The 144,179-nt window shown below is 42.5% G+C and overlaps 2 protein-coding genes across 10 annotated transcripts; one reads left to right on the plus strand and one right to left on the minus strand.

Moving 5' to 3' along the window:
• Positions 1-51,773: 51,773 nt before the first annotated feature.
• Positions 51,774-80,736, minus strand: LOC144678907 (heterogeneous nuclear ribonucleoproteins A2/B1-like). Of its 6 annotated transcripts, none has more exons than XR_013576207.1 (12): positions 80,542-80,736; positions 76,174-76,287; positions 75,632-75,778; positions 74,232-74,442; positions 73,093-73,194; positions 72,750-72,818; positions 72,594-72,656; positions 66,688-66,786; positions 63,333-63,452; positions 60,678-60,753; positions 58,893-59,101; positions 51,774-52,762 (listed from the first exon to the last, which is right to left on the minus strand). XR_013576207.1 is itself a non-coding variant. In XM_078538993.1 (11 exons), the coding sequence occupies exons 1-10, from the start codon at positions 80,545-80,547 to the stop codon at positions 60,701-60,703; spliced, it is 984 nt and encodes a 327-aa protein (XP_078395119.1). In that variant the 5' UTR covers positions 80,548-80,736; the 3' UTR covers positions 59,800-60,293; positions 60,678-60,700. The 6 variants fall into 6 exon arrangements, 3 of the variants coding, with proteins under 3 accessions (XP_078395119.1, XP_078395118.1, XP_078395121.1); XR_013576206.1 differs by having other exon boundaries at positions 72,741-72,818; XR_013576208.1 differs by lacking the exon at positions 63,333-63,452 and having other exon boundaries at positions 72,741-72,818.
• Positions 80,737-80,738: 2 nt separating this feature from the next.
• LOC144678908 (chromobox protein homolog 3-like) lies at positions 80,739-104,295 on the plus strand. Of its 4 annotated transcripts, none has more exons than XM_078538998.1 (6): positions 80,739-80,804; positions 82,747-82,828; positions 88,469-88,610; positions 89,919-90,084; positions 97,575-97,672; positions 103,115-104,295. In XM_078538998.1, exons 2-6 carry the CDS (start codon positions 82,777-82,779, stop codon positions 103,242-103,244), a joined length of 588 nt encoding a protein of 195 aa, XP_078395124.1. In that variant the 5' UTR covers positions 80,739-80,804; positions 82,747-82,776; the 3' UTR covers positions 103,245-104,295. The 4 variants fall into 4 exon arrangements, with proteins under 4 accessions (XP_078395124.1, XP_078395123.1, XP_078395122.1 ...); XM_078538997.1 differs by lacking the exon at positions 80,739-80,804 and adding an exon at positions 81,124-81,199; XM_078538996.1 differs by lacking the exon at positions 80,739-80,804 and adding an exon at positions 81,296-81,402.
• Positions 104,296-144,179: the final 39,884 nt, after the last annotated feature.

Genomic DNA, 144,179 nt, shown 5'->3' on the forward strand with positions numbered 1-144,179 from the left:
CTCCTTGGAGAAGAGCAGGTTGAGAGGAGATTTAATAGAGGGGGTTTGAACTGAGTAGATAGGGAGAAACTGTTCTCCTTGGTGGAAGAATCATGAGCCAGAGAGCACAGATTTAAGGTAATTGGCAAAAGCAATGGCGACATTAGGAAAATCTTTTTCACACAGCGAGTGATTTGGATCTAGAATGCACCACCTGAGAATAAGACCATAAGACCATAAGACATAGGAGCAGAAATTAGGCCATTCGGCCCATCAAGTCTGCTCCACCATTCAATCATGGCTGATAATTTTCTCAACCTCATTCTCCCGCCTTCTCCCCGTAACCTTTGATCCCCTTACCAATCAAGAACCTATCTATCTCCATTCTTTGACAGTGGATCCTCCTCAATTCCCTCCTGCGGTGACTTCTCCCAGAATGCTTCAGGCACTTCTCACCAGCGCCCTCTGTTGGATGCTCTTCCTCCTGTTGAGTGCAAGAGTCCTTCTCCTCGATTCCCTCCTGAGTCGCAGTGGCTGCGGTGACTTCTCCCAGAATGCTTCAGTCACTTCTCACCAGCGCCGTCTGTGGAGGCCGGTTCAATTGAGGCATTCAAGAGTGAATTGGATCATTGTCTGAAAAGGAAGAATGTGCAGGGCTGTGGGGAGAAGGTGGGGAGGTAGCTTTAGATGAATTGCTCCTTTGGAAAGCCAGCACAGACACAATAGACTGAATAGTCTTCTTCTGTGCTGTAACCGCTCTATGATTCTAGTCTAAACCTTACAATACATTCATCACTATTCCCTAAACATTTTCCTGCCGACACTTGACTCACTTCATTCCCAAAAATCAGATCCAGCATTGTCTCCTCCCGTGCTGGGCTGAAAAAGATTCTCATGAACACACTTCTGAAACTCTTCCCCCTCTCTTCCCTTTACACTATGACTATCCCAGTTTATGTTAGGATAACTAAAGTCCTTCATTGTCATTACTCCTTTTTGAACCTCTGTAATTTGTCTGCAAGTTTGCTCTTCTATATCTTTCCCACTATTTGGTGGCCTATAAAGTAGACCCAGTGGTGTAATGGTACCTCTATTGTTTCTTAACTCTAATCACATATATTCTGTCCTTGACCCCCTTGGACATTTTCTCTCTCTCTCCAGCAGCTTAATATTCTCCTTAATCTAACCCTCTGATGTTCATGTCAACCATCATTTGGATGAATCAATGACAAGGTGGGTGAAAGGAGGACCTGAAGGCAGTCAGCAGCACCTAGAGGAGCGGGTGAAAGGAGGACCTGAAGGCAGTCAGCAGCACCTAGAGGAGCTATCCAGTCCAGTCCAGTCCAGTCTGTGACTCCAGAGTGGAGCAACTGTGTTCTGAGAGAAATCAAAGTGTGACATCATAGGAAAACAGATAAGTGATTGGTTAGTGAATATTTTGCCTGTTTAATTTCAAAGCTCATGTAATTTATTAGTAATTGTAAGGTTTTATTTGTAGTGGTAAGGTTTACTAGCAGTAGTGAAGGTTATTGGGATTAGCAATGTTTATTAATTATAAATTAATTAAGAAAAATAAATTAATTAACACATAACAAAGATGACAGAGCAGGTAATGTGTTGAGACTGCAGAATGTGGGAGCACCTGGATCAAGGGCAAACATGTCTGTACTGAGTATCTGCAGCTTGAGAAGTTTCATTTCAGCGTCATTGAGCTGGAAACCGAGCTGCAGAAACTGCGACACATCAGGGAGGGGAATAGTTACTTGGACACAGGCACACCCCTTAGGATAGGATCTTCTGATTTGGTCAGTGGTCAGGGACAGAAGAGTATGATTGCGAGTGAGGTGAGTATGGGGACCCAGAAGATGGAAGTGGAGGCACCTCAGCCCTTGCAATTGTCCAACAGGTTCAAGGTTCTTGTATGGATAAAAGCGGGGCCTGCAGGGTGGATGGGCGAACTGACCATGGCACCATGATACAGGAGGCCATTCAAGCAAGGGGAGTAAATAGGAATGTAGTGGTAGTAGGGGTCAATATAATCAGGGATAGACAGATTTCTCTCTAGCCGACAGTGAGAGTCCTGAAGGCTGTGTTGCCTTCCCATTGCCAGGGTTTGGATCTTCTGCCCTGTACTGGAGAGAAACTTGCAGTGGAAGGGGAGGATCCAGGGGTCATGGTCCATTAGGTACCAACAACATAGGTAGGACTAGGGAAGAGGTACTGATCAGGGAGCATGAGCACCTAGGGGCTAAATTAAAAGTAGAACCACAAAGATAATAATCTCTGGATTATTACCTGAACCATGAGCAAATTAGTGTAGGGTAAAATACCATTAGGGAGTTGAATGCGTAGCTCAAAGATTGGTGTGAGAGAAATGAGTTTCCATTCATGGCCCACTGGCACTAGTACTGGGGAAAGTGACAATGGTACCATCGGGATGGTCTTCACCTGAACTGTGCTGGGACTAGTATTCTGGTGAGTCATATAACTATGGCGGTATTTTAGCGCTTTAAACTAAATAGTGGGGCAAGGGATCAAGTGTAAAAGATGTGACCAATTAAAGAGAGAAGACAAGGTAAGAGAACAGGGTAGCAATAAGAGAAGTGATAATCAGAGCATGGCAGGAAGGGACAGAAAGTACAAAATTGAGCGTGTACCAGCAGATAAAGCCAGAGATTGCAAAAATGGTAAAAGACAATTAAAGGCTCTATATCTGAATGAATGCAGCATTAACAACAGAACATATGAATTGGCAGCTCAAATAGAAATAAATATGTATGGCTGATAGCTATCACAGAGACTTGCCTGCAAGATAACAAAGGCTGGGACCTGAATATTCAAGGGTATATAACATTTCAGAAGGGTAGGAAGCTAAGAAAAGGTGGAGGGGTAGCCCTGTTAATTAAGGATTATTTTAGTATAATATAGAGAGATGACCTTAGTTCTAAAGATCAAGATGTAGAATCAGTTTGGGTAGAGATAATAGTAAAGATAGGAAGTCACTTGTGGGAGCAGTTTACAGTACAGTAATAGTAACCACACTGTAGGATGGAGTGTACAGGAAGAAATAATGGAGGCTTGTGAGAAAGCACAGCGATAATCATGGGTAATTTTAATCTTCATATAAATTGGGTCAATCAGATCGGCAAAGGTAGCCTGGAAGGTCAGTTCACAGAGTGAATTTGGGACAATTACTTAGAGCACCACATGTTAGAACCAAACAGAGAGCAGGCTATTTTAGATTGGGTAATGTGCAATGAGACAGGATTAATTAATGACCTCATTGTAAAGGTACCTCTAAGTAACAGTGATCATAACATGATTGAATCTCGCATTCAGTTCAAGGCAGAGAAGAGTGGGACTTAGACTAGTGTTTTGAACATAAATAAGGACAATTATGAGGGTATGAAAGCAGAGCTGGCTAAAGTGAACAGGGAAATTAGATTAAGGGATAGCTCAGTAGAGATGCAGTAGGAGACTTTTAAGGAGATGTTTCGTAACACTGAGCAAAGATACATTTCAATGAGAAAGAAAGACTCTAGGGAAAGGATGTGCCATCCATAGCTAATTAAAGAAGTTAAAGATAGTATCAGGTTGAAAGAAAAAGGCATACAATTGTCATGACCACGGATCGTAGCCTTGAATTACTTATGGGCATAATGAACTTTCAAGTAAGACGTGTATTTTTTAAAAAGGACACACAAGCAAAAGCTGGCTAAGACTGTAAAGTAACCACATGCTGGAAAACTCCTATGTGGATTACACTTGACCAACTAGTCCAGAGAACAGAATGTCGCACCTAAAAAGGTTTTAAGGCCTATTTCTGACAGGGACACTTCAAAGGAAAAGATGCAATGCGAAAACTAAACTGTAATCTCCTGTGGTTACAGAGATAATGAATGTTGATTACCATCTCAGCAGAAACCATCTCCTGTGAGTTATATCCCAGACTGTGGACATGATGTGAGTTGAAAGGGAGCAGTTTCTGGATGAAAGGCATGTTTGTTTTTTTTCCCCTCCAGGCATACATAAGAAAAGGGGCTAAAAGCCAACTGTCTCTGTGTGATAGCTTTAATGTTCCAGGCCTGGTTGTGTGAGGGCGTGCTGTGAAGGCCACAGTTGAAGAACATCAACTAGGCATCCCTACGCTTGCAGGTAAAAAAGCCCTCTCTCTCTGACTGATCGAAGCAAGTCACAAGTCAGTAAAGCCACAGTCGAAAAGGAAACAGGAGAACTTCTTTCAGCTAATCTGCAAACCCAACTGCTTAACTGCCAAAGTTAGCTCTACCAGAATCATCCAACTTAATGGCCACAACATTCCTCACGGACAAACCAAAGATTGATTCCTATAACTTTTTAACTTTTATTTTTAGACTCAATTTCTCATTTCTAATCTGTGTGTATGCGTGTTGCATTTTTATTGTCTTATCTTGCATTTTAGTAACTACTAAACTCACTCTTTCTTTGACTCAAGGAAGCCTCCTTTAAAACATAAATACATTTGGACTGGGAAATGATATCCATGAGGGAAGGGGTTCTTTTTAAATTAACCTTGTTGCGACCAGCCGATGGGGTTCATTAAAGAAAGGGATCCAGGTCATTCTTCCTCACCTGGGAGCATAACAATTTGGGGTATATCATCCGGGGGACCTTGCTTGAGGACTGGTCATAACACAATTCTGTGAAGATTAGTGGCAGGTTAGGAGATTGGACAGAATATAAAAAGCAGCAAAGAATGTCTAAAAAAATTAGGGAGAAATTAGCGTATAAGAGAAAGCTAGCTAGAAATATAAAAACAGATAGCAAGAGTTTCTACAGGTATTTAAAAGAAAAAGAGTAAGTAAAGTGAACATTGGTGCTCTACAAAGTGAGTCTGGGGAATTAATCATGGGAAATAAGGAAATGGTGGATGAATTGAACAGATATTTTGGATCTGTTTTCACTGTAGAGGATACAAATAACATCCTAGAAATAATTGTGCATATAGAGGTGAAAAGGAGGGAGGAACCTAAAGCAATTACAATCATCAGGGAAAGAGTACTGAGAAAACTATTAAAATTAAAAGCTGACCAGTCCCCAGGTCCTGGTCAACTCCATCCTAGGGTCTTAAAAGAAGTAGCTGCTGAGATCGTAGGTTCATTGGCTTTATTTTCCCAAAATTCCCTAGATTGTGGAAAGGTCCTATCACATTGGAAAATCGTGAATGTATCTTCTATGTAAAGATACGAGGGAGACAGAAAGCAAGAAACTACAGGCCAGTTAACTTAACACCTGTCATGGGGATAATGCTGGAATCTATTATTAAGGAAGTTATAGCAGGGCGCTTAGAAAATCTCAATGCAAACAGGCAGAGTCAACATGGTTTTGTGAAAGGGAAATTGTGCTTGACTAACTTTTTAGAATTCTTTGAGGAAGTAACAAACAATGTGGATGAAGGGGAACATGTGGATGTGGTGTACTTAGATTTCCAGAAGACATTTGACAAGGTACTATATCAAAGGTTACTACAAAAATAAGAGCTCGGTGTGTAGGGGGTAACATATTAGCATGGATAGGGGATTGGTTAGCTAACAGGAAACAGGGAGTGGGCATAAATGGGTCATTTTCAGGTTGGCACGATATAACGAGTGGAGTGCCACAGGGATCAGCACTACTGGGGCTTCAACTATTTACAATCCACAGTAAAGTCCCACTGTTCCCAACTTCCTCTTTCGCGACTTTGCTTATCCACACAAAAGTCTTTGTGCACCAGTTCACCTATTGCAGGCCCAAATCTTCACATACCCACCATTTTAAAAATAAAAATAGAAGCCATCTTTAAAAAATGCCAAAGAAAAGAAAAGCTGTCTAAATAAAGTTTAAAAAAAGGAAGGTGCCCATGATGTATTTCCTGCAGTAGAAAGTGCGCACTGCTGTTGTTTGCATGTGGATGTTCCTTGTTGCTACAATTTAATTGCTGGTCAGAATCCGCCTCCACTCTCAAGTAAGGTACTGTAAAAGTGCCAAATTTTACATTTTTCTTGTTTTTTTGTTTTATTAAACATTTTCTCCAATAAATTTCTCTTTAAATTTATTAAAAACATAGTTTTTATTGCCTTTGACCCTTTATACATGTAAAATTTTAGGATGGCTGGAACCTATCTAATTCACTCTCATTACAAAGTATGTTGATTGTTCACGATTTTGCTGTTCATGACATTGTTACCCTCGTAGAGGGTGGGACTTTACTGTTTATCAATGACATGGACGAGGGATCGAATGTATGTTGGTAAATTTGCTGATGACACAAAGATAGGTAGGAAAGTAAGCTGTGGAGAGGACACAAGGAGTCTGCAAAGGGATACAGATAGGTTAAGTGAGTGGGAAAAAATTTGGCAGATGGAGGATAACATGAAAAAATGTGAACTTGACCACGTTGGCAGGAAGAATAAAAAAACAGCATATTATTTAAATAAGGAGAGTTTGCAGAATTAATTCTGAGGTGCAGATGGATCTAGGTGTCCTAGTACATGAATCACCAAAATTTAGTATGCGGGTACAGCAAGTGATCAGGAAGACAAATGGAACGTTGTTATTGCAAGGGGAATGTAATATAAAAATAGGGATGTTTTGCTACAGCTATATAGGGTATTGGTGAGACTACATCTGGAGTATTGTGTAGTCTTTTGGTCTTCTTTTTTAAGAAAGGACAGATTGCATTAGAAGCAGTTCAGAGAAGCTTCACTCAACTGATTCCTGGGATGAGGCAGTTTTCCTATGAGAAAAGGTTGGGCAGCTTGGGCCTGTATTCACTGGAGTTTAGAAGAATGAGAGGCAATCTTAGTAAAACATATAAGATGGTCATGAAGAGATATTAATGTTTATAATGTTATCTGAAATTATTTTTTTAAAATAGAGCTTAATGGTGTCTGTGTCTTTGTGTGTGTGTATGTTTGTGTGTCTTAATAGGATTAAAGCCAGCTGGTCTAGCGGCTTTCATGAATAGAAAGAAGTAGGTTTGAAATGGTAATTAGATAAACATGCGGAAGTTTAGAAACATAGATGTCAAGGCGGCAATTTGCATTTTTAAATAAAGCGTTCAAAAGAATGGGTGAAATCTTGCACCTAGCTAAAAGACGCCAAGCAATGTGTTTTTTTTTTCAGCTTACTGATAAAATTGGTGGCATCAAAGGATGTTATTGTTAGAAGAGGTAAAATTAAAAGCCTAGTGATACAATGAAAATTTACATTCAAAGAGAAAAATGTGTATAAAGGAGAAAGGAGACTGTGTGTAAGGTAGAGGCATTTTCAGATCCAGCAAATGTGAGAAACCTCCAGTCTGTAAACCTCAAGTCTATCTGCAAGGACCCAGAGCTGAAAGAAACTCATTTTGAATGTGACTGTCCAGGGTGTGCTCTGCCAGGTGTCTATTTAAATCTATAAGATCTACTGTTGCCTTAACAGGGGTGTAATTGAGAGTCAAATTAATTAGGTGATTATTGTAGTTATTATAGTAGTAATTTTGGAGTGGTATGTATGTGTTTACAATCTTTCTTGTATTAATAAGTGTTTAATTTCATTTTATAAAAACCCTCGGTGGCCTTTTTACTATTGAATTCAAAGCCTACATCTCAAAACACACAAATTGCAAAAATGGATTATGACAGTTATTTCAAGATTCCCTCTGGGATTTGAACAACTCAGCCTTTACCATTGGCTGTGTCCTAATAATTGGGGGCTCTAGGCAGGATATATTTGAAATTCCTTGATCTTTTTGGATTTGTGAATCTTAAGGCTACTAGTATGAGAAGCACTTCGAATTCAGGAGTGGGTGTGAGGTATGTTGGAAGTGGTGAGACTGCAAAAATGGCTGTATCCATGGCTAAATCTTTTTTGGAAGTAGAAGATATAAACTTTATTGGGTTACAAAAGGTATCCAAACTAAGTTAACAGAGTTGGTGGATAAATTACAATTGGGGTTACCTATGGGGGCTAGGAAAGCAGACACAATTGAAGTGGTAGCACAGCATTTGAAGTTGGAAGGAATTCTTGAAAGAGAGAGTTCTCCAAGGTTTATTGGAATGGGCTCAAATTCAGTTGCAAATGAAAACGATTGAATTGGAAGAAAAGGAAAGAGACAGGGCATTCCAAAAGGAACTGACAGAAAGGCAGGACAGGGAAAGAAACAGAAAAGGAAGTTAGAAATTGTGAAGATAGAGAAGGAGGAAAGAGAAAAAGAGAGAGAGAGAGCGTTCCAATTCAAAAAGGGACCCCAGGAGGTGAGGAAGGACTTATCTCCATAGTGATACACAGTGTCGAGATGTTTAAATTTGTACAAGCTCTTCCAAAGTTTGAGGAAAAAGATATTGAAGCATTCTTTATTTCATTTGAGAAGATAGCTAAACAGATGAAATGGCCACAGGAAAACTGGACATTATTGTTACAGTCTAAGCTGGTGGGTAGAGCACATGAGGTATATGCTTCGCTATCAGAAGAAATGTTGGTGAATTATGATGTGATAAAAAAGATGATTTTGAGTGCATATGAGTTGGTTCCTGAAGCATACAGGCAGAAATTTAGGAATATGAGAAAACAGCCTTGGAAAAATTACAGAGTTTGAAAGAGTAAAACAAATTAATCTTGACCTGTGGATACGAGCGTTAAAAATAGAGACAACATATGCAGCTCTTAGAGAAGTAATTCTTTTGGAAGAACTTAAAGATTCAATCCCCAGGGTAGTGAGAACTCACGTGGAGGAACAGAGGGTTGATTCTGTAAGGCAAACAGCAGAGATAGCTGATGATTATGGGGAGAATTTTCCCCATGTCGGGCAGGCAGTGCGGGAGCGGGTGTGGGCGGCCGGGGACCTGATCGCCGCCCGCGATCGGGTCTGCGCCGCCATTTTACGCGTGCAGGACAATTAAGGCCCGCCCAGCATATTTGACGACTCCCGAGGATAGCGGGAGTGGGCGGGCGGTGGTGGGCGTACACAGACCGCCGGGTCCAATGGTGACGTAAATGAAGGCCTGGCAGCCTTTGCAAGGCTGCTCACAATGGCCGGGTGAAGAGCACAGCAGAGGGGTAATGTACATCACACAAGTCCGGAGGGTAGGCCATCGGGGCAGGCCAGGCCGGAGGGTAGGGTAGTGGGACAGTGTGCCCCTCGGTTCTCCGATGAATGCCTAGCTGCCCTCCTGGAGGAGGTGGCAGCGCGGCGGGAGGTCCTGCTTCCAAGAGACGGGAGGCGGAGGCCTCCCCACCTGACCAAACATGCATGGGAGGAGGCGGCCAAAAGTGTGAGCTCCCATGATGTGGTGGGGCGCATATGGCTCCAGTGCCGCAAAAGATTCAACAACCTCCTGCGCTCAGGAAGGGTGAGTACCATGTTGGCTCAGGTCACTTAATGCAGCCGTCACCCTTTCCCCCCAGCACCACCCACCCCACACTCCGCAACTCTGGGTACATTAATGGCATTGAATCCTTCATGGCATGTATCCCTCGCTGGGTGTACCAGCAGATATTGCCCATGCCTAGTTCACCCTGAGAGGGTTGAACTAGGATGGGTTCTGCATCCGCAGCATGTGTGACACTGACACCCAGAGTATGGAATGGGTTTGAAAGTCAAGGGTCTGCACACAGGCAGAGTGCTGGAACTGCGAAACATGTCAAAATCAGGATGCTAACATGCTGGGAGGGGAGCTTCCAGTTGGCGGGGCACCAACCCATCTGCTGGTCTTTGCGCTCCATGTGCTTGTGCCTCCTTGGTTAGCAAAGTAACACCTTGTGGTGCCACATGTGAAGGAGGCAGCACCTGGGCAATGTCGGGGGGGGTCAGCCCTGGCTTGTTTGGGTGAGTGTGCAGCAGCTACGGGGTGGTGACGAACTGGAGTCCTGCAATGTCCCGCTCTGGCTGGGTTGGCAGGGATACGATGGGAATTCAGGTACAGGCCGGACTAATCAATGCTCCTCTCACCTTTTCAGGAGAAGACTGTGCACAATTCTGCAGAACGGATACGGACTGGTGGAGGGCAGGCCCAGTTGGCCATCTTGACTCCTTTTGAGCAGCAGGCCATGGATCTGGAGAGGCGCCATGCTCCCAGGTCCACCAGTGGCGGTGAGGCTGGGGTGCCATGGGGAGGTATGTTTGGCGAGCACTCAGATCACCGTGTGTGTCACAGAAGCCATGGTAGTGCTGAATGCTCCATGATTGAAGTTAGCAACATGGGTTTACCATTGAGTATGGAAGGATGAGCGCACAATGATTCGGGGGAGCGGCATGCAAGTTAACATTGCCTGCACTGCAGCTAATCAAATGCCCTTGTTCTTCCTTTCAGCATCACCAGAGCAAGGCCGGAAGGAGGAGGCAGAGGGCCCACCTCTCACCCCTGAGGCCCCAGAGGAAATCCACTCACCAGTGTCACACCATCTCTGCCAGGCAGGCACCAGCACCGATACTAGCACCTCGGTGGGAATTAGATCTTCGGCTAGTGTCTCCAGGCATGACAGTGAGGGCACTTCACACTCACTTGAGGTGCGGGCAGAGACAAGGAGTGCCCAGGGCGCCGGCATTTGGAGGACTGCTGGGGACCGGGTACATGCTCAGTCAGTGGCTGATGATGGGCCTCTGGAGTCGTCCGTGAGGCAGCCGGCGCTGGAAGTGCAGCAGGGTATGCGGGACGATCTGCTGGAGATACATGAGGCTATGCATGGCATAGTGCCCGTGCTGGAGGAGTCCACGCGGAGCATCACCGATGCATTGAGCCTCATGGCCGGGCACCATGCTTCCTCCATGGAGAGAGTGGCGACTCTTGTGGAGAGGCTTCTCCAGGGGAACAATCAGGACCTCCTGGGGTTGTGTTTGGGCCTGCAAACCCTCACAGCGGCATTGACCTCAGCTGGTCATTGACCATGTGGGAGATGGTTTGGGCACCAAGTATCCCAGCTCGGTGCCGAGCCATCTACGGTGAGCAGGGATTCCAAAACGACCTCACATCGGCGCAGCAGCTGCCTGTCGTCTCTGTGGGCTTCTCTCTGGGAGCTCCGGATGAGGGCAGCAGCTCCTCCACCCCTCTGCCAGCGACCATGGCAAGTGACGAGGCTACAGCGACCGGGGAGAAGCCAGTTGTGGAACTGGCCGCTCCCTCCCAGGTGGGGCCATCAAAGGCTCCACGGACCAGAGGACGTCTGCCAAGGTCATCGAGGCCAACAGGACAGCACAGTGAGCAGGCTGTCTTAGATGCCAGTGCCAGCGAGGGGACAGGACCTAGTTAGCGCCCATGTGTAAATTTAAGGCACCTCAGGCACACCACGGGTTTCTCACTGGTTCTTTTATGTTAGCCCATAGTAGTTTATTGAAGACTTGGTGTGATGTCCAACACCATTTTTGTTTTGCTTTATGAAGTTACATTTGTTCACTCAATAAATTTTGACATGTTACCATGGCTCAGGGTGATTCCTTACTTCTGCAAGTGGATGGGAAGCCATGATGTTATGAGCGAGTTGTTTGACATTGAGCTTCAGTGACAAGGGCTTTAGTTAATGTTACTGTCCAGGCAGGTTTAGCACTCAGGTATCGAATGTGGAGCCTGCAGCCCTGGCGTGTGTTGAACGTCCGTCTGTGGTGGGCTAGCTGAAGGTTCTTTGCATTAAAGCCTCCCAGGTGTCCCTGCCTCCCTGGAGTATGCCTGGGTTAGCGTCTACCCCCTCAGCGTTCTCCTGTGCGTGCTCATCCTCGGACTCACTGCTGGACTCATCGTGTGCAGCCGGAGCAACTGCGTCTCTGTCTTCCTCATCCGCTGTGACCCCCCTTTCCAGTGCCAGATTGTGCAGAGTCCAGCATTCAACCACTATCAGTGACACACGATCTGGGGGGTGCTGGAGTGCGCCCCCTGAGCGTTCCAGGCATCGGAAGCGCATCTTGAGAAGACCGATGGTTCTCTCCACCACAGCCCTTGTGGAGGCGTGTCTCCTATTGTACCGCTGCTCAGCTTCTGTTCTTGGATGGCAGAGGGGAGTCATGAGCCATCTTCTGAGGGGATAGCCTTTGTCACCCAGCAGCCATCCATCCAGTTGGGCTGGAGCACTGAAGCGCCTCAGCACCTGGGAGTGTCTGAGGATGTAGGCATCGTGGGAGCTGCCTGAGCACCTTGCACAGACTTGTAGAATCTGCATCCTGTGATCACGCACTATCTGCACGTTCATGGAGTGGAAGCCCTTCCTGTTGATGAAGGCACCGGGCTCACCTGCTGGCGCCTTGATGGCCACATGTGTACAGCCTATTGCACCCTGGACATGAGAGAATCCAGCAATCTCTGCGAAGCCTCTGTCTCTCTCTGTCTGGCTGGCCTCATCCCAGTGGTAGTGGATGAAAGTCAATGCATGCCTGAATGGAGCGTCTGTCACCTGCTTGACACAAGTGTGGACAGCTGATTGGGAGACTCCCAGAGATCACCCACCAACCCCTGGAAAGAGCCAGAGGCATAGAGGTTGAGGGAAGCTGACCTTTAGAGCCACTGGCATGGGGTGCCCACCCACACAGTTTGCAGAGATCTCAGGGCCTATGTTCTGACAGATGGAGGTGACTGCGTCCCTTGAGAGACAGAGCCTCCTTCGGCACTGCAGCTCAGACATATTAAGGTAGCTGCTTCGCCGCCTGTAAACCCTGGCAGCAGGATAGTGGCGTCTTCTGCAGCCCCTTCTGCCATGGACTTCCTGTTGGCCCTGCGCCCCATATGCCTGCACCTCTCCTCCCAAAGGTGGCTCCTCTGGAGGCTGAATGTGAACTCTTGGCCTCCTCCCCCTTCTGGCCCTCCCTCCTCAGAGGAGGTGCCTCCAATGGAGAGCAAAACTCTCATTCCCAGGCTAAGGGAAGGCTTCCTGAAAGCCGCAGGCCCCAAAAATGATCTTTACTGTAGAGTCCTGGCCTGAAGGCTTTTACTCCTGTCCAAGCAGCTGGTATGAGTTTTGAAGTATTCCTGCTCGCACAGGCAAGTATAAATAATTTTCACATTTAAATACCTGAAAGATCACATTCGCAGCCCCACTCACCCCTCTTATCCCACCCGTGGATGAGGTTTATACAAATGTCTCCCACCCGTCTCTCTGTTGTGCACATGTGATGTCCTGAACATTGCGCAGGCCCTGAAAAATTGCAGACAATTACTGCCTCAAGGGCCTTAACTACACGATTAATTAATGGCGGGCGCGCATCCGAAAACATCGCACGCCTGCCCACCTAAATATCGCGATGGCGCGCAGTGTCGTTGGGATGCTCATCCGACGTCACCGCACATCACTTTACGTGTCGGCGTGCGGGGCCCGCCACCGCACGCCAACGGGAAATTTCTGGCCTATGAGTTAGTTCATAGAACTAAACTCTTTTTGTCACCCTTTTAAATTTGAAAAGGATAGAAAGTGGGAAGGTGAAAGGAAGGTCAGTGGTCAGGGAAGAGAAAGAATAGCTGGAAATTCCCAGGAAGTTTTTTCTCAGAATAAAAAGGAAAGTGCTGAGGGCAGAAGTGACATTCGAAAGTTGAGGTGTTTTCATTGTAATAAAGTGGGGCACACAAAGTCATTGTGTTGGAAATTGCAGGGAAAATCTGTTGGAATTATTGGGGTGCAGAAAAATTCTGGAAATAAAAGTACTGTGGGTTCTGAGGTTCAGGCACAGGAAAAAACAATGACCTGCATACAAGTTAATCAGGGAGAATCAGTGATAGGTAAAAAAAAAGTGCGAACCTGTTCACAGTTTACCCAAGATAATTCTGAGAAGCAGTTGCGGAAATGTTGAAAGATTTTATGTGTGAAGGGAATGTCTTTCCATGTGTACAGGGTGGAATAAGTAAAAATGTTAAATTTTTAAGAGACACAGGGTCTAGTCAATCCTTCATGTTGTGGGATAGTTGTTATTTAGAGGGAGTATTGCAGAACAGGTGGTAATAAATGGGGTGCATGGAAATGCTAAACCTATTCCATTGCGGAAGGTAAATTTAAAAAGTGGATAACTGGCTGTTGGGGCTGTGCAAAAATTGCCCATTGCAGGGGTTCAATTTATTCTGAGTAATGATATAGCTGGATCATAAATGTGGGTGCTGCCTATGGTAGTTGAGCAGCCTGTAGAAGTGTTTTCAACAGAGGTGTTACAGAAGGAGCATCCTGGATTGTTTCCAGATTGTATGATAATGAGATCACAGGCACACAGATTGAAGCAAGAAAAACAAGAGGGACTGGAATTTCAAAGGCAGGAAGAAGGTATTGAAATCCAATTAGCAGGCACTGTGTTTGATAACATTGTTCAGAAAGAGACAGGAGAGGACAATTCAGCTGAAGTATTTAACTCAAGGCAGTTAATTAAGTTGCAGCAGGAGGATTTGCAATTGAAGCAGTTATATCAGAAAGCCCACTCAGAAACAGAAGCAAAATGCATTCCTCAATGTTTTTACTTTAAGTGTGATACTTTAATAAGAAAACAGAGGCTGGATCATGTCTCAGCAAATGAAAGCTGGAGGGAGATACATCAGATTGTTATCCCATTAGAGTATAGAAATTAGATTCTGAGCTTTGCTCATGAAATTCCAATGGGGGGGACATTTAGGAATTAGAAAGACACAGGCAAAAGTACAGAAACACTTTTATTGGCCAGGATTGCATATTCTGTAGAACATGTTACACATGTCAGATGATAGGGAATCCACAAGGAGTGATTAAGCCAGCACCTTTAATCCCAAAACCAGCATTTGAAGAACTTTTCACTCGGGTCATAATTGATTGTGTAGGGTCCCTCCCTAAGTAGAAATCAGTATTTACTGACAATAATGGATGTGTCTACCAGATTTCCTGAAGCGATACCTTTAAGAAATATTACAACTAAGAAGATTGTGGAAGAGTTAACTAAATTTTTTTACAAGATATGGCTTACCTAAAGAAATACAATCAGATCAGGGTTCAAATTTTATGCAGAGATGTTTAAGGAAGAGTTTGGGGATAAAACAGTTTAAGTCAACAGCTTACCATCCTGAGTCACAAGGAGGTTTGGAAAGATTGCATCAAAGTTTAAAAACTATTATGAGAGCGTACTGTCAGGATTATCTAGGATTATTGGGATGGGGGAGTTCCATTCTTGCTATTTGCTATCAGAGATGCTCCTAATGGTTTTAGCCCTTTTGAACTAGTTTATGGTCATGAGGTCAGGGGACTACTGGAATTGATTTATGAGAGATTGGTGGGTCAAAATTCAGAAACTACTTTCCTGGATTATGTATTAAATTTCAGAGAGAGATTAGACAGAGTTGACTAGGGAACATTTAAAGGTATCACAGCAAGTGGTGAAAGTGAAGCCAGATAAGAAAGCTAAAGCTCGGAGTTTTATTGCAGGAGAGGAAGTGCTAATTCTGTTATCAGTGCTGGGGAACTCATTAAAGGCAAGATTTAGTGGGTCTTACAGAATTGAAAATAAATTAAGTGAAGTAAATTATTTAATAAATGTTCCAGATAGAAGGAAGAAGCAGAGGGCGTGTCATGTAAATATGTTTAAAAAGTACTTTGACAGTGAAGAGGAATAAAAAGAGGTGTTAGTGGTGGTAGATAAGGAGAAAGAGGTATAAGTGCAGAACTCTGAAACTGATTTTCTTCTAATCAAATTGGATAGTGAGGGGGTACTTGAAAACTTAAATGTAATATTGAGATACCTTCCAGGCAAGTCTCAAAGTGATTTGGAAAAGATATTGCAGTCACATAAAGCTATTTATGGAAATAACCCTGATGTAGTCAAATCGTCATCATAGACATTCTTCATCTACATTAGATGCGGGATAGACAGCAAGTCAAATCCTTTGGGGATGGGGTACTGGTGCATGATGGCTTCTACCACAAGTGCTGCACGTAAGGCCATTATCAGGTGTTATTGTGGGTTGTTGATTTTGGTGTTGGCCCCTGTTGCCAAGCTGCTGCAGCCACTGATCATCTTGGCAGTGCATGCTGACCCAAAGGTGATGACGTAGTTTACCTCTGGCGTCAGCTAGCATCTCCCAGGCACGCATATCAATGTTTAGTTCCTTCATGTCATGCTTGAAGCTTCCTTGAAGTGGAGCTTTGGAGATTCTACTGCTCTTCTTGCTTCAGCTACCTCAGCATATAGAAAATCCTTAGGTTGACATCCAGCTTCCATCCTGCGAACAAGCCCAAGCCAACAAAGTAGTCTCTGCTTGCTACATTTTTGGGAGATTTGCCTTTGAAAGGACTGCTGCATTCATGATTTTGCCCTTCCATGATATAATCAAATGTCATGTGATTAGACATATGAGTGGTATCATGAGATTCAATGTCACATAATCAATCCCCAGAAATACAGCAACTTAGAGTTGGCTACCATATATGGAGCACTAATGGTAGATATGGGCCAGGATTTTATGGCCCCTCCAACCAGGTGGGATATTATGGTCCCACCAAACTGAATGGAGATTTAAATGGCTCGTCACATCTGCCGGGGGGGAGACATACCGCGGCGGGCAGTAAAATCCTGGCCATGGAAGTGCTGTATCATTATCATTGTTTTATAGTATCAGAAAAGGCAAGAGATGGATATTGGAGACAAGTAAATGGTGAGGATAAGAAAGAGACCTCAGACAAATTGGAAGGGAAGTGTGGTCAGGAGGATGGGAAATTTTGTGAAAGAAGAGGAAGCTGGTGAATATGAATTGTGGGGAAGAATCAGAGCAGTTACAGAGGAAAATAATGATTCAATAATATTATTTGAATTAATAAGCCATTTTTTCAAAGGTAATCTATTTTTAACTCTTACAATGCTTTGGTTAGCAGAGTATATTAAGCTGACTGACACATGTCTACTGACCTTGTTTACACTTCCTCCAACTCTGCTTTGTGCAAGGACTCTTCTCCATCTCTGACACACCTGTTCTGACGATGCCACCTTCCATACCAGTGTCTCCGAAGTGTCTTCCTTGTCCTCAACTAAGGATTCCCTTCCACTGTGGTTGATGGCACCATTGACCTTGTCCCATTTCTCACACTTGTGCGCTCACCACTTCCCCTCTGTCCCAGAACTGTGTTATGGTTCCCCTTATCCGCACCTTCCATCCCACCAGCCTCCACATTCAATGGATCATCTTGCACCATTTCTGCCACATCAAGCTTCATGCCACCACCTAACACATTACCCTGTCCTCTCCCCTATTAGTATTCCGAAGGGGCTGTTCCATCTGTATCACCCTGGCCCACTCTTAAACCACTCCCCTACTACCCCTATTCATTCCACGATATCTTCCTGTGCATGTACAGGAGATGCAACACCTGCCTTTTTACCTCATTCTATCCTACTGTCCACAACCCCAAACACACCTTTCAGATGAAACAGCGATTTACTTGTCCTTCTTTTCATTTAGCAGAGTGTATTCGCTGTTCACGATATGGACTCCTTTGCATTGGGAGATCAAATGCAGGCTGAACGATCGCTTTATGGTACACCTCTGTTCAGCCAGCCAGCAAGACTGAGCTGCCAGTCACTTGTCATTTTAATTCTCCACCCCTTTCCCATTCTGATCTCTATGTCCTCAGCCTCCTACACTGTTCTAATGAGGCTCAATGGAGGCCTGAGGAACAGCTTTTGGTTAGGTATTTTACAGCCTTCCGGACTCAAGTTTAAAAATTTCAGTTATTGACTGCCGCTCCCGGTATTTTGGGCAGCAGTTACTGGTAATGATTCTGCTTTTATCATTTATACTCCATCTCGACCCATCTTTTTTAATTTACTTGTCTGATTGCTATCTCCTTTGGCCTTGCACAGTCATCCTTTTTGTCATAATCTCTCCTGCCTTCCACCCAATCACAGCCTTCCCCTTTTGTTCTTCCCCCTCTCTCTATCTCTGTACTTGCTTTAAACCTGTTACATGTCCAACTTTATCCAGTTCTGATCAGGCCATCTGAAACGTTATTTCTCTCTTCACAGACGCTGCCTGACCTGCTGAGTGTATCCAATATTATCTGCTTTTATTTCAGATTTGCAACATTCACAGTGTTTTGCTCTTTAAATTTAGATATTGTTGGTTAAAATAGCAGCAAATCCATCATAAGGTTAGATCCAACCCGATCAGTCATACTTTAAGTGGCAGTGCATCAGTACATGGTGCTGCAGTGGTCGTTTTGCATTTGAGCCCTGGGATTTAACTAACAGAGAAACATATAAATATCAGATACTTATACTAGAACAACCTTATTGTTACACAGGGAAAGCATTCAAAATTCCGCCATGTGCAATTTGTGAGCTGGTTAAGTTAAATCAAACCCTAACCTAATATTCACAGTTAAACTACAGGAAAGAGTTTGTTTTATCAGAGTATGATATGTGCAGAAAACCGGTGACTAGTGGAATTCCGCAAGGGTCAGTGTTGGGACCACAACTTTTCACTTTTTACATTAATGATCTAGATGAAGGAACTGAGGGCATTCTGGCTAAGTTTGCAGATGATACAAAGATAGGTGGAGGGACAGGTAGTATTGAGGAGGCGGGGAGGCTGCAGAAGGATTTGGACAGGTTAGGAGAATGGGCAAAGAAGTGGCAGATGGAATACAACGTGGGGAAATGTGAGGTCATGCACTTTGGTAGGAAGAATAGAGGCATAGACTATTTTCTAAATGGGGAGAGAATTCAGAATCTGGAGTGCAAAGGGACTTGGAAGTCCTAGTCCAGGATTCTCTTAAGGTTAACTTGCAGGTTGAGTCGGTAGTTAGGAAGGCAAATGCAATGTTGGCATTGCTGGAAATCCAAAACAAAAACAGAATTACCTGGAAAAACTCAGCAGGACTGGCATTGGCGGAGAAGAACAAAGTTGACGTTTCGAGTCCTCATGACCCTTCAACAGAACTGAGTAAAAATAGGAAAGGGGTGAAATATAAGCTGGTTTAAGGTGGGGGGCGGGGTGGTGGTAGGGGGAGAGAAGTTGGAGGGGGGTGGTTGTAGGGGCAAGCAAGCAGTGATAGGAGCATCCTACTTCATCAAAACTAACCTACAAATTCTTTTACTCCTTTCTCCCTCATGTTCTTATAAAATTTCCCCTTAAATGTATCTATGTTATTCACCTCAACTGGTCCATGTGGTAGCAAGTTCAACATTCTAACCAAAGAAGTTTATCCTGAATTCTTTATTGGATTTATTAGCAACTATCTTATTATTATGGCTGCTAGTTTTGGACCACCCCCCCCACCCGCCCCCCGCCCCCCCACCCCCCCACCCCATTGGTGGAAACATTTTCTCTACATCTACCCAATCGAATCCCTTCAGAATTCTATTAGGTAAGCCCCAGCCTTCTCTTTTTCTAGAAAAAAGAACCCAGCCTATTCAGTATTTCATGATAGCTATCACCTCTCAGTTCAGGTATCATCCTCGTAAATCTTCTTTCTGACTTCTCCAATGTCTCTATATCCTTTTTGAAATATGAAATCCAGAACTGTGCAGAGAATTCCAAGTCTAACCAATGTTGAATACAGGTTTAACATCCCTGCTTTTCTATGCTATTCCTATAGAAGTAATCTCCAGTGCTTTGTTTGCATTTTGTAGGGTCTTCTTAACTTGTGTTCCAATAATTACTGATAAGTGAATGTATACCCCTAGACTCCTTTGCTCTAGTACCTCGTTTAGACTTATTTTTCAACAAATGCATGGTCTCCATTCCTCCTACATGAATCTACTATGTAGTGTCTCCGTTTCAATCCACTATATTACCCTTGTCTACTTGTTCTGTTACTACTACAAAGAATTCAATAAGACTGGTCAAGCATGGGCTTCCCATTTGACATCCATTTTGACCATTCTTTGTTATATTTTTGGTTTTTAGATGTTTTTCTATTACATCTTTGAGTTAAGATTCCAATGGCCTGAATCTTGCTGTCACTGGTGAATAAACACCAGCCATTCATTAAACTTAATGTTGTAATATGGTGTCGTCTGTTGTGGCTCATTGATGAGATCCTACAGAGATGCATATTTAAACATGAACCATTTATTGTTAATCTTTAACTATTCACAGATCCCAGATATTGTCATGCATGGTACTGTTCACCATGTAGGCTAGGCTGCTTCTAGAGTGTTCTCTCTGGATTATTCTCTCTGAGTCCATTACCATGTGACTCTATAAATCATACTGTGGGTGGTGCTATTCTCCAGTCCCATGTTAACCCTTGCTTTTCCGAGCACCTTTACATTACAATGACATGCAGGCACACACAACACCATACAACATTCCCCTTTCTTTTCCAAAGGAAACTTTCCTTTCCATCAGAGTATAACTATTTGGAATACAATATTTACTTGCTATCTCTGCTCCCCCATCTCAAGTCTCTGACTTTATAAATTCAGGCGGTCTTGAGGCTGACAGTTCTTCCACGTCTCAGTCTTGTCACATTTGGAGAAATGGTAGTAGTACTCTGTTTCTGATATTTGGCTATCTCCATCTAATTCACTATTTGTGCTCCTTTGAGTTACATTTCTCTTTCTTAACAAGTCATTTGCTTTTGTTTGAACACAGTCCTGTTCCTTCCGAGGGGAATGCGCACTCTGTTCATTCCGAGAGTGGATTTGAATTTTCTTTTCCATGGTGTCTATCATTTTCTTGCTTGATGTATACGTTTCACAAATGGAACTTCATTTCCACTTATTTCACAATTTCAGCCAAGCGCTTGTTTGCTGTTTTATTGTTAAAACATTTTGCAAGCTTGTGAATCTTTTAATTCAGCTCAATGGTTCTCAGTACATCGAAAACATCCAACGCTCTATCTTCTTCTAGTTCCTTGCACGTCAGTGTCAAATTTACATTTTCCAATCTTATTTCTGTATTTTCTTTCTCTGTCGACAACAGAACTTTGTCCTTGCCTTTCATTTTGGTTTCACTGTGGGCCAGGTCTGTCTCCGGCAAAGTCTTAACATGCCTCATTATCTGCTTGCAGCCTGGAAAGTTCGATGGCTTTTCCTGTCAATGCCTCCTCTTTTCAATTCAACTGCTTCTTTAGCTCTTCAGTCTATTTCTTGTAGCTTTTGTCTTCCTCCTGGAATATTGAACATTGCTGAGTCTTCTCAGCTAACTGATTCTTCAGTTTGTTCAGAGTGATGCTAAATTCACTTTGCTTCTCTTTGTAATTCTCCAGAAGAATAAACTTTAACCTAAGGGATTCCTGTAGTGTGTGAAGATTCTTCAATAGGTTTTCCTTTTCTTTGCTTCATCTTGAGTTTTCCTGTAATTAAGTAGAGTCTCCTCAAGTTTCTTCTGCTATGCTTCCATTTTGTATTTTAAGACAGTCTTCATTTCTTCATGTTGATGAATGGTCATGCATTGCTTTTGCATTTGCTCTTGAAAGACAACCAACTGTTATTTCAACTGTTTATTTCTTGTTGACTGCTTGCCAACTCACTCTGGGCTTCAGTGCATCATTTTGTTGCTACTGATATTTCCAATGCAGCTTTTCTTGAAGTAATATTCAACATCCTCTGTAGCTCCTCACGTTTGTCCATGCCTACACATTGATCCTTCAAGAAGTCTTTCAGGGTCACGACTTCTTAGCGTGCCTTTTCTGCCTGCTGCTTGGTTTGGCTGTACATCTGGCTAAGTTTTCCCAACTCCTGCTTTGATTTGTTAACTGTGGAACTGAAGGTCATTATTTCCACCTGTGTCGTCTCTGAAATTTTTTTGTTCAGATCTCACACAACTTGGGTCATTGATAACTCAGCTTGAATCTTGCACTTCAAATCTTCCCGTTCAGCTCTGATGCAAACATTTTCCTGTCGCACAGCTTCATTAATGTTTTGCACATTTTGTTTCTTTTGTGTTACCTCAGAAAGCTTTTCTTCATTCACAGCCATCTGCTCACTCTGCACTGCCATCTGCCTCCCTCACTCTGAGGTCTTTTGGCTCTATCACTCTGGGGTCTTTTGTTGCCCTCTCTCTGGGGTCTCTTGTTGCCCTCTCTCTGGGGTCTCTTGTTGCCCTTGGCACTCTATTGGGAGTTGCCCTTTCTCTGGGGTCTCTTGTTGCCCTCAGCACTATATTGGGAGTTTCCCTCTCTCTGGGATCTCTTCCAATTTTCAGTCCATTGGTGTTTGTTTTTTTTTCTTGTAGCTACAGCTTTACATATCATTTCCCCTTTAAGACTCAGTGCAGTAAACATTATTTTCACTTCAGGCTGTCTCTGCAGTTGTCGTTTTTTAAAGTTAATTTTCCATGCTTTTCCGATGTTGGCAGGGTCTCCAGCGATCTTGAGCCTTCCGTTCTTTTTAAACTTTTTGAACTTCTAAAACTTTTGCCTATTTTTCTTTTTAAAAAATGCACTGCAGCGATTCCTTCCATTCCACTCTGCAGGTTTCCTTTTGTATTTTTTTTGGAATGTCCCACACTCTGGGAATATTGGCTGGCTTGTACTCCAACTGGAGCTATTTAAAGCTGCAGCACTTCTTTCTTTGCTTGCCTTAAAGGGATTTTTTTTAACTTTATGTTATACTCTGCAGTTTTTCCTCTGCTCTGCCTGTTTTTTTTCCACAGGTTTTTTTAACTTGCAGCTTTCCTCCAGCTGCTCTATGGATATGCTAAGTCCTGGGACTGCCACCTATACTATAATGTGAGTACCACTTCTTTTTTGTAATTTTTGCTCACTGTCTCATGAGCTGTCCGGCATTCTTCATACTGCGTCACTCAGAGTCTTGCAATTTTTTTAGTTTTACACACCGTCTTGTGATCTAAGTGTCTTAACTCAGCATCACTCAGGTTCTTGCAAGTTTTTTGCAGTGTTGCTCACCTGTCTTCTGATCTGAGCAGTTTTTGTCACTCAGGGTCTTGCAATTTAGTAGTTGTGCTCACCCATCTTTGTAAACTGACCAGGTTTTTTACTCTGTGTCACTCGATGGGTCTTGCAATGGACTTTCACTCATTCTGGTGGACTCCTCAACTGCTAGGGCTGTAGCAATGTTTCTTTAAGTTTACTTCTTAGGTGTACATCTCTCTAGTTCAGCTTCAGCTGCTTTTAGTTTCTCATGCCTTGGGATGCTGTTCTTGGTTTATCATTTAAAATGTCATCTTTCATATCACCACTGATATGATATCTTTTAGGAGCTCCTTCCACTGTCGACCATGTTGTAATATGGTGTTGTCTATTGTGGCTCATTGATGAGATCCTACAGAGTTGTATATTTAAACATGAACCGTTTGTTAATCTTTTTAACTATTTACAGATCCCAGGTATTGTCATGCATGGTGCTGCTCATCATGCAGGCTAGGCTGCTTCTGGAGTGTTCTCTGAGTCTATTACCATGTGACTCTATACATCATACTGTGAGTGGTGCTATTTTCCAGTCTCACATTAACCCTTGCTATGCCTGCACCTTTACATTACAATGGCATGCAGGCACATACATCATACAACGCACTTGCCCGTGGAATTTTGTGAGCTTTTCTGCAAACCAGGTTTCATATTATGTGCAGTGCATTTAAATCCCCAATTTTTTATTTTTATTAGGTTTCACAGAGGCCATTTGTGGGCATCAACACCCTTAAAATCTTGCATCTCAGGAAAAGTAGATCATAAAATATCAGGATCCTTTTGCCACTGTTATAAAGCTTATAAAGGGAGTATTGATTGGTTCTCATATGTATTGCAGTTTCTCTGTCAAAGGCTTCAATGAGAACTTGAAGTAACTTCTTTAGATTGCAAAAAAAGGCAATTTTCAGTTTGCTGTTTAGCTTTTCAGACCAATATACAAAATAAATAGTAACTTCATCATCATCATCATCATTCTTAATTTTGCATATTCTATTAATTACAACTAAATTAATAAGTTTAATGTGATATTATTCATTAACTTCAACACACCAAATCCAAATAAGTGTCACCTATTATTTATGATGTCCTAAATATTCCTATAATTCTAAATTTAAAGTTATAGGCTGATTATGCAGTGCCATTACGGTTCCAACAGGCCTAAAATGCATTGCACAACAGACATGTAAGTAATGTAGAGAAATGAGCTTGTATAAACACCCAAGATTGAGTGTTTTAATTACCATGTAGTTATTCCATATGCCAATTGGCTGATGTGTAAGGAGCATACTTAATGCATAAACTGGAGTATCCAGTCACAGTTAAAATAAAGCTGCCCATTGACAAACTTGAAATCCTACTGCTTGTAGCTGAGAATGGAAGCAAAAAAAGACAACATCAGGACAGGATCCTGTTCTGAAGGCCTTTCTCTAGTTTGTCCTCTTTAAAATGGCCTGCTTGGCTGATAAGTAGATGGCAGTGACATGTGCAATTTTGAGTTATTTAAGAGAATGAGGAAGATACAGGCAAGTTTGGTGATGGAAAAGGTCCATAGGGGCATAAAGAGAAGGTGTATTGTATAATGATTTGCTCAATGGCTCGCAGCTGTGAAAGATGATTGTTTAGATACCTACTTTAGTCCCCACGCGATATTGTCCAGCATTGCTTCAAAGGGTCAAGCTGCTCCATGTGAATTTTTTTTTGAATAGACAGCTATGGAAAATTAGGCATCTCAAGATGATCATGGAAACTGCCTGCATACTGAAGGACATCCCTAGCATTATTTCAGCATACCTATGATGTTCTTGATAATGGATCTAGTGGAGGCATATACCTTATTATATCTGTGTTCCACTGGTATATGGGGTTGCTGTAGAGGGGTCAGGACAGCAATGGGCAACCCCAGTCATCTGGGATATAACCCTAGACTTGTTGGATATCTGCAAATAATGATGACATGGTGGACTGACTTCAGATGAATGCTTCATGACTTCTTTGGAGATTTGGCATTCATTTATAGTTTTTGGTTCAAATAGTCACACACAAATTACAGTTCATCTGTGGGACACTGCTATCAAGGAGTACATATGGGTGCCATGAAGGACAACTTGTATTTTCAGGAATCCCACCATTCAAAAAAAAAACAGGGCTCTGACCTGTTGCTCCCTGCTATCCTTTGTCCTGACCAACAGTTAACCATGAAAAAAAAACACTGATTAATTAGTGAATTATCTCATAATTCTTTGTGGGATTTTGCTGTATGAAAATTGATTGCCATGTTTCCCTACATTACACCTGTGACTACACATCTGAAGTATTCCATTTGTTGTGAAGTACCTTGGCACACCCTGAGATTGTATAAGGCTCTATATAGATGCAAGATCTTCCTTCAATTCTATCTCTATATCAATGATGTAGTTAGTGGAGGAGGGTATATATCCAAGTTTGCTGACAATGCAAAGTAGAGTAGGAAAGTAAACTATTAAGAGGACATAAAGAGGCTGCAAAAGGATACAAACCAGTTAAGTGGTGGGCAAGAATGTTGAAGATGGACTCTAACATGGAGAATTGTGCAGTTATTCACTTTTTTGGGATAAACAGAAAAGCAAACTTAAAAAATGATCAGAGACTGGAAACATTTGCAATCAAAGGGACCTGGGTGACCCTTGTAAACAGATCTCAGAAGATTAACATGCAGGTACATGATGCAATTAAGAAAGCAAATGTTATGTTAGCCTTTATTGCAAAGAGATTAGAGTTTAACAGGAAGAAAAGTCTCCCTACAATCATATAAAGCCTTGGTGAGACCACATCAGGAGTAGTGTGTGCAGTTTTGGTCTCCTTGCCTAAGGAAGGATATACTTGCCCTAGAGAGATTGTGATGAAGGTTCACTAGGCTGGCACCTGGTATGAAGGGATTGTCCTCTGAGGAGAGATTGAGTAGATTAGGCCATATTCTCTAGAGTTAGAAGACTGAAAAGTGATCTCCTTGAAACATATACGTTCCTTAAGGCGCTTGACAGTATTGGCGCTGGGAGGATTCTTCCCCTGGCTGAGGAGCCTAAAACTAGAGGTCACAATCTCAGAATAAGGAGTCAGCCTTTTAGGACTGAGATAAGAAATGTCTTCACTCAAAGCATTGTAATTTTTAAAAATTCTCTGCCCCAGAGATTCTTAGTCTTTTACTATGTTTAAGACAAAGATTGGATTTTTGGATACTAATGAAATCAAGGGATATAGTGATAGTGCAGAAAGGTGTAGCTGAGACAGAAGATCGGCCATGATCTTATTGAATGCCACAGCAGGATTGAAAGGCCAATGGCTGATCCCTGCTCCTATTTCTTATATTCTATCTCCATAACTTACCTCATTGTTGAAACCTTCATCTGTGCCTTTTTACCTTTAAACTCCACCTTTCAATGTCCATACTGCCTCTCGATTCCATCATACAGGAATTTGAACTTCTCTTGAACTCCAGTGGTTGAACTCTGTCCTTCACAAAGTTTCATCTCCTAGTCCTTACTGACCTTCACTGATTTCTCAGTGCATTGACTTCAAATTCCTCATTTTCAACTACAAATTCAGCTATGGCCTAATTCCTCCCCACTTCTGCAACCTGCTCTAGCTCTATGTCCCTGCTTGCATCTCCATTCTTCCAGCTGAGGTACTGTGCATCACACCCTCAATCTACTACTGCATTAGTGACAGAGCTTCCAGCCTACTTGCTTAAACACATAAACTCTTGTCTTAAATCCCTTCATTTTGCTTCATGTGTCATCCAAAACATATTGTGCCTTTAGCCTTCACCATTAATCTCTCTCACTATTTCTGTCGAGCACTAATCACAACTGTAAAGCTTTGGGATCTTTTGCTAGGTTAAAGGTGCTACATAAAAGTAAGTCATTGCCTTAATTGTTAAATGTGAACTAGTCAGGATCAGGTGTAGAGGTGGTTGGGCAAATACCAAATGCAATACATACTAGTTTTAAAAAATGAACTAAATGCTAATACTAAATGCTAACAAAGGAAAATGTAATTTTGTTGATTTGGTACTTCTATTCGAGAGCGTGCTTAGAAAAACCACAGGTCAGACAGGATTTATACCGTGATGCTGATTCTTCAAGTGTGATGATTTCATCCTTAAACCCAGGATCGCACACATTTGACAAAGTTTATTACTATTCTTTTCTTCCCAATCAAACCTCCCTACTTATCTGCAGGCTCTAATCTACACACCCAGTTATGGCCCATGGAATTAGTTTATGTAGTTACTTTTAATGGCAACATCAGAACTTAAATATCAAATTAATAAGACTTAGGCCGGGATTTTCCAGCCCCGTTGTGGGCGAGGCGACGCTCCAGCCAGAAGTCCGTTGACTTGCGGTGGGACTGGAAGATCCTGGCAGCAGGCAGGTGCAGAAAATCCCGCCCTTTGCCTTTATATAATTAATATTAATGCATGGATTTTCATTCGTCTAAACAGTTCTCAAACAAAGCAGCTGGATAATGACCCAGATGTCGAAATCAAAGTCCCTTTGTTGTCAGATGATGAGGCCATAGGATAAGACGCCCAATATAACCAAAAATCAAGGCACTGACTTTCCTTGCCAGCCCTTTTATGTGGTGAATTTTCCTGGTTGCTAGTTGCAGCCTGGATCCAATCCCACTTTCCATGGTTAAAGTCTTTTTGCAGGCATCATACAGGGGCAAGCATCCCATAAGACCAATCTGTAGATATTCAAAAACAAATTTGGCATTTTTGATGTGTTGGTTTCCATAGTCAGTTGTCCACTCATGTCCTTTCAACTTAACCTTCCTCTAATGTGTTTTATTTTTGTAGGGCCAGAAGAATTCTCCATCTTGGCCCCATTAAAATATTCCAGACAACTGTCCTTAAATGACTGCTTTTCCCAGGATCACCTCCCCACCCGAGGCCCAGGCTGTTCACCAAATCTCACCCGCCTTAATTGACAGGCTTTATCAGGGCACCAGTGTAGCTCGCCCAAACTATGAAAATAAGGCTATGGCCCCACAGTGGCATCAACAAACGAGTCCTTCAAAGCTACTATGAGAAAATGTTCAATTTTTGGTATGGAGTATCACGGCTTATTACAATTTAAAGCACTGGCTTAACAATAGATTGTGTATATTTTCGCTCTGTATAATACTGCAAGTTTAAAAATCATGGAGGTTATTCTCACCTTCACTACTTGGGTGGGAAACTAGAAGAACAGACCGCAATCTGTCCTGGAACTGACCATTTTTTTTTCATTGATTTCAATATCAAGTGTAAAATTGAAATCCATTTTGGTAGTAAGGTATGACTGGAGAGTGCTAGGCTCAAGACATTTATTTCTACAGATATGAGAGTGGTAGAGATATAAATAGATGTGAAAATTCCAATAAAATCAGTGTTCAGAAGATGAATGGCAGAACATTGGTATGAAAAATAAGGTAACAAATGACAGTCAATATAACATCATAAGGGATAATATTTAATTGACCAAAAATTGACCTCATGTACTTGATTATGAAGGCGACGTTCCAAATTACAAGGGGCAGCCATAGGTCACTCCGTAACTTGATGTCCAAAAGGCCTTTAATGAAATATCACATAAGAGACCCCTTTACAAACTAAGGTCAGTGGGCATCCTGATTAATGAATACAAATTAGTAATTGACTATAAAGACAGGTGCAAAGAAAAGTCATAGTGAGAATTAAATTCAAACAGGGAGAGCTATTGATTGACATGCCCCAAGAGTCCAAGCTAGGTCCCTCTGGTTTGTGGTATACATAAATGACCTGTACTCAGACTCCCAAAGCTCACTAATAAAATTTGTTAAGGATGCCAAGTGGGGTGTGGATTGTGGATTCAGAAAAAACAGTCAAGATTTTAAAAGGAAGTTTGATAAAGTTAACAATCTTCTCATCTATATGGCTCAGGTGTGTGTTACGTTTGTCAGTTGAACCATCAGAGGGAGGAGCCTATATTTTTCTAACAACTAGCCCTTCCCCATGATGTTGTGAGTAGTCTGCATATAAGCACATGCTCATGGCACTGTCACATTCTGAGCTGGAAAAGAGACAACGCTTTGAATAAAAACACACACAGTGACCCTGTAATGCACCAGTGGAAAATAAAAAGCAATATAGACAAATACACAGTTCGGGTGTATTGGAATCAAAAGTCTTGAGTTCTGTGAATTCTGTGGCTGCAAATAAGTGACAAAAGGGAAAAAAAACCTTAAGGGTGTTGAGTGGTCAAAAGATCCTGGGTGTGTCCAAAGTACTATTTCATCAGAATGCCAAACTGAGTAGAGCCGATTTACTTTGCAAATATTATCTATAGCGATGCCTTTACAATGTGCTCAGGAAGCAGTGGTGGAAAGGGTAGAGTGACCTTGAACAGGGCCACTGGGTTTCCTGCCATTTTTTCACACAAAGATCTTGGGTAATGAGCCCTTTTAAAAAATTACAAAGCTTGCCTAAGAGGGGTTCGCTTCCATGACGACCCATGCTCGGTAATTAGTCAACAAATGAATACTTATTCCAATGTAAGATGTAAAGCTGTCTCAGAGATCCAGTAGATAATTCATTAGTCATGTCTGGTTATTTTTAAGGATTCTTGGTTCCTGAGTATTGGAAACCTTGGTTGGAATTTAATGCCTTCCCCCAGGGCATGTTTGGAAGTGGGGGAATGTTTAATTGGGTGGGAGGGTGCTGGGTGGGGACCCTGCTGCCTTCCCACCTCTGCGCCAGTCAAGTCTGGGGCAGGAAAGCTTGTGGATGGCCTTTCTACCTTGATGCCAATTGAGGCTTTAATGCCCACTTAAGGGCCAAATCCCTCCTCCGATAGTGTTCAACCAGTGGCAGGTAGAGTAATTACCACAGGGGGAGCCTGAAAAGCTGTCATGTTAGCTTGCGGGCTTCCAGGGAGGTCCCTCATCAGAAACTCAGTGCCTGATCAAGGGCCCCAGTATCGGGAGCAGGGTAGGCCATTTATAAGCCACCTCCTTGCCCTTTTGGCTGATTCCCCTGCCCCACAGCCCAGCCAGCAAACCCCTGTCTCATGACATCCATTCAACAGCCAGAAAATGCCTCCCCATGACCTCCATCCCATCCTCACTCACTTGTGGCCCAGGTCCCTCACTGCTCCTGAGCCTCAGGTGGGTGCATTTCTGGCAGCTACCACTCCTTCCCCGATGGCACTGACGACAATGAAGCTGGCAGTCCTTGGGTGGGTGCAGGGATGAATTTCTACCCCTTCAGGGTCCTTGGTCCCGTGGAAGGCCCACTGCTGGCCACTTAAGTGCCTGTGGCACTTAACATGGTGGGCCTACCCCAAGGGTGGTGACTCATGGCTCCCACTAGCTTTCCGGCCGACAGGCGGAGCTTCCATCACCTGGATTGAATTTTGCCCCTTTTTCCAATCACTGAGGCTACAAGAGAGGCTTTTGAAAATCAAAGCATATACCAAGGGACAGTTCAGCAGAAAGCTGCAAAAAGTCCAAATCACTTCCCAGGATGGTAGGACAGGATTCAGAGAAATTGTGATACTAATTTACTTTTTGACTGGATGTTTCAAGCATTTCCTGCTTGTCTTTCTCTGAGTATTGGTGCCAGCTGATTCTATTATCTCAACCAACGTGCAGCCTCATTTAATAAGATGAACCTACAAAAGTTGGGAGTGTGGCATCACAAGGCCTCAGTCAGCTTGTCGCTTAACCACATCCTTTTGCTATTGATTGGAGCATAAGCAGTGGTATTGGTCAACATCAAAACAATTTTTCAGCTAGCATTGCTGGACTAAATGGCACAGTCTGAGTCCTGTCCTCAATACTGGATTGGATCCTTAGATACAGGGGTGGTGCCAGGGGACTGGAGAATTACAAATCACAGAATCACACAGTGCAGAAGAGGCCCTTCACCCCATTGCGTCTGCACCGACACGTGAGAAACACCCGACCTACCTACCTAATCCTGAAAGGTCCGAGGAATACTCTGGTACAAAATTTCAACACTCAGAGTCCAGACACAATATTCAAGTGGTTCCTTTATTACGCATGCAGGGAGCAAACACTGGGCACTCCAGGCGCTTCTCCACTGAGGTTTCAAATGAGCAGAGTTTATATATCTTTTACTATCAGTTACAACTTAATGGTATTCGATAGACAAAGGCCACAGCACAATGACCCCCCGTGGGCTGATAATTGTGTTCCTGTACAGTAATTGCAGTGCAGAGACTGGGCATTGTCTTTTTTGAAGATAGCTGTCAGACGGTGCGAAATGGCCTTCCCCATTCTTGATTGAGTTATCCCATGTTCCCGCCCGTGTGTTTCCCATTTCTTAATTGCAAATTTACAGCTGAGCCCTTTGTACAAGGTTTTAGCTTTCAAGTAAGGCTGCGACTCTTTGTGTATGCTTTGGTGCCTTAGCTGCTGGTCCTGGCTAGTACTTTAAAATAAATCCAAATTTTCTGCATCTTCAAACCCATTTACCAGCACTTGGCCCATAGCCTTGAATATTATAAAATAAAAACAAAAATACCTGGAAAAACTCAGCAGGTCTGGCAGCATCTGTGGAGAGGAACACAGTTAACGTTTTGAGTCTGAATGACCCTTCAACAGAACTAGGTAAAAATAGAAAAGAGGTGAAATATAAGCTGGTTTAAGGGGGGGTGGGACAAGTAGAGCTGGATAAAGGGCCAGTGATAAGTGGAGATAACCAAATTCTCCACCTATCACTGGCCCTTTATCCAGCTCCACTTGTACCACCCCCCCTTAAACCAGCTTATATTTCACCGCTTTTCTATTTTTACTTAGTTCTGATGAAGGGTCATTTGGACTCGAAACGTTAACTGTGTTCCTCTCCGCAGATGCTGCCAGATCTGCTGAGTTTTTCCAGGTATTTTTGTTTTTATTTTGGATTTCCAGCATCCGCAGTTTTTTGCTTTTAGCCTTGAATTTTATGATGTGCCAAGTGTTCATCCAGGTACTTTTTAAAGAATGTGAGGCAACCCGCCTCCACCACCCTCCCAGGCAGTGCATTCCAGGCTGTCACCACCCTCTGGTTAAAAACGTTTTTCCTTACATCCCCCTTAAACCCCCTGCCCCTCACCTTGAACTTGTGTCCCCTCATGACTGACCCTTCAACAAAGGTGTTACACCTTTGTTCAAAAAAGGCTGCAAGGATAAGCCCAGCAAATCAAGGCCAGTCAGTTTAACCTCAGTAGTGGGAAAACTTTTAGAAATGATAATTCGGACATAATTAACAGTCACTTGGACAGATGTGTATTAATTAAGGAAAGCCAGCATGGATTTGTTAAGGGAAAATAGTGTTTAACTAACTGAATCGAGCTTTTTGATGAGATAACAGAGAAGGTTGATGAGGGTCATGTGGTTGAAGTGGAGTACATGGACTTCCGAAGAGTATTTGATAAAGTGCCACATAATAGGCTTATCAGCAAAGTTGAAGCCCATGGAATAAAAGGGACAGTGGGATGGAGGCATTGCTGGCTAGGTCAGCATTTATTGCTAATCCCTAACTGCCCTTGAGAAGCTGGTGATGAACTGCCTTCTTGAACTGTTGCAGTACATGTGGTGTAGGTACACCCTCTGTGTTGTTAAGGTGAGAGTTCCAGGATTTTGACCCAAATGACAGTAAAGGACGAATGGTATAGTTCCAAGTCAGGATGGTGTGTGACTTGGAGGGGAACTTGCAGTTGGTGGTGCTTTCATGCATCTGGCGTCCTTGTCCCTCTAGGTGGTAGTGGTCGTGTATTTGGAAGGTGCTGTCGAAGGAGCCTTGATGAGTTTCTGCAGTGCATCTTGTAGATGGTACACACTGCTGCAACTACACCTTGGTGGTGCTGGGAGTTGATGTTGAAGGTGGTGGATGGGGTGCTACCAAGCGGGCTGCTTTGTCCCGGATGGTGTCAAGCTTCCTCAGCGTTGTTGGAGCTGCACTCATCCAAGCAAGTGGAGAGTATTCAAACAGACTTGTGACTTCTGCCTTGTAGATGGTGAACAGGTTCTGGGGGGTTGGAAGGTAAGTTACTCACTGCAGGATTCCCAGCCTCTTACCTGCTCTTGTAGCCACAGTATTTATATGGCTAGTCCAGTACAGTTTCTGGTCAATGGTAACTCCCAAGACGTTGATAGTGGGGGATTGAGTGATGCTAATGCCATTGAATGTCAAGGGGAGATGGTTAGATTCTCTCTTGTTGGATATGGTCATTGCCTGGCACTTGTGTGGCACAAATGTTACTTGCCACTTATCAACCCAAGCCTGAATGTTGTCCAGGTCTTGCTGCATATGAAGACAGACTGCTTCAGTATCTGAGCAGTCGCGATTAATGCTGAAGGTTGTGCAATCATCAGCAAACATCTCCATTTCTGACCTTATGATGGAGGGAAGGTCATTGATGAAGCAGCTGAAGATGGTTGGGCTGAGGACACTACCCTGAGGAACTCCTGCAGTGATGTCCTGGAGCTGAGATGATTGACCTCCAACAACCACAACCATCTTCCTTTGTGCTAGGTATGACTCCAAGAGATTTCCCCCTGATTCCCATTAACTCCAGTTTTGCTAGGGGTCCTCAATGCCACATTCGGTCAAAGCGGACTTGATGCAGTCACTCTCACCTCACCTCTTGAGTCCAGCTCTTCTGTCCATGTTTGGGCTAAGGTTGTAATGAGGTCAGGAGCTGAGTGGCCCTGGCAGAACCCAAAATGAACATCAATAAGCAGGTTATTGCTAAGTAAGTGCTGCCTGATGGCACTGTCAACAAGATTTTCCATCACTTTGCAGATGATTAAGAGTAGACTGATGGGATGGTAATTAGCCAGGTTGGATTTGTCCACAATGGACATTTTCCACATTGCCAGGTAATTTTTAAAAAATTATTTGTTCATTATTCATTCAACCCCCCAGAGCCTATCCAGCATGGGTAGGCCAGCATTTATTACCCATCCTTCACTGTCCTTGTTCAAAGGGCACATTGGTTCTGGCGAGACATGTAAGCCAGACTAGGTAAGAATGGCAGATTTCCTTCCCTAAAGGACGTTAGTGAACCAGATGGGTTTTTACAACAATCGACAATGGTTCCATGGTCATCATCAGACTTTTAATTTCAGATTTTTACACCATCTGCCATGGCAGGATTCAAATCTGGGTCCCCAGAGCATTACGCTGGGTCTCTGAATTACTAGTCCAGCGACAATGCCAATACCTCAGTGTTGTAGCTGTACTGGAACAGCTTGGTTAAGGTGCATTTAGATCTGGAGCCCAACTCTTCAGTACCATTGCTGGAATGTTGTCAGGATCCATTGCCTTTGCAGTGTCCAGTGCCTTTTTTGATATCACTTACAGTGAACCAAATTGGATAAAGACTGGTACCTGTGATACTGGGGACCTCAGGAGCAGGCCGAGATGAATCATCCACTCAGCACTTCTAGCTGAGGATTGTGGCAAATGTTTCAGCCTTGCCTTTTGCACTGATGTGTTGGGCTCCCCCATCATAGAGGACGCGAATATTTGTGGACCCTCCCCCTCTGTTAGTTGTTTGTCCACTGCCATTCACGACTGGACGTCAAAGGACTGCAGAGCATAGATCTGATTCATTGGTTGTGGGATCGCTTAGCTCTGTCCATCACATGCCGCTTTCGCTGTTTAGCATTCAAGTGGTCCTGTGTTGTAGCGTCACCAAGTTGACACCTCATTTTTAGGTATGCCTGGTGCTGCTCCTGGAATGCCATCCTGCACTTTTCATTGAACCAGGGTTGATCCCCCAGCTTGATGGTAATAGTAGAATGGGGAATATTTTGGGCCATGAGGTTACAGATTGTGTTTGAGTACAATGCTGCTGTGCTGATGGCCCCCTCGTGGATGCCCAGTCTTGAGATGCTAGATCTGTTTGGAATCTATCCCATTTAGCACAGTGGTAGTATCACACATGATAGGCAGTATCCTCAGTGTGAAGATGGGACTTCATCTCCATTAGAACTGTGCAGTGATCACTCCTCCCAATGTTGTCATGGACAGATGCATCTGCAACAAGTAGATTGGTGAGGTCAACGTCAAGTAGGATTTTTCCTCTTGTTGGTTCCCTCGCCACCTGGCACAGACGCAGTCTAGTAGCTGTGTCCTTTAAGACTCAGTCAGCTCGGTCAGTAGTCATGCTACCGAGCTACTCTTGATGATGGACATTGAAGCCCCCCACTGAGAGTACATTCTGTGCCCTTGCCACCCTCAGTGGTTCCTTCAAATAGTGTTCAACATGGAGGACTCCTGATGCATTAGCTGAGGGGGTGGGGCAGGGGGGGAAATCAGCAGGAGGTTTCTTTGCCCATGTTTGACCTGATGCCATGGGTCTAGAGTTGATGTTGAGAACTCCCAGGGCAACTCCTTCCCAACTGTGGTTGTGTCCTGTCGGTGTAATGGTGATGGTGGTGTCTGATACAATGTCTGTAAGGTATGATTCTGTGAGTATGACTATGTCAGGCTATTGCTTGACTATTCTGTGGAACAGCTCTCTCAGTTTTAGCACAAAAGAGTTCAGCCCTGATGTTAGTAAGGAGGACTTTGCAGGGTTGACAGGGCTGGGTTTCCCATTGTCGTTTCCAGTGCCTAGGTCAATGCTGGGTAATCTGTCAATTTCATTCCTCTTTTTAGGCTTTGTAGCGGTTTTGAAACAACTAGGTAGCTTGCTAAGCCATTTTAGAGGGGACTTAAGAGTCAAGTACGGTCAACCAACATGGGTTCATAGTTAGCTGAGTGACAGGAAACTAAGGCTAGTGGCGAATGATTGGCTTTCAGTCCAGAGGCAGATACATAGTGGGATTCCCCAGGGTTGGTAATAGAACCACTTCTTTTCTTGATCTATATTAATGACCTAGACTTTGGTGAACAGGGCACAATTTCAAAATTTCTAGATGACACAATTAGAAGTATTGTGAATTGTGAGGAGGATAGAGATAAACTACAAGAGGACTTAGGCCGGTGGAATAACTGGACAACTGTCAGATGAAATTTAATGCAGGTAAGTGTGAAGTCATTCATTTCAGTAAGAAGAACAAAGAAAAGCAATACAAAATAAAGGGTGCAATTCCAAAGGGGATGCAGGAGCAGAGATCTGCCACCTTCAAGACATTGAATGTAGCAGATATCCATTTCCACCACCTGTCTCAAACCTTCCCCTGCCTCTCTGTTGTCGGAGAACAATTACCTTTGATGTTCTGCATTTTAATTTGGGCCCTAATTCTTCAAGCATTTCAAGCAGAACATCATTCCTAGTTCTCCCTGTGTCTTTGGTTCCTATGTGGTCCACAACAACTTGATCCTCCCCCTCCCACTCCCAGTTCATCTCCAGCCACGAGGAGATGTTCCTAACCCTGGCACTGGTTAGGCAACACAAGCTTCTGAGATCCCAGTCATGGCTGCAGAGAACAGTATCTTTACCCCTGAATATACTGTCCCCCATTACGACCACATTCTTTCTTGCTCCCCCCATTTGAATGGCATCCTGCACCATAGTGTCATAGTCAATTTACTCATCAATCCTGCAGTCCTACTCTCCACACTGGCAAGCACCTCCTGGTTGAAGTCAAGGACTGAGGTTTCTCCAACTACTACCTGCTGGATCCCCGTACCTGCCTGACTCACAGTAACAACTACAATTGACAATGGTCAGAGACAGGAAAGTCTGTCTGCAACTCAGACCCTAGCTTAGTAACTGTGAGCTGAAGTTGCTCAAGCTGCAGGCACTTACTGCAGATATGGGTGTCTGGGACTGCAGTGCATTCCATAGGTTCCCACATGTTGTTCTCACGGCACACCATCACCACTGCCATGTCTGTCTAACCTTAGTTATTTAATTTTCAATGAGTTGTTATTACTTTAGCTGTGTAAATTAATAAGTCTTCGAGCTTGGGGACTAAAGAAGAACACTCACCAACAAAGGAAGAAAAAGTACCTTGTTCCCCCTCTGCACCAAAGTCCCACCTGCGCCAAGTTGCCAACTTTAGCACTAGTTCCTTGTTGCACTTAGGCCTTGTCTCACTCTGTGCTTTCCTTACCCGGTCCCCTCACCAACTAGGCCAAACTTCCTTAAAAGGTTACCCCCAGCCCAGACCCCTGAGCTTTAATCTTTCTCTAGTTCCTGTCCCATCTTCCTCATGCCCTCTACAAGCTCATCTTGTCATGAGACCTAAGTTCTGCCACCTTGACTCTATTCCCAACAAACTGCTAACCATTTAACTTCCCTTCCTGGCCCCAAGTTAATGAGTCCCTCTAATCAGGTACTGCTCCCTCTCTTTTGTCTTGACCCCTCTCTTGTCCTTGCAAACTACCTCTACATCTCCAATTCTTATCCCAAGTTACCTCCCAAATCCATACACATCTTTCTTGGAACTCCCATGTTTTAGTCCAACCAATTAGGTTTTCTTGCCATCTCACTACTTAAACAACTCTCAAAGTCAAAGTTGATATCCCTCTTCATCCTTCTTGATCTGTCTGCAACCTTCAACATGCTTGACCACCCCATCCTCCCCCAAAGCATTGCATCAATCATCTAGCTGGGTGGCACTGCACTTACCCAGTTCCATTCTTAAGTATCCAGCTGACACCAGAGAATCACCTTCAGTTGCTTCTCTTCATGCTCCTGCACCATTGTCTTTGAAATTCCCCCAAGGATCTAATCCCTGCCCCTTCCTATTTCTCTTCAACCTGCTGCCCTTCAGTGACATCATCTGAAAACATCAGGTTCCACATTAACACTGATGGCACCCAACTCCGCCATCACCACCATCACTTGACCCCTCCACTGTTTATAAATTGTCAGACTGCTTGTCCAACATCCCATAATGAATAGCAGAAATTTCCTTCAACTAAATATTGGGAAGACCAGCGTCATTGTCTTTGGTCTCTGTCAGGGAGAGATATTGATGTAAATAATGTTCTTGCAAATTTTTTTTAAATAGAGGTTTAGTCTGTGTTTGTGTGTTAACTGGATTAAAGCCAGCTATTCTGGGTGCTTTGATGTATAGTAATTGAGATGTAAACAGTAAGGTAAAGGGTGCATTTGCATTTTGTTGAATAGAGCATTCAAGAGTGGGAGCAAAATCTTGCACCTAGCTAGGAGATACCAAGCAATGTTTATATAACTAATAAAATTGGTACAATGATAAAAGTGATACAATGAGAATTTACATTCAAAGGGAGGTTAGGTGAAGAGGAGATGTTACATTCTCCGATCCTGCAATAACCACACGAGACTCAGGCTTCCTTTTAACTGGTTTTATTCAAGCATATGCAAGGGAGCCACAATAATTCCTAAGAATGAAGACCCATCTCCCAGATTGATTACATTTCATCACTTTTGTACTTTTTCTCATCATAATACATTTGAGTACATTTGAATATCCAATTGGTAACTGACACCCCGGTTCCATACTATCTCTATCTTATTGAGTACATAAACATGTGATTTTGTTATCCAATTATTCTAAAGCATGTATACATAATTATACTATCCAATCAGAGTTAAAGCAGGTACACAAAGGCCTTGGTTTTTACAAGTCAAGACTGTTTGTGTTTCATCAAAGCCCCTTCGTTGTCCATTGTTCATCTTCCCATATCTAAGCTAAAACCATTTGTCCTCCTATCTGAGAGAGGAGTACATTTAATCTAATTTTATGCCATGTTTTATCTCCAGTCTAGCTCTCAAGGCTGTGCAATGTCCATCTGGTTATCCTCAACTGTTACTATATTTAGCATCAAATGCTGCCTAGAGATTTTAAGTAAGTTCAGCAAATTCTTACTGTGTTCTCTTTTAATACATATTTAATTCCCCCCCACACTAGGTACAACAGAAAGGAGTTTGTGTGTGCAGGGCAGAGACATGAAATATCTAAGCAGCTGTAAGCCTACAACTGTCTGCAAAGGAGCCAAATTGAAAGGAACCTCATTTTGAATTCATAAGGTGAAAAATGCTATGCCTGGTGTCTGTTTAAGTCTACTGGTTATTGTTGCCTTGGTGGAGATTAATTTGGGAATTTGTTAAAAGTTATGATAGTAGTAATTTGTAACCATGCTTATGTGTTTAATTTGTTGTAAATTAATAAATGGTTCATTTAGTTTGATATAAAAACTGCTCGAGACTTTGGCGATCTTATTCCTGAATTTAGAGCTCAACTCAAAACATACCAAATAAAAATATAGGTTATGACAATTGTTTAAAGTTTCCCTCTGGGATTTTAAATAACTCAACCTTTACAAACTTCTGTGTCATAACAATTGGGGGCTCATCCAGGATATTTATAATTCCTTCATTGGTTTGGAATTGGTGAATCTTAAGGTTACGAGTATGAGAAACACTTTGAATTTAGGGGTTGGTGAGGTATTTTGGAAGTGGTGAGACTGCAAGGTGCCTGTGGCAATTGCTAAGACTTGACTGGGATGAGGTAGATGAGGTAACTCTGTTTGGGTTGGAAAAAATAAGTTAACAGAGTTGGCAGATAAGTTAAAATTGGGGTTACCTGCAGGGGCTAGGAAATCAGATATAATTAAAAATATAGCACAGCATTTACAGTTGGAAGTGATACCTGAAACTAGTGAGTTACAGCTGGATGTAGTGAGACTTCAGTTACAAATGAAGCTGCTTGAATTTGAACAAGCAAAGGAACCGGAAAAACTTGAATTAGATGCAAAGGACAAAGAAATGGTTTTTAAAGGGAACAGGTAGGAAGGCAGGAAAGAGAAAGAAAACAGGAAAGGGAATTAGAAATTGTGAAGATAGAGAGGAAGAAAGAATACAGGATAATTAAGCTGTGTTTAACTCAAGTGGAGTTACAGAAAAATGATCTGCAATTAAAAGTTATATCAAAAAGCTTACTCAGAAACAGAAGCAAAATGTATTCCACTATGTTATTACCTTCAGGGAGATATTTCAATGAGAAAATGGAGGTTGGATCATGTCTCAGCAAATGAAAGCTGGAGGGAGGGGTAACAGATTGTTATCCCAGTTGGGTATAGAAATGAGATTCTGAGGATTGCACATGAAATTCCAATGGGGGGACATTTAGGAATTAGGAAAACACAGGAAAAGATACAGAGGTTTTTTTTTGGCCAGGATTGCATATGGATGTAGTCAAATTGTGTAGAACCTGCCATACATGTCAAGTAACAGGAAAACCACAAGCAGTTATTAAACCAGCTTTAATCCCAATACCAGCATTTGAAGAACCTTTTACCAGGATCATCATTGATTGTGTAGGACCCGTCCCTAAGACTAAAACTGGAAATTAGTATTTATTGACAATAATGGATGTGTCTACCAGGTTTCCTGAAGCACTACCTTTAAGAAATATTACAACTAAGAGGATTGTGGAGGAGTTAGCTAAATTTTCTTTACAAGATATGGTTTATCTCAGGAAATACAATCAGATCAGGGGGTCAAATTTCATGTCACAGCTGTCTAAGGAAGTAATGAACAGATTGGGGATAAAACAGTTTAAATCAACAGCTTATCATCTGGAGCCACAAGGAGCTTTGGAAAGATGGCATCAAACTTTAAAAACTATGATGAGAGTGTACTATCAGGATTATCCATAGGGTTGGGTTAGAGGAATTCCATTCTTGTTATTTGCTATTACAGACGCACCTAATGCTTCGACTGGTTTTAGCCCTTGTGAACTAGTTTATGGTCATTGAGGTAAGGGGACCACTGAAACTGATTCATAAGAAATTGGTGGGTCAAAATTCAGAAACTATTCCCCTGGATTACGTATTAAATTTTAGGGAAAGATTGAACAGAGCATGTGAGATAGCTAGGGAACATTTAAAGATATCACAGGAAGTGATGAAAGTGAAGGCAGATAAGAAAGCTAAAGCTCGGTTTTGTTTCTGGAGAGAAAGTACTAGTTTTGTTAACAGTATTAGGTGATTCATTAGATGCAAGATTTAGTGGGCCGTACAGGATTGAAATGAAATTGAGTGAAGTAAATTATTTAATAAATACTCCAGGTAAAAGAAAGAAGCAGAGGGTGTGTCATGTAAACATGCTTAAAAAGTACTTTGACAGGGAAGAGGAACAAAATGAGGTATTAGTGATGGTGGATAATGAGAAAGAGGTAGATGTGCAGGACTCTGAAATTGATTTTCCTCTAATCAAATTGGATAATGAAGGGGTACTTGAAATTTTAAATGAAATATCAAGTTACCTTCCAAATAAGTGTCAAAGTGATTTGGAAAAGCTGTTGCAGTCAGACAAACCTATTTGTGGAAAGAAGTTGGGGAAGACAGATTTAACTATACATTATGTCTCTGTACAAGTTCCATCTTCAATAAGGCAACATCCTTATAGATTAAATCTGGCAAAGTTATCACAAGTATAAAAAGAAATTGATTTCATGCTTCAAAATGATATAATTGAATTTAGTTGCAGTAACTGGAGTTTGCCTATTGTACTGGTGCCAAAACCGGATGGAACACAGGGAGTGTGTGGACTATCGAAAGGCGAATGCAGTGACAAAAGCGAATTCATATCCTATACCATGGTTGGAAAGTTGCATTGAGGAAGTGGGACAGTCCAAATTTATCACAAAGATTGACTTGCTAAAAGGATATTGGCAGGTACCATTGTCAGAGAGAACAAAGGAGATATCAGCTTTTGTAACACCAGGTAGACTATATCAGTTTAAAGTTATGCCATTTGGCATGAAGAATGCACCTGTGACATTTCAAAGGCTGACAAAGTGATTGCAGGTCTAAGCAATTGTGCTGTTTATATTGATGATCTAATAATTTTCAGTTAGACATGGGAAGAGCATTTACAGCATCTGGAAGAATTATTTACTTGACTACAATAAGCTAATTTAGTGATGAACTTGACTAAAAATGAATTTGCAAAAGCACAAGTTACATATCTAGGCCATACCACTGGACATGGTAAGGTGGCTCTGAGAGATGCGAAAGTCAAGGCTATCATGAATTTCCCAGTGCCTAAATGAAACAAGGAGTTTTGAGAGTAAGTTCAGCAAATTTTTACTGTGTTCTCTTCTAATATATATTTAATTCTCCCCCACACTAGGTATAACAGAACGGAGTTTGTGTGTGCAGGGCAGAGGCATGTAATATCTAAGCAGCTATAAGCCTACAATTATCTGCAAAGGAGCCAAATTGAAAGGCACCTCATTTTGAATTCGTAAGGTGAAAAATGCTTTGCCTGGTGTTTGTTTAAGTCTGTTGGTTATTGTCGCCTTAGTGGAGATTAATTTGGGAATTTGTTAAAAGTTATGATAATAGTAATTTGTCACCATGCATACGTGTTTAATTTGTTGTAAATTAATAAATGTTTCATTTAGTTTGATATAAAAATCTCTTGAGGCTTGTTGGTCTTATTCCTGAATTTAGAGCTGCAACTCAAAACATATCAATTGAAAACATAGGTTATGACAGTTGTTTAAAGTTTGCCTCTGGGATTTTAAATAACTCAACGTTTACAAACTGCTGTGTCATAAGTCTCCCTCACAAACTCTGTTCCCTTGTCAGCATCTCCATCTCTCCATTTCTCTTCCTGGTAACTGCTTGAGGCTGAAGCACTGTTCACAGCCTTGATGTCATTGTTGACAGGAAAATGAGCTTCCGACCATATCTCTGGAGTATCACCAAGGTTACCTGTTCTGCTCCAGAAAACTCAGCGCTGAAGGATAGAATTGAAGTCAATCCTTACATACTTGTAAAAGCTTTTATTTACAAAGATAATAACTACAAATATGCACTTAACCCAACGACCCCAGTTTCAGAAATAATAATAGTAAATGCTGGAAATACTCAGCAGGTCAAGCAGGATCTTAAAATCCAGCCACTAATTTTATGTAGGGAATTACCGTTGTCAATCTTCACATTAACGACAAATGTGATGAAGTACTAGAAGTCAGTATTGACCTGAGCCATTAACTGTGTTTCTCTTCATAGACACTGCCTGACCTGCTGAAATATTTCCAATGTTTTCTGTTTTTATTTTTGATTTCCAGTATCTGCAGTATTTTGCTTTTGTAATGCTAGATTCAGTCTATTCCTATTTAGAGGAGCACAAGTGAATCCCCAGTTAATACCCACCACCTGCATGCAATTACATACAATTAATAGATTGCTTTCTCTCTAAATAAACATTTGACTTGATATGTACAAATTTCAAAAATTAAGACTTCCGTACATTCTAAGACACCCCTCCTCTAGGGCCTCAAACAATTTATTCGTACATGTGAGTCAGAAGTGCCCTCCTGCATCAGAAAACAATCAATATTTACACTGCACTGTTACTTTCCACTCTTTCCGCCCATTCTGCCATTCAATGGACCTTGCTTCTTGGCTGATCCTCCTAATCTCTCAACCAACATTTAAACTTGCCGTTAGCTTTTCTTACATGTCCCACAATTGTCGCATTCCTCCTTTCACTGGGCCCCTCTGGAACATATGCCACCCAAGTGCTGTCTCTGGGCAACTGGCCTGTGGATGTGATAGTTCTGTTCTGTGTGCCATGATCACTCATTTAACCATTATTCATCCCCTGATCTACTACATTCTGTTCCGCAGCCTCATCACAAACCATGAAACCATGAGCACTTGAGGTACAAGGTGCCTTATTTACCTCTATCAGCTGTTCAAAGTTGAAGATTTTGCAACAAATTCCATTAATTGTAAGTCCTTAGCAGTTTGTCATGTTTGATAAGTACTGTCCTACTATCATAACCTATTACCTTACTTGAGCCTTTCCATTCTCTATGACCCTCTCTTTTATAGTATATTAAATCTCCTGAAATGAACTATTTCTCAGATGGTTTCACGCGATGCCTCAGTGCTCTCCGAATTTTGTCTAAGACCTCAGCCTTGATTAAAGTACGGCTCCCTGCATGTAAAGTATTCAAATATGCAAGAAAAATTGAACTAACTGTAATACTTTTAGAGCAAGACAACTTCATCACAGAAAAGGCAGTAAATTGAGATTCTGTCCATGGACTAATTGATAGGGGGTATACCCGCCAATCATCTGAGTGAATTCTTTGTAGGAGTCACTCATGCCAGCTAAAATTTTATGCAGAATTTCATCAATCACATCATGATTCCTCTACAGCTTTGTAAAAATGACACAAAAGTTACAAAAGCTATCTTATACTCTAATGTTCACAGTAAGTAAACAGTCCATGAAAACCAATAGGTGACCTATGCCACCTCAACCAGATGCTATGGATTTCTTATCAACTCTCCCCAGACACTTGTCACACCGTGAGCCAACCAGTCCCACTGAACTCTGTCTTTCACATGAACCTCCACTCTCCAAGCACTCGCCTTGGAATCTTCTCCCAAACTGATGCTTTCTCTCAGGTTCCTTCCACAAGGGTTCACACTCCAGGGTTTCAAACTCTCCTTCTGATGTTGCTCTCCACTGGATCACCACATGCATTCAAGCTGCCTTCCATGCATACTCTCTCTCTGACTCAGCCGTCAACAGTACACCACTGCTTCACATGCCCACAGCAAAGAGTTACAGATATTCTGTTGTCCCTTTGGACCTTCCAACCTCTTGCAAGTGGTTCTTGCTTTAAATCTGCTTTCTGCAGCTTTTGTCTCTTTAAATCTGAAGCTTGGAGCCTTTCTCTCTGCCCCTCAGTCTTACCTTCATTAACATGACCTTTTCCAGGTTCCAGTCCTTCCTTTGACTAGAAGGTCTGTTTGGGACTTTCTCCTATTCTACTCCCCTGGAAATTTCATTTTTTTCATTAGCTTAGGACTGGCTATCTGTCCCCTTTGCTCCAGTTTCTCCTGGCAGCTGTCATCAAAACCAACTGAACTCAAAACAGCTTCCAAATCAAACTGCCGTTTCTAGTTTCTTCTGCGTGTCTGTGGGAGGGAACTGCCTCTCTGGACCCCTGTGGCTAGGCAACACCAGTTTCTCTACTCTCGTTTGTTTAACTTGGCTACAACAGCCTTAAAACTCTCATTAGAAATGCTGGCACCTTTTTAATGTGAAACTAAAACTCAACTTGACCTTCCTTAACACGAGATACAGAAATGCAAATTAAACTTAAACTTTAAAGCTAAAACTCATTCCTAAAGCTAAAACTCATTCCTAACACCCACAAATACTAATATAACTTACTTAAACTATCTCTATTTCCTAACAGTCTCATTTGTTCTATGAAGGCTTAAGGAAATGTTTCTCCAAAAATTTATTTTAAGGCAGCATACATCTGATCCAACAGTCCCCTTCTTCAAGAGCTGGACACCAGTTACAGCCCATTACCTATCCATATAGATATTTTAGCATAATTCAGTAATTTAAATGCTATACCATGCCAGGAATTCCCAAATTGAATTCCGTCAACCTTTTATGCAATCCATTGAAGTGCACAATATATTCCTCCTTGGAAAGGCCATCTAACCTCTGAAATCTATCAAAATTGGCCATGCCGCATATGAATTTAACAGATCATCTTTCTTGTAGATTTCATCCAAGAACTTACAGAAGCTCCAACCTTCACCATTATCCAACTGATGGGCATCCATTTCACAAAATATTTTACATCTGATCTTACTTGTTTGTAGGGAGCGACACCAAGCCCATACTTCGTTTTCTCTTTGGTAGGGATGTAACCAAAGTCTGTACATCTATGCCATTCTTCCACTGGTTAAGATTCCAAAAACAGAGGGCAATCATGTCCCAACAATTTACACTTGCTCTCTGCCATTTTTCCACAGTAGGCACTAGGATTTTAGTTCTTTACCTGAATTTTTTCCCTCCAACCTTTATCTTTAGGCAGCCATTCTCTGCTGCCACATTTTACTCCGGAAAGCCCAGCGGTGAAAGATAGAACTGGAGCCAATCTTTCCACATTTAAGCTTTTATTTAGAGATACACATTACAAATATGCACCTCCTAAACCCAACAACCCCAGTTGCAGTTTATTCCTAATTATAGGAGCACAAGTGAATCACCAATGTCCACCACCTATATACAACTGAACACAATTAACACCACCTCCATCACCTTGCTCAACTCTTCCTCCGAAATAAACAATGCCTTTATTTCCTCGAAATTTGATTATTCCAGCACCCTTCTAGTAGGCTGCCATCTACTATGAACTTTAGCTCATCTTAAACTCTGTTGCCCATATCCTAACTCCCATCAAGGTCCAACACCCACTGCTATGATCACTGACCTGTTTAGCTCTTGGTCTGGCAACATCTTAAAATTGAGATTCTCATCCTTGTTTTCCAATTTTTCCTGTACCTCACCCCTCCCTATGTCTGATTCCAACTTTACATCTCCCAGATCTCTGCATTCTTCCAATACTAGCCTCTTGGGCAACCTCTATTATAATTGTCCCACTATTGACAGCTGTGCTTTCAGCTGCACAGACCCTAAATTCAAATTCCCTCCCTAAACCTCTCTTTGCCACATGCAAATTGGTATAGAAACAGACAGATTGGGATAATTAACACATGGCTAAAGTACCGGTGTGGATAAGTGTTTCCCTTTTCATAGGACCACTGGCATCAACTCTGAGACAGAAAGGAGCCGTACTGATGGGACAGGACCCACTTGAACTGAAATGGGACTTGACTCCTGCCAGAAAGAGTAGAGTTTACAAAGGGATTAAACTGAGATAGGGGAGTGATCTACAAGAAACATAAGCAGCTTAAACGTAAATAAGAAGAGCATAGGAAAGAATAAAGGGATGCCTTTGATGGCAAGTGTGTAGAAAGAGAAGTCTAAGAAGATAAACAAAATTCTATTTAAAAAATAGGTATGTACAAATGCAATATCTGTAATGGAACAGGGGGGCTGGAGGCAATCATGCATTTGGAGGAATCAGAGACAATAAGGATTACTGGGACATGATTATAGAAAAATCAGGACTGGAAATTAAACATTGCAGCATATATTTAGGAAGGATAGAGATGCAAATAGGGAGCTGGAGTGAGTTAACTGTATTTATTAGGGATAACAACGGCAGTAGAAAAGAGGGACATAGCTATCAATAAGAGAAAAATAGAATTCATTTGTACAAGTTCAACAAAATTAAGGAAAAGTATATTCTGCAAAAGAACTAAGCACAAATGGGATTCCATGGATGAATGATGACATAAGGGAATAACAGCATAAAGCAGAGGTATTACTGCCCATATTTAATAATTTATTAAAGGTGTAGTGACAAGAGTACTGAAAGGGGATAGAACATGTTGAGGGAATTATATATCTCCACTAAAGAGAATAGAACATCAAGAAACAAAGCCTAGTCAGCATGGATTTCAAAAGGGAAAGTTTTGCTTGACCAACTTTATTGAATTTTTAGGAAATAACAAGAGTTGACAATAGTAATGCAGATGTAATTTACCTGAATTTCAAAAGGCCTTTGATAAGGTATTGCATAACATGCTAATGGATAAGGTCAGAGAATGCAGAGGACAAGTTGCAGAATGGATTACTAGCTGGCTTTAAGACAGAAAAAAAGTTGGAGTAAGGCGTAGCTACTGAAAAAAGATCTTTAAAATTATGAAAGGTTTTGATAATGTTTCCACTTGTGGGGAAAAGCCCAACTAGAAGCCATTGGTATGATAGTCACCAAGAAATTAAGAAGACACTTCATTACCCAGGGTACTAAGTATGTAGAGCTTGCTATCAGAGGAAGTGGTTGGGGTGAAGAGTATAGATGCATTTGGGCGGGTGGGGGAGCTGGACGAGTATATGATGGAGAAGGGAATAGATGGTTCCTATGGTAGAAGACTCAAGTGGAGCATAAACACTGACATGAACTGGTTGGGCCAAGTTGCCAGTTTGTGTGCTTATATATCCTATTAACACCTAACTCTTTCAACAAGCTTTTGATCGCCTGATCCCAGTATCGTATGTAGCTTGGTGTCAACTTGTTTGCCAACATTACTGAAGTACCCTGGGATGTTTCACTATATTAATCTCAATATAAATGCATGTTGTTTATCGGGCCCACAATTTCAAGGCCACTACTGTATTTGTCTCTAGGCCAGAGATGAGATCTCACTTTGCGCTTGTAAATATCGGACATATCATCTGTGGGATGGTGGATGCAAGCTAAGCCACAGCATATTGCAGCATGGCCTACTACCGAAAACCAGTGATTTGAATTATTGTACTAAAGACATATTCTGTAAGTTGTGCTCATTCTGAGTAGTGGCTGCAAGGTAAAAAGGCAACCTCTCTCAGATTTTTATTTGCAAGCATGTCAGGTGAAAGTAAGTTATCTAGTCCACAAAGCTCCACTCTCTCCCTCCAGCTGACAAGCATCATGGTATTAAAAGGAACTCCAGCTGTGATGAGATGTGCAGCTCCACTTCCAGCAATGAAGCTCTCCCTCCTTCAGCCATGATGTTTACAACAGTAGATTCTGGCAGTCATCGAAGCAACAAACTAGCCTTAGCTCTCACCTTAAGCTTGTTCAAGGCATTCAAACCTGTATCAGCTGCACACTTGCCATCCTCTCACATCATGCCCCATAAGAGCCACCACTTACCTGTCCACACTTAAGTAATCCCTAATAATATTGCCTCAGGCCCTGTCCATTATAACTTCTCATCAGCTGTAGAGACAGAGATGAAAGAACTGCAATGGTAGAGCAATTTAAGACACATGCATTAAGTTAAGGATTCACTTACACTATAATTGTACAGGGCCTGCTTCCTAGTTTGATCACAAGGAACATGCCTAGTGGCTCAGGACTGATGGCCCTTAGGTAATGCAGAGAAATCCTTTACTTTGTCCCATTATCCCTCAACATCTAACCACTTGCCAGTACTCCAATGCACTATAACCACATTGCTAGGAAATTAGCTGTAACTAAAATAGCTTCGGAGAAAGTTTATATACCAAATGATATTAATCATTTGAGTTGGATTTAAAAGCATAGTGTGGCATTATGGTGAATACAGCAACAACGAAGGGTGATGCTGGATATGCTTGTACATTGTCTCACCTTAACATCCAAGTATGTCACAGAAGTTACATTGCCTAGAGAAACATACCAAAAGTGCAAACAAATGCAATAACCAATGAATCTAGTTTCTGGTGTGACTGGCTGATGGGAGGATTTTGCCCAGTTACAGGGAAAATTCTGCTCTCTGAATAATGGTTTGAGATTTTTTAAGAACTTAATGGAAATTGCACAAGGTCTTGTTCTACATCTTGGCAGCTACAAGATGGCACCTTTGATCATGTAGAGTTGCTTCAGTACTACATTGTGAAAGTATCAATTGATAACTGACAACCAAGTTGTTTTATCAGGCACACTTGTCTGAAGGACAACTTCTTCCCAGAAGGCAGGGTATAACTAAAGCGTGTCACTGTGGCCCACGTTCTGTACCAGCCAGCAACAGGAGAAAATTCATAACAGAATCTGTGTACAATTGCTGTTACACAATTTTCTCACAGTGTGACATTCCTCCACTTATAATTTTAGCAGAAAGTATAATCTTTTTTAGAAACTTTTCTTAGGGGAGGACACTAAAATAACATAATGGTAATCAAAGCCGGATCAAAATAGTGGTTTTCAAACATAAGAGAGCTAAGCAGAAAGAACTCCAGGTCATAGGGTCTAAGCAACAAAAGCACAGTTGCAAATAGCGGGGTGAAGTGAGCAGTGGAGGGGGTGGGTGGGAATGAAGAATGAACAAGAGGCCACTTTCAAGGTAAAAGGCATGGGTGAATGTAGGACTCAGAAGAGCATGGCCATGAAAGCATTTAAACACATGGGTAAGAATTTTGAGGTGCTGGAGAACCAGGAGTAATGCAGGTCAGTGAGAACAGAGCAATGAGTGAACAGAGCTTGCTGCAGGATAAAATATGGACAGAAAGTTGGATAAACTGAAGTTTATAGAGGATAGAAAGCCAATTAGGAAGACGGCAATAATCAAGGTGACAAAGAAATAGATAAGGATTTCAGCATTAGGCAGACTTAAATAGGGATAGAGGCAGGTAATGTTCTGCAAGTACAAGTAGACATCTTTGCAATGGACAATATGAGGGTGAAAGATCAGCTTTGGCTCAAATAGAATACTGTGCTTCTGAACGACTGCCTTAGGCAAAAACAATGGACGAGGGGGAATAAGATCATAGCAATTTGAAGCAGGTGCTGAAGACAATGGCTTGTTTTTCTAGCATTTAATTGTGTCTCACCTAAGACTAGAAGTTGGAGAGCTATCAGGCAATGGAGCCAATGGAGAGGGAGGGCAGAGCTAAATCTTATCAGTGTACATGAGGAAACTGAATCTAATGCCTTCAGCTAAATTCAATAAGGATAGTTGACTCCAGGGTAAGTATCCTGGGGAAGGAAGAAAAGCATTGCTGGAGAAGCTCAGGCTACAATCAAAGAAGAGAGTGGAACCAAGTGAGAACCATCCCACTTAATTGGAGAAAAGGAAAAACACTGAAGGATGAAAACACTTGACCATGTCAAAGGCTGTAGAGTGAACAAGAGGGCTGATGCACCACTGTCATAGGGGGTGGCATTTTTCATTTTGGTTAGGGCAATTTGGGTGCAGAAAACTTGATTGGACAGATCCAAGTTTTGAGTTGCAATAACAATAGCATGGGTTCTGCTTAAGTGCTGAGATGCACTCACCTGAGATCTCTGGTGTTAACCTTAAAATTAGGGGCCAAGGAACTCCTTCAAGTAACAAGAGGGCACATATCTGAGTGGGTTAATATCTTTAATGCCCACCCATTGAAGCTGGATGCTCCTTCAGCTTGCTCTTTTTTAAAAAGTGTTGCCTCATCAGCTGTCCATGCCTGGATCACTTCTGCTATTCAGCAAGCTGCTACACCTGGTCTCACTTAGCGCACCAGCCTACTTACAGTAGAGAAGCCCCTGCTCCATCTCCTGTGTTGCTGGCAGATTTTGAGATTTATATAATTAGAACATACAAAAATTTCCTATTAAACCACAGTAAGAAAGTCATTTACAGTAGGTGCCAATTTAGCAACAAATTTATTTTCAAATTGAGCCCATCCTGTACCTAGTTGCATCAATTAGTTAAGTGGCCTTAAGTGTACAGGCAACTTGATATTAGCTTTATTTTAGCAGAATACTACAATATCCATTGCATGCTTAAACTTCAATGTTTGATTCAGGTGAACCCAAGGCTCCAGAGTAATATTTCAGATGCAATTTGTGTGACTGACCATATTTATCTCCTTCTAAGGGATGATAATATCTTAACACCCCTTTAGGCTGTGAAGATACTACCTTGTTTTCTGAAATGTAGGACATAAATATGCTTACCATTAGCCAATTAGGTTGTCTGTTTCTGACTCCGAGGTTAACTTTAATTAAGTTGTTTTACATTTATTTAGTTAAACATTTCAATCAAACCATGATTTTAACAAAGGCTTAGATTGGGATATTTACAACAGTTAAGTACTTTAAAGCTATCTGTCCACTTCTGTGCTTTGTCCTGGTAGTTCTGATTCAAGTTAGGGGTATGATTTCATAGATGATGGCATTTTTTCATCGTACACGGTCTGAAATATACAGGTAATGCTGTGCCTGATTAGACTTATGCCAACTTATAAAGCTGGAAATAGAAGGGTCCTCTGGAGATCCGAGCATTAACCACATATCTGTCTGTCTTTCTGGCTCAACAATTGATTTGGCACTATTTCAGTTCAGAAACTCTGGCACTGCCTAAAGCATCTTTGTGTACAACACTAATCTACTATAATTCCTGACATTTAGATTCAAGCAAAGTAGCACTGACAAGCTGTAATGTAGCTTTACCAAGAACAACTCCATAAAAGCCTAATTACTCTGTGCAATAAAGGCCATCTCCAATAAAATGCCTAATAGTTCATCTTGCTTAATTCTCAGATGGGTTGTTTTCCTTCTAACACTGTCAGAGTGGCTTTATTCACAATGCCTGCAGCAATGAACCCATGGATCTTTAAGATTTCCAAATAAGGTATGATGACAAATAAAGAAAACTACAAATTTATTGGTGTATTGTACTGAATCATAAAACTGATCACTTCATAAAAGAACAAAAAAGCCAAATGTTCATAAAGTGAAGGGAAAATTTGGACAGTCAGCTTACTTCTGGCAATATGTATACTAAGAAACATGATCCAACGGAAATCAGCCACAAAATAATCTGCAATAGGTGGTTTATTACACCAATCTCTGAATATGCATGTAGAGTTAAGAGTTTATATAAACCACCATTGTCCTTCGAGCACTTCAGTAATATCACATTTCCATCATTTACTTATTTTTCCTTAAAGACAGTTCTTACGATTCCATATCCAACTTCAGACCTTCAGATGCCGAGATTACATATTTGAGGATGACTGCAGCAGTAAAATTTTAAATTCAATTCATAATAAGGAATGTTTCTTTCTACAGCTCAACTAATTGAGGTTCTACCTGGGTTCACATCCAGCACAACCCACTTTGAAAAGTACAGAAAGGTTTGAAAGAATTATGAATGTATACTATGTATAAATAGGTTATGCATAAACTGCAAACCAATAGCATTCAACTGGTTCTTAGACGATTCTGAGGCTTTAATCTCCACTACTCTATCCATGAGCCTAGTCGATATATTGATTACCTGCTGTCTGAAGAACTTCCTAATCCAAGTTCTAAATTTGCCTTTTGAACCTGTGACCCCGTTATTAGACTCTTGCAACTTAAGTAATTTCCACCATTACTGTTTCCATGCAATTTATCATTAATGCTCATCATTTTCATCCATACAGTCTCCAAAGATAGTGGTAACAACTGAGAAACTATAATGAGAGCAGTGTGGTGAGTGAATTGCCATATCCCTTGTGTTTTATTACTAAATTAAAGCTCCTGATCAAAACTACCTTTAAAACCTGTCACTGAATGGAAAACTATCAATTTATTGAACTCTGCATCCTTGTCAAAAACATCCACAATCCATTGAATTCCGTATCAGCTCCTGGAAAGGGAGAAAAAAATCATCACAATCCAAGTTTCACATTTCACAGAAATGAACAGTGAAGAGATAAAGCAACTTCAAATTATCAATAGATTAAAATATATTTTTCTATAGTGCAGATCCACAAACAAAAGCCCATAAGTGATCATTCTTCATGTGCAAGACTTGTATAGCAAGCACAAGGAGAAATTTCTTCACTCAAGAAAGTTGTGAATCTTTGGAATTCTCCACCCTGAGGGTTGTGGAGGTGAGTTGTTGAGGATGTTGAAGGCTGAGATCACACGGCTTTTGGATACTGAGCGAATCGCAGAATGAGAAAATCAAGTGGAAAAGTGGAGTTGATATTAAGAATCAACCATGATCTTAATAAAAGGCAAAGCAGGTTCAAGGGGGTGGCAGGCCTATTCCTGCTCCTATTTATGTTCTGCATGGGGAATTTGATCGGAGACTATCCCAATCAGGCCTGACCCTCTCTTAATCCAAAGTCCACTATTAGAACATTTCTAACACAGATCATTGGTTAGCAAGGGAACAAGAATCTCAGCCCCACTTTAATCAAGCTAGCTATGATCAGCAAAATCTAGTCTAAATTAGAGAAGAAAGTAGGCAACAAAGAGCACTGTTACAACTTTGTCTGATTCTATCTGTACCCATCATTCATACACGTATGTTTTACAGCTCGACTCCAATGTCAATTCCATTATATAAATGTAAGCTGCTCTTCCTGAAACGACCAATGTTCAAGGTGAGGTTCATCAAACTGAATTCCTAAAGATCATACTTTTGTTTCACAAAGCTTAGTAGCACACCATAAGGAATGAAACCTATATTAAACAGGGATGATAATTCCAGTCAATGGGGTCAACACAAAGTTTCATAGCTACTTAACAACCCTTCTTACCAATGCAGCATTATTTTACTAAAAACTTCTAGTTCCCTACAAATTGTAAAATACCCTAGTTACAAAATACCCGTTTAGAAAATAAGCTATTTGCCAGATGAGCCCATCTGCCAGCTCACATCACCCTTGCACATAACTGTGCCCATTATATTTGCCAATTTAGCACCCTTCTGGTGAAATTAGAAATGATAATTAAATCAACATATTAATTAGATTACCTGTAGATCCTCATATAAATGTCCTCCCAAAAATTTCATTCCTGGGCAACCATCTGCTGGATACTTATAGGAAAAATAGAAGCCAGGCAAAACTTCACAGGAATAGCAGGGAAGGAAGCAAAAAAGAACAACCACTGCCTCCCCAACCTCCAAAAGGCATATTAGACAAGAACGGAACAAAAATAAAAATAAAAATACCTGGAAAAACTCAGCAGGTCTGGCAGCATCTGCGGAGAGGAACACAGTTAACGTTTCGAGTCCGTATGACTCTTCAGCAGAACTAAGGAAAAATAGAAAAGAGGTGAAATATAAGCTGGTTTAAGGGGGGGTAAGAGCTGGATAGAGGGCCAGTGATAGGTGGAGATAGCCAAAAGATGTCATAGACAAAAGGACAAAGAGGTGTTGAAATTATCTAAGGAATGTGCTAATTAAGGGTAGAAAGCAGGACAAGCCAAGGTACAGATAGTCCTAGTGGGGGTGGGGTGAAGGGAAGGGATCGAAATAGGCTAAAAGGTAGAGATAAAACAATGGATGGAAATACATTTAAAAATAATGGAAATAGGTGGGAAAAGAAAAATCTATATAAATTATTGGAAAAAAAGAGGGCGGTGGGGATCGGAAAGGGGGTGGGGATGGAAGAGAGAATTCATGATCTAAAATTGTTGAACTTGATATTCAGTCCAGAAGGCTGTAAAGTGCTTAGTCGGAAGATGAGGTGCTGTTCCTCCAGTTTGCGTTGAGCTTCACTGGAACAATGTAGCAGGCCAAGGACGGCATGAGAGCAGGGTGGAGTGTTGAAATGGCAAGCGACAGGGAGGTCTGGGTCATGCTTGCGGACAGACCGAAGGTGTTCTGCAAAGCGGTCACCCAGTCTGCGTTTGGTCTTTCCAATGTAGAGGAAACCGCATTGGGAGCAACAAATGCAGTAGACTAAATTGAGGAAAGTGCAAGTGAAATGCTGTTTCACTTAAAAGGAGTGTTTGGGCCCTTGGATGGTGGGGAGAGGGGAAGTAAAGGGGCAGGTGTTGCACCTTCTGCGATTGCATGGGAAGGTGCCGTAGGAGGGGGTTGAGGTGTAGGGGGTGATGGAGGAGTGCACCAGCGTGTCCCAGAGGGAACGATCCCTGCGGAATGCCGCCGGGGGGGGGGGGGGGGGTGGCGGTGAAGGGAAGATGTGTTTGGTGGTGGCATCATGTTGGCATTGGCGGAGGATGATCCTTTGAATGCGGAGGCTGGTGGGGTGATAAGTGAGGACAAGGGGGACCCTATCATGGTTCTGGGAGGGAGAGGAAGGTGTGAGGGCGGATGCGCGGGAGATGGGCCGGACATGGTTGAGGGCCCTGTCAACCACCATGGGTGGAAAACCTCGGTTAAGGAAGGAAGAAAGACATGTCAGAGGAACTGTTTTGGAAAGTGGCATCATCAGAACAGATCTGACGGAGGCGAAGGAACTGAGAGAATGGGATGGAGTCCTTACAGGAAGCGGGGTGTGAGGAGCTGTGGGAGTCGCTAGGCTTGTAATGAATATTGATGGACAGTCTATCACCAGAAATTGAGACAGAGAGGTCAAGGAAGGGAAGGGAAGTGTCAGAGATGGACCATGTGAAAATGATGGAGGGGTGGAAATTGGAAGCAAAATTAATAAAATTTTCCAGGTCCAGACGAGAGCACGAAGCAGCACCGAAGCAATCATCGACGTACCGGAGAAAGAGCTGTGGGGGGGGGGGCCTGAGTAGGACCGGAACAAGGAATGTTCCACATACCCCATAAAGAGACAAGCATAACTGGGGCCCATGCAGGTACCCAGAGCCACACCTTTTACTTGGAGGAAGTGAGAGGAGTTTAAGGAGAAATTGTTCAGTGTGAGAACAAGTTCAGCCAGACGGAGGAGAGTAGTGGTGGATGGGGATTGTTTGGGCCTCTGTTCGAGGTAGAAGCGTAGAGCCATCAGACCATCCCGGTGGGGAATGGAGGTGTAGAGGGATTGGACGCCCATGGAGAAGTGGAAGCGACTGGGGCCAGGGAAGCGGAAATTGTTGATATGATGTAGGGTGTCAGAGGAATCACGGATGTAGGTGGGAAGGGACTGGACAAGGGGAGAGAGAATGGAGTCACGATAGCAAGAAATGAGTTCCATGGGGCAGGAACAGGCTCACACGATCAGTCTGCCGGGACAGTCCTGTTTGTGGATTTTGGGTAGGAGGTAGAAGCAGGCCGTCCGAGGTTGGGAGGCTATCAGGTTGGAAGCTGTGGAAGGAAGATCTCCAGAGGACATGAGGTCAGTAACAGTCCTGGAAACAATGGCTTGATGTTCAGTGGTGGGGTCATGGTCCAGGGGGAGGTAGAAGGAAGTGTCTGCAAGTTGACGCTCAGCCATAACGAGGTAGAGGTCAGTGCGCCAGACAACAACAGCACCACCCTTGTCAGCAGGTTTGATGACAATGTCAGGGTTGGACCCGAGAGAACGGGGTGCAGCAAGTTGAGAGAGACACAGGTTAGAGTGGGTGAGAGGAGCAGAGAAATTGAGACAACTGATGTCACGCCGACAGTTCTCAATGAAAAGATCAAGAGAAGGTAAGAATCCAGAGGGAGGGGTCCAGGTGGAGCGAGAATTTTGGAGGCGGGTAAAAGGATCTGTTGAACGGGAAGAGGACTCCTGCCCAAAGAAGTGAGCACGGAGACTAAGGTGGCGGAAGAAGAGTTCAGTATCGTGCCGAGCCCGAAATTCATTGAGATGAGGGCATAAGGGTATGAAACTAAGATCATTTTCATTTGTATCATTTTCACATGGTCCATCTCTGACACTTCCCTTCCCTTCCTTGACTTCTCTGTCTCAATTTCTGGTGATAGACCGTCCACCAATATTTATTACAAGCCTACTGACTCCCACAGCTACCTCGACTACAGCTCCTCACACCCCGCTTCCTGTAAGGACTCCATCCCATTCTCTCAGTTCCTTCGCCTCCGTCACATCTGTTCTGATGATGCCACTTTCAAAAACAGTTCCTCTGACACGTCTTCCTTCTTCCTTAGCCAAGGTTTTCCACCCACGGTGGTTGACAGGGCCCTCAACCGTGTCCGGCCCATCTCCCGCGCATCCGCCCTCACACCTTCCTCTCCCTCCCAGAATCATGATAGGGTCCCCCTTGTCCTCACTTATCACCCCACCAGCCTCCGCATTCAAAGGATCATCCTCTGCCATTTCCGCCAAAGCCAGCATGATGCCACCACCAAACACATCTTCCCTTCACCACCCCCGGCGGCATTCCGCAGGGATCGTTCCCTCCGGGACACCCTGGTCCACTCCTCCATCACGCCCTACACCTCAACCCCCTCCCACGGCACCTTCCCATGCAATCGCAGAAGGTGCAACACCTGCCCCTTTACTTCCCCTCTCTCCACCGTCCAAGGGCCCAAACACTCCTTTCAACTGAAACAGCATTTCACTTGCACTTTCCTCAATTTAGTCTACTGCATTTGTTGCTCCCAATGCGGTTTCCTCTACATTGGAGAGACCAAATGCAGACTGGGTGACCACTTTGCAGAACACCTTCAGTCTGTCTGCAAGCATGACCCAGGCCTCCCTGTCGCTTGCCATTTCAACACTCCACCCTGCTCTCATGCCCACATGTCCGTCCTTAGCCTGCTGCATTGGTCCAGTGAAGCTCAACGCAAACTGGAGGAACAGCACCTCATCTTCCGACTAGGTACTTTACAGCCTTCCGGTCAATATATTGAGTTCAACAATTTTAGATCATGAACTCTCTCCTCCACCCCCCCACCCTTTCCAATAATTTATATAGATTTTTCTTTTCCCACCTATTTCCATTATTTTTAAATGTATTTCCATCCATTGTTTTAGCTCTACCTTTTATCCTATTTCGATCCCTTCCCTTCACCCCACCCCACCCCCACTAGGGCTATCTGTACCTTGCTTGTCCTGCTTTCTACCCTTAATTAGCACATTCCTTAGATAATATCACCACCTTCAACACCTCTTTGTCCTTTTGTCTATGACATCTTTTGGCTATCTCCACCTATCACTGGCCCTCTATCCAGCTCTACCCCACCCCCCTTAAACCAGCTTATATTTCACCTCTTTTCTATTTTTCCTTAGTTCTGTTGAAGAGTCATACGGACTCGAAACGTTAACTGTGTTCCTCTCTGCAGATGCTGCCAGACCTGCTGAGTTTTTCCAGATATTTTTATTTTTGTTTTGGATTTCCAGCATCCGCAGTTTTTTGCTTTTATCTTAGACAAGAACAGCAGAGGTTTGAAATGTGATTGCTTGACCTTTGCTAAAGGAAATGTTTCCAGGTCCTGATATTAACTCAAAATGCAAGTGGAAAGAATACAACTATGAACCTTAAAAGATACAGCACTTTTGCCAGCAGAAAGTAAACTTGGCTGAACATTTATCTCATGCATGCTTCTTTTGACTGAATTAGGGTACTGTAGATGCTTCTTCACTACTGGCCTCCCTCATCTCCCAATTCACTTTAATTTTACTAATCACTAGCACATCAAGCATTTAGAGCCAACTTTAACAGGAACACATTTTAAATGCATAGTCTGCACAGAACATAACTAGGGTCAGCCAGAATCTAGGTGGGAATCTAATGCTGAAAGACAACTGGGTGTAAATGTTCAGCTATTTAATCAATGGTGTTAAATATTTTGTCCGCTTGAACAATAATCTGCATTTACCCAAGTTAGGAAAATCAGGATTCTGAAAAATTACCATTAATCATTGTGTTTTTGTTGGCTTCACTATACAATAATAAGAACAAGTTTTAAAACAAGAGCAATATTTTCATTACACAAAGTTCTTTTCATGTGCTACGTTAGTGATTCTCCAACACTAACTTGCCTTCCTTAAATTGGTGAGCACTAGCTTTCAATTCCGACATGCCAAACCCCTCAGTGCAATTCAATTATTCAACAAATTCAGTGCTCATTCCGAATGTTACATTCAAATCAACGCATATCACTTGGTGTTCTGTACACTTACCTACTTCAGTCGAGAACAAAACTGATCATGTGGCTTATAGCCTAGATCACTGCCCTCTCCACTGTGATTTCAGTTTCAGTGCAGCTCAGACCAGTTGATAGAGGTCAGATGCTGGCTGAGGATGGTTCTGATCACATGTGGAATGAAGTCTGGCAGCTCACAGTTTAAGATCCAGTGGACAATCAACACCCACCTTCAGATACTATAACCTTGAATAGCACAGAAAAGGTAAACAGTTAGGCACAAAGAAACCATAAGTTTTTAATTTTGTGCAAATTTTAACTTTGCACAAAAGAGAACTGGCGTATATATAAATTCCTACAGACCAAGAATGTGATACTATGGAACAAATTGAAAACATAAAACAAACATTATCTGCTAGTTTGCTACGAGCTACTATTGTATAGGCCACCTCTTCACTTCTGTAAAGTAAAAGACAATTAAATGATATCTTACCTACATGAAGAAGTTTAACTGATGCTTAGCTCTATTCTGCTCTACAAGACACATCTGTTTTCGTTGGCCTCCTCTTTAAATTTACTGCAGTTAAAGCTTTTGATGCATGAATATCGCTCACTTTTATAAGAGTGCTGGCTGAAATTAGGCTTCTTTGTCCAAACTTCTTGTGCTAGACCTGTTTTCTTGAAAGTGTAAACCATTTGGTGTTTAACGCCGGATCATGCCTTTCCTGGCCGATGAAGTAGCTGCTGTATCTACAGGATCTAAGGATCTTTCCTTCTTGCAGAAACCACTCAGTTCTAGCAGTTTTTAAAATTTTGAGGATTTGAAGATTCATCTCTGCACCTTTTGTCTGATTAGTAGTCCTTGCATTTCCCTGGCTGTGTAAAAGACTGAACATTTTACCCACCCATAACAAATCTACCTAAGAAAACAATTAGACACCCCCTTTTCTTTTTTTTGGGATTTTATTAAAGTTACTGTGGACATACAACATTTTCCAAACTCTACACACTGCAGATATTGAACATAGAAAGGCTGAATATTATAACTCCATGATCCTGGTTCATAGCTCTCAAAGTTCTCAGTGCATCTAGGAATATTTAAATGTTGAAAAATCCCCTCAACTCATAACAATTCCACATCGCAACTTATGTAGAACACTACAAAGATACTACAGCAAAGAAAATTTTAAAAAAGCTAGAAATCTGTCTCCAAGGCATCTTTACAGTCCTTTCTCCACATCAAGAGTCCGCTCAATTAAACAATCCCAAGAATTGACAAAATGGTTTTCTCTGCCTGTGCTCTGGAGTCTTCCGTCATCTCACTGCCTTTTTATGTTCCGCTGAGATAAATTTTTTCCTTAAAATTTTGCTGAGAGAATAACCTGCAGCTGTCCTGTAAACTCTGGGCTCTCATCCTCCCCTATTTATATAGTGATGCCTGTTACAATAAAATAGAGGTAAATAGTAAGCAGCAGTTAATCATAAAAATCCAATGTTACTATCCATTTAACATTGAAATGGTACAAAACCCTTAAAGAAGTGGTATGGTGAATGAACCTTAAGTTTTCGAGAAAAATGTTACTTAAATAAATAGTGGCTACATTATTCCTCCCCAGACAACTTGCTACAATTATGAATGGTTGTGCATGTCTAACTGGGTTAAAGGATACAAAGGAGATGCAACTTCAAATTATTACTTGAAACCTGAGTCTAAGGATTCAAACATTCAACACAGCATTAGAAGTAACTTTAAATCTCTGCTACTGGTACTATACACAATAGTAATAAATTCAGTAATAATAGGAATGGATCACATACTTACCCTTGGAATGGGTTGTTACTGAACTAATATCTGTTACGGCCACCAAATCCACCACCATTTCCACCACCATAGTTCCCTGGGGTCAAGATTATATAAAATTGCATCAAGACAATTCTATTTTAGTTAAATACAAAACATTAAAATTGCTTAATTTTGGTACCATATTCATTCGTTCCTCCTTTGACGTTATTCAGTCACACACCAGCATTCAAACATCATTTGATGGAGAAAATCCAATGGGATTTTGATCACCATGATCTCATGAAAGCCATGTGATCTGAAAGCCATGTGATCATCTGATCCTACACCAAGAACCGTAGTCTGGAATTCCTGTATTATTTCCAACACAGGCTTTTGCCCTTAGGTAGACTACAGCAATTTAAATTACAGCTTAAGTATGCTGGACTTAAAAAGCATTGCTTTCAAGATCTTAAAAGCAAAGCTACATTGGTCATAGCCGAACAATGTAAACATTTGCTTTAGTTGTTAAGGAACTACTGACAAACTTTAAATCTCATCAACCATTTCTCAAGAATATACAGTTAAATGGGATTAACTCAAACTTTACTAAACAAAACATCAAAATATTTAATGAACAAAATTTCAAAACATAGTTAGGAAGTTTCAGACAGCATTTAAAAAATGATTCTGCACTCCCAAAGAAGCAAGAATGTGCTCTTACAGAGAGGTTGCATGAAGAAAAATATAAGTTTGTAAACAAAGTTAATGCTATATTCAGAGTCAGTGGGTAAAATGACTTAAGCGGAATAATCAAGATATAATACAGGGTAAAACAGACATTCATGACATGCAGAAATTTCAATTGTTCTGAAGTGTAAAACAGTGCTTACTACACCAAGAGGATTTCAACAGTGAATCTGCCAACTGGAGGTACCAATTGTAAAACAATTCTTTCCTCCATTTAAAATATCAAATCTCAACTGTCGCAGGTAGGTAGAGCATCCTCAAAACCCTAATCCAAGAAGGAAACTTTCCCCAGTCAGTTTCCCCCTCCCCCGCTTCAAGGGGAAAAATTCAAAATTAAATTTCTCATCCATTGGAAGTTGCCATTTGTCCAATGCCAAAGACCTATTCATTCAGAAATGCTGCAACAAACTAATTCTAAAATGTAGAAGAGGCACTCCAATTTATTAAATAGGCAACTGTCAATGGTGCACATGGATGTATCCAGTGGATTTAAGGAAGGGATTTTCATTTATGGGTGAAATGCAGATATAGATAATCCGCAAAAATGCAAGCAACTCCTACTGACTCAATTACACTAAATCTACTAAGTACAGAAGCCAAGTATCCTTCAATCCTTTAGTTCCATGTTAATAAACAACTGGAGAATTAACTTTCAACTTTTCAGTGACCTTGAAGTATGTTCAAATATATTTGTACTTTAAAAAAAAAAGACAAGAAACAACCTCTCTCTCTTTGCTGGCCAATATAGTCTATTTCAGACATTACTGCATTATGGCTATATCGTGGTTACCAACTTCAAATTAACTCTGATGACTAAATTGAAGTTTTAAAGCACAGACTTGTTCCAATAAAAAATTCACAAGTTTTCTCCCATTCCCAGGGAAATTTCTAAAAGGGATGTTTATTGTAAACAAAGCAGGACATTCTAAGCTGAGTACAATCACAAGAAAAAAAACAACTGTGGTGATTTTATTGCAATTGCTTAGTAAATGTGCCATTCTGCAAATGGCAACAGGCATCCCGGGAGTACAACTGGCTTTTACTGATTACAACCAGCTATTTGTAAAGCACAATGTTCAAATCAATATGGCTTTTGTATTTGAAAACTAAAAAGTCTTTTATGATGACAATAAGTGCAGATCACACTTAAAGCCAAAATACTTTTTAATCCAACTACCAAGCTGACTCTAGAGAGCTGTTACCCTGGATAGGGCATTTTCCTCTACATTGCACAAGGAAAAAAATGCATGTATGCCTCATGGGTTAAGGTTTGCAGTACTCCTATAGATAAGAAAATCAGATGATCCTGGGCTGGTTGAAGGGCAGGGTAGAAAAGAGAAAATTAACAGGGTTTCCATGCTTGATAGCTGTCCAGCGACTCCTAGATGGTGAATAATGGATGAGGGCAGGATTGCCTTAGCTGTAAACTCCTCAGCAGACCAATTACCTGCTGCCATTTATTGCTTACACTCATCAGTCAAGACTCATTTGGCCAGCCCCCATGAAACTATCACTATCTTAAGACAGCAGAAAAATGGTAAGAGAACAAAAGAATGTCAACAAATTAAATTTAAACATGAACGGAAACAATGTAAAACTGTTGACACTCCACAGGAGACAAAAGGAAAATTCTACAAATATAGTAAGTGGAGGTTGTTTCAACAGGCCCAATGTTTGAATCAAGGCTAAAAGCACAAGTGATTATTGAGGTTGGGTTAAAGTATATTGCTGTACTAGAATAGAAAGTTTTACTCCATCTGCCCAGGAACACTCAACTCAAATACTTAAAAGTCAAAAGTGGTCAGGGGGTTTCTAATTTTCCAACACCTTTCACCCTAATCAAGCAGAAAAAATGTAAAATAAGTAAACTCATCACTTTCTTTTAACTTAGGAGTTCTTTGAACCTCCACTACACTGCTTTCTGCCATACAGTAACAAAAGATATACCTCCATATGGTCCACCCATATTTCTTCCTCCATAGTTTCCACCTTTCATTGGTCCAAAATTAGAGTTCTGATGATGGTAATTTCCAAAATCATTGTAGTTACCACCTCCTCCAAAATTTCCTAGGATATAAAATACACTGATCACCAGATGAGTTATTTAATTCCTACATATTCTATACTTCCATAAGAAACTTTCCCTGTTCATGCAGAAATGAATCTTCACCGTCCTCATTCAATTATTACAACCATGGCTCTATTTTCATTTCTCCCCACATTATGAGGATGTTAACGTAATAATTATGCTAATGGACTAGTCATCCAGAGGCCTAGACTAATGTTCCACTCATAGGAGTTCAAATTTCACCACGGCAGCTGAGGGAATTTAAAAATTCAATTACATTTGGAATTTTATAAAAAGTATCAGCCATATATGTGGTCATGAAACTGCCAGATGGTTTAAAAATTCATCTGGTTCATTAATATCCTTGGGAAGGAAATATGCTGTCTTTATCCAGTCTGGCCTAAATGTGACTCCAGACCTCTGGAAACGTGTTTGACTCAAACGCCCTCTAAAATAGCCTAGCAAGCCACCCAGTTGCATCAAACCTCAAGAAAGTCAAATAAAGATAAAAACAGACATATCACCCGCCATCAACCTAAACACAAAACACAACAAAGGTACAATGAGGCCAGTCGATACCCTGCAAAATCCTCCTCACTAACATCCGGGGATGTGTGTCAAATTTGGAAGAACTGTCCCACAGACCAATCAAGCAACAGCTCAACATAGTTGTACATAAAATTATATCTTCCAGCCAATGTCCCAGGCTCCTCCATCATCCTCCTGGGTATGTTCTGTCCTAACAGCAAGACAGGCCCACGAGAGGTGGTAGCACAGATGAGACGGTGTGCCCTGCATGTCCTCAACAATGACCCTGGACCCCATGAAATCTCATGCCTACTGGTCATCATGGTAAAGGAAACCTCTGATGACTACCACCTACCGTCGTCCCTCAGCTGACGAACCAGTATTCTATGTAGAACACCATTTGGAAAAAGCACTGAGGATAGCAAGAATGTAGAGGACTTCACTAAGCATGGCTTGGTAGCAACACTACTGACCAAGCTGGTGAAGGCCTGATGGGCATAGCTGTCAATAACAATGGTATCAAATGGCACTTACTCAACAATAACCTACTCAATGTGCTCAGTTCAAGTTCTGCCACAACCACTTGGCTCCAAACCTCATTACATCACTGATCCAAATATGGAGAAAAGAGCTGAATTCCAGAGCTGGAGTGAGAGTGGCTACCCTTGACAACAGGAAATATTTGACCAAATGTAATATCAAGGAGCCCTAGTAAAATTGAAGTCAATGAGAAATGGGGTGGGGGGTGGAGACGCACGCTATATGGCTACAGCCATACCTAGCACAAAAGAAAGATGGTTGTGGTTGTTGGAGGACAATCAACTCCAGTGATGTCCTGGGACTGAGGACTATTTCAGGGCAGTGCCCTAGGCCCAACCATCTTCAGCTGCTTCCATGACCTTCCTTCCATCATAAGGTCAGAAGTAGATATTCGCTTACAAGTGTTTGGTTCCATACGTAATTCCTCAGAAAATGAAGCAGCCCTTGCCTTCATGGAGCAAGACCTGCACAATATTTAGGCTTGGGCTGATTAGCAGCAAGTAACATTCACACCACACAAGTACCAGACAACGACCATCTCCAACAAGAGAAAATCCATTCCCTTGACATTCAACAGTATAGTTATCTCGGAATAGACCACCATCATTACCCTGGGGTTCACCACTGACCAGAAACTTAACTGGGCCAGCCACATAAATACAGTGGGTACAAGACCAGGTCGGAGGCTTGGAATTCTGCAGTGAATAACTCACCTCCTGACTCCCCAAAGCCCAGCACCATCTACAAGGCACAAGTCATGGAATGCTCTCCATTTGCCTAGATGACTGCAGTTCCAGCAAGATAAACTCTGCACCATCCAGGAAAAAAAAGCAGCCTTCTTTGATTGGCACGCCATCTGGTACCCTATGGCTGCATGCATAGCATTACAAGCAAGGCTTCTTTGACCACACCCTTCAAATCCATCCATAAGACCAAGGGCAGCAGGCACACCTGGGTACCACCTGCAAGCTCCCCTACGAGTCACACACCATCCCAATTTGGAAACAGATTGCTGTTTCTTCATCTTTGCTGGGTCAAAATCTCAGAACTCCCTATTAAATAGCACCATGGGTGTACTTACACCACACAGACTGCAAAGCAGCAGCTCACCTTTGTTTTCTCAAGACTAATTAGGGACTGGCAATAAATGCCAGCAACACCCACATCCCACAAACAGATACAAGAGTTTTTTGTGATTTACTACTAAATTACTTTGTCATTGCATATAAGATCAATTATATACACAGATAAGCAAATCCAGAATATAAGCACTTTTGTGGGATATTTATTAATGATTAATTTGCCAAACTTTTAGATGTATAAATTTACTTCATTCTGAAAAACTGAAAATGATGTGCTGCTCAGGACTGGTGGTTGCAAATAGTTATTTTTCTTTCTTTTCCACCCCAGCCCCAACATCTGTAATGGGCCCTGTCACCGGAGTGCCACCCAATAATTAGGAAAAAATTGCAGCAGAACTGTCCCTGGGTCACCCTCCTGCTTAAAATTTCTGTAGAAAAGCTATCAGTCGTATTTTTGATGGGCAGAAGGCATTTGATGCAAGGAAGAAAGTGACTGGCAGTAACTCCAAGAAGTAAACAGATCTATTTCAACCAGCCTTGTGTTTGTCTAAGCAGTATGAAAATGCACATTGGAAGACATATATAACTCACAACAGGTCCCATATTTCACACATTCAAGCTTTATGAAAGTTCTTATTGATCAGCACATTTGGTATTTCAATTATAGGAACTCTTTGAATTTTGTTTGAGAATATTATTTTTTCTCCTTCAATTAAGTTCACGCCAGACCCTTTCTCCTCCACCTCATAATTGGCTGCCATATGAGTTAAGGTGATCTAGGAATAAGTCTTTTGCTTCAAATCTTTCCTGCTCTTGGATTCGCTTTCTACATTGTGTCCCCAGCCTTCCTGATGTTGCTAAGCTTCAGCAACAAAATTTAGGAAGCCGCATTAAATATTTGACAATTCTATTCAACCACAAACAGGAAATACCGCCCCTCATTACTATTCTGTACAAAAGGTTGCGCACTACAATGCACCAAGTGCCGCAGAAATTGCCATAATGTAGATCCATTATATCACATACATCAGAGTAACTTCATAAAGATTTTTCAAATGTCTCGCAGTATCAACAAAGTACTCACCACCATAATTTCCACCTCCATCATAGCCACCACCATGGTTGCCAAATCCACCACCAAAGCCAGGGCCTCCACCAAAACCTGGGCCTCCAAAGTTACCACCTTAAAACAGAAAACAGACACTGAATAGCTCGCCCAATTCATTCCAGTTATCTAAGGATGGCATGGGATCACAAGGCAAGATGCAACAGTCTCAGAGCTAAATCTGTTCATTAAATAAATTCATGAAGGAACTCAAGTAAATGGAGAAGTTGTGCTTGAAAGACAAAGGCACAAACACATAAAAATGCAGTTATTTTACATGTAATTCCTAGACCATTTAGCTTTTAAATTTGTCTGAAAACTTTACAAAGTTGCAAGTTTGATCAAGTCTGGAAGAATGACTTGGTGCTCGACAAGAAAGATGAAAATGGTTTGTGTAGGTCACAAACATGGATCTAAACTAAGCACAGGTCTTCCACTTTGACAACAAATCAGGTCACACGTAGAGCATAAGAAATAGGAGCAGGCCATTTGTCACAAGCCTGCTCTGCCATTCAATACCATGGCTGATCTTCTATCTCAATGACATCTTCCTGCGCTATCCCCTATCTCTTGATTCCCTAAGTAACCAAAAATCTATTGACCTCTGACTTAGATATGCTCAATGACAGTATCTACAGCTCTCTGGGGTAGAGAATCCTCAAAATTCACAACCCTCTGAATGAAGAGACTTCTCACCTCAGTCCTAAATGGCCAATGCTTTATTCTGACACTGTGGCCATATGCTCTAGATTCTGCAGCCAAGGGAAACAATTTTTCAACATCTACCCCTTAAGAATTTTATGTGCTTCAGTGATACCACCTTCTCATCAAAGGAATTTATAAGAACATTATCTTAAGACATAAAAACAAAAAACTACTGCGGATGCTGGAAATCCAAAACAAAAACAGAATTACCTGGAAAAACTCAGCAGGGTTCTGTTCTCAGTTCTGTTGAAGGGTCATGTGGACTCGAAACGTCGACTCTTTTCTTCTCCACCGATGCTGCCAGACCTGCTGAGTTTTTCCAGGTAATTCTGTTTTTGTTTATTATCTTAAGACAATCCCTTATCCCAAGAAGCAATTTAGTGAATCTTTGTTCCACTCGCTCTAAGGCAAGTACATCCTTCCTTAAGTAGGGAGACCAAAACAATGCACAGTAATTCAAGTGTGGCCTCGCCAAGACCCTCTACAATTGCATTAAAGATTTCTTTAATCTTATACTTCAATCCCTTTGTAATAAAGGTCAACACACCTTCTGCTTTCCTAATTGCTTGCTTTACCTGCATGTTAACTTTCCACGATTCATGTACAAGAATACATAGAACCCACTAAATATCTGTATTTCCCAATCTCTCACCATTTAAAAATATCCTCTTCTATTTTTCCAACTAGAGTGGATAACTTCACATTTCCGCATCTTACATTTCATCTGCCATGTTCTGCCCGTTCACTTAACCTGTCTAAATCCTTTATAACTTCTTCACAACTTACTTTCCCATCTAACTTTGCATCATCAGTAAACTTGGATACATTATACTGTTTCATTTAAGTCAACGATAGGTTGCAAATAGCTGAAGCCCAAGAACTAATTATTGAGGTACCCCACTAGTTACTAGCTAACCCAAAAGACTATTCTGTTTTCTGTCAAACAATACTCAATCTATGCTAATATATTACTCTCAATCTCATGAGCTCTAATTTTGCGTAATAACCTCTTGAGGCACCTAATCGAATGCTTTTTGAAAATTCTAACACACTACATCTCCAATGGTTTCCCTTTATCTACCCTACTAGTTACAGCCTCAAAAAATTAAAAGATCTGTAAAACGTTTCCCTTTTAACATCTGTTCAATCGTACTATGATTTTCTAACTACCTCGTTATCGTTTCCCGAATAGATTCTAGCATTTTCCAAAACACTGATGTCAGTATAACTGGCCCATTCCCTCCTTTCTCGGAGACAGATTATATCAGCTACATTTCAATCTAGAGACCTTTCTAGAGTCTAAGGAATTCTGGAAGATCAAAACCAATAGATCCACTAGCTTTGTAGTTACCTCCTTCACAACCCTTGGGTATAGCTCATCAGGTCTGGGGATTATCCATCTTTTTCTGATTAGCTTCTCAAGTACCAATAATAATATCCTTAAAATTCTTTATTTTTTAAAATTAGATCCTTGGTTCCCCACTATTTCCAGAATTTTTTTGTCTCCCTTACTCCCTTAGAGAGAAGCTAGTTTACTATGATTTCCTAGCTTTCTTTACCAGTTTCAACAAATCATATTCATATAGCACTATCATGCAATAAAATTTCCCAATGAACTTCACAGGAGAATTATAAAATAAAACACAACAGCAAGCCACATAAGACGTTATGTCAGATAACCAAAGGCTTGAGGCAGCTTTTACGAAGTGTTGTAAAGGGGGAAAGTGAGGTAGAAAGGAAAGTGAAGATGTGGCCACCAATGAAGGTGCGATTAAAATTGGGGATGCTCAAGAGTTCAGAATTAGATGAGCGCAGATATCTCAATGGATTGTGGGGGTGGAGGCTATAGACAGGGAGGGGCGAGGCCATGGGGGCATTTGAAAACAAGAATAAGGTCAGTGAACACATGGGTGATAGGTGAATGAACTTGGTGCAAGTTAACACATGTCAAGAGTTCCAGCTGACCTCAATTGTATGGAGGGTAGAATGCGAGAGGACCAGCCAGAAGTGTATTGCAATAGCTGAGTTTAGAGGTTACGAAGGCATGAATGAAATTTTCAGCAGCAGGTGAGCTTAAATAGGTGGCGAAGTTGGGCAATGTAATAGGGGTGAAAATAGGCAGTGTGATGATGGCTGACCACATGGTTGGAAGCTAGTCTCGGGGTCAAATGTGACATTGAGGTTACAAACAGACTAGCTTAATCTTGGACTACTGCTGGGGAGAAGGGCATAATCGGTAGATAGGGAACTGAGTTCAGAATGGAAACTGAAACAAGGGTTTCAGTCTTCCTAATATTTAATAGGAAAAAATTTCTGCTCATTCAGTACTGGACATCAGATAAGCAATCTGATGATTACCAACAGAGGAGTCATCAAGAGAGGTGGTGGAGAGGTAGAGCTGGGTGTCATCAGCGTACATTCAAAGATTAATGTTGTGTTTTTGGGTGACAATGTCAAGGGACAGCATGTAGTGAGAAATGGTAGTTTCTTGATCATCCTTTGCTGAATTTTAAAACTTAATCCTCAGACTTACTACTGCTCTCGACAACTTTATAAGCCTCTTCCTTTAATCTAATACTGTCTTTAGTTTCTCTAGTTAGGCATGTTTGCACCACTTTCCCTGTGGGATCTTTATTCAGTAAAAGGCTATCACTATTGCTCAACTTGAAACTTCTTTCCCAATTCAAGTCATGGAAAATTGCAAAAAAAACTTGGATCACAAAGCCAGAACGTACATATACAAAAGTAAATTTGGGAACTTTTTAGTTAAGTGCAATATCCTATAGTTACAATTCAATCTGAACAGAATATTGAAGATTGAGAATCTATTCCATCACTTATGTGCAGAGGAATAGCTCCACTCTTCAAGTTTCCCAAGTCAAAAAACAACTCAATTAAAGATTTTATATCTTGGTGGTTATTTTTTCCCCAGTTCACACTCATTTATGCATATTACAAATGCAGGTGTAGTTACTTGAGGTTAACTGTTCTTCACTTCTGCCTGATACTTTTTAAAAGTCATAACTCCTTGATTGCACAGTATGTTTATCCACAGAATAATGTCCAAATAAAGGACTCCAGGCTGTGCCAATCTGAGTTGAAAGTAATTGAGCTGTTACAATTGGCACCAGGAAGCAAGTCTTTTTGCAGGGACCATGAGAAGATGATGGAAAAAACAGAACAAGTTTACAACACAGGAGGTAGTCATTTAGCCCATCATGTTAAGATTTTTGCTGCAGTAATCACTATCCTTCTTCCTCCGTATTTTCCTCTTTCTAATATCTATTTAATTCTCCTTTAAAAAATGGAATGGTCTCACAGCCTTGCTCATTACCTGTGGTAAAGATTCCATGGTCCAACAACCTTTTAAGAGTAAAGCAGGTACTCCCAATATCACTCCACCCTCAGTGACAAGATGCCCCCTTGTCACTGATACACAGAATAAACTCTCTTGCCCTGTTCAACTGTCTTTAGTTTCCCTTTCCATAAAATCCAGGCGAAACTAACATTAACATTTTATATGGGGTTCCCACAATTGGACGAAGTACTTCACTTGTGCCCTAACTGAAGATTTTTATAAACTTAGTACTTCTTTACTCTATTCCCCTTGCACAGGACCCCAAATTCAACTAGCCATTATTGGCTTTTTCCCCACTTGCACTTTTAAGGAATCATGTATTCAAACTCCAAGGTCTCTGTTCAATCACTTCAGTATCCTTCCACACATGTGTAAACTCCCATTTTTCATCTCCCAATCATATACTCACATATCTCCACATTAGGTGGCATCTGTCAACTGCCTGCTCATTAGGCTAACCCACATGTCTTCATAAATTATTTACAATTCTCCTCACAATTTGTCTATGTTAGAACAATGACCACACTTCAAAAAGTACTTCACTGGCTGTAAAGGGCTTCGGAGTGTCCTAAGGTTGTGAAAAGTACCATAGAAATTCAAGCCTTTCTGTAAATCCATTAACTTCTGTAAATTGATTCTGTGCAAACTATGATCAAGTCTAAATTAACTACAAATACAAAAAGCACAAGTGATTCCAATATTAACCCCTGCAATACTACACTTCCCAACCCAAATATTAGCCAGGTCACCGGAAAAAAATGCCCCTGCGTGTCTTCAGAAATAGTGCTATGTAATCTTTTACATCCACCCAAGCAAGCAGGTGGGGCCTCGGTTTAATATCTCATCCGAAAGATGGCACCTCCAACAATGTAGTGTCCCCAATACTATACTGAAGTGTCAGTGTAGATTTTTGTGCTCAAGCCATGGAGTGGGATTTGAACCCTGAACCTTGAGACTCAGCGGCAAAGAGGGCTATCGCTTTTCCTATGTTGCAACATGACAACACTTCAAAAGTATTTAATTGACTGTAAAGCACTTAAATTTGCATCGGTAAAGAATTGAAAAATTGTAGTCATGGCTTGCCACCATTTTCTTTACACCCTAGTGCACATACCATGGGAGTTTTGTGGACAAACTTGAGATCAATTCATTCTTCCCTAGTAATTTCTAATATTTATTCCACATCTTCTAGCACACCATCTTTTTCACTAACACCATTTGCAAAAACTGAAAATGTTTTATACCTTCATCCTTAAGTCACACTTAGTGAGTGTTTCCCTCTGTCAATTATCTATTACTTAACCCATCATCTCTCACGCTATGAGAAAAAAAAACAGAAAATGCTGGAAAAACTCAGCCCTTTTCACCTTTTTCAGAGCGTCGTACAGACTCGAAATGTGAACTCTGTTTTTCTCTCCACAGATGCTGTCAGGTCTGCTGAGTTTTCTAGCATTTTCTGTTTTTCTTTCAGGTTTCCAGTATTTTGCTTTTATCTCTCACGTTATCCCTGGTTTCTGCCATTTTTCTCTTTCATGCTGCTCTCTATTATTGCTGCCATTCCTCTATCAAGCTCTCACCAGATAGCTACCCAACAACACACAATGCAAAGCCAAAAACGGGACCAACTCTGCTGCACGTGCCCTCAAATAGCCTGCCCATACAACTCAACTTGTCATGAATAGCACGTGGGCAAAGTAAGGAGGAATTTATGGCACCATTAGCCAGTCAGAAGTCAACACCTCCAGAGAAGGCGGGGGAGGGTGAGAAGAGAGACAATTGGAAGAGAAACATTGAGAGAGAAAGAACAATTTCAAAAACGTACCGCCTCCACCATAACCATTGAAACCAGGGCCATCGCCAAAACCACGACCACCCCCATATCCATCTGCAACAGAAAATGATTGTTAAACTATCTTAAAGATAATTCATTTAGTTTAATTTAATCAGTAAATACATCTCCAAATCTTACTAGGGCCACCTCCAAAGTTTCCTCCACGTCCCATAGGAAAATTGCCACCTCCACGAGAGTCTCCTCTAAAGCCACCACCTGTCATTAACAATACTGTGTTACTTTCAAACTGAAGGAATGTTACTGAGAAGTCTTCACAACATCAGGAAAGGTTATACTGCATTGGAACATTATAAGTCATAAACTTAGTGCACACAAGCACATCGCAACCACATTTAGGTTCAAATCAGTGTCTCTGAAATTCCTTTGCAATTTTAAATATATGTTTCAGGTAAAAGGTTTTCTGCAAGTTTAGCACAGAATCGTAAAAAGCTAATTGTCCAAAATATCTCGACTTGTTCGGATTACATACCTCCTCGTCCTGACCTGTTACTTTGTGCCTCCATTATTTCTTGACGAGACAAAGCTTTTCTTACTTCTGCATTGTGTCCATTAACATAATGATACTTTTGAACTGGAACAAAATTTATAACAGTAGTAACACATTGAAGCAACAACTAAATTATACAGCTACAAATGTGATCACCAATAAATGTTCACAAATTAAAACTACTGATTATACAAAACCTCAAGCATTGTGGAATATCAAATTTAAAAATTGTCAGTTTCAAAATATTGCTATTTACAGAGCTCTCCTGTACATTCTAATTTGAACAGATATGCTGAGGTAATATGATCAGCGCAGGCTTGGAGGGCCAAAGGGCCTGTTCCTGTGTTGTACTTTTCTTTGTTCTTTATCACAATTTGAAGTGAATCTCCTCAGAGCACATGATAGCTGCTGTGTTCAATCTGTCAATCGCCAAAGCTTCAAGTTTGAAGTTCAAGTTTCACATTTAAATCCTTTCAAGGTCTCAACTCCCCTGTGTTCAACTCGTGTTCCTTCAAGTTGTGGAATTCCTCATTTCCTTTGCTCTACCATGGCCATACCTTCAACTGTCTAGGCCCCAAGTTCTAGAATTCGCTCCTTAAACTTCTCCACTTCTTTCTTCTCTTTAAGACCCTCCTTAGTACCCAACTCACTGACCAAACTTTAATTATGTCTCAGAATATCTCTGGCTTTACATCAAATTTTTTGTCTAATTACACTTCTGTGACTTGTCTTGAGATTCTTTTTCTATGTTAAAAGTGCAATAAATGCGAGGTGTGGCTATTTCAGGCCAAACAATGTTTTCCCAGTCTCCAATTACTTTCTGTAGAAAGCAAACATTCTAGCCTCTTTCAACTATATTATGTAGACATCACTTTACTGACAGTTGAAACTGAGCAAAGACAAAGGAATTTATCTACAGCTCATTACAGGAAAAGATATTTCAGTGTATTCCCACATTACGGAAAAGGTAAGACATAGAAAATATTATTTTTGCAGAAACCTCTAAATAATTGGCGAGAGCCCAAAGTGCAGAACACTGGTTTGGGTGCTTGGAGGGGGTGGGCAGAGAGAGATCAGACAATCTAAACCATGTAAAGCAGTTAGTTATGGAAGCTACTTACGGACTACTTTGTCAACAGGATCATGGTCATCAAACGATACAAATGCAAAACCCCTCTTTTTCCCACTTTGGCGGTCTGTTATTACTTCAATGGTTTCAATTTTTCCATAGTTCTTGAAGTATGCTCTGAGGTGGTGTTCATCTGTGTCATCTTTTATTCCACCAACAAATAGTTTCTTCACAGTCAGGTGAGCTCCTGGTTTCCCAGATTCCTAAAAATTGTGGACAGAAACTGTCAATTTTATTCTCAAAATTAATCCAAAGCAACACATACCAGGCATCATTATATGCCATGTTCCTGAAAAGCCAGGATTTTTGCTTCTTCCAATTTCTAATGGAAGTTCACAGGTGATCAATGAGTGAGAACTGGATTTGCTTCTGATGTGATGGATGCTAAGGTATTACTTTGGAGAAAATGGAAATGGAAATTAGCAAAAAAAAAATTGCAATCATCTTAAAGAAACAAACAGGGACAGCATCTCCAAGTTTTGAACCTTTGGGGCATTTCACCATTGCTGCACGTAAGGCCTTGATTATGTGGTCACCAGCATCAGTTTTGCTTAAGTGACGGCATGTTAAGGTTTTAATTAAACGAGGTGGAACTAAGGGTCTCAGAGAATGAAGGAGCAGAAAAGCTTGGAGCTTCATAGACAAAGTTACACTAATTAATGAGGAAGATCACACCTACATGAGATAATCAAACAATCTTGTTAATCGATGGTGCAATTCAAAATGTAGGAATATACAAACATGACACAAAAAAGATGTGATTCCTGCAGAAGTCTAAATCTCCACTGAGAACAATTGAATCATTCGGCTTATTAGGTTAAAATGCTGAAGCATATAAAACTGTTGAAGGCAACAGTCCCACAGAAAGTACTCTGTAAAATACCCATAGATAAGAGGCCACAACACAAGCACGTTGCTTAAGACCGGCAACTTTGCATCTCTGACCTGCCAACAAAATTAATAAAGGAAACAAGTAACCAGAATTCTCTGCCCCAAAGGGTTCTGGATGCTCCATCATTGAATATATTTAAAGCTGAGATGAACAGATTTGTAGTCTCTCAGGGAATCAAGGGATATGGGGAGCAGTCAGGAAAGTGGAGTTGAAGTCATCAGCCATGATCATACTAAATGGCAGAGGAGGCTTGATGGGGTGCATGGTCTACTCCTCCATGTTCTTTTGAGTGAGGAGCATTTAATTCATCATACACATTTCTTTCAACTGCAGATTCATGAGTTACAAAATTATTCTGGCTGCAATCCCAAGATGACTTTTGGGAAAACCTTTCACCTACTGATGCACAACAAAGGGACATGCACAAAATGTCCTACGCTGCTTTTTCAATTTAACATATTTTTGCTCCAATGCTCTCCTCTCACAAAAAAAAAACTTACTTCTCTTGCGACTGCTCGTTTAGGCTCCACTACACGACCATCAATTTTATGAGGCCTAGCAGCCATTGCATCATCAACTTCTTCAGGAGTAGAGAATGTCACAAATCCAAAGCCTCTTGATCGCTTGGTCTGAGGATCCCTCATGACCTGCAAAGATTGTAACTTGTAATTTCATGCTGTACCACTTTTGAATAGAAGTATAAGAATCTAGTATTTGTCTTTAAACACTGGTACATTAGGTGGTGTTCATGGACAGACAGGGTTTAGTTAATAGCCTGCCCCAGGAAGTCACAATTCCAAGTGCTTCCTTGCAGGCAAGGGTCAACAACAGGCACATTAAAAGGTCAATTTCTGACAACTAGCTCTATGAACTTTTCTCGCCAGGGGAAAACGCATGGCAAAAACAGCTGAAGATTAGAAAAAACACATTAGGAACTGACCAATTTTGGCTTTTTGTATATTTACATTGAATAATTTAGTCTTACAATGACCAGTTAACACCTGATTTGGGCAATCTTTATATATACATTTGCAAAACTTACCACACAGTCTGTAAGCTTTCCCCATTGCTCAAAGTGGCCTCTCAAATTTTCTTCAGTAGTATTAAAGCTGAGACCACCTATGAACAGCTTGCGATACTGCTCCTTATCCCTGTTCTGGAGAGAGAAAGATTTTAATTGCTTAATTGCTGATGGGGAGGAGGATAGTAGTTCTGGAGGGAAAGGCATTATGGGAGTTACAGGATGCCTTTGACATAAGGACAACTATTTTCTCATCAGTGAATGGCCGGTGAAGTGCTTGACCATGTTGATTTCTTAACTGATAGACTTGTGGAGATATATAGCTGTATATTTATTTGATAAAATACACACACAAGTTTCCCCATTGCTGGACAAATCCCCTTGCAGCAGAGTATTGATCACACCTCAAGATGGCAGAGGTAGGGAGGACTCTTTCCTGCAGTGTAAACCCATTCGACAAATACTTTCCATTCTGCTGTGATTAGACCTCAAATTGGCCTCTTAATTGTGAACCAAGCTCCAGGTATCTTTGTGAGGGATTTTACAAAGACTTAATTAGAAATGCTGGAGGATAGCTAGAAGCTACCTTTCAACTGTCAGGACCCACATCCACACCAAGACCTCCCTCAAATGCTCAACTACCTGTGTGGTCACACTGCTTGTCTGATATGCAGTCCTGGATGAGCTGCAAATCTTATCCAATTAAAAACTGAAAAGATCAAAGTCATTGCCTTCAACGTCTGGCACAAATTCTGTTCCCTCACCACCTGTCCTCCCCAGCCACAAGCTGGAACTGGCTATCACAAGTTTTGCTTTCTATTTGACACCCAGTTGAACTACTATCCTCACATTCTATCACCATCTACTTTCACTTCTGTATCACTGTCTCCAACACCGCTTCAGCTGATTTGTTCCTGAAACTCTCATCAACACTTGGGTTATCTGCAGACTCAATTATTCCAATGCTGTTTTAGCCAGTCTCCCATCTCCCACCCTCGATGAACTTGATCTCATCCAAAACTTTGCTGCCTGGGTCATTGACTGCACCGAGGCCAGTTACCCATCATCGCTATCCTCACCTGGCCTACATTAATACTCAGTTCACCAATGTCAGAAATACGCATTTCACATCCGCATTAAATTCCCATCACAGCGTGGTAACTCCCCACATCTGTAATTTCCCACAATCATCCAAGAACCCTGGTTGCTCCAACTCTGCCCTCTCGCGCATCCCGTTCCCTTCGCCCCATCATTGGCAGCCATCCAAGCTCTAAACACTGGAATTCCCTACTCAAACTTTCTTGTCTCCATAAAATCTCGCTTCAACCATGTTTTTGGTTGCCTGTCCTAATATCTCTTTTGATAAGGTATCAGTTTTAGTCTGTTTACACTCCCATGAAGTGTCAGGACATTTTACTATTTCACATGCACTAAATAAATGCAAACTGCTGCTGTTGACAGCATAGCATATTCTTTACTTTATATTACATTGAGGTGTATAGATTAAATTATGCAAGTCCAGATCTTGAGGGATGTTACTGTTATGTCCCTAGGTTATGTCATTGTTCAAGTAGACATAGGATAGCTTGAGGCAACTGCTACAAAAGTCAAACTGACCTGTTTACAGAAACAAATCAAAAAGGCATTTATGTCAGATCTTAATTTGAGACAGTAACCACACAGATGCATTTGTATTATACATTTACTATTTTCATAGTAGGAAAGATGAATTTAAAAATTTGTGAAGTTATTTTGAAGTATTAGGCAAGCGTTGAATTTTAAATCAGAGTACTACAATAGTGATTAATGTAGGATCGTTGACATGGTGTGAATTCAGTATAAGTTATACTTTAGAAAATGACTAGGGGCTTGGCAGATACATTCAATTTTTTTCCAACTGGGAACTCAAGTCAATCAGGAAAGTGTGATTTCTTTGTCAGGCGTAAGTATAGAATAACACACATAACTAATAAAATAAAACCAGATTGTCTCATTGGCATAGTAAGTCTCTCAGATATATGTAAAATAGTGGAATTTACCACATTGCACAATGCTAAGGTAGGTCTGTATCCCACGAGGCCATAAAGTAATTTAGAGATATGTAGGCTAAAGACAAATAGTCAGAGGAATTAACAGATTAAATTCACTCATCAATTTCAGACTTCTATATACCTGTAATGTCACAACTAACTGTAAAGCAAGCATTACTCAGATCAGAAGTGCACAGGATTTGCAGATAATCTAGATGCAACATAATGTGATTTTTGGGCATTGAAGACAATGTTTTTAATGCATCACTGGCGATCTCCTGTGTCTGTACTTAGTAAATCAAGTAAAACGCTCTAGAGCAAACATGAAACCATATAACGTTCAGGATATCTATGATGGTAACATCCAAGTTCTGTATCAATTTAAGGCCACCAATGGAAAGTCAGAGCTAAATTAGGTATTCTCAGGGCCCTGTACAGCAAGAATATTGTGCCATTGCACACTTCTCCCAATCCAGCCAAATCACATGGAATATGCACTCCATGAGCCTGGGCACTCTCACCCTCTCTCCAAGAACCATGTTTTTACCCTGGTTCAGAGATGCAGTATGGTGCTGAAACAGAGCCTGCAGTGGGGGGTCAGACACCACCTCCTTGGCATGGTGAAATTTCTTAAACAAAGTTATCCCATACCTTTCCATGGTCCATGTCTGACTTCCCTTCCTATAATTATGCTCACTCCTTCAGACAGAATCCTCATCTTTACCTCCCACATTCTAGATTCTACATGGCTCCTCCTCTCCACTTTGTGATGGATCCGTTCCATCCGTCACATCCTGGTTCACTCTTTTTTTCACTCCTACTATCTATCTGTTCCTTCCCATACAAATGCAGGAGCTGCAAGAGATCTCCTGTGAAATGTAAGGGCCAAACACCTTCCAGGTGAGTACTTTCTCCAACTTACCATATCAACATTTACTACTCAATGTGCAGTAATAAAGAACAGATGCAAAATAGGCAAGCATTTTACAACTGTCTGCAAAGGCACTTGCATTTATATAGCACCTTTCAAGACCACCAGATATCACAAAGCATTTTACATCAAATGAAGTACATTTGAATTGTAGCCACCGTTGTAGGAAACAACAGCCAATTTGTGAACGGCAAGCTCCCAAGCACGACCAGATCATCTGTTTTTGTGATGTTGATTAAGGAACATTAACCAGGGGTAACTCCTGTGGCTCCTCTTCAAAACAGTAAAACGGAATCTTTTTCAACCATCCATTAGGGCCGCAGTTTAACACCTCATCCAACAGACAGCACCTTACAGTGCAGTACTCCCTTAGTACTGTACTATAACGTCAGCCTAGATTGTCATGCTTGAGTTCTATAGTGGGACTTGAACCCACAACCTTGTGACGCAAGAGACAGGTATGCTTTCAACTCAGTCGCAGCTAACACATTTAAGTGCAACTCAGAATAAATGTACAATCCATTCCAAGGCAACTTAACGCAGTCTCTTAATGGCATTGTAACATCTAGACCTCAGCCCTCTGGTGCTCATTTGAGGTGAATGTGTCAGTATGGAATCAGTGAGCAAATCAATGGCAGGATGATGTTGATGTGGGAACCCTCCGATCTACTTTTTTTCTTCTCCTAGGCGCTTAAGTCTATTTTGCTTTGGTAGTTTTTGATGTTTTTTAGTTCTACCTACTTCAAGTTACTCATCTCGCCAAAGATTAGTTTGAAATCACTCCTTTCTCCTGCAAGGTGGTCACTATCTACTCTTTCCTGCCACCTCTCCCCTATCCAGAAGCCTCAAAGGAACATGACACAGGCTCGAGAAAGGCTTCAAAGTGATCTCTACATTTTTGTTTATAACTACATAGTGCACGAAGTGTTCATTATGTACTTGCCTTCCATTGACTCCTATGCTCAAAGGAGTATGTATTGCAACTTTTGGTGGTGAGGAGATTCAAACCTTCTGAACCGTATAATAAACTCAACGCAAATATGGAATGTTTGAGATTAAAATTTGTTGACCGTTTATTGAAAGATTGGGTTCAATCCTGAAATGTTATGAGCGTTCGCACTTCCAAAAAGCCGGAGAAGTCTCTCTCTAGATACCGTGGGCAAACTGACAACAGAAGGTGGCGTGGAGATGAGATGTTGATGATCTAAATGTTAACCCAATATGTTTCAGAGGAGGCGGCGAGATTATTCTTTGAATCTTCACCCTCCACCCAGTAGAAACGGTACAGCCCACAAACGGACTCCAATTAACTACCGTTATCAGCGCGACATCCCGTTTTCTTCAACTACCATAGGATCAATTTAAATCTTTCAAAATTTTATGCTGAAAAAATACAGCACCCCCACCCTCGTTTTTTCTATCCCTTACCTCCATCCTGCTCGAAAAAATATTTTTTTTAAATAAAAAGACTATACTTCAACTCAAGCGCTTCGTAAATAACGTTACATCGATAAAAGTTCGCGTTATGGCTTAAAAAAAAATTAAAGAGACAAGCTCTGATCCGCAGCCTCTTCAACGCTGCCGCCGACGCCGCTCAACTCTTTCTAGAACCTTCTCTCAGCCCCACAAAATGGCCTCCGGACCGTCACGTGAGGCCGATTCGCCAACGGAAAAATTGGCGACCAAGCCAGGTAGGATTCGAAAAAAATGCTCGCAAATGCGAGGAAATAATTTTATATCACAGTTCTGAAAAACATATATATATATTTTTACATGTGCTGTATACCTCCATTGATCACAATAATTAAGCCACGGTGGCTTTTGACGGAAAAAGCCGAAGCCGCTTCGGGTATAACGCAATTTAAAATAACCTTTAAAATATTTTGCGAACGATATTTTTGAAGGGCATTCCATTTTTTTCTATCAAAATCCAGTTGAATGCACTGCTGCAATTTGGAAAAATAATTCCCCCAAATTTAATCTGGATCACGTGACTGGCGCGAGCGAGCGCTTGAAAAATAAATAGCTTTTCTACGACACTTTTTTTTCAACCGAAAAGGGATGGATTTTCCACTTTGACTCGCAGGTGAGGGTTGATAAATAGCTAATATTGAGTTAAATTGTAGAAATTATGAACTTTGGGGGGGGGGGGGGGGGGGGGCGGTGTCCTGTGCAGAGACATGCGCAGGCGCGTCCTATCAGCGCGTGTTTTTGGCGGGACTGCAAGTGAAGCCCAGTGAGAGAGAGAGAGAGGAGCCCGGCTGGTGGAGTGACACTAAAACTGGGCAGGTAGGGCAGGCTGCTAGCTTGCAAACCAGCCGATTAGAGCCTTCCCTCCCATAATCGCGTAGTGCGGGCCGAGTAGCTTTCCAGCCGTTTGATATTAAATCACCCAACTGATAAAACTTACATTTAAATCGAATGGGACCAGGATGGCGTAGGCCCCGAACTCACTGTAGATTTTTGTGCCTGCGCAGTGGGAGCTTATGGAAGTTTCTCCATTAAAATCAGCTGAGCCTGTGGTTTTACAGTATTTGTTTTGGTTGTTGAGTGAAGGTTTCAAAGACTTGTTATTTATTTCTCCTGTTTCCTGTTGGGGGTGGGGGAGAGCCGATGATCATACTTGAAAATTTGCACCTACCTCAATTCACGGATCTGGGGGAAAATGACTTCAGTTTTTGTTCATTCAAGAACTGCTTTGGATTTTATATTCTCGTTGCTGTTTGTGCTTTTTTTTCTCGTTACAAGAGAAAAAAAGGTTGACGTGTAACTAGGCAGTTTAAACGAGATTCCAGTTCCTTTGTGGTGCGGAAGTCGGTTGCTTGCGTTTGTGTAATAAATACTGAAGATTAATTTTCAATCTGTAACTGGTACTTTTGTGACCTAGCTGAATCCTGATGACGGGATATGTTGACATTCAGAGCGTAAGGCTTGGAATTATTTTCAATTGCGCATTCTTTGTTTTCCATTATGGGAAAGTCACTGCCTGTAACATTCATTTAGTGCAATTTAACTGGACGTCGTACTGGAGGAAAGTCATAGGTTTATTTCTTATCTCGGGTGGTTTAGTTCTAAGAGAACATCACTAGGAAAAAAACTTAAAATGGTGAACGAGCGAATCTTGATGTACAAGATAAGTGGAATTCAAAGATTAAGAGCAGTAAACCACAACAGGAGTTTTTTTCAGTGGCCAGTTAGTTGGGTGTGTTCATGTTGACAGGTTTCAATGGAAGATGAATAAAATGAGTTTAATGTTCTGTGTGTACTTAGTTTTTATAATTAGTACAGTTGTCTTTTTAAATTTTGGCAAACGTTTGACTTAATTTTTTAAAAAAGTTTATATTATTTTACACAAACCTGTGCTTGAATCACATACTACACAACAGGAACGAGTAATAACTTTGAATTTATTAATTTGATATGTTTTTGTCTCAGGAATGTTTCTGTGCAGTTGACTGATCTAGATTGGGTTCCTATAACCTTTGCCATCTTGCACTATGTATCCCTTTTCTATTAAATTACTAATTTAAAACAAGTTTTTAAAATAGTTACTATCATGTTTACACCAAAATGTAAATGTTTGAAATGCTGACTTTATATATATGTGAGCAATTGCTGATTATTTTTTCCTAGGGGCTTGAGTAGGCGGATACAAAGTAGAAGATGACCACGGTTGAAGATTCCTTTTTTTCTCCTATTAGCCTTGTTTCTACTAGTGAGTTAATCCATGTTTACAAATAATAAAACACAAATGCATCATGTTATATCCCATTTACTGTACCTAACCATTTAACTATATGTAGAATATTGAGTAAAATTTGTTTGTAAACTCCTAGGCCCTAAACAGTGAGAACCTGAGTCCCTGTTGTGGTTCCAGGTCTGCCATTCTGAGTACAGAATGAGGTTGACACTTTGCCTTTGGACATTGACTTTTCAACATGCAATTGACACTATTCAGAAGATAAGTTATTGTGCCCCTTTAATGTAAAAGTTGATAAAAGACTTACAAATTTTAAAATCTGCCGTTTTGTTTATTAAGGACCTGCTAAACTTAAAAAAAAAATTCAAATTCTAACAGTCAATTGTCCATCCAAGATCCTGCATAGAGCTAGTAAGTGGGGAATATCATGAATGCGTTCAGTGGAGCTAGGAAAAAATGCTCAATTATATTTTTAGATTTGTTATTGGAGCTTACATATGCTTGGTGTAGCGATATATATCTAACAAAAACCTCTTCTGAAACAAATGCAGAGCTTGCAACTTCAGACAAATGTGCTCTCCTAACTTGCTTATCTTCATGACGAACCAAATTCTGAAATGTGATGGTGTTACAGTTCACCTAGTCTGAGCTGCTGTGGCAACATGCACTTTATGTATGTTGTAGTCTGGAGCTATGGATAGTGATTGAAGAGGCTCCAATATTCTTTCCATCACTTGGCTGACCAGGAATATCTCCTGCTCTTATTTCCATTGGGGTGTGTGTGTGTTGGGATTTGCAGGTGGACACTCAACCTGTTTGGCTGATTTATGAATGTACCTTCTTTGGCCATCAAGTCCTGGGGTTGGACTCCAATCCAGAGCTTCTAGCCCAGAGGCTGAAATGCTACCCACTGCACTACAAGATCACCTTTTCTGAAATGTGCATTGTTTGAAACTTATTCTAAACAGACACCCAGCTCTGAATTTGGATGTGAAACTCTTCTCTGCTTCTTGCCCATTTTACTTGCCTGTTTTTCTTGTACTATTAGATCCAAGTTGCAGCCCAAGGAATAGTTTATAACTAAAGGTCCTGAAATTTAGACCTGTGCATTTTATACAATGGAATGCTTATTTTTTTTGTTTTACAGATACAGTGAAATTTGTTTCAAATTCCACCCCCCCCCCCCCCCCCCCCCCCAAAACAACGACCAACAGTAGAAACAAAGGTCTTCTACTTGTACTTTGTAAAATGAGAATGATTGATTGTATTGAATAATCATACCCTGATACTAATCAACTGCTGACAAGCCATCGCTTAACATTTTTCCATTTTCACACTCTTGTCTCGCTAAACGGATGGAAGTTAAATTAGATTTCCTTACCCCCACCCACCCACAGCTCATTTGAAAACTTATGAAGGGGTCAACATTGAGTCCTATTGAAATGTTCAAATTTGCAGGAAGTGTATCTGTTAGGTTTAGTCACAAGTGACTATGGTTACTCTAATGATTGGGAGTAATGTTTTGATTTCAGGATAGCCTAGAAGGCTTAAATTCTGAAAGTAAATTTTACATTTTTTCACCTCTCTGCTTCCCTGTCTCCCCCTGCCTTGCTGGAGTACAGATTCTAAGATCCATTCACTTGTGGTCCTTGTTGCTTAGTGTTTGCAGACTGGAAAAAGAGCTTTGTAGTCAAACTTAATCTGGTCCTTTCTTAATATTGATGTGCACTTTGGGATAGCTAAAACTTCTGTTCTTTTCCCCTCATGACCCAGAGGCACTGAACCCAGTTATATCACTTGCTGTCCCAGTTAGGATTAGCCATCTGAGTGTAGACCAGGTTTCAATCCTAGGACTTCTCTGATTTGCATGGCCCAGCTATTCACTGCATCAGCTACTGCGCCAGTGAAGGAAAACTACTAACAAATTTTCAAAATTGTTTTACCCAAGGTTGTTTTTGCTCACTCTAACTATTGCATCTATGTGTAATCCTTAAGCAGTAATAGGGTATACAATTGTTTTGTCCATTCCTTTTCTAGAAAAGGATGTTAAAGAGAGGAATGAGTTACAGAGCTTTAACTAGTAATGTAAAATGCAGCAAGTTGTTTCTTAGTCACCTTGATACTGAGATAGGAAATGTTGTTAAATTTAATTACTATTGGTAATGGGGAGAGGCGTGAGAGAAAGGAAACATCACAGCTGAATTCGGTTTAGCCCTTCTAAATGTCTGATTGTGTGCATACTTTCAGCAGACATTTCAAACAATTAGTATTTGGCAGCATGATCAAATTTTCCTCCTCCAGCCCAGGGGCACTACCTGGGAACTTGTGATGCTGAGCACAAGTAAGAGATTGAATTTGCATAGTGTTTTTTCTCTGGTTGTGCAATACTTGCCAAACAAATGTGCTGATGTGGTGGCTTAAATAAAAACGAAAACTGTAGTGAGACTCTTAATAGTGCAGTGGGTTAGACAATCTCCTTTTGCCTTTGAGCTTTGTTCTAAAACTCAATAAAAATCTTTAGTTTACTATAAGGATCCTAAAACAAAGCCAGTATGGGTAGCCTCTATGCAGTTCCTAACTGGCACAAGCCTTTAACACAAAATGGTTGAATTTTTGGGCACTAGAGGTAAAGGCCCACCCAGAAAATGTGGACCAGTGACTTTTCAACACCTCTTCTCTCTTCTCTCCCCCCCCCCCCCCCCCCCCCCCCTCATTTTTTTGTTGCATATCTATTTTATAGTTATTTTAACAAACTTAGTTGATCTGGAATGGATGAAATAGATCTATAAACAACATAATTGCTCAACAATTTAAGTTATTAAAATCTGACTCCCAAAGAGCATATCTAGTTATCTTTTTCTGGACTGAATCCTAATTATTTTCCATAACGCAATAACTGCACATTTTTCTTTTACCCTATCAATTAGTTTGTTTTAAAATCTCTAACAATGGTCACTGCTCAGATTAGCTCTGGCTGCTTTCCTGAGCCACAATGTGTTTGTGGACCATTCTAGTTTTATAAGCCAGGCTAGCCAACAAAACATGGCCTGTGAGGGACAACCATGGTCTTCGTGCCATCATTGTTAACTACTTTATCTGCTACAGATTGTGTTCTGCCTTTCTGTAGGGAGGTTTTCAAACTTTTCCCTTCAGTTCCATATCACCAGTGTCTTGAATTCAGAATTGCCACTGGGGCATAATTTTCTCAAGTTCCGTTGAAATAATGACAAGAATGGCATGTAAATTTTAGTGCAGAAGGTCAAGAAATTCACATTTGGAGGAGCTCTTGTGCTTTATGTCTGAGTTTCTTCAAATTTTTGTGCCACTTCAGTAAAACCTCTGTTGGAACCCTCTTGCTCATTAACATAGCTCCACCCCATTCATAAATCAGCTGACTTTGCTGCATTTATGGCAATTTTTTAACTGGTTGTACATTTACCCTCAATTTTTATGTTACTGCTGTGCTTGAGTCTTTTCTGCTGCTTATAGTATTCCTATATTTTCTTTTTCACTTATGTTCTGCATTCTATTTTTTGAATCTTTGAATACATTTTTATGGTATCAAAATGAGCCACATTAAAAATTGAAAAGCTTCTGCAATTACATTTTCTTAAATGTGTGCCTAATGTGAATAAATTAAGGTTTGATTACTTCAAGCTTTAATTTTCATGCATAAAGAGTGACTTAAAGAACATGGCTTATGGCCTGCACTTCTCGGGGCCCAGATTTCTTTTTTGCTGACTTCCACTTGCTTATGTTTGTTTTCTTGCATTCCATTCTCATTGAGATTTTCTGAAGTTTTGACATAGCGCTGGTTAGCATAGAAAATGATGTATATTTTGGCATAACAACTGGCTTTGTTGTTTGAGGAAATTCAAAACCTTTTGTTTTTCCATCTGAATTATAATAGTCAAGTCAAAATTGACTTGATCTGAAAGTGAGTCTTATTCTTCCCAGAGAAATGTTAGAAACCAGTCCCTTTTGAGGATTAGTGTTCCTTTATTGCCCTCATGGAATGGGAAGCAACTATTAAAAAAATTACAACACAAGTATATGCTAAATATTTCTCTTTCCTCTCTCTGCCTTCTGCTTAAGTTTGTAATTCATTTGTGGATGAATGGAGGGAGAAGATGTGATAGTAAAATAGCCTAATGGTTAGGTACTCAACCAGTGATGCGGAAGCTGAGTGTTCAAATCCCATCATGGCAAGTAGGGAAATCGAACTCAATAAATCTGGCTGTTTGTAGGCTTGCACCATTTTATTATTAAAAAATCAGACTGATTCATGATCCTTTATGTAATTGACCCACCACTCCTCCTTGGACTGACCTACGTTTGGTTGACACTTAGTGTCCTTGGGGTAAGTAGACATAATGCCATGTCATAAATTAGTACATCCCAAGGTAGAAGTATTACCGGTAACCCAAGCAAAACAAATTATGTATCTCTATCTTTTAATGTTGAACAAAACTGGTTGGAGTTTTACACTTCTGATTGAGCTCTGATTGAAGATTTGCAATTGATCTTTCTAATCTGGTTATAAAGCTTTAATTTAGTGAAAGCCTCCAAATTAGAATGCTCCATATGATATTAGTTGTTTTGTCTGCCTATATTGATATTGATCCTTTAAAGTTTTTGTTACTGTGCGTTAATAGTTTTCACATGGAGTGCTTAATTGGTTTATTGATATCAAGAGGTATATGGCATTGTTAACCTTTTGAAATTGTTGCTCAGGTACCTTGTGATTACTTCAATTTCAGTTGGGCATATTTGGCTTTGGGTTGAGGGGGAGGGAAGCAATTTCATTAAACAAAAATGAGAATGCACTATTAAATGCTAGCATGTGAATCTATCCCTAGACTTTGTAGCTTGTAGTACTTAAGCCTTGGGATGCGCTTGTGCATAACTTGCACTTAGTGTAACAGTTTCAAGTGTGACAGTAGTACGAGAAGTAGGTCACTTGGCCTCGATCGTGTTCAATACTTGAGAAGAGAGCAGATACCAATTTTGTTTAAAATAAAAATTTGTTCCTCGGGAGAACGGTGTGCATACACATATGCAGACATGTTTTGAGCATACAGTTTTCAACTGCAATATTTAAAATAATTGGAGGAAGGATTGGTGGAGGGGTGGGTGGTGTGCAGTTGAATTTTTTTTTAACCTAGAGGATGAGGGTCTGGAACTTGTGTTTGAAAGGAAGAAAACCTCAACCTTTAAAAGTACTTGAGGTGCTGTACAAGGCTACAGACCACTTGCCTACAAGGCTACAGACCACTTGCCTATAAGGGCTAACCAACTACAGTACGTGAATTCGGGTGTTGCTGGTGGTCAGTTTGACTCAACCCTACATCAGAGCTATGCAGTTCATGGCCGGGTCACCTGGGTGGAAAACCTCAAACTTCTGTTGTTGATACTGTACTTGGTATCAGTAGCCATCTTGAGAGAGACATACTCCGCTCAATAGAATAGGGAAAATTAGTATGCTTTGAAACCCAAATGCTGGCCTTAGCTTGGACTTGATTGTAACATACAAGGTGAGCGTGGGAAATTGGGAGTGTCATATGTTTTGATTTTGTATATTTAAATACAAGTATATTTAAAAATTGTTTTTGGGAATTGCTATGTGCTTTATCATCCTGTCTTTTTTTAAAACAGCTAAAATGGGAAAGAAACAAGGTAGCAAGACGAAAAAGTCTGAAGATGTTCAGCCTGAAGAATATATTGTCGAAAGAGTGTTAGACAGACGAGTTGTACAAGGAAGGGTTGAATACCTTCTGAAATGGAAAGGTTTTACAGAGTAAGGAGTTTTACTGCACAGGCAACATTTAATTACATTTTCTTTGCTCTTCAGTTTCTGTTACAATTTTAGATGGTGAAATGGTTGGTTTTTTTTCTGTTGAATTTACCAGTCTGCCGAACCTCTGGGCTCAGAAATAAAATCAAATTTGGTGTTTGGTAACACACTTAAAATGGCTGCCATAAAGTTGATGATGTCCTATGGCACCAATAAATGTAGTGAAATTGCTTCTAAATCATTTGGTGGCTTCTGTTTTCCCTGTCTGAATCAAGGAGCATAAAATTCACTATGCATTGGCGTTCCCCACAAGGTGTGGAAGCAGTTCTGCAATATGCTGTAGCACCTGGTGTTGTGAAATCCAATCCTGTTGTATTGAGACTGATTCCACAGTGCTGAGGACAACAAACAAGTGCTCATAACATTTGATAAGTTGCAGATCATGACTTTTAATTCCCATCTGTTTTTAAAATGGCATGCTTTGTGCACCTAACCTAGTTGCAACATTTAACAATTGCCATATTTGGCACTGTTCCCATTGGTAGCATTGAGCAATGCCCTCCCTTAAAGTGGTTGTCTTGACACTTATGTTGCAGCACTGCGGTCAAAGTCAGGGCAACAGTTCTTTAAGGCCTACTCTTCTAACTTATATTCCTCAACTCTACAGCATTGAATATTGGTGTTCCTAGTGTTCCAATATGCAGTATGATTCATGCTTGTTTGGGGTCCTGTCTGCATTTACAGCATAGCTTGGAGGACACTGTAATCCAGAACCACCTAGTAGCTTAATCCCTGAGGTAGGCTGTACCTGAGCAGAGATGTATGTTAATACATTTATCCTAGTTCTGCTTGTAAGTTTGTATATATGTACACTGTTACATGGACTTTCATTATGGAATCATAATTGAACTCTTAAAAGATCAAATGTTTTTTAAAAAAGTAAGATCACACTGTAAACCATGCACCTGTTATCCAGCTCTTCCCAAGAAACAGTAATACAAATGTAAAGAAGTGGATACAAAAAGGATGTTACACCCATTCTCAAATCAACAATCAATAGTTTTTAAGTATTTTCTTAAAAATAGCATCCAATTGTTGGCAGCATAACTTCTGGAACTCTCCAAATTAAGTGACCAGTGGAACAAATTGCTTGTGTATTAGTTGTGTCATGCCAAGTGTGGATCTGCATTTTGTGCTTTATTTCACTAGCTTTTATTAAACCTAATTTAATAGGATCCCTGCTAAATATTCTAAATGGAGTATTCTGAATAAACACTTATTTAATCCAGTTTTGATATCAACCTGTTTCAGAGCAGACAATACATGGGAGCCAGAGGACAATTTAGATTGCCCAGAGTTGATCCAGGAGTTTCTGGATTCCCAAAAGGCCACCAAGGAGCGTACTGATGGATTCAAAAGAAAATCTGTCTCTGAAAATGAGAGTGAAGAAAACAAGTCAAAGAAGAAAAAGGATCCAGTAAGCCATTGTCTTCAAATTTATATTTCCAGAACTGATTCAGCTGAAACAGCTTTTATTTACTTTATAACAAGGCTGTGCAAAGTAATCGTCTGGTGACAAAGCCAAAGATGATTTTTGTTGTATGCTGTGCTATTTCTCATGTAAGAGTACAAGCAAGAGCTGTGCTGCTTAGCCACGACCAGTTCTCTTCTGTGTCTAATTGCTGGGTGTATTAAGAGTAGCTTGTATCAATGCACTTGGGGCTTTAGGCATTTGATTATTCTCATTCCACCCTGGCATTGGGAATCTGAATCAATTAGGAAGAGTGTAGCAGATGGTATAAATTTAGGTCATGAGTTCACTGCCAGTTTACATCAGATTGCCACCTGTCTAACACCTTAACCCAGAGATCTTGCAAATGGAAATCAACTTGGTGAGTGAAGTTGTTATGGGGTGCTAGCAATTTGGCATTTGAGATTCCATATGATTGACATTCTGAACTTAGTAATGTGTCTTGAGTTGTCTCCCTGTGACACTTTTTAAAATTGTCTTGCTTTGTTCAATTTCTCACAGTCCAGTGAGTTTGACAGAAACTCTAATATAATATTGGGAAATTTTTTGAAATAAAAAAACTAAAGTACTAAGTAGAGTTGGTGTTAGATGTATAAAGGAATGGATACAAAGAATTAGAGGTGTTCTAAACCTACTGAGGATGGGTTTTGAAAGGTGTCAAGGGTTTATGGAAGAAAAGAATACTATGCCACCAATGGTGATGTGGTTGGGGATAGGGAAAGATTGTGAAATTATCTTGGATGAGGACAAACATTGTTCAGCTCAATGTACTGTGAGCCAGCTGTCAATAGGTGAAGATAGTAATGATCAAGTGGTACAGCTTATAGGTAGATGTGACAAAAATTACTTTATGGTCTAGGTGTTGATGTGGATAACTGTTTCAGTGGCAGTGAGATGGCTACTGTTGCAGAGGTGGAAATAAGCATTCTTAATGATGGATGTGATAAATGGTTTGTAGCTAGTAGACACGAGTGTTTTGAAAGGTCTGGTTCAGTCTGAGCAAATACCCAAGATGGGCTTGAGTTTGTGAAAGCCAAAATTACAACTTTACTTTCTGTTCAGAAGGGGGAGGGCGGCGGGGGGAAAACTGACTTCACACTTGATGTCAGACAGACATAAGTGATTATAGAATTGAAGGAAATGATGGACCAGTATGGTTGGGCAACATGGAAATACATTTGGAAACTATTCCTGTTCCTGTGGTTGATAGGACCGGTTTGTCTTGTGAAACCTACCTCTAGTGAGCCACATAACTAGGAAAGTAGAGAGCGTTCTAAACTAATTAGTGGAGGCAAGGGATCAAATTTTGGAAGGTGTGGTAAACCAAAGAGTAGAGACAAGCGAATGGTATTAATATGGGAAATGATAAACGGAATGTGACAAGAAAGAAGAGTAAAACAGCAGTCAAGGCTAGAGGTTACAAAAATAAAAGGACGAAACTAAAGGCTCTGTATCTGCACGTAGCATTCAAAATAAAATCAGTGAACTGATAACACAAATAGAAATAAGTACGTACGATCTGATAGCCATTACACAGACATGGCTGCAGGATGACATAGATTGGGACATGAATATTGAAGGGTGTGTGACTTAGGAAGCTAGGAAAAGGTGCAGGGATGGCTCTGCTAACTGATGATATTAGCACATTAAAGAGGGATGACCTGAGTTCAGGAAACTAGGATTAAAGTGGAGTGGGTTCAGATGAGAAATGATAAAGGCAGGAAGTCACCTTGTGGGAGTAGTGTACAAGGCCCCTAACTAACTGCATGGAAGGACAGAGTGTACAGGAAGAGATGACCAGAGCTTGTCAGAAAGGTACGGTGATAATTGTGGGGAATTTTAATCTACATATAGCCTAGAAAAATCAGATGGGCAAAGGTGTAGCCTTGGTGAGGAGTTCATAGAATGTTTTTGGGATAGTTTCTTATTGTGCAACGAGATAGAATTAATTGAATCTCAGTGAAGGCACCCCTGGGTCGCAATGATCATAATATGATTGAATTTTACATTCCATTTGAGGGACTGGGTCCAAGATGAGTATTTTAAATTTAAATAAGGGCAATTATGTGGGAATGAAGGTAGAGTTAGCTAAAGTGAACTGGCAAATGAGTTTTAAGGGATTGGTTACCAGGGATGCAGTGGCAGACTTCTTAAAGGGATATTTCAGAATACACAATAGATACATTCCAACAAGAGAGGAAATTCCATGGGGAGGACCCATCACCCGTGGTTATCTAAATAAGTTAAAGGCAGTATCAAACTTGAAGAAAAAGCATATAATTGCGCAAAGATGATGGCAGGTCAGAAGATTGGACAGAAGATAAAGAACAACAAAGAATGACAAAAAGATTAATAAGGAGGGAAAAAGTGAAGAGTATGAGAGAAAGCTAGCTAGAAATAGAGTTGAAAGTGAGTCTGGGGAATTAATAACGGAAAATAAAAGAAAAAGCAAATGAATTGAATGGGTAGTCTGCATCGTTCTTTACTACGGAGGATACAAGTAATATCCCAGAAGTAGCAAGAATTGGAAGGGAGGAGGAACTCGGGAAAATTACACATCAGGGAAGTCTATTATTAATTCTGCAGACTTACTTTCTATAGGACCAAAGCTCACTTCTTTAACTCTTATTTAAATACCTATAGAAACTCTTACTATCCATATTAAGCAAATTGTTGGAGCTGTGGGCTGACAAATCCCCAACTCCCGATGAACTTCATCCTAGGGTCTTGAAAGAAGTGACTAGTGAGATAATTGATGCGTTGGTTTTAATTTTCCAATTCCCTGGATTTGGGGAAGGTGCCAATAGATTGGAAACTAGCAAATGTAACTCCTTTATTCAAAAAGGGAGGGAGACAGTAAGCAGGAAACTACAGGCCAGTTAGCTTAACATCTGTCATGGGGGAAAATGTTGGTAGCTATTATTATAGATGTTATGTCAGGGCACTTAGAAAAATTCAAGGCAATCAGACAGTGTCAACATGGACTCGAAACGTTAACTGTGTTCCTCTCCACAGATGCTGCCAGACCTGCTGAGTTTTTCCAGGTATTTTTATTTTTGTTTTGGATTTCCAGCATCCGCAGTATTTTGCTTTTATCTTCGTGTCAACATGGTTTTGTGGAATGGAAAACCTATTTAACCAATTTATTGGAGTTCTTTGAAGGAGTCACCTGCTGTGGACAAAGGGAAACCAGTGGATGTACTGTACTTAGATTTCCAGAAGGCATTTGATAAAGTGTCAGATCAAAGGTTATTGCAGAAAATAAAAGCTCATGGTGTATGAGGTAATATATTGGCATGGATAGATTGGCTAGCCAACAGGAAGCAGAGGGTAGCCATAAATGGGCCTTTTTCTGGTTGGCAGCATGTAATGAGTAGTGTACCACAAGGATCAGGGCTGGGGCTGCAACTTTTTACAATTTATATAAACTACTTGAATAAAAGGACAGAAGGTATGGTTGCTAAATTTGATATGAAGATAGGTAGGAAAGTAAGTTGTGAAGAGGACGTGAGGCTACAAGGGGACATAGGTTAAGCGAGTGGGCAATGATCTGGCAAATGGAGTAATATGTTGGCGAATGTGAAGTCCATTTGGCAGGAAGAATGAAAAAAGAAGCATATCTAAGTGGTGAGATTGCAGAGCCGTGAGATTCATTGGGATCTGGGTGTCCTTGTGCATGAATCTCAAAAGGCTAGTATGCAGGTACAGCAAGTAATTGGGAAAATTAATAGAATTATGTTTATTTCGAGGGAAATTGAATATAAAAGTAGGGAGGTTGTGCTTCAGTTGTACAGGACACTGGTGAGACCACACCTGGAGTACTATGTACAGTATTGGTCTTCTTTATTTAAGGAAGGATGTAAATGCGCTCGGAGCAGTTCAGAGAAGGCTCACTAAACTACTATGAGGAATGAGTGGGTTGTCTTAGAGGAAAGATTGGACAGGCTAGACTTGTATCTGTTGGAGTTTAGAAGAGTAAGAGGCTGCTTGATTGAAGCATATAAAATCCTGAGCGGTCTTGACAGGGTAGATGTGGAGAGGATGTTTCCACTTGTGGGAAAATCTAGAACTAGGGCTCGCTGTTTTTTTAAAAAAAAATAAAATAAAAGGGCTGCCCATTTAATCAAGGGTAGGTGGGAGGGTAGTCAGATCAGCTATAATGAATAGCGGAGCACTCTCGGTGCTGAGTGGCCTACTTCTCCTAATTCATATGTTTGTACTTCCTTTTGCCTAGTCAATGCTTGTTGGACCCCATACTCTGAAGTTTCTTCTCCAACTTCTAAGACCCACTAATTTTGATCGCTTGTTGGTTTGAGGGCCAATTTTCTCTTCAGCTGTGCCTCTGCAAACCTTCCCCCTCCTGCCCCAAACACGTGTCTCAATGTAATATCTCGGGATGTTTATCTTTAAATGTTATGTGCTTATGTGGATAATTTTCATTTGGGGAAAGGGAGATTTACTAGAGCCTTACAGTCTACCCTTAGTGATTTTGGGGTGAAAAGAGAAACTATAATAGAAAGTGAATCATAAAGAGGTCAGTCCACGGGATTTAACAGTCAAGGAAAATGGTTCAGTGAATAAAATGACGAGTTGAACATCATCTTCATACAAAATACAAGCTGTCAACCCGTAGGCCAAAATCCTCTGTTTGGCAAGCAGGGCCCACTCGTACTTGCCGACACGTAAAATGACGCGCAGTGACGTCGGGCGTGCGCCATTCAGATCCTCGGTTTGGCGGGCACGCCGCGTGACTGCCAAACTGTCTAAGGCCTATTATGGCCATTTAAACCCCAATTAAGATAATTAACTGAGCTGCCCGTCCAACCTTGAGGTTGGCAGGCAGGTGAAGAGCCCAGGTGGCCTTTGCACTTATCATGAAACCTCATCCACGGGCAGGATGAGGTTTCATGAAGTTTATGAATTTAATTTTTAAATCAAAATTCATTGACATGTCCCAGCTCATGTGACAGTGTCGCCTGTGCCTGCTCCCGTCCAACCCCACCAAACGGGGAGAAAATTCTCCCCAGAATGTCGGTAGAAAATGCCAGGAGGTTGACTCCATTCAACACTGCAGAGGTTCAGGGGAATGAGATTGAGAAATGTGCTGTGTTTAGTGGTGTATTGGAGTTGTAAACGACAAGCTAACCTGTTGTGGTGTTGAGTGATAAATGTTGGCCATGAAACCAGGAATACTCTCCTGCTATTTTAAAGGTGCCATGTGACCTTATATCCAGTGTTATGACCACAGCCGGTGTTAATTGCTGCGCAAACCAAACCCAGAGGGAAACTTGACTTACAGGCCGCAACCTTTTTGTTTTCATATTCTGTTAAGGAGAAGACGACGTACCGATCTCAGCAGTAAGAGGTCCAATAACACATTTACTTTTAATTTTTAAAAACCCAAAAGTTTTATTAACAAAGAAAAGAAAACTTAAGCACACAAGATTACAGTTACACAATTACGATTAGTCTTACAATAACATTACCCCAAAACACAGTACTTGGTCAAACCCACAAGTAAACACTTTCCAGGCAACACTCCCTTATAGATATTTAAATATGAAATCCAGTAATATTACACAAGGTAAACTGCTGTAGCTTCACTAATGGTGTACCATATGACCTTTTACCCTCTCCCCCTTTGTGGTGGGGATAAAACTGCTTTCTGCAGCCCAAGACTTTCAACAGCTCGCTCCAGCCATCTGCAGCTTAACAGCTCAACAGCTATCCTTCTCAATAGCTAAATCCAGCTATCCACAGTAACTCTAAAATACCTTTTTCCCCTTTCATCTCATTCCCATTATTCTCGCACCCCTTTTCAAACTCAAACACTTCCAAATATAAGATCTTTCATGTTTCCATCTTGTCTTTACTTTTGGGTCAATAAAAAATATAATGTCCCCACTATTTATCTATAGACTCCTGCAAGATGCAAACATTTTCCTTTATACCTCTGATTCCCCTTTGAAATTTATATAATCTCTCAACTTACTAAAAATGCAAATATTAGATCTTACCTATTTACTTGTGCCTCAACTTAACACCTCTACCCTTTCCATGTTTCCAAAACCCCAGGCAACCTGACTCCGGTCAAACTCTTGCCCAGCTACACACACATAACACACAACAATATGCCCCAAAATATTTTTTAAAATCCGTTCTCTCAAGTGTTCAGGACCAAGAATGGCAGCTGAATAGGAAGTAATTAAAGGAGCCAATGGTGGCTATGGTAGGGAGCACAGATGGGGGTAGTAACCAGGAATTAGAAGTAAGTGAGTGAGAGGAGGAGAGATGGTAATTACTGTGCAGTTGGTCTCAATGGCAAAATCCATGAACTCTTTCTACTTGAAGGTAGGGTGAACAACAAATTAAGTTTTAGTGGGTGAATAATCAGTTAAGAAAAGGTGCCTGTCTCTTTTAATGATCCTGAAGTACTAAGGATTTTAGAGGACAATGGTGGCACTAATGTTCAAGATGGTGAAAGGAGATCTGACTATCATTCACTTGGACAGTTGTGTGTTCAAATTTGAAACCCCCAGATCTCGGGGAGCAAAGAGGGAGTAAGTATTATGGAATCAGTGATCAATTTGGTGAGAATATTTCCAAAAGCGTAGATAGGAGAACAAGTGAACAACAGCTCAAGTGTCAGGATGGGATAGAGGAGATGAAGTTAGAAATTTGAGCACATTAGTGAGCTGGCCAAGTTGCCCACCCCCCTCCCAAAAATGATTGTGAAAATGGGGGTGGTAAGGGACACATGGTCAAAAATGGCTTTGATCTGATCGAGACCTTGGAATGGAAAAGTTTTGATGGGCTGGGCATTTTGAGTGTTTGTGTCTGGTAAGATTAAGCATGGATAGAAGGATTCTGAAATCTGAGGAGAGGGGTTAACTGGAAAAGTGTAGATGGACAACTAATTCCCTAGTTTCATACGGTACAAAAGCTAATGGAGATTTTTTGGTGAGGAAATTGGCCATGGACCTTAGTGTTGGTACATTATAAGAATTGCTACATTTTTATAATATGAAGGGGAGAAAAAGGCACTGCTTGAAAATAAAAGTTTCCATTTTAAGTGCTGGGGTATCTGCAGAAGGGTCACTGCATCAACTTTAGCCAGCCATTGTTTTAAAAACTAAAGCCCATATCCAGGTCAGCTGTAGCATGAACTAAATAATTTATCAATCGCTGCTACTGCTCACTCTCACTGTTTATATCCAGCCTATCCAGAGCATCGCTCCCTAGTGTAAAGTTGTTGTGGCCCATGCCAGCTGTGCAAACAGCTTCTTGCACTGGCAAATTCACTTGGTTTCAAACCCTTTTTTAATACATATTGTATGTTACTGTATAATTTTCTGTAGTATGCTTGTGTATGCATTTGTTTTCTATAACGTCAATTACTTGATGCAAATATGTAACTAACACTTTTCCTTTAAAAGAACGATAACCAACCAAGAGGCTTTGCAAGGGGGTTAGAACCAGAACGCATCATCGGTGCTACTGACTCGAGCGGTGAATTGATGTTTCTAATGAAATGGTAAGGATTTCTATTCTAAATTATGCTGGAGCTTAGATATGGATTAATACAGTTCCCCAATTTTAAGTTGTGTAGTAAATTTTCTGTTTGTGATAGTAATATTAAATGCAGCATACCACTAGAGCATTTCTGATTAAACCTACCTGACTAAAACATTAAAACCTACAAAGGAAGCTCAGTTCAGGCAAGTAAAAAGAAAATACTTGCATTTATATAGCGTCTTTCCTGACCTAAAGTGTCTTGCAACTAGTGAAGTACTTTTTTCGGTGTTTAGTCATTGTTGTAATCTAGGAAACATGGCAGGCAGTTAGTACATAGTGTGGACCCAGCAATGTGATAATGATTAGATTTTTTTTGTTGGCTGAGGGATATATCCAGGCTGTTCACTTTTCTTTGGAACAGGCATGGGGTTTACACAGCCTACCCCCTATTCCTAAGTTTGTTCAACCCCTGCCATTATATGCATTATATTTTTATATTAGAATTTCAGCAAGGTTGACAAAATTGTTTTATTTGTGGTTTCTGTAGTATAAGGGGTCTGGCATGTACAGGCTTAATGTGGGACTGAGTAGAGTACCGCCCACACAATATAAAAAGACATGACAAAGACCTAGGGTCAGTGTGGTGTTGGCCAGAGATATGTTTAAGGCCTAGAGATGGAGATATATATGCAGTAAAGGGTACAGGTGTGGAGCTATGTATATGATTACAAGTAGTCCATAAAGACTTCTTGTAAACATGCAGAAGACTACAAAGACTTCTTTTAACAGACCTGTTCTGTAACCAGCACCATTACAGCATGGTGGCATCTCAGGATTTTAAAACCCTCAATCTCACAAGGATTCTGAACTGAAAGAAGCTCCCAATTGAAGCTACAGACAGAGAAAATTTGCCAGAAAATGCTCCAGACAGAAGAATCTGAAAGCTAAAGGCAGAAGTTTTACTGCAGCAGAAGACTCCATAGAATCTCCCTTCGAAGCCCAGCTTCAGCACACGTAGTCCATAGCCTGCAAGGGTAAGCTAAATTTTTTAACTTCCAGGCTGCAGCCAGTCCTGAGAAACCTCTTTTACTGATTCTAATTTAGTCAGAAGCCCTGTTTGAACGAAACCCATCGCCAATCCCAATCCCTGACTCCTTGCTTCAAATGTGGTCTTCAAGTTGAAAAGAAAAAAAAACTTAACCCTCGGGAGCCTCATGCCCATCTGAATCCTTAAACAGCAAGCCTGTGGTTAATTTAAATACCTCACTACTCGCAACGCTACATTGCTGAATAAAGCAATTGGCAGACAGCTGACCCACACAACCGTTGTTAATTCTTCGGAAGCGCACCACTACCATTTCACACAGCCCAGCAAACCGGGAACTCCACTTTGTCTCCAAGGCCAGCGGCACCATCTTGAAATCCTGGGCGCTGCAACAAGCTTGACTGCAGAAGAAAAAAATTTTAAAAATGGCGGGCAGAGTTCAAAACTCCCCTCCCAGAATCTTTTGTCTGTTATAAAAATTAATTAGAGGGCCCAAAGGACTTGTTTCCAATATTTTCGTGCCGGGAGAACAATTGAGTTTTTTTTAAAAAGCAGCCCGCAAAAGCAGCGGGAGCCTGCCGAAACCGACAAGTGTGGGAAGTAGAGAGAGAGGCAGTTGGGGAACCATTTTGAAGTTTTTTTTAAAAATGGTTGCTGCACAACCATTCTTAAGGCAACAACATTTAAAGCTGTGATTATAAAAACAAAAATTAAACTACTGGAGGACAACAGGCCTCAGTAAGAAATCAGAGGTCCAGATTAATACCATTTTATCCTAGTTTGAGCTTGCTGATGTAATCCTAATGCAGCGCATTGATGAGTCTTCAACCAGCTTCAATGAAATATTAACAGCCTTTGACGAATGTTTAATCTTCAAGCGGATGAGTGCAGAGCCTTAAGAGTCACAAAAACCCCCAGCAAAATGATGAAAAGGCAAAAGACAGCACCTGAACAAACCACACAAAGAGGCACAGAACTTTCCATAAGCCTCAGTGATATATCTTCATGGGGAACCTGAGGCAGAAGTCCCAAATGATTTCCTTTTTGAAGACGTAGACACTTATTCCAGAACTGTACCAGCAACTGGCAGTGAACGTTAAGGAGAAAGCCCTGCAACAGGCAGATTAAGAAAAAACACGAAGCCAGAGAATGTTCTTCTCAAAGCCGAGTTAGAAGAACTTAACTGAAGTACAGCCAGGCATGACAGCAGGCGAGAGAGGCACTCAAAGGTAATCGCCTTGAAAAGACTCCGACAAACTAATAATGCCCCTGGAAAAACATGGGAGTTGCCAAAGATGTTGAATGCGCAGCTGCCAGCAATGGCAAAAGCTTTGATACACAGATTGAGAAGATGAGCTGAACAAGAATAAACATTGAAAGAGCCTCAGGATCAGATTCAAAATTAGTCCGTTACCCTTCAGCAACATGACCGAGTAAAGATTCCTAGAACAGCAGAACAAACTCAGACTCTGTTAAATTACAAGAAAACCCAAGATGAAGTACTTGAGTTTCACAATGAAGTGGAAAATCTGTTGAGGGACCTTCGCATATTACAAGGATCCTTCAGGTCCACGTTTGTCCTTCAGGAATATTACAAAGTGAAACGAAATGAATTTTAAGGTTACTCTGAAAGAACTGACGAACCCATTTTCAGAGAAGATTCGGGCATGTTCACAAATTCTGGGCGTGTGCCAAGGGGTACAAAGAGACTGCAGCGCTGAAGGAAGCAGTTGCACATTTGGAAGGAACCTTAGAAAAAACATTACATTCCCAAAGAGGTATCTGAGTGATGAAGATCCAGAACATGGAATGGCAAGCAAAGGTAGAAATTCAAAAACAATTGGCAAAAGTGCAGTTGCAGAATGTGTGCTTGAAAGGTAGCGCAGAGGAATTATACTCTGCCAAGGAAAAATTGATCAGCTGAGAATACAATGAGGGGCAGCAAACAAATCTTTGAGCTGATAGAATTTCTGCAAGGTTGATAGATTAGCACTGGAAACAGTTTCTCATTTATTTGATCAGAACCTTGATTTTGAACACCTGTATTAAATTTTTTAAGGTTCCAAGGACAACAGCAACATCTTATCTGACCCCTGCATGTAGCTGAAGTCCTGAATCTCTACTCCCATTCCAGTAAATCTCCTCTGGACTTCATCCAAGGGCTTGACATTCCTCCTCCTAAAGTTATAGTGACCACTTCCTTTTTATACTCTGTTTATTAAGCCAAGGGTCCTATATGCTTTTAAAGAACCTTCTCAACCTTCAAAGACTCCTATATGCACACTCCCCAGGTTTCTCTGTTCTTCCACCTCCTTCAAAATTGTACCATTTCAATTTATATTGTCAATGTTTGTGCAGCCTACCAAAATGCATCACTTCATGCTATTTTGTTAAATAGCCTGCCATGTGTCAACCCATTACATTGGGCTGATGTCCTCCCTGCAGTCTGTTACTATCATTCTCACTTGTTTCTCCTCTCAAATGCTTCATCCTGATCTTGATCACTTGCGCGCGCTCTCTCTCTCTCCCCTCCTGTCTAATTTAAACCCATCCCCACAGCACTGCACTAAATAACCTCCCTGCAAGGACATTGGCTCCAGGCCTGATAAAGTGGGTGCTGATTAGTTGGCCTTTTTCTCCTATAAATTGTTGTGGTTGTTTGAAATTTGGCATTCTTGCGTTTTGTCCTGATGAGTGTAAAATGTATCTCTTTTCAGCAATATTCAAGTTCTGTACTTTTAACATTCAGTATATAATTAAAGTTGTGTATAATTACTGTGCTGGCTCTAGCTGTCATTTTTTTCTGGCATTGGGGCCATGTTAATTATAGAGTTCTATTTAACATTTCATTCATGGGATGTGGGCATCACTGGCAAGGCCAGCATTTGTTGCCCATCCCTAATTGCCTTTGGGAAGGTGGTGGTGAATTAAATGGAGTCACATTGGAAAGTAGCTTGTGAAGCACTGCTATAGTCTTTTTGCTTTGCATGTACATAATCCAGCAACTTGGTTAGTGCATGTAATTCAGGATGAAGTCCATATTTACTACATCGAATGCTGAGGTCACTTTGGTAAGTTGACGCAAATGCATTGGTCCACAGTCTTGAGGGTAACAGAAGGTAAACAAAGGGAAATTTCTGGGCCAGAACTTCAGAAGAGTGGTAATTGCAGTCAGATTTCCACTCTGCTTACCTTAGCCAGAACCCCTTGTGTGCAGGGCATCGATGTTGGTGGAAGTGAAGCTGCACCCCCTTTTTATGGCACTAGCTGCTGTAAAGCAAGTAAGTTTAAAGGCCCCAGTCACTTTGAGAAGCCAGGGAGAAGATGCGTAGGTAGGATGGGTTTGTGGGTGGGGTGGGGGGGATGATGGTCCATTGAGGTCAGTAGGGCAGTCTTTGGCTGGCAGGGTTAGAAGTGGCTTTAATCCTTCTAACTTTTTCTGGTTAACAATTCTGCTAAGAGAGTCAGAACCATCCAAAGTGTCCAATTTAAATTGGAGTATTGGATGGTTCCCAATGCAGAATAATTGGCCATCGCAAGCTGAACTTCTTCCCATACAATTCCCATGCAACCCTTGTGTGGGGACCTCTGCGAGCGGTCCCCAGCACACCTTTTATAGATACCTCCTGAGGCAAGACCCTGCAAGCCCCCACTGGAGTTCAGAAGTTCTGGGCCTTTGTTTCTATCACCTTAAAGCCTAATAAATCCACCTATTTGAAGTGGCCTAGAAGCATTTGGGTTCACTAATAATCAGTACTATACTTGCATGATTCCTTGGTCACAAAAACTTTGATTTTTTTGTCTTTGGCCACTCTGATCCTTGTTTGATATTAAATAGACAACTTATGCTGCAGGCCCTATGCCCACCCAGAGTTAAATTGAGACTGTCCAAATTTCAAGTAAATTTGAAGAAAGATAACTGTCCCATCTATATAACCCAGTAATGTCAGGTCATAATTTTAGTAATGAACTTTTAACAGACGCATGATTTTAAGGCAAAACAACAAAAAAATGTGAAGTACGAAGCTGGTGTTTGTTTATTGCTCCCATCCCGATCATCAAATTGATTTCCAATATATAGAACACCTTTTGAATGCTTTGTGGTTGGAATTGGCCAGAAAGGTATTCATATAATTTGGGTAACTTGTGCCAATACTGCTACCAGTTTATGCTTGGAACTCTGGGACCTGAGCTCTGTCAAACTGGGTTATTCATCTACCCAGGAAAGAAGTGACGGTTATGAATTCAGTCTGAGTGGGGAGGCAGGGATTCCAAAAGAGGTGTCAGATATTCAATAGTTTGAGATTTGCTTTTGCCGCATGAGTGGCTCATTACAAGTGTGATATTGACAATATTGTCTATAGAGTGTTTCTTTTTTAACATAGTCAAATTTTTCCTTCTATTTGCACCCTCTAGGAAGGATTCTGATGATGCAGATCTGGTTCCATCCAAGGAAGCCAATGTTAAGTGTCCACAGGTTGTGATTGCATTTTATGAAGAGAGATTGACATGGCATTCCTATTCCACAGATGATGAGGAAAATTAACTGCAGCATACAGTAAAAGTAAAGGATGTTGTGGAGAAATTGTGTATTCATGTTCAGAAGTACTGTTATTGTCAAGTTTAAAACCTGCGCCTGAAATATAAAGTTCACCATCTATTTAATGCCCTTTGACTGCAAGGTGAATTTCAGCTGGATAGTTTATGCATTGAGACTGGAACATTTGTTACTTAGGATATATTGATTAAATGCATAAATATCAAATGTACTTTTGGTCCTTTTATTGACAATAATAAGGCTGCCTTAGCTGTTTGCCAGAAAAGTTGTTGTGCACGTCAGCAGATAGATCTAATACAAGCTGTCTTGAGAATCTGAGTTTAGACCACAGTCACCCTGATTTTAAATAGCTTTTGTGTGAACCTGTTTGCTTACTTTGTCAATTTTTTAAAAACTAAACTGCATTTTGACAAATGATAATTGAGTTCCAACTTGCAGTATATTTGGCTCAGCAACCTATTGTGGCTATTTTAATCATATCCAATTTCTAAAGTCACTATTATAAAGTTTAATTGGTAGTTTATAAATTTGTAGTTTCAATATTATTTGCCATGTATTATTTTTCTTGCAATTCACTCAGGTTTTTTCAAATGGTTCTAACAACGAAGAAACTGATCAAGTACTTCAGATTCAATAAGCCCGTTGTTGTAATGCAAATGCCGAATTGAAACTTAAGTACTTAAGTTGCTAAGTGCCATTTGACAATAATGGCCACGTGTATATTACGGCTGTAACTATTCCAAGTTGGCCCTCCGTTTTAAGCCTAAACGAGGATGATCATGAAGTAGCTAATCAGTCAAGAAAATTCTGCTCTACTATTGAGCTGATGCAGCAATTTGTTCTCAAATTAAGGAATTGTCACCTGTTTTGCGATATGAGTTAGTTTTAAAAGCTGAGCTTTTTATTTATAAATTTAAACTTAATGAGCAATGTTTTGTTGAATACTTGTACTGCCCAGTTTCTTCCGTGATGTTGATTTCCATTTCTTGTTAACTGCTGAGGAAAGATGTTTAATAAAACTATTTTTGTCTTTTTTGAATATACATTTCATCTGTTTATCTCATGATACAAATTCAAGTGTCTCAAGCTGAAGATAGTGCCAGTATCTTGACCAAATTAGTACAAGGGTAGATTAAAGGAGCTGCTTAACTTGCGTTGGGCCTTCTATGCAGGCGTTTGGATTTGCATTAGCACTAGGTGATTGGTAAAGTTGTGTGCCTACAATGTGTTGCACTTGATAATCTGCAAATTTCATAGGTGATCCACTTGATTATATTATATGTAGGAACACCAGCTTAAAGTGATCCTGAATAATTGACCTCTCGGCCAAATAGAATGCAGGACTCTGAAATTGAAAGGTTTACGTTAGAACATGAACAACTACTTGCATATATATTGACCCTTTAAAGATAAGAAGGAAAACTTGCATTTATATAGTGCTTTCTGCGACCACTGGATGTTTGTTTTACAGCCAATGAAATACTTTCAGCAAACTATAATGTGATGATGACCAGAAAATCTGTTCTGTGATGTTGATAGAGGGTTAAATATTGGCCAGGGCACTGGGGATAACCCCCTGCTGCTCTTCAAAATAGTGTCATGTGATCTTTTAGAATCACCTGAGCTGGCAGATGGGGCCTCTGTTTAATGTCTGATCTGAAAGACATCACCTCTGACGGTGCAATGCTCAGTACTAACTGGAGTGTGCGCTTTGATTTTTGTACTCGACCTTGAACCTTGTGATTCAGAAGCAAGTGTGCTACCAACTGAGCTACAGCTGACGCTCAAGTAGATAGGTGTCCCCAAGCAAACGTAAAGATAGGCCAAGCCTTTTTGAAAATTGAGAGGTTAGAAAAACTTTACTATGGTCTTTAAGCATATGTGTCAAATGGTCTGCTGGTTGAATTCTGCACATCATAAAGTTGAGGTCTGAGGTTAAGAATCCTGATTTGGGGGGAAGAGTTGAGATGGAGCCGGTGAAGGTATTGGAAGCAAAAGTAAGGAACTTTGTTGGATGCTTGGATTATGGTGTGAAGTGGAAATTAACAGTCTTGGCACTGGTTTGAAGCTTGGTCGTAATTAAATTGGCGTAATTAAAAATTGGTGACGCTTGTGTTGTGATCTGGGACCCTAGAGTTTTGACACCACCTTAAAAGCCAGAAATCCTGAGCTAAGAAAATGTAAATTTGGCAAGAAGTCAGTTCATCATAGTTTTGCCTGAGTTAACTGTAAAGCAGTTTAGTTTGATAGTTTAAAAAAAAAAGCCTAACCTCTTGTCTTAAATGGCAGATAACCTTTGTAGCAAGTAATCTGAAGGAGTGGACAAGATTGTGTATTGGGTCAGGGACCAGACATCGTGGTCAAATGGGGGTCCCTACCATGCACTGTGGGAACAGTCCCCAACATTGATCAGTTGGACTAATGGTTTTCACTGGCTGTCCAATTAAGGGCAATGGGCAGCTCTCAAAGCTGTAGTGCCAATAGGAGGCTCCAGCATGAAACGAGCAGCACGCTGCCATTACAGATAAGGGGGAAAGAAGGCATCTCCATCTTGAGGCACCCTCTCAGCAACTTCAATTTTGAAATAAAAATGGCCACAGCTGCTGGGGAAAACCTAAGCAGTGGCCAGATTGGAGTGGGTGGTGGGCTGAGAGGCAGTGGGGTGGGGCTCAAAGGCATTGACATGTTCCCAATATCACAGGGGAGACTTTACAGGCCTACTGGAAAGTTCCTGTCGACCTCTGATAATTATCTTTAGATTAACTTTTAACCTTGCCTTTAAATTATCTTCAGCAACTTGCTGCTTGGGGACAAATATCTGTTCTGTCTGAACTGGGCTCCAGCAAAATGGAGACTGGATGGCACTGGCAGATGTGCACACCAACCACCAGCACAAAATTTATACACCCACCACTGTGTTCTCATGTTGGGGTGAAAATTCTGCGCAGTGTTTCTGAAGGAGACTTCATTTTACATTTCCAGGTATGTATCCATTTGCTTGTTTGGTGCCATGTCAAAACCATTGTGGAGAAAAGTTATTCCTGGAAGACATTTGAAGCGTAGACAACCTCTAGAATAAGAAGCTTGGTGACAATATCGTTCAAGAACCTTGGAAGTAGATCATTTGAACTCCAGTACCATGTTCAAAATTGCCATCATCTATAGAATTGGGTGACAAGGAGAGAGGCATGCAAATAGTTTAGATTTAACTTTGCAGTAGATAACAAACACACTGATCCATGGAAATGATAAAGTAAAGTTGAACATCAAATTTGATACGTGGATGTGGACAACTAAGAGCCATTAGTTTTTGGGACCAGTAGATAATATGCATTCTTCTCTGGTCCTAAGTGTTCCCCATATTCCACATGTGATTTGCCCAGAATGTAACAATATTGTGAAATTCTTTTTGGATTTGCGCCCCAAACCTCCAACTAATATTGCAGTCAGCTATCTACAAGGTCAATCCAATTCTCCTACTTTAGCTATTCCAGAAATGTACATCTAACTCAAGTGCCACACATGGTTTTCTATTTTGTAGAAATAGCTTTGTATCCTGGATTTTTTCCAATCTAGTATGTACCAAAACAGTGGTAAATAAAGTAAATATAAGTAATAAATTAATTATCTAAGTAGAGATGGCTGGGCAGGTGATGTGCGGTAGCTGTATGATGTGGGAGCTGGCAGATCCCATTGCGAGCCGCAGTGACCACATCTGCAGCAAGTGTTGGTTGCTGGAGGAACTCCGGCTCAGAATTGATGAGCTGGAGTCCGAGCTCCGGACACTGCGGCACATCCGGGAGGGGGAGAGTTACCTGGACGCTTTGTATCAGGAGGCGGTCACACCTGGTAGATTAAGTACCTCAAGTCTGGTCAGTGGTCAGGGTCAGCAGGTTGTGACTGCAAGTGAGGCAGGTAGAGGGATCCTGTGTTCAGGGACAGAGGAGCCTCAGCTCTTGACCTTGTCCAACAGGTACGAGGTACTTGCTCCCTGTGTGGATGAGGAAGAGGACTGTAGGGAGGATGAGCCAGCTGACCACGGCACCGTGGCACAGGAGGCCATTCAAGAGGGGGAAGCAAAAACACAAGTGGTAGTTGTAGGGGATACTATAATTAGGGGAATTGATAGCTTCCTTTGTAAGCAGGGTCGAGAGTCCCGCATGGTACGTTGCCTGCCCGGTGCCAGGGTGAGGGACATCTCTGACCAGCTTGAAAGGATATTGGAGAGGGAGGGGGAGAATCCAGTTGTTGTGGTCCACGTCGGGACAAATAACATAGGTAAGACTAGGAAAGAGGACCTGTTTGGGGATTATCAGGAACTAGGAACTAAATTAAAGAACAGGTCCTCAATGGTTATAATCTCCGGGTTACTACCCAAGCCACGTGCAAATTGGCATAGGGACGCGAGAATAAGGGAAGTAAACACGTGGCTAAAGGAGTGGTGCGGGAAAGAGGGGTTCCATTTCGTGGGGCACTGGCATCAGTATTGGAACAGGAGGGATCTGTACCGTTGGGACGGTCTCCACCTGAACCGATCTGGGACCAATAATACCAATAGCGAAAAGGGTACATAGGGTGGTCAACAGGACTTTAAACTAGAAAGTGGGGTGGCAGGGGGGGCGGGGTGTTGGAGGGAAGGGTAAAACTCCAAGAAGCATGACTAATGGGAAACGAAGCAGCTGGTTAGTGTGTGGGGGGGTGGATTCAACTTCATGGAAAATTATGAAAAAACTGAAAAGAAAGGAGAACCCAGGAGAGGCTATTAAAGTCTCCAGAACACAAAATAGGACAGAGTGTTTGGAAAGGGCTAGGAATCTAACTTCAAGCACATCAGATAAAGGGATGACAATGAGAAAGGGGACAGGAAATACAGGACTGAAGGTGTATCTGAATGCACGCAATATACGAAATAAGGTAAATGAGCTTGTGGCACAGATTGAAATTGGCAGGTATGATGTGGTGGGCATTACGGAGACATGGCTGCAAGGGGACCAGGACTAGGAGCTAAATATCCAAGGATATACATCCTATCGAAAAGATAGGCAGGTTTGCAGAGGGGGTGGGGTTGCTTTGTTAGTAAGAAATGAAATTAAATCGATAGCAAGAAATGATGTAGAATCTGTGTGGGTAGAGTTGAGGAACCGCAAAGGTAAAAAAACCATAATGGGAGTTATGTACAGGCCTCCGAACAGTAGTCAGGATGTGGGGCACAAGATACACCAGGAGATAGGAAAGGTGTGTAAGAAAGGCAAGGTTACAGTGATCATGAGGGATTTCAATATGCAAGTAGACTGGGAAAATCAGGTTGGTAGTGGATCCCAAGAAAAGAAATTTGTGGAATGTCAACGAGATGGCTTTTTGGAGCAGCTTGTGGTGGAGCCCACTAGGGAACAGGCAATTCTAGATTTAGTGATGTGTAATGAGGCAGATTTGATGAGGGAGCTTAAGGTGAAGGAACCCTTAGGAGGAAGTGACCATAATATGATAGAATTTGCCCTGCAATTTGAGAGGAAAAAGCTGGAATCAAATGTAACGGTATTACAGTTGAATAAAGGCAACTACAGAGGCATGAGGGAAGAGCTGGCCAGAATTGACTGGGAGATGAGCCTAGCAGGAAAGACAGTGGAACAGCAATGGCAGGAGTTTCTGGGAGTAATTTGGGAGACACAGCAAAAATTCAACCCTAGGAATAAGAAGCATACTAAAGGGAGGACGAGGCAACCATGGCTGACAAGGGAAGTCAGGGACAGCATAAAAGCTAAAGAGAAAGCATACAATGCAGCGAAGAGCAGTGGGAAACCAGGGGATTGGGAAGCCTACAAAGACCAACAGAGGACAACTAAAAAAGAAATAAGGAGGGAGAAGATTAAATATGAGGGTAAACTAGCCAGTAACATAAAAGAAGATTGCAAGAGTTTTTTTTAGATATATAAAGGGTAAGAGAGAGGCAAAAGTGGACATTGGGCCGCTGGAAAATGACGCTGGAGAAGCAGTAGTGGGGAACAAAGAAATGGCGGAGGAACTGAATAGGTACTTTGCGTCAGTCTTCACGGTGGAAGACATGAGTGACATCCCCAAAGTTCAAGAGAGTCGGGGGGCAGAGGTGAGCCATTACCAAGGAGAAGGTGCTGGGAAAACTGAAAGGTCTGAAGGTGCATAAATCACCTGGACCAGATGGATTACACCCCAGAGTTCTGAAGGAGATAGCTCAAGAGATAGTGGAGGCATTAGTGATCTTTCAGGAATCACTGGAGTCAGGGAGGGTCCCAGAGGACTGGAAAATCGCTAATGTAGCCCCCCTGTTTAAGAAGGGAGTGAGGCAAAAGACGGGAAATTACAGGCCGATTAGCCTGATGTCGGTCGTTGGTAAAATTTTAGAGTCCATTATTAAGGATGAGATTTCAGAATACTTGGAAGTGCATGGTAAAATCGGGCAAAGTCAGCATGGTTTCATCAAGGGGAGGTCATGCCTGACAAATCTGTTAGAATTCTTTGAGGAGGTAACAAGTAGGTTAGACAAAGGAGAGCCAATGGATGTTATCTACTTGGACTTCCAGAAGGCCTTTGACAAGGTGCCGCACAGGAGGCTGCTCAGTAAGATAAGAGCCTATGGGGTTAGAGGCAAGGTATTAGCATGGATAGAAGATTGGCTGTCTGGCAAGAGGCAGAGAGTGGGGATAAGGGGATCCTTCTCAGGATGGCGGCTGGTGACTAGCGGAGTTCCGCAGGGGTCAGTGTTGGGACCACAACTTTTCACTTTATACATTAATGATCTAGATAAAGGAACTGAGGGCATCCTGGCTAAGTTTTCAGATGATACAAAGATAGGTGGAGGGACAGGTAGTATTGGGGAGGCTGCAGAAGGATTTGGACAGGTTAGGAGAATGGGCAAATAAGTGGCAGATGGAATACAACGTGGGGAAATGTGAGTTCATGCACTTTGGTAGGAAGAATAGAGGCATAGACTATTTTCTAAATGGGGAGAGAATTCAGAAATCTGGAGTGCAAAGGGACTTAGGAGTCCTAGTCCAGGATTCTCTTAAGGTTAACTTGCAGGTTGAGTCGGTAGTTAGGAAGGCAAATGCAATGTTGGCATTTATTTCGAGAGGACTAGAATATAAAAGCAGGGATGTGCTGCTGAGGCTTTATAAGGCTCTGGTGAGACCACATTTAGAATATTGTGAGCAATTTTGGGCCCCATATCTCAGGAAGGATGTGCTGGCCCTGGAGAGGGTCCAGAGGAGGTTCACGAGAATGATCCCAGGAATGAAAGGCTTAACATATGAGGAACGTTTGAGGACTCTGGGTCTATGCTCGATGGAGTTTAGAAGGATGAGGGGGGATCTGATTGAAACTTACAGGATACTGAAAGGCCTGGATAGAGTGGACGTGGGGAAGATGTTTCCATTAGTAGGAGAGACTAGGACCCGAGGGCACAGCCTCGGAGTAAAGGGAAGACCTTTTAGAACAGAGATGAGGGGCAACTTCTTTAGCCAGAGAGTGGTGAATCTATGGAATTCATTGCCACAGAAGGCTGTGGAGGCCAGGTCATTGAGTGTATTTAAGACCGAGATAGATAGGTTCTTGATCGATAAGGGGATCAAAGGTTACGGGGAGAAGGCGGGAAAATGGGGTTGAGAAACTTATCAGCCATGATTGAATGGCGGAGCAGACTCGATGTGCCGTTTGGCCTAATTTCTGCTCCTATGTCTTATGGTCTTATGGCCGGGATTTTCCGTGCCCATCGACGCCGAGTGTGCTCGGTGGCATGAGCGGACATTATGGCAAGAAGGCCAAAAATCAGCTTCACGACGACATGAAACCAGTTTGTGATCATCCACTCTGCCCGCTGATGGCGGGCAGCACTTCCTGCCATCGAACATCAGAAACTTCATGGTAGTACATCAGCATACCATTATAAGGCCAGCCCGCTGGACTCATCTCCCCTCCCACCCCCACTGGATCGGCCGCCCACATCGGCGAGAAAACGCGCTGATCTGTTTCACAACAGCACATGTTAGCGATGTGCACCTGGCGGGCTGCACTTTGCTCGGGACTTCAAGGTTTGTTTGCCTACCTTGCTTCAGGCAGCACTCAGTCATCAGCGCCAGGCTTTGCAGACAGCACCACATCATTTTTAGGGGGGTTCACGGGCAGGTCTCTACCTACCAGATCAGCCATATGTGGGTGGCTTTTCAATGATTGCAGGGCAAGTTCTTGCTTGGGGAAGGAGGAGAAGTGGCCTCAGGCAAGGGAAGAGACTGTAGGACGAGACCTGTACTGGGGAAGGAGGGTATCCCAGGGTGTGTGGGGGGAGAGACACGTCAATCTGTGCAAGTAGCCTCCAGATGGTGAGGGGGCAGTATCCAGGGGAGATCAGGCCAGATGGACATGTGAGGGCATATGTTTGAGAATGGTCGGTGGTGTCCCTTCAGCTGACAGTGAGTGAGATGCCAGTGAATGTGTGATGGGCTTGAGTGTGAGTTAGAGTGATGAGATGGTTGCCATACCCTGGCTGCCCGAATGAGATCATTCATCCTATCTGCATTGCATGGCCAACTACTTCTGTGCAACATTGGCACTGACCACTGCTGGCATGCTGGGTTGGTGATGCCACTGCCCGCCCTCTGGCCAGAGAGGGGGTCAAGGACATCACAGTGGGCCTCCACGGCATCCAAATGTCATTCCAGTGACGTGTAATTAAACCTGGGGGCTGGAGTCTTTGCCTCTCATGGACATCTTCCCTGCAGTAGTCGTGGGTTGGAAGCACTGAGATTTGTGCGCACGGCTGGACTTTAAATATCGCGCCTGGCGTGATGAAGTGGCGAGGTGATGGCGGCAGGCGAATGAGAGCCCTCCCACCATGGAAACAGCGTGTTTCCCAGGAATGCCTAAATAATGTGGCGGACTTGGAATGATATGGCATGAAAACCCACCATTGCAGCCAGCCGGTAAAACATCATTTTACCTGCCCGCTACTGCACTTAGTGCAAATCTGGTTTGATTCCGCCCAGTGTATTGCGATGTGGGAACCAAGTACTATAAATTGTGACACAGACTTTGTATTACTGAGAGATCCTTGGCAGAGCAACCAGGATAGATCTGATCTCTCCTCAGCATATGTTTTAATAACATTTTTGCTTACTGGAAGCTTATAGACTCGTGGTCATTTTTGCTACAACACCACCTGTGTTGTAAGTGACATGCCTGTCTGGGACCCTAGAAACTCTACCAGAGGTCAGTTTTGGAGAATATGTACCAGGAGTCGGATTTCAGCATGACTTTGGCATCAGTAATCACAGTGTTTAGGACCCCAAATTTATATTAAAGCAACAATGAGATAATGTCATTTATATCTTCTGATATAATTGTAAATGTCATCCCATTTCAATGGATTAGTTTTGGTACATTTTAAATTTGTGTACTTGAGAATAAGCACGGTGCTTTAGACAAAGATTACTTCTACAAAGTACTTTATTAATTTTTCATCTTTGCTGGTCTTCTGCTGTTACAGAGCCATTTCCAGATTCCAACCAATATCACTCCCAACTGCTGCTGGTTTGCCTGGAGTGTCGTCTTATGATTCCACCTTTCATTTTGCTCCCCACCTAGGGTGATGTCACAGGAGTTTTTTTCACATAATCAGATCAAATCTATGTTATGCACTTTGATACTAAGTACATTGTCAACATGGTAACCCAGAGGAAGATTCATGGGTACACTTCTGCAGGTTCTTTTGAGTATTTGGTCCTTCCTGATTTGTTTACAGCTAATGTTTGCTAATTTGGCTTTTGTCAATCTTTAAAGTTACAACAGTAAGTTAACTGTGTCATCTGCTAGGCTACCCTGATGTTCTCAGACATACAGGATCACAGCATTCAATTTTGGAGATATGAAAATTTACTTTGCAGGACTGTTCCAGAAGGAATTTTAATCAGCATATATGCATTGGATAAACAATAATTAAAAATATTATTGCTCTGCATTGCAGGTATAGGTTTGAGTATATAGGTCTCTAAGGATAGTGAACAAATGTATACCCGCATTACCAGGGTGAAAATCGCAAACAATAATTTAATTTACATCACAGATGATGTACATAGCAGAAATTCTTAATGTTACAGCACAAAGAGCACATCACAAACCAAACTAAAACCTCATCTAGAATTCTGTATCTTTACATATTTTATTCAATCCTGTTACCTTTCAATTTTCAACAGTGAAATTAAATTTTCTCACACACTTTCTTGGAAATTACTTCAATATTGCCAAAACAATGATCATTGATCACAGATTCATGAGGATAGAGTTCCTAGCCATCACAATATTGGAGGGAGTTCCTGAAATCGGAAATGGGGGGAGGTGAGGCAGCCCACAAGATTAGTTAATTAAACTTCCTGCCACAGCAGAGTCTGCCCTCGCCACAACAGCACTGGTTGTTGTCCCAAGACACCTGCGGCTAGGTGAAATCACCCGGCAATACTGCAGAAAACCATGACTGGCTGAAGTGTTGGTAACAGCCTGGGGGATAGTTGGGGGTGGGGTTAAGTTTCTGGGGAGTCTGGAAGGGGGCTTGGAGGAAAGAGGGTGGTGATTGAGAAATGGGGACGGGAGGAGAGAGTGGGTACTTGGGAAATGGTCGAGATGGGGATACAGGGAGACTGAGGAATGAGCTGAATGAGCTCGCGGGGCAGGGAAACTAGAGAATGGGAGCTTGGGGAGAGCAGGACACAGGATGAGAGATCGGAAGATGGGAGGTTGGGAGGAGAAAGGAAGACTGGGGAATTGTGGAGAGAAAGAAACAGTGGGTCAGTGGAAGGAAGGGGAGAATGGAGTGGGGTGGGCATGGGGTCCAGCATTGCCTGTGGATATGGGAGCAGCAGCAACATGGTGAGTGCAAGAAGTACTGAGAGAAGAGCATCCAGTAAAGGAGTGACTCTATCCTGGGGACATTACTATAAATAGTAAAAGATTGTTTCCACTGATGGGCAAGTGGGGAACAAGGGAGGAGAGACCAAGGATTCCCACTGGAAGAACCAAGGGGGAGGGGAGGAAAAAGTTCATTTGAACTGAGGGCAATTAGACTGGGGTCCATCACCATATGTGGCTATTGAGGTGGAGATTTAAGCTTTATTAAAACTGAGTCCTGAGCGTGGTTAAGAAACATTGCTGTTGATCTGAGTTGTGGGTACGGCCCTGTAAGAAGTGCTGCAGACACCAAGCCCAGTGTATATCTATTCATTTGGTTCAGGTCGGTCTGTACCACCCTGTTTTGGCATCTGAAGTCTAAGTACATATCAGCTCCAACCGAGATTTCCCAGTTCAGAGTTGCTACCCTCACGTGAAACTGGAGTCCAAACCAGAGTCAAAGGAGATAGGGAGAGCTTAGGCCTGTTAAAATTGAATCAACTGGGGAGCCTGATTATACATTGTGCAGTGCAGGAAGATTTTGGCAATGGTTTCTAGGTGACTACAAGCACCTTATAGAATTACAATTTGTAGGATATTGGAGCAATACATCTTTATAAATTCATGTACGGGATTATTTATTCATGGGCATTGCTGGCTAGGTCAGCATTTATTGCCCGTCCCTAATTGCCCTTGAGAAGGTGGTGGAGAGCTGCCTTCTTTAATCGCTGCAATCCATGTAGTGTAGGTACACACACAGTGCTGTTAGGGAGGGAGTTCCAGGATTTTGCCTCAGCAACAGTGAAGGAATAGTGGTATATTTCCAAGTCAGGATGGTGAGTGACTTGGAGGAGATGGTGGTGTTCCCATGTATCTTAACCCTTGTCCTTCTAGATGGTAGCGGTCATGGGTTTGGAAGGTACTGCCTAAGGAGCCTTGGTGAGTTTTTGCAGCGCATCTTGTAGATGGTATACACTGCTGCCACTGTTCTTTGGTGGTGGAGGGAATGAATGCATGTGAAAGGGATGCCACAGGAGTGCATTGTCCTAGACGGTGTCAAGCTTCTTGAGTGTTGTTGGAGCTATACTCATCCAAGCAAGCAAAGAGTATTCCATCACACTCCTGAGTTGTGCCTTGTAGATGGTGGACAGGCTTTTGGGAGTCAGGGGATGAGTTACTCGCCACATATTTCCTAGCCTCTGACCTGTTCTTGTAGCCACAGTATTTAAACGGCTAGTCCAGTTCTTTTTCTGGTCAGTGGTAATCCCCAGGATGTTGATAGTGGGGGATTCAGCAATGGTAATGCCATTGAATGTCAAGGGGCGATGACTAGATTATCTCTTGTTGGAGGCAGTAATTGCCTGGCAATCATGCGGTGCGAATATTACTTGTCACTTGTCGGTCCAAGCCTGGATATTGTCCAGGTCTTGCTGCATTTGGACATGCATAGCTTCAGTATCTGAGGAGTCGCGAATGGTGCTGAACATTGTGCAATCATCAGTGAACATCCCTGCTTCTAACCTTATAATGGAAGGAAGGTCTTTGATGAAGCAGCTGAAGATGGTTGGGCCTAGGACACTACCCTGAGAAACTCCTACAGTGATGTCCTGGAGCTGAGATGATTGACCTCCAACAACCACAACCATCTTCCTTTGTGCTAGGTATTACTCCAACTAGCGGAGTTTTTCCCTGATTCCCATTGAGTCCAGCTTTGCTAGGGCTCCTTGATGCCACAGTCAGTCAAATGCTGCCTTGATGTCCAGGGCAGTCACTTTCACCTCAGCCCGGGAGTTCAACTCTTTCGTCCATTTTTGAACCGAGGCTATAATGAGGTCAGTAGCTGAGTCACCCTGGCGAAACCCAAACTGAGTGTCAGTGAGCAGGTTATTGCTAAGCAAGTGCCACTTGATAGCACTGTTGATGACCTCTTCCATGACTGATGATCGAGAGTTGACTGATGGGGCAGAAATTGGCCGGGTTGTATTTGTCCTGTTTTTTTGTGTACAGGACATACCTTGGCAATTTTCCACATTGCTGGGTAGATACCTGTGTTGTAGCTGTACTGGGATAGCTTGGCTAGGGGCACTGCAAGTTCTGGAGCACAAGTCTTCAGTGCTATTTCTGGAATATTGTCATGGGCCATAGCCTTTGCTGTATACAATTCCTTCGGCCATTCCTTGATATCACGTGGAGTGAATCAAATTGGCTGAAGACTGGCATCTGTGAAGCTGCGGACCTCTACAGGAGGCCGAGATGGATCATCCACTCGGCACTCCTGGCTGAAGATTGTTGTGAGTGCTTCAGCCTTACCTTTTGCCCTGATGTGCTGGGCTCCTCATCATTTAGAATGGGGATATTTGTGGAGCCTCCTCCTCCAATGAGTTGTTTAATTGTCCACCACAATCACCATTCTGGCAGGACTGCAGTGCTTAGATCTGATCCATTGGTTGTGGAATTGCTTAGTTCTGTCTATCACTTGCTACTTATGCTGTATGGCACACAAGTAGTCCTGTGTTGTAGCTTCCCCAGGTTGACATCTCATTTTTAGGTATGCCTGGTGCTGCTCCTGGCATGCCCTCCTGCACTCTTCATTGAACCACAGTTGATACCCTGGCTTGGTTGTAATGGTAGAGTGGGGTATATGCCAGGCCACGTGGTTACAGATTGTGTTCGAGTACAATTCTGCTGCAGATGGCCCACAACACCTTATGGATGCCCAGTCTTGAATTGCTAGATCTGTTCAAAATCTATCCCATTTAACACGGTGGTAGTGCCACACAACATGATGGAGGGTATCCTCAATGTGAAGATGGGACACCATTTCCACAAGGACTGTGCGGTGGTCACTCCTACTGATACTGTCATGGACAGATGCATCTGCAGCAGGCAGGTTGGTGTGGATGAGGTCAAGTGTGTTTTTCCCTCTTGTTGGTTCCCTCACCACCTGCCACAGACCCAGTTTAACAGCTATGTCATTTGTACTCGGCCAGTTCAGCCTGTGTTGATGCTACTGAGCCACTCTTGGTGCTGGACATTGAAGTCCTCCACCCAGAGTACATTCTGCACCCTTGCCACCCTCAGTGCTTCCTCCAAATGGTGTTCAACATGGAGGAGTACTGTTTCATCAGCTGAGGTGGGGAGGGGGGTGTGCAGTACATGGTAATCAGAAGAAGGTTTCCTTGCCCATGTTTGACCTGATGCCATGAGACTTCATGGGGTCCAAAGTTGATGTTGAGTACTCCCAGGATAACTCCCTCCCGAGTGTATACCACTGTGCCACCACCTCTGCTGGGTCTGTCCTGCCAGTGGGACAGGACATACCAAGGGACCGTGATGCTGGTTTCTCCGATATTGTCTGTAAAGTACAATTCTCTATGACTATGTCAGGCTGTTTCTTGACTAGTTTATGAGACAGCTCTCCCAATTTTGGCACAAGCCCCTAGATGTTAGTAAGGAGGACTTTACAGGGTCAACACAGCTGAGTTTGCTGTTGTCATTTCCGGTGCCTAGGTCGATGCCGGATGGTCTGTCCAGTTTAATTCCTTTTAGACTTTTTAGCGGTCTGATACAACTGAGTGGCTTGCTAGGCCATTTCAGAGGGCATTTAAGAATCAACCACGTTACTGCAGATCTGGAGTCACATGTAGGCCAGACAAGATAAGGACTACAGATTTCCTTCCCTAAAGGGCATTAGTGAACCAGATGGGTTTTTACAAAATCAACAATGATTCCATGGTCATCATTAGACTTTTAATTCCAGATTTTTACTGAATTCAAATTCCACCACCTGCCATGGTGGATTTGAACATGGGTCCCCAAAGCAATACTCTAGGTCTCTTGATTACCAGTCGAGTGACAATAACACTGAGCTTCCGCCTCCTCAGTTACATATAGACCATCAGTAAGTTATTGTATTCCTTTTCATTGCAAGGAGAATGGCTGTCACCAGTATTACTATTAGTTAACATTGCAATTTCATTCTTGCCATGAATTACTGGTGAAATCAAGGTTCCTTCACCCTTCAGTTTCCCCTTTTCCATGGAGGTGTTGCCTCCTGGTTCTTGGAATTTTCTGCACGGAAGCTGCTGGAGTGAAACTATGAGCACATGGGATTCTCAGTGGTCATCCTGTGTTAGTTCTTTCACTGGAGCAGATGTAGCAGCAAAAACAGATGGAGGCAAGGGGGGTGAGCAGCATCTGAGATGCACGCACATCACAAAATGTTTACAAGCCATGAAGATCCAAAGATGTGGAGCTCTTTTTGAGAGAAATGTGCATGCTCAAAGAGGTTACAGAAGGCTCTATCACCTTCAGTATGAAGATCTACAGCCAGGATTATCTGCCCAGACAGTTGTGGCTGTAGCAGCAATGGTTATCCTGGCATTTAACTTTTATAACAGATACTAATTTCAAGCAACCAACCAGAGGGGGTGTAATATCATTAATTGCACACTTAAGGGCTTCAGTTGGCAGCGGGGTGGAACATCCACAAGCATCCCACCATGGACTTAATCAGCGTAGAGTCAGGAAAGTGGCGGAATCCGCATCTTCCACCTTCCCACCTGGTTAAATGCACCCCTTGTCATGGGGAAGAGCATTAAATTCCACCCCAAGTCTCACAAGGAGTTGTTAGGGATGTCAGGTTTTGTCAAGGGTTATTCTTTAAAATGCACATTTAATTCCAAGATAGAATGGAGTTTGGGTCTAGAGGATGGCTAATTAGTATTTCTACCTGGATATAAAGCCCATGTGATTCATGTCACCATGGATATGGGCTCTGAGAGGAAAGAGTGCATCGCAAACCATTGTAGTGTCGACTTACAGGGTTTTCTAAGATATCACAGAGCCTGTCAGAAATAGGTAAGTCTGCAAGAATCAGAGAGAGAGGGGTGGGGAAGAGAGAGAGAGAGAGAGGTAGAGAGAGCAAAGAGATAGGGGCAGCCAGTCTCTATTGTTCACAATACAGAAAGGGATCGAAATAGGCTAAAAGGTAGAGATAAAACAATGCATGGAAATAATTTAAAAATAATGGAAATAGGTGGGAAAAAGTATCTACTTTATCTCTACCTTTTAGCCTATTTCGATCCCTTCCCCCCACCCCACCCCCACTAGGGCTATCTGTCACTTGCTCGTCCTGCTTTCTACTCTTAATGTCACCATTAGCATATTTCTTAGCTAATATCACCACTGTCAACACCCCTTTGTCCTTTTGTCTATGGCATCTTTGGCAATCTCTTCTTTGCCTCCACCTATCACCGGCCCTCTATCCAGCTCTACCTGTCCCACCCCTCTCAACCAGCTTATATTTCACCTCATTTCTATATTTCTTAGTTCTAATGAAGAGTCATACGGACTCGAAACGTTAACTGTATTCCTCTCCGCAGATGCTGTCAGACCTGCTGAGTTTTTCCAGCTATTTTTGTTTTTGTTTCAGATTTCCAGCATTTGCAGTATTTTGCTTTTATCTTAGGGCTTTTGAATTAGCCTTGATACCCCTGAAGGAGGAAATATTGGCTATGGTTCCTGTTCCTGATTGTTAGTGAGTGATTCCCATTGATGACAACCAAGGACAAACTCAGGTCCTCGTTAAAATTTCCACCCTGCAATTTTGCTCAGTATAAGACAAATACAAAGAGTAAATTCATTTCCTGTGAGTCATGCCAATTAGGGTGATAGTGTGAAGAAGGGTAAAATGTCAAGTTTAAATGGAGCAAGAACAGAAGTAATCACAAATTTCGGATATCATGGTCACATCACTCCTAATCCAACCTGAACTGATAGCCTTGATCCAACTTTGCTGACAGTTTGAGTGGCTTAGGTGTTCTTTCCTGGGGATCCAATAATGGTTGTAGGTTGGAAGATGGAGATGATGAGGAGAAGTACGAGGAGATAAAATTCTTTCTTGTGGCGTGTGATGATGATAGTGAGGATGATGATGAAGTGGAAAAGAATTTTGCTGCCTGGGCAGAGAAGAATCCCTGAAGCAGGGCACAGCAAAGCATCTTGGGTCAACTCCCCAGGAATCCAAATGTCAAAGCCATTTTTGACCAACATTGTGCTCAACAAAATAAGCTACCACTTGTGGAATGCCACTTGAATGCATATTAGAGTCCCTCTTAATCTCTCAAGATAGCAAAGGCAGCTCTTTAAGACCACAAGAGTGCTCTCATCTACAGCTCTTGCAGATGTTGAGCCTCTTTATAACTACTTAGCTGCAAACTGTAGAGAGGTCATGATCAATGTAGCAGAGGGCAAACATTATCCCCCATTATCCACCCTGTTACATTAGATCAGAGTGGCAGAATTCCTAATGACAAAGGGTTCTAGTCACGCATAATCTGCGCATTCAGAGAGCGGAAACCCATTCTATTCAGAAAGATCATAGGGTTTACTATAGGAACATGCAATGCTAAGTGAGTGCCTTTTTGTGGGATCTATCATAATGTTGCTGGGTGGTGACATCAAATTGAATGCAGTCCACTGCCATTAGTATTAACTCAGTGATGGGCAGGGGTTTGCCATGTTGGGAGCACAAAAAGCAAACGCATGCAGGGTTGATTATGGGCTCCTGTGGCAAGGGGAACCCTCATTCAAAGGCACTCAGCCTGACCAAGGGACCCAGCATTGGGAAGTGGGGCCTGCTGAGAGCCACTCTCCTGTCCTGGCTGCCCCATGACATCCACCCCACGAACTCCCTTCCCTCCATCACTCACCTGTGTCCTGGGATCCAGCGCAGATACTAGATCTCAGGTGGGTGTTGTACCAGCAACAGCCATTGCCTCCTTGGTGGTGCTGCTGTTCAATAAAGCTGCTGGCCTCTGATTGGCTGGCAGCTCTTTGTGAGTGGGATTTCCACCCCTGTGGTCCTTGATCCTGGGGAAGGCCTGCTGCTGTCCAGTTAAGTGCCTGAGAAGCACTTAATTTGGCGGGCCTTCCCTAGAAAAGGTGATGCGGAGCTCTCGCCGGCTCTCCAGGCAGTAGGTGAAACCCCCATCACTTTCATTAATTACCTCCCCTACAGACTACCCACAGCTATCACAGATGCTCTTGCTCATTGTCTACATGTGTGAACATCTTGCACCTTCTTCCCAGCAAAGCATCCTGTGCCCCCCTTTAACCTTTAACAACCAAGCCACCCAAGTTTGTTGACAGGCAGAATTCAGAACAGGTCACATCGCCACTCTTCGTTCCTCCATTTTACCCTAAATTAAAGAGACAGTCACAAAACATAAGAATCTTATAAATTTTATATTTGTAACATGATAAAAAATATTTTTATAATTTTGTAAACCTTACAGCAATCATTGGAGATTTTAAGATAATTGGCTGGGGTCTGTTGCTAGAAAACAATAACACTAACATCAGCAAATGATAGAGTAATTAATATACACTAAATGTTCAGTCAAATTGATAAGGCTAGATGTACAGCTGTTAGGGACAACAAATCCCGACTTACCTCTGTTTTCTTTGTTGGCAAATCCCATCATCATGTGAAATGATTTTCATAAAGCCATTCAGTAAAAACAGAGTAAATTAGTTCTGTGCACAATGTGGTTGAGATTATTTTACAAATAATACACTGCAAATTGAAAGGTTTTCATTGTTTTAAAAATGCAATTTTAACCCTTCCATATTTATATAATTATTGTATTAATTTTCAGGTGCTGGCAGATCTGTTGTGTATTTCCAGCATTTTCTATTTTTATTTCAGATTTTTGACATTTGCAGATTTTTTTTTCCTTTGTTTCCATTCGTATTCTTCTTGCATACTGTTATTGTTGATTTACACACTATTCTTTCTTTCACATTTCTGTGACAGTATCACAAAAGGTGAAAGTCTAAATATGTCTTACTTTGTTAGAAGCTCCATAACAGTACTTCTCAGCCACTGCTTTCTTGCTATTCATGAGCTGATGGACATAAATTTAGATACAAAATGTCAGCCTTCCAGATTCACTTGCTCAATAGAAACTAGCATAATTGTCCTCATCTCCTGCTTCTCATCGCCACAGTAGTAACCTGACCATATCACAGCAGTATATTCATGTACCACAGGTAATGGCAGATATTATTCAGAACAGATCAAGCAAGATCTCCCATTGTACAGACTAATATTTGTCCCTAAAGCAATATCACTAAAGCAGATTATCTAATCAGTTACCTTATTGTTGTTTGTGGGACCTTGCTGTGTCCAAACTGACTGCCAGGTTTTCTATATTACAACAGTGACTACACTTCAAAAGAATTTAATTGGCTGTGAAGCACTTTGGGATGTCCCGAGATTGTGAAAGGTGCAATATAAATGCAATTTCTCCCTTTTGGGTTAGTAACCCATATGATGTGATGTTCCTCCTGGGGTACAGACAATACATTTCCTTGCCTTTTGTTTAAAGTAATGGTGGAAATATTCTGTTATTCTGTTCATTCTTTGGAAGGATATGCAAGAATGCAGCCTAATTAGCCACCCAGCCACTTGACCAAAAGAGAGCTAAAGTAAGTGAAAGAGGGCTGGACAAATAACTGAACATTGACTGAGATGCCTTTACCCAGTAAACTGTTAGGGAATCAGGGCTGACCATGAATCTGCATTTGTACCCACGTAGGGAGACTGACTAAGGAAAAGAAAAGTTTTTGTGGGCTTTATTTTGTAGGGTGCATTATGACTTGGTGGGGTTGTTAATCCAGTGAAATTCTACATCTGTGCGTTGACTGTTGGTTAATTAGATATTGTGACATTAAGGTACAGACTGTACTGAGTGTAACAATCTCTGATCCATGTGATACGAAGCACGTCAAGTAGGTTTTTATGTCCAGGACATGTCCTTGCTATCTAATCCAAATTCCGCATCCATTCATGTGTGCATTTTAACTGCTTCTAAAGTTCAGTAATTCTCCTTATTCCCTCCAATGGTCCGTTCTTTCCTGTCTCCCCCACTTCTCTCTGACCGTTTTTTCTCCCACCTTGTGTACTTTGTATTTCTGAATTGCTATTGCAACTCAAACTACTGATTTGCCTCCATCCTAGGCCCTGAAATTCTCTGCCAAAAGCTCAAAGCTACCCTTTGTGCATCCCTCTCTTAGCATGCTCCAAAGCGCTCATCGAGACACCTGTTGCTGCCTCTTCATGAGTAGCAACTCCAGAGGCTCCATCCTAAACTCGTCAACCTTCCACCCAGTACATTGTTGGACTCTAATCTCACTAACTTCCATCACATCCGTCTCAGCCCATCCAGTATTGTCTCTTTGAACTCTACTAGCAGACAAACTATTGCTGACCCTCTCTACATTCCCTCCACTTAATCTGTTCGTTCATGAACAAACCCTTGCCACCAACAAATTTATTGTGAATAATTAAATTGGCATCATGGTTTTCATGGAAGCTAGACTACTAGGTCGAGAGACCTTGGGTGGAATTTTAATGGAAGCGACCAGCAGCTGGATTCAGTGCCACAAGAGCTTCACTGACCTCATAAGGTCTGGAAAGGTTAGTGGTTTCCCACTTTCAGGTGTACCACCACTCCCCCATTTCCCCAGCATTATATTGCACAGCATACCTCAACAACACACCTTTCATTCATTCCCCTCACTCAAGGCACCTTGTCACATCCCCGTTGAGTCAGCAAACACTCAGGCTCACAATCATCTTAGTGCCAGCTCACACCCATCCTTCACAGTGATCCTTCACAATTGCAGTCATTCCACATTCTCCACACAGTCCAATTGCCACCTCCTGCTTTATCTCAATGCAGGAGAAGAAACTACGCAATGACAGGAAGAGGCAGAGAACCAGCCGGTGGTTCTGCTGTCATAGCTACCCTGACCATTGCAGAGAAGGGGATGTTGATTGTCGCAGGGTGTCACCGTCCATTGGTGTAGGTAATGGAGAGATGGGGAATCTACCACATACCTGACGACAGAATTAGATGTCACCCAGCTACTTGGCAAATAATAATTACTCATGTTGAGTTGCTATCACAACTAACTGAAATGCCAAGATCTAAGCAAAGTAGACTTTCAATGAACCCTTTCCCCATGTCACTTTTAATTCATATCTTTCATCTCCCATAGGTCCTTCAAGAGTGTGAGAGAAGCTGGAGCTGGAGAGGCATGGCAGTCCTCAGAGGAGGACACTGTCACTGGAATCATACACATTCTCCTCGAGTGCAGAAACACATACCTCAGTGGAGATTCCTACAGAGATTTTCCATGTGATAAGACACGTATCACAGGATCAGGAGCAGATGCTGGAGAGAGAGATAACAGTGACGAGCTCCCATCGTTGGGCTTACGATAATTCAAGCTCTGCTCACCTGTACACAGATACAGAGCCTCAGGAGTTATCCATGAAAAGAACATTTCTGGAAAAACACTGAGAAATGTGTGTGGTTCTGTCAACATTGCCAGAGGCAATGCATACTCTGGGAGAGACATTGGAGGAGTCTATCTCTACCATGAGTGCCATGTGTCTCAGGTATTTGCTCTGATATCCACCTCTGTAGAAAAGAGTGGCAAGCTGCGTGCTTATCCTCATCAATGGCCTGCACACTCAATCTGCCACTTTAAATAGGATGGAGGAAAGCTCCTCACTGAAGTGCAGCAAGGTGCTGTCCATTGCTTGGCTGGTGGGGAAATGCAGGTAAACCATGAGAGGGAAGATGAAGAAAGGGCCCATGGAAGTGGGGACTCTTCTCAAGGTGCTTCCACTTATCCTTTAACCGTGCACCATCTCTCCCGTGTCAGTCAGAGCTCCACATGCTAACTCCTGCCCCAATGACTGAGCCTATCCCTGCATAAGTATAGGTGGCGCAGTCTTTGGTAGGGTCCTGTTGAGCTCCAGAACCCAGAGGATGCCCCCACTGGCATCTCATCTGTCAGAACAGGAGAACAAGCAGCCTGCCTTTAGTTCTGTGAAAACCACAAGGGTAGCTCCATGTAGGAGTAATAAGAGCGGAAGATGAAGTCCTTTTAGTTGCAGAAGGGACTTGACTTGGGCGTTTATACCAATATCAACATTGTTATGTCTATGGAAATGGAAATGAATCAAGCACTTTATTTGAACCCTGTCCTGCCATCTCCATTGTTGCATCCTGAATTCCAAATGAACATTAGCCTCAAGGAAATTGGTATAATCAGAGTGGAGGATGAGCAAAGGGAGTGAATATGCTGAAAGAATTTATGACCGTTTGTTTTTTGGCGGCGGTGGGTTGTTGGGACAGAGGGTTTATCATTCTTGTACCATATGACCTCACACATGCAGGTTATCTGAACCCATTGCAGATGAGCCCATTGCCGGCTTCTCTAGCAGCCAGATGTGCAGCTGCACCCTGACCCCATCAAATTCCTCCTCTTCTTCCTCCTCCACTGGATCAGAGGAAGCCAAGCAGTCTGTACCATCCTCCTCCTGCAGCTTCGTTCCTCTCTGCAGCTCGATGTTGTGCAAGGCACAACAGACCACTCACATTCTGGAGACCCTTGCTGGTGCATACTGAAGGGTGCCCCCAGACTAGTCCAGACAAAGGAATGGCATCTTGAGTATCCCAATGGCTTACACAATAATCACCCAGAGGAGAGATACCTCACCACTGTAACAGGGATAGGGTTGGGGTTATGAGTCAGGCCCTCAGAGGATAGCCTTTGTCTTTAAGTAGCCACCCGCTCACTCTGTGTGGGGGTGTAAAGACCTGTGGCCGATGTGAATGTTGAAGAATGAAGGAGCCATGACAGGTTCCAAGATATCTTGCAGAGACATGCATGAAAACTTTCTGGTGGTCAAATACCAGTTTAACATTGATGGAGTGGAATCCCTTCTGATTGATAAATACTGCAGTATAATCTGAGGGTGTCTTGATTACCACAAGCATATGGTCTATAATTCCCTGTACTTGTGGGAATCCAGGCAGTGCAACAATGTCAGAACCCTCTATAAGTGGCTGGACTCATCAACGCCAAAGTGGGCAAACATGGCATTGGTCACCTGGGAAGATCACTTGTGGATAGTAGATTGCAAAATCCTGGAGATAGAGTCACATACAGTGCAGAAGGAGGCCATTCGGCCCATTGAGCTGGCTGTTGAGGAAGCAATCCAGTCAGTCCCACTCCCCCACTCAGTCCACATTGCCCTGTAAGTTTATTTCCAGCAAGTGTCCATCCAATTTCCTTTTGAAGTCATTGATTGTTTCTACATCCACCGCCCTCTTGGACAGTGGGTCCCAGGCCATTACCCCTCGCTGTGTAAAAACATTTTTCCTCACACCTTTCATCTCCTCCACAAAATCTAATCTTTTCCCAATCAGCTAATGGGAAGAGTCTTTCCTTGTTTAAGGCTGTCATAATCTTGTACACCTCTAACAAACCTCCCCTCAATGTCCTTTGCTCTAAGGAGAACAGCCCTAACGTTTCCAACCTAACACCCACGCCCCACCTCCCCTCAAAATCCATGGAACCATTCTGGTAAATCTCCTCTGAACTCTCTCGAGGACCCTCACATCTTTCCTAAAGTATGCTGACCAGAACTGGATGCAATACTCTAGTTGGGGTCTAACCAGAGCTTTATATAGGTTCAGCATAACTTGCCTGCTTTTGTACTCAATACCTCCTTCTATGAAGCCCAAGATCCCATATGCTTTGCTAACCACTCTCTCAATGTGCCCTGCCACCTTCAAAGATCGATGCATATGCACCCACAGGTTCCTGCGTGCCTACACAGTTTTTAGAACTGCACCATTAAGTCTATATTGCCTTTCCCATCCCTTCTGTCAAAATGCATCACCTCACACTTAACCGCATTAAATTCCATTTGCCACTTATCAGCCCATTCTGCTAGCCTATCTATGCCCTGTTGCAGGCAATTCATATCATCCTTACTGTTTGCCACTCCTCCAAGTTTGGTTTCATTGGCAAATCTTGAAATTTTGCTCTGTATTCCAAGATCCAAAATCCAAGTAATTTATATATAGCAAAAACAGCAGTGATCTTAGAACTAAGCCTTGGGGAAGACCACTCTTTACCACCCTCCAATCCAAAAAACAACCATCTACCAAACTTGCTCCTCTCTGTCCTTAAGCCAATTCTTCTATCCAATTGCACACTGTCTCTCCTATTCCATAATTTTGTTAACCAGCCTTTCATTTGGTAATTTGTCAAAGCCTTTCTTAAAGTCTACATAGACAACATCCACTGCATTCCCTTCATCAACCTTCCTTGTTACTTCATCAAATAATTGGGAGAGGCGATGGCATGGTGGTATTGTCGCAAGGTTCGAATCCCACCACGGAAGAAGGTACAATTTGGGAGGTGGTGGCATAGTAGTATTGTCACTGGACTGGTATTCCAGAGACCCAGGATAATGGTCTGGGACCCGGGTTTGAATCCCACCACAGCAGAGGGTTGAATTTTAATTCAATAAAAACCTGGAATTAAAAGCCTAATGAGGACCATGAAACCATTGCTGATTGTCGTGAAAACCCATTTGGTTCACTAATGTTCTTTAGGGAAGTAAATCTGTTGTCCTTACCTGGTCTTGCCCACATGGACTCCAGACCCACAGCAATGTGGTTGACCCTTAAATGCCCTCTGAACATGAGCAACTAGGGATGGGATATAAATGCTAGCCGAGCCAGCACGCCCACATCCTGCAAACGAATATAAAAAAAAGTCTGCTCTTGATCATCAGTAAAATAATGGAAGGGGTCATCAACAGTGCTATCAAGTGGCACTTGCTTAGCAATAACCTGCTCACTGATGCCCAGTTTGGGTTCCGCCAGGGCCACTCAGCTCGTGACCTCATTACAGCCTTGGTTCAAACATAGACAAAGAGCTGAACTCTCAAGGGGAGGTGAGAGTGACTGCCCTTGACATCAGTGCAGCATTTGACAGAGTGTGATATCAAGGAGCCCTAGCAAAACTGGAGGCAATGGGAATCAGAGGGCAAAACTCTCTGTTGGCTGGAGTCATACCTAGCGCAAAGGAAGATGGTTGTGGCTGTTGGAGGTCAGTCATCTCAGCTCCAGGACATCACTACAGGAGTTCCTCAGAGTAGTGCCCTCAGCCCAACCATCTTCAGCTGCTTCACCAATGACATTCCTTCCATCATAAGGGCAGAAGTGGGGATACTCGCTGATGATTGCACAATGTTCAGCACCAGTCGCAAAAACTCAGATACTGAAGCAGTCCATGTCCAAATGCAGCAAGACCTGGACAATATCCAGGCTTGGGCTGACAAGTGGCAAGTAACATTCGCATCACACAAGTGTCATGCAATGACCATCTCCGACAAGGGAGAATCCAACCATCGCCCCTTGATGTTGAATGGCACTGAATCCCCCACTATCAACATCCTGGGGATGACCATTGACCTGAAACTGAACTGGACTAGCCATATAAATACTGTAGCTACAAGGGCAGGTCAGAGGCTAGGAATCCTACGACGAATAACTCACCTCCTGACTCCCAAAGCCTGTCCACCGTCTACAAGACACAAGTCAGGAGTGCGATGGAATACTCTCCACTTGCCTGGATGAGTGCAGCTGACATAACACTCAAGACGCTTGACACCGTCCAGGACAAAGTAGCCCGCTTGATTGGCACCACATTCACAAACATTCACTCCCTCCACCACCGATGCACAGTAGCAACAGTGTGAACCATCTACAAGATGCACTGCAGGAATTCACCTGGGGGCTGGTGCCAAAATTGGGAGAGATGTCTCACAGCAACAGTCTGACATAGTCATCCTCACAAAATCATACCTTACAGATCATGTCTCAGACAACCACTATCACCATCCCTCAGTATGTCCTATCCCACCGGCACGAGAAGCCAGCAGAGTTGATGGCACAGTGGTATACAGTGGGGAGGGAATTGCCCTGGGAGTCCTCAATATCGACTCCAGACCCCATGAAGTCTCATGGCATCAGGTCAAACATGGGCAAGGAAACCTCCTGATGATTACCACGTACTGCCCTCCCTCAGCTGTTGAATCACTGCTCCTCCATGTTGAACATCACTTGGAGGAAGCACTGAGGGTGGCAAGGGTGCAGAATGTACGCTGGGTGGGAGACTTCAACGTCCATCACCAAGATTGGCTTGGTAGCACCACTACTGACCGAGCTGGCTGAGTCCTAAAGGACATAGCTGCTAGAATGGGTCTGCAGCAGGTGGTGAGGGAACAAACAAGAGAGAAAAACATTCTTGACCTCATTCTCACCAGTCTGCCTCTGCAGATACATCTGTCCATGACAGTATCGGTAGGAGTGACCACTGCACAGTCGTTGTGGAGGCGAAGTCCTGCCTTCACATTGAGGATACCCTTCATCGTATTGTGTGGCACTACCACCGTGCTAAATGGGATAGATTTTGAACAGATCTAGCAACTCAATACGAGGCATCCATGAGGCACTGTGGGCCATCAGCAGCAGCAGCAGAATTGTACTTGAACACAATCTGTAACCTCATGGCTCAGCATATCCCCGACTCTACCATTACCATCAAGCCAAGGGATCAACCCTGGTTCAATGAAGAGTGCAGGAGGGCATGCCAGGAGCAGCACCAGGCATACCTAAAAATGAGGTGTCAACCAGGTGAAGCTGTAACACATGATTACGTGCATGCCAAACAGCATTAGCAGCAAGTGATAGGCAAAGCTAAGCGATCCCACACCAATGGATCAGATCTAAGCTCGGCAGTCCTGCCACACCCAGTCATGAATGGTGGTGGAAAATTAAAAACTCACTGCAGGAGGAGGCTCCACAAATATCCCCATCCTCAATGATGGAGGAGCCCAGCACATCAGTGCAAAAGATAAGGATGAAGCATTTGCAACAATCTTCAGCCGGAAGTGCCGAGTGGATGATCCATCTCGGCCACCTTCGGTCGTCCCCAGCATCACAGATGCCAGTCTTCAGCCAATTTGATTCACTCCATATCAAGAAATGGCTGTAGGCACTGGATACTGTAAAGGCAGTGGGCCCTGACAATATTCTGGCAATAGTACTGAAGACTTGTGCTGCAGAACATGCCGCGCCCCTAGCCAAGCTGTTCCAGTACAGCTACAACACTGGCATCTGCCCGGAAATGTGGAAAATTGTCCAGGCATGTGCAGTACACAAAAAACAGGACAAATCCAACCCGGCCAATTACCGACCCATCAGTCTACTCTCGATCCTCAGGAAATGAATGGAAGGGGTCTTCAACAGTGCTATCATGCGGCACTTGCTTCGTAATAATCTGCTCAATGACGCTCAGTTTGCATTCGGCCAGGGCCACTCAGCTCCTGGCCTCATTACGATCTTGGTTCAAACATGGACAAAAGGGCTGAATTCCCGAGGTGAGGTGAGAGTGACTGCCCTTGACATCAAGGCTGCATTTGACCGAGTGTGGCATCAAGGAGCCCTAGCGAAACTGGAGTCAATGGGAATCAGGGGGAAAACTCTCCGTTGGTTGGAGTAATACCTAGCACAAAGAAAGATGGTTGTGGTTGTTGGAGGTCAATCACCTCAGCTCCAGGACATCACTGCAGGGGCTCCTCAGGGTAGTGTCCTCGGCCCAACCATCTTCAGCTGCTTCATCAATGACCTTCCTTCCATCATAAGGTCAGAAGTGGGGATATTCGCTGATGATTGCACAATGCTCAGCACCATTCACAACTCCTCAGGTACTGAAGCAGTCCAGGTCCAAATGCAGCAAGACCTGGACAGTACCCAGGTTTCGGCTGACAAGTGACAAGTAACATTCGTGCCACACAATTGTCAGGCAATGACCATCTCCAACAAGAGAAAATCCAACCATCACCCCTTGATGTTGAATGGCATTACCATCACTGAACCCCCCACTATCAACATCCTGGGGGTTACCATTGACCAGAAACTGAACTGGTCTAGCCATATAAATACTTTGGCTACAAGAGCAGGTCAGAGGCTAGGAATCATGCGACGAGTAACTCACCTCCTGACTCCCCAAACCTGTCCACCATCTACAAGGCACAAGTCAGGAGTGTGATAGGATACTCCCCACTTGCCTGGGTGAGTGCAGCTCCCATAACACTCAAGAAGCTTGACACCACCCAGGACAAAGCAGCCCACTTGATTGGCACCACATCCACAAACATTCACTCCCTCCACCGCCAGTGCACCGTATCAGCAGTGTGTACCATCTACAAGATGCACTGCAGGAATTCACCAAGGCTACTTCGACAGCACCTTCCAAACCCACGACCACTACCACCTAGAAGGACAAGGGCAGCAGATAGATGGGAACACCACCAGCTGGAAGTTCCCCTCCAAGTCACTCACCATCCTGAGTTGGAAATATATTGCCGTTCCTTCAGTGTCGCTGGTCAAAATCCTGGAACTCCCTCCCTAACAGCACCATGGGTGTACCTACACCACATGGACTGCAGCGGTTCAAGAAGGCAGCTCACCACCACCTTCTCAAAGGCAACTTGGGATGGGCAATAAATGCTGACCTAGCCAGCGAAGCCCACCTCAGGTGAATGAATAAAAAAAAAATCAGTTAGATTAGGCAAGGCTGATCTGCCTTTTAAATATCTGTGCTGGCTTTCTTTAATTATCTCAAACCTCTCAAGTACCTGTTGATTTTTTTCCCCTGTTTAAGGATTCTAAAACTTTACCCATCACTGATATTAGACCAACTGATCTGTCGTTGCTAGAACTGTCCACTCTCCAATGCTCTGGCACCTCCCCAATATCTAGAGAAGCTTGAAAAATTAAGGGAAGCCCTTCCATTATCTTCCTTTAGTAACCTGGGAAGCAAGCCATTCAGACCAGATGGCTTATCTACCATAAGCATAGCCAGCCTTTCCAGTACCTCCTCCCTTTCAATTTTCATACTTTTTATTGACTCCACTATCTCTGCTTTGACTGATACTTTGTCAGATTCCTCTTCATTAATAACAACTATTAAGCATTCTAGCCTTGTCCTGCACCTCTAAGCATATTACACCCTCTTTGTCCCTAGTTGAACCCACTCCAGCTCTTACTACCTGCTTACTATTTACATGCTGCTAGAAAGTTTTTGAGTTCCATTTTATGTTGACTGCCATTCTCTTCTCATGCTTACTCTCTCTTTGCCAGTCTTATTTTTCTCTGCACCTCCCCTCTCAACCTATTGTATTTGACCTCGTTTTCACTTGAAGAATTCACTGGACATGCATCATACACCGTCTCTACACCGTTTCATCATCGTCTCTACGTCCCTCGTCATCCAAGGAGCCCTGTTTTGGGCTCCCTTACCATATCCCCTTGTTGTCACCAGCAGATTCCTGGGAGGAGCTGGAGGTGAAGAAATTAAGGGTTGTGATGACCTTGAGGGCCACTAGCAACACACACCCACATTGTTACCTTTGATAGGGGTCTTGCTCCAGGAAGCTGCAGATGTCAGCAACAACCTACTGCAGCAGACTGCGCCTCCTGAAGCACTATTGCATCATCATGTTGTGGAAGGTAATCATCTGCTTGTACACCCTGTGCTGGGGGTACTTCCTCATTGGAGCTAGAACTCTGTATCCATCCCTTCTGTTCTGTATAGTGGCATGTGGGTGCAGAGAAGCGTAGATGCTGCTGATGTTGCTGCTGTTCCTGCTGCTGTTCGTGTTGTGTGGCTGACTCTGCTGTTCTCATCAGAGGTCCATGTTATAGCTGCATAAGCTGTTCCTGGAGCTTCATTGGAGGCTGACAACAGGGAAGATCAGATCAAGGTTAGTAAAATAAAAGGTAGGTGAAATGACTTCCAAAAAGTTGGAAACCACCTGTAAAGTAGTGAAAGCACACTCTCAGAAGAAGTCCTGTAAGCAAAAGTATTTATTTCACTTAGACAGGGCAGCAGCCATGTGATTTCCCTCTTAGAGAAGCCAACTGAGGTCAGGGAGACAGAACAGCTACAGGAGAGTGTCTGGCATTTTCCCTGTGTGGTAATGCGGTCAATGGCCAGAAAAGGTCCGTCAATGGAGGCTGAAGTGGCATTGCAGACAGAACACCCTACGGTCTGGTTATCTGAAACCTTTTTCAGGAGTCCAGAAGACCCTAAGGAAGTAATAAATAGATCTTCCTTGGTAGTGGCCCAGCAAGGTGGCTGACCAACTGTTAACTCAGACTACCCACACTGAAGCTGAGGCAGAAGCAGTCCCTGAATGCTATTACATTAAAAATGAGGTGCCAATGATGAAATGGAGACCCTCTCACAGGTCTGTAAACAAGGAGTGGATGGTGATCCACCAGGTAGTGGTGCCTCCGAGGTAGTATAGAGAAATATTGTGGCTAGCTCACGAAATTCCGATGGCAGGGCATGGTGGTATACACAAAACCCAAGCCCACATCAGCCAGCATTTTTACTGGCCACACCTCCACAGGGATGTAGTAAGGTTTTGTAGAACCTGCCACACGTGTCAGGTTGTGAGAAAACCGTAGCCTGCAATAAAACTTGTACCCTATGATTCTCATGCCAGCTTTTGGGGAACCATTCAGCAAGGTGTTAGTGAACTGTGTGGGGCCATTGCCCAAAATAAAAGGGGGCTACAGTATACCCTCTCCATTACAGATGTGCCTACCCACTTCCTGGAGGCTGTCACCCTGAGAACCATATCTGCCAAAACAATGGTGTGGGAATTAACCAGGTATGGTCTGCCCACTGAGATCCTGTCAGATCAAGGCTATAATTTCATGTCCAAAATATTCCAGGAAGTCATGGATAACCTGGGCATGATCTGCTGAGGTCTTCAGTGTATCACCTGCAGTCACAGAGGGAGCTAGAACGGTATCACCAGACCCTAAAAACAATGATCAGGGCATACTGCCACAAGTTTTCTTCTGTTCGCTACCAGGGACCCATTGTTAGTTAATGGGCACCAAGTGTGGGGACCCTGAAACTAATCAAGAGAGGTTTTTAGAACAGAAGGAAGAAGTCTCCATGTTAGACTACGTAACAGTGTTCCTACCAATACCAGGTGAACCCTTAAAAGCCGGGTTCAGTGGCCCGTGCAGAGTATCAAAGAAGCTCGGGGAAGTAAACTATCTAATTGAGACCCCAGATTGGGGGATAAAGCGAAGGCTGTGACATGTCAATATGATAAAGCAATATCACAGCCGAGAAGGGGACAAGCAGGTAACGGTCTATCCCTTTGCCACCGACCGAGAGGATGAGGGTAGCAGTGGAGATGAATTGAAGGGAGACGTGGGTGAGGTTCACATTTAACTCCCTACTACCCGGCTAACCAACACAGAGATTCTAGCAAACTTACACTCCTTATTCACCCACCTAAGTGCAGAACAGCGAGCAGACTAGATGAGGCTGCTCACTGCATTTAAAGGCTTATGCAGAGTCAAGCCAGGCTGCACCACACTAACTCTACATGGTGTCGATGTGGGAGAACCCCCTCCCATAAGGCACCACCCCATCATCTAGGCCAGAGAATCTGGCCCAGGTTCAGGAGGAGATTAACCACATGCTGGAGCACTGACTAATACAGCCTAGCAGCAGTAGCTGGAATTCCCCAGTTGTGCTTGTGCCCAAGCTGGACGGCTCCACAAGGTTTTGCATTGACTACTGAAAAGTTAATGCAGTGACAAGAGCCAACTCCTACCCGATACCCCCGCTGGAAGACTGCATAGATAGGGTAGGTAAAGCAGCCTAAGATAGATTTACTCAAGGAGTACTGGCAGGTTCCCTTGACTGTCCATGTGAAGGAAATCGTTGCCTTCAAAACTCCAGAGAGATTATACCAGTGTTGAGTCATGCCATTTGGACACCAAAATGCCCCAGCCACCTTTCAAAAGCTGATGATCCAGGTAGTGGCGGGCTTACCCAATTGCGGATGTACCTAGACGACCTGGTAGCGCACAGTGACACCTGGGAAACTCACTTAGAGCAACTGGAAGCCCTGTTCCAGAAAGTACAATCAGCTGACCTTGTGGTCAACCTAGCAAAGAGCGAGTTCACTAAGTCTCAAGTGACCTATCTCGGGCAAGTAGTGGGTCAAGGACAATACTGCCTGGTGCTGCAAAGGTACAGGCAGTAGCACAGTGCCCCATTCCCACAACAAAAACGGGAAATCATGAGGTTCTTGGGGACGTGTGGGTTCTACCACAAGTTCGTCCCAAACTTCAGCACAATAGCCGCCCTGCTGACAGATTCACTGCAGAAAAAAGAAAAGGTCGTTTGGATTGAGAAATGCCAGACAGCTTTCGAAAAGCTGAAAGCCATTTTGACAGGTGAGCCTGTACTTGCAGCCCTTAAACCAAGCATTTAAAGTAGCCATCGATGCAAGTGACATCAGAGTAGGGGCTGTCCTCCTCCAGAAGATGAACCAGGGGCAGAGAGACCAATCGGGTACTTCTCCAAAAAGCTAAACAAGCATCTGAAATGGTACTCCATAGTGAAGAAGGAAACCTTCGGTTTATTACTTTGAGATGTGTCATGAAATGGATACAGAGAGACCACAGTCTATACCGACCACAACACTTTAATCTTTGTACAGCTGGAGTTTGTTTCTCCAACCATACCACCTAAAAATCACCCACGTTGCCAGGAAATCAAATGTGATTGCAGATGCCCTACCCAGGACCTTAAGAACTGAAGGAATAATTTTGATCAAGGCTAGGAGATTGAGTGTGTGTGTGTCTGTGTGTGTTGCAGATGCGTGTGTGTGTGTGTGTGTGTGTTTGTGTGTGTGTAATGAAATGAGAATGAATCTCATTTCATTCATGCTGTTGGGGAAGTGTCATGAAAAGCAGATTACAACCATGAACTTCTGAACTTTATAAGTAAGGCCTGTGTACTTTTAAAGAAATACAAGAAAAGACACTGAATAGAAGATGGCTGATAATGTAAAGTGACCACTTTCTGGAAAATTCCTATGTGAATTATACTGAACAACTTGTCCTGAAAGAACATGGAATGTCACACCTGAAGAGATGTCATGGCCTTCTTCAAGCAGAGACACTTAAACAGAGATAGGAAAGATGAAAAAGACTGAACATTAATCTCCTGTGGTTGCGGAGACAAAAGACTGATTTGCAGGTCTCAGCAGTCACTCAAAAATCCATCTCCTGTTGAGTTATATCTCAAAATGTGTAAATAGTTCTCAAATGAATGCAAGATGACTAATTCCCCTCATGAGAATACACAGGGAACAATCAACAAAAGCAGTCTGTGCTGGTGTGCTGGGTGTGACAGCAAGCAGAAAGCCAAGCTAGTCACCCCCTTGCAGCTTGTAGGTGAAAGATCTCATACTCTCTCTCTCTCTGTTGCTGGAGGCAAAGCTCAGCAGAAGCCACAATCTAAAGGAAATAGGTCAGCTTTTCAGCCACCCTGCAGAACCAACTGACTCCAAACTAACTGCAAAACTACAAAAGTCAGCTCTACTGGAATCAGCCAACTTAACGGCTGCAACATAATGCCATTTACACCTTACAGACAAGACAAAGACTGATTCATATATCTTTTTAAACTTTTATTTGGACTCTTAACTTCTCATTTCTAATTTTGTGTTTTTATTATTTTTGTAACTAATAAACTTACTCTTTCTTTGACTTGACTCAAGAAAGCCTGGTTAAATTGGGTCCTAAAAATATAAATAGAGTTGGAATAGGAAAACATATCCAAAGAGGAAGGGACTACCTTTAAACTAACCTTCTTGTGACCAACCGAGGAATTGAATAAAGAAAAGGACCCAGTTCATTCCTCCTCACCCAGGAGCATAACAAAATTATGGTCCCATTCGGGAAGTTAACAAATTGGGGGACCTTGCCCGAGGATGGGTCATAACACTGAGGAACTCCTGCAGTGATGTATCGGGACTGAGATGCTTGACCTCCAACAACTATAACCATTTTTCATTTGTGCTATGTATGACTCCGTATGACAGTGGAGAGTTTTCCCCTGATCCCCATTGACCGTAGTTTTACTTGTGCTACTTGATGCCACACTCAGTCAAATGGCAACTTGATGTCAAGGGCAGTCACTCTCACGTCACCTCTTAAATTCAGCTCTTTTGTCCATGTTTGAACCAAGTCTGTAATGTCAGGAGCTGAGAGGCCCTGGCAGAACCCAAATTGTGCATTTGTGAACAGGTTTTTTCTGATTAAGTGCTGTTTGATAGGAATGTTGCTGACTGCTTCCATCAATTTGCTGATGATCAGGAGTAGTCTGATGGGTGGTACATGGTTGGGTTGAATTTGTCCTGCTTTTTGTGGGCAGGACATACCTGGGCAATTTTCCACAATGCCGGGTAGATGCCAGTGTTGTAGCTGTACTAAACAGCTTGGCTCAGGGCACAGCTAGTTCTGGAGCATAGGTCTTCAGTACTTTTGCTGGAATATTGTCAGGATCCAAAGCCTTTGCAGTATCCAGCGTCTTCAGCCATTTCTTGATATCACGAGGAGTCAATCAAATGGGCTGAAGACTGGCACCTGTGATGTTGGGGACCTCCCAAGGAGGCCAAGATGGATCATCCACTCAGCACTTTTGGTGAAGATTGTTGCAAACACTTCAGTCTTGTCTTTTGCCCTGATGTGCTGGGCTTTCCCATCATTGAGGATGGGGGTATTTGTGGATCCTCCTCCTCGAGTTAGTTCATTAATTGTCCACCACCATTCATTATTGGATTTGGCACGACTGCAGAGCTAAGATCAGATCTGTTGGTTGTGGAATCACTCAGCTCTGTCTATAGAATGCTGCTTTCGCTGTTTGGCATGCAAGTAGCCCTGTCTTGTAGCTTCATCAGGTTGACACCTCACTTTTAAGTATGTCTGGTGCTCAACCTGGCATGCCCTCTTGCACTCTAGCATTGAACCAGGGCTGATGCCCCATGGTAATGGTAGAATGGGGGATATGCTGTGTCATGAAGTTACAGATTGTGGTTGAGTATAATTCTTCTACTGCTAATGGCCCACAGCACCTCATGGAAGCCCATTCTTGAGCTGCTGGATCCAATCAAAGTCTATCCTAGTCAACACGGTGGTAGTGCCACACAACACGATGAAGGGTATCCTCAAGGTGAAGGCAGTACTTTTGTCTCGACAAGGTCTCTGCGGTGGTCACTCCTAACAATATTGTCACGGACAGATGCATCTGTGACAGGTGCATTAGTGATGATGAGGTCAAGTAGGCTTTTCCCTCTTGGGGCGGAATCAGTCCAGTTGGTGGCAGGCGTCATGGCAGGTGGGGGGTGAGAATTCAGTGTGACAGGCAGAAATTGGTTTCACCGTGGCATGAAATCACAACGTGATCATCCGATGGAATGCGATGCCCACTGGAGGCTGGCATGAACCCGATTTGCATCCCGTTAATGGGATGCAAAGTAAGGCCCAACCAGAATCGACCCACACACCCGATTGACTGTTATACCGGTGGGAAAACACACCAGTCTAGAGCACATTTGGATAAGTGTGAAGTCTAGAAGTCAGGATTTATCTTTAGGGCCTTGCTCATCTTGCGAACATCTGAGGAGAAGAAGACGCTGGAGCCCTACAGATACCGGACCCTGGAGGAACAGGTGCATTTCATGCTGAGTGGATCCTTGTGCACATAGCTCCACCGCAAAGCAGCTCTCGGGAGGTGGGAGGCCTCTCTTGATGCTTCGGGTCTGCTTCAGAACATCATGGACTTTGTCATGGGCTGCTACAGATGATCAGTGAAGGGGTAGAGAGGGAGGTCTAGATGTGAGTGAGAAAGGAAGGTGTACCGGGCGAGGTGCGGGTGTGTGAGGTTGGGAAGTGGGGGGAATGGTGGGAGGGGAATTGTTGCACTTGCAACAATCTTCAGGCAAAAGTGCCAAGTGGATGATGCATCTCGGCCACTTCGTGAGGTCCCCAGCATCACAGGTACCAGGCTTCAGCCAATTCGATTGACTCGACGTAATATTGAGAAATGGGTGACAGTGTCGGGGGGAGGAGGGAATACGGAGACAGGAGGGTGTAATGAGGGAGAATGCTGCAGGTGGGGAGGTAGGTGTAGGCAAGCGGAGGAAGGTATAAGGGAGGGAGTTCGGAGAGGGGAAGGTGGCCAGGGGGAGGAGGGAGTTCAGATAGGTGAAGGTGTCTGGGGGGAGTAACAGTGAAGGAGGGAGCAGGGGTGGAGGAGACAGTAAGCTGAGGGGATGTCCAGGTGAATATGCAAGGGAGGGGTCTGTGGATTCAATGACTGCCTCCTAAGGAGCGAACTGAGCATGGGCATGGTAGGAGGGAATGATGACTGTGAGCGGGGGCAGAGGGAGGCAGTAGTGTGGGACGGTAAGGTCGGTAACAGTAGCAAAAGTGGTGAGTGTGGTTAGTGGGGACTCGGAAGCAGACATGGACCCTGGGGATGGGAAAGAGGAGATTGGGGAGTTCAATGTGGATGGGGGTGGGATTTTAAGGAACGTAGGAAATGTGCATGTTCATCTGGACATCTGGGAATGACAGGGGTTTGGTTTGGTAGATGATGGTGGGGAGGGGGAAGGTGATGTCAGGGGTCCACCATGATGGGGGAAAGGACATGGGTGACTGAGAGATCTATGTCCCTCTGAGATGTGTGTCTCTGCGCTGGTGCAGGGTGTGGGTAAGCACTATGACAGGTCTTCCAGGCTGCTTATTTTCGGCTATTCATTGAAGGAGGAGATCTCTTGGCTGGAGGTGAGGACCTGGATGGAGCTGAGGGACTGGCTGGCTGAGGTCATTGGTCGCTTGGCAGAGTTCCCTGTGAACCAAAGTAGAGATAATTAGTGCATGGCAGCAGAGCCAAAAGCAGGAGAGAGAGAGCACTCACATTTGCATTGAGGGAGGGATGATGTTGTGCAGGATCCTCACGTGGGCGTTCACCACTGACCTCACCATCGCCGCAGGCACAGTCCATGTTCTCACCAGCCAGTGCAATGGCATGCTCCTCAAAGTGAGTGAGGGGCCTAATGGGGGCCACTGCACCCCCCCCCTTGGTCTGTTATATCTCTCCCCTCTTGTGAGCCAGCTTCTCCTGCATTAAAACCAATGGAGGGAGTGTGAGCAGGACGCATGGCACAGCGTGGAATGTTTGTGTGGTGAGCGGAGCCATGGATGGGATGAGGACACGAGCTCCAGAGGATATGAGTATGACGGAGATGTGAAGGTGTGTGTGAGAGTTAGTGGTGTTGTCCCTTGAGGTGTAAGGTCTCTATGGATGTGTGGTGGGTTTGTGAGTGTGTGAGTTGAGAGTGATGAGGTGGTTGATTTACCCTGGTGGAACGGATGAGATCATTCATCCTCTTCTGCACTGAATGGCTGACCTCCTCTGTGCTCCACTGGTGTTCATCGCCGCTGCCACTGCCTCCCAGGCTGGATTGGTGACTCTGGTAGACCTCCTGCAACCAGAGCTGAGGGTAGAGGACATCGCAGTAGCCTTCCACTGCATCCAGTAGCGTCCCAGATAGGTGTCACTAAATTTGGGGGCTGCCATCTTCCTGGCTTCCGGGGCCATCTGTCACCTGGAGCTGTCCTGATCTTTAAACATGAAGTCGGCTGCGCTCTGGTGCACTTTAATCATGGCATCCGGAGCGAAGAAGTGCTGAGGTCACGGCCTGATGGGCAAATCCGAGCCTGCCCACCAACGATCTGGCATGTTTCCCCTGAATGCCTTATTAATGAGGCAGGATGTGCCAGGAATGGGACGCTACAGCGCGATAACCCTCCATTGTGGCTGGCGGGTAAAACGTCTTTCTTCAAGCCCACTAATGCACTTAGTGCAAATCTGGGACAATTCTACCCTTGGTTCCTTCACCACTTACTGCAGAACCAGTCTAGCAGCTATGTCCTTTAGGACTCAGCCAGCTTGGTCAGTAGTGGTGCTACTGAGCCACTCTTGGTGCTGGACATCGAAGTCCCCCCCATCCAGAGTACATTCTGTGCCCTTGTCACCCTCAGCACTTCCTCCAAGTGGTGTTCAACATGGAGGAGCACTGATTCATCAGCTGAGGGAGGGTGGTACGTGGTGGTAATCAGCAGTAGGTTTCCTTGCCCGTGTTTGACCTGATGCCATGGGGTCCGGAGTCGATGTTGAGGACTCCCAGGGCAACTTCCTTCTGACTGTATACCATTGTGTTGCCACCTCTGGTGGATCTGTCCTGTCAGTGGGGCAGGGATGGTGATGGTGGTTGTCTGGGACAAGATATTATTCCGTGAGTATGACTATGTCAGGCTGTTACTTGAGTAGTCTGTGAGGTAGCTCTCCCAATTTTGGCACGAAACACAGATGTTAGTTTTTTTTCATTCATTCATGGGATGTGGGCATCGCTGGTTAGGCCACATTTATTGCTCCTCCCTAATTACCCTTGTTCATGAGGCATTTAAGAGTCAACCATATTTATGTGGGTCTTGAGTCACATGTGGACCAGACTAGGTAAGGATGGCAGACTTCCTTCCCTAAAGGACATTAGTGAACCAGATGGGTTTTCACAACAATCGACAATGGTTTCATGGTCATCATCAGACTTTTAATTCCATATTTTTATTGAATTCAAATTCCACCATTTGCCATGGCGGGATTCAAACCCGGGTCCCCAGAGCATTACCCTGGGTCTCTGGATTACCAGTCTGGCGACAATACCATTACGCCATCACCTCTTAGTAAGAAGGACTTTGCAGGGTCGAGAGGGCTGTGTTTGCTGTTGTTGTTTCCAGTGCCCAGGTCAATGCCAGGTGTTTTGTCCAATTTCATTCTTTTTTGTAGACTTTGTACCGGTTTGATACAACTGAATGGCTTATTAGGCCATGAAAGAGTGCTTTTAAGAGCCAATCACATAGCTGTGGGTCTGGAGTCACACGTAGGTCACACAGATAAGGATGGCAGATTTCCTTCCCAAAGGGCATTAGCGAACCAGATAGTATTTTTACGACAGTCAACAATGGTTTCATGCTCACTATTACTAAGACTTGCTTTTTAATTCCAGATTTATTAACTGAATTTAAATTCCACCAGCTGCTGCGGTGGGATTCAAACCCCTGTCCCCAGAGCATGAGCCTGGGTCTCTGGATTACTAGTCCGGTGACAATACCACTACACCACCGTCTCCCCTAAATGCCTGGGTAAAAGCTGGAAGTGCACAATATCATGTTGGGCTACTGACCTACCTGTATTTTTCATGCCTGTACCCAAACCTGTATCCCTCTGGCAGTTTAAGTTCTGCCCCTTGTCCCTTACTGAAGCCTCCCCACTTGTCTAAACTTTCCACCATCTTCCCCCACAAACCACTGCAATGGGAGCATGCTTTCATCACCAAATCTCACCTCCATTCCCCTGGTACCTTTTCCTTATTAAAGCACCTCACCTTGTTCCACCCCTCTCCCCTGTTCTTTAAAATCCTCATTGTCTATCACCTCCTAAATCCCACCACAATTCACTCTCTTCTTTCCTCCCTCATCCTCTGCAATAAATAACTCCTCACAATGTAAAAAGACCGTGATCCCTTGAACTTGCAACACTGTATCAACCTTACCTTGCTCCACTTAAAATCTTAGTTTGTCTATCCAACCCCAAGTCCCACCCTGAATTTCTTACTGAGATATTCTCCTTCCTTTCTTCCCTCAGTCTCTGTAATGAGCAACTCCATATCATAGGTGATTTCAGTTGTCTCCATCTCAATTCACCCTGCCGCTCTCCTCTGTGTGAAGTTCTTGGGAAGAAGTGGTAAGATTCAGTAAGAAGCATTCAGCGTCAGAACTGCATGTACTGTTAAAAGAGGGACTCCTTTATTCCTGTTCTAGACTCCCTCTGCTGGTATATAGTTATGGTAGCCTTAAGTGGATAAAATGCACATTGCAATTTTGAATGCAGTACATCCGTCCCCTTCTTAGTAAATGAAAGGCATAGCGCGTTTCAATGGTTTATTTCCATAAGTGTGAACCATAAACCTTAACATAACTTGAACATTCAACTTCACAGTATTCTAACTTTTGTATTAATTTAACAATATATGCAGTCATATACAGCGCGATAAAAGATTTGTTCACCAACTGAAAATAATTCACTTTGGCTGGGATTTTTCATTCCAGGCCTAGTCCTATGGTGGGGACAGGAACCGGGAGTGTTTCCTGTCATGGGGGCCGGTGGAAATTTGCGCTGAATCACACGATGCTGACCAAATTAATAATACAGTCGGGAGTTTCCTGACATATTGCATGCAGGTCGGGCTGGATGACACTGGCCCTGCTGTCATAACTGGGCGCCATATTTAAAAAGCGCCAGGACATCAACTTCTTTGTCGCGAACTCAGTGTGGGAGGAGGAGATGGCCTGGCGATCTCAGGGAGCTCCAGCCCCCAGATTCAGTGACACTTCCCTCAATGTGCTGCTCAATGCAGTGGAGGCCAGGAGGAGCATCTTGTACCCTGAGTATGGAAGAAGGAGGCTGAGCCAAGTGACCATGACTGCATGGAAGGAAGTCGCCTGAGCGGTCAGTGCCCACGGCCTCCACCGGACCACTGCCCTAACTGACCTCATCCTCTATGCCAGGGTAAGTGAACCCTCAACTACTCACACTCACCTCACTGAAGGTAGAAGGGATATGGGTCTCAGTGGCCAAGGCGCCATCCATAGAGCCCATGCATAAAAGAGCTACTCAACATGATACGGTGATGCCTCATTGTCCCACTGCAGTCCACCTAGTCCGCAGGTGGAGAGGCCACTGTGGGTCCCTGACCCTTCCACACAGGGAGCTCAGTTCCTGTCTGGGAGGGAGGTGGGAGGGAAGGGGTTAGGCATTGAGGGCACCAGCAAGCACTGCTAATGACACGCCTCTGTGAGCCTTATCCTTCTATCTGCATGGACTCACCGCTCTGGAGGGCGCTGCCCCAGAAACCTTGTGAACAATCTGCCGTGCATCAATCACATGGCACACAATCCAGTGGGTTATTTATAAGAATGGAAGCATGAGAAAGATACATGAAGCCCAATTGCTCTCAACCCCATCTTCTTCTCTCTTTGTGCAGGAAAAGTTAAAGCATAACAGGAGAGTGAGAGAGAGAGAGAAGATGGGAGGGGGCCACCCTGACCTCAAAAA

Source organism: Cetorhinus maximus, chromosome 3 (genome assembly GCF_964194155.1).
Source record: "Cetorhinus maximus chromosome 3, sCetMax3.hap1.1, whole genome shotgun sequence".
In the NCBI taxonomy this organism is placed as follows: Eukaryota; Metazoa; Chordata; class Chondrichthyes; order Lamniformes; family Cetorhinidae; genus Cetorhinus; species Cetorhinus maximus.

Coding starts and splice junctions, on each gene's coding strand:
- LOC144678907 (XM_078538992.1), bottom strand. Junction 63,453..66,687: donor TGGAGGTGGAAATTATGGTG/GTGAGTACTTTG, acceptor TTTATATCCTAG/GAAATTTTGGAGGAGGTGGT. Junction 60,754..63,332: donor TATGGGTGGACCATATGGAG/GTATATCTTTTG, acceptor TCTTGACCCCAG/GGAACTATGGTGGTGGAAAT.
- LOC144678908 (XM_078538998.1), top strand. CDS start 82,777: ATGACCACGGTTGAAGATTCCTTTTTTTCTCCTATTAGCCTTGTTTCT. Junction 90,085..97,574: donor CAAAGAAGAAAAAGGATCCA/GTAAGCCATTGT, acceptor TTCCTTTAAAAG/AACGATAACCAACCAAGAGG. Junction 97,673..103,114: donor TTGATGTTTCTAATGAAATG/GTAAGGATTTCT, acceptor TGCACCCTCTAG/GAAGGATTCTGATGATGCAG.